The sequence below is a fragment of the Hyperoodon ampullatus genome, assembly GCF_949752795.1.
Source record: "Hyperoodon ampullatus genome assembly, chromosome: 10".
In the NCBI taxonomy this organism is placed as follows: Eukaryota; Metazoa; Chordata; class Mammalia; order Artiodactyla; family Ziphiidae; genus Hyperoodon; species Hyperoodon ampullatus.
Window position 1 is genome coordinate 4670994 of NC_136923.1, and position 144179 is coordinate 4815172.

At 44.7% G+C, this 144179-nt stretch overlaps 4 protein-coding genes across 6 annotated transcripts; 1 reads left to right on the plus strand and 3 right to left on the minus strand.

Annotated features, from left to right (window-relative positions):
* Positions 1-1663: 1663 nt before the first annotated feature.
* Positions 1664-66207, plus strand: NR2C2 (nuclear receptor subfamily 2 group C member 2; the record flags this gene model as incomplete). 3 transcript variants are annotated; one of them, XM_079712934.1, is made up of 15 exons in its annotated part: positions 1664-1723; positions 39454-39564; positions 46241-46441; positions 48491-48556; positions 48854-48956; positions 51393-51572; positions 52449-52596; positions 53341-53434; positions 56862-56995; positions 57944-58121; positions 59213-59334; positions 60017-60156; positions 61418-61555; positions 62930-63035; positions 65992-66207. In XM_079712934.1, 15 exons carry the CDS (start codon positions 1664-1666, stop codon positions 66164-66166), a joined length of 1956 nt encoding a protein of 651 aa, XP_079569060.1. In that variant the 3' UTR covers positions 66167-66207. The 3 variants fall into 3 exon arrangements, with proteins under 3 accessions (XP_079569060.1, XP_079569061.1, XP_079569062.1); XM_079712935.1 differs by lacking the exon at positions 48491-48556; XM_079712936.1 differs by lacking the exons at positions 1664-1723; positions 48491-48556 and adding an exon at positions 40143-40181 and having other exon boundaries at positions 39493-39564.
* LOC307059812 (centromere protein P-like) lies at positions 34010-34873 on the minus strand (the record flags this gene model as incomplete). Its single annotated transcript, XM_079714049.1, has 1 exon — positions 34010-34873. The coding sequence occupies one exon, from the start codon at positions 34871-34873 to the stop codon at positions 34010-34012; it is 864 nt and encodes a 287-aa protein (XP_079570175.1).
* Positions 66208-74260: 8053 nt separating the features above from the next.
* MRPS25 (mitochondrial ribosomal protein S25) lies at positions 74261-93687 on the minus strand. Its single transcript, XM_079712169.1, has 4 exons — positions 93444-93687; positions 82791-82897; positions 75157-75244; positions 74261-74517 (listed from the first exon to the last, which is right to left on the minus strand). Exons 1-4 carry the CDS (start codon positions 93575-93577, stop codon positions 74325-74327), a joined length of 522 nt encoding a protein of 173 aa, XP_079568295.1. The 5' UTR covers positions 93578-93687; the 3' UTR covers positions 74261-74324.
* Positions 93688-100616: 6929 nt separating this feature from the next.
* On the minus strand, positions 100617-120669 carry RBSN (rabenosyn, RAB effector; the record flags this gene model as incomplete). The annotated part of the gene is made up of 11 exons (XM_079713867.1): positions 100617-101783; positions 102476-102580; positions 103950-104052; positions 105095-105181; positions 107841-107911; positions 109951-110192; positions 112702-112863; positions 112982-113027; positions 113941-114041; positions 117127-117267; positions 120522-120669. The coding sequence occupies 11 exons, from the start codon at positions 120667-120669 to the stop codon at positions 100635-100637; spliced, it is 2355 nt and encodes a 784-aa protein (XP_079569993.1). The 3' UTR covers positions 100617-100634.
* Between the last annotated feature and the right edge of the window lie 23510 nt (positions 120670-144179).

Here is a 144179-nt window from a genome sequence, read left to right on the forward strand (position 1 = left end):
GGTTGAACTTGATTAGTTTAAAACCACCATAGGAAAATATTTTGTAGTGTTTGTTGTTGTTGTTGTTTTGTTTTAACTTAAGGTACTTGGTTTTATAGCTCTTTGGTTAATGAATTGGGAAACATTGTGGTGGTTGGGGGCAGTCCTTCAGGGTTAGGAGCTGAGTGGTCAAGCGCCAGCCTTTGAAGACTCATGTTTCTGTTCCAAGAGCTACTTTAGTGTTCAGTCCAGAGTACTTATGAATACAGTGCCTGGGGTATAGTAACTACTCAGTAAGTGTTAGTTACTATTTACATTAGCCTGCTTAGCTCTACCAGCAAGGCTGTTTTGAAGTGCTTTGTCTAGTTTGTACTGGCAAAACAATAGGCCACTGTTCCCTGGAGCTTTTCATTCTGGAAGGACACCCCCTCACTGATAACCACCTCCCAGTACCCTTTCCAAAGCTTTACCCTTCCTTCTCACTGTGTGTCTCAGCCTGTGGCTGCAGTAGCCAGTAAAACAGGCTCTCAGGTGAGTCTTACTCCCTGACATCCATAGTCCTTGTTAAATGTTTTCCCTCACTTCTTAACATCACCAGAGGATGTTGTTTTACTTACTTCTTACATTGTGATACCTTAAAACTCGGAGGATCAAGCACCTCTTTTAGGGAAACCCAATAGAAAGATATGCCTTTCTAATACTTTGTTATTTCTGTACTCTAATACTCAGTAATATTTCCCTAACAATATTTTTGTAGTACTCAAGTTCATGTATTTCTTGCATAAAACTGCAGTTAACAGCAATAGAAATGCTAATAATTCTTTGTGGTAGAGTTAATTGGAAAAGGTTTAGGGACTATTCAGGGGATCTTTATGTCATGACCTGAAGAGACCAGGGGGTCTGTTTGATCAACACTGCTTGCACTCAAGTGATTCTGACCCAGGAGACTAGCATGCTTTTTGGACTTTAGATGATCTTCCTCAATTTAAGGCAAATGATGGCATAACTTTTCTAATAATATAAAGCTGAATTATCTGGGTTTCTAATTTAATGAGGACTTAAAAATATAAATTGATAAATTTATGAGTACCGTATTCTTAGCCCACTTTAGTAATGCAGTCTCCTTACTTCTTTTCTTACTTTGTTATTGATAGTGTTTGCCTTTAAACCCGTGAGTGAGGTGTGTTAGCACCTGGGCAGGGTTTTGCTCCTTGCTTGGTCACTAGTAACAGAAGTACAGTTGCTGATAGCAATCTAATGCTCTGTATTGAAGTTGATCTTACACCTTTCTCAGATAGCCACCTTCTTATTGAGCACACTGTGACAAGGAGCTATCCAAAAATGTGCGATTCCCACCTGCCTGAGAGGTGAACCAAGCTGTTACAACCCAAGAGAACTGATAAAGTTCCAAATTCACCTTGTCTGTATTTACCAGGGCAAGTCTTGTTTCCCAAGTGAAATGTTACTACTGATTAATATTAGTACCTATAATCGAAGAAGCTGGTGCAGCCTATCCAGATATGCTTAGTCTGCTAGCTCGTTGTCTGTGGAGGGCAAAATCTGCACCAGATGGTACCAAAGAAGAATTTTGATTACTGATGTTTTTCAAGTAGGCTGGTTTCTCTCCACCTGATAGAAGTTGCTACATCTTTCCAAACAGGTTCTCTAATGATCTTGCTTCACCATGGCTACAAATATGGAGGGGCTGGTTCAGCACAGAGTGGGGACCCAGCAGGTGGCTGAGGTGAGTGACAGGGGCTAGCAAAATAGCTGGCACCCTTGCTTTTAAAAGGAAAAGTACATCAGTGTGCACTGTTACTTTCAAAACAGTCCCAATGAAGTCAGCATGTGAGCCAAATCCAAAGCAGGATGCTGCCATTAAAGAAAAATGAAAATGACAAGAACATTTGCTCCTAAAGTTTCTTTGCATGAATAGGGTGGCCTAGATGCATACAATGAGGTGACTTTAAAAATTTTACTTTGAACAAAAACTAAGAGTCTAATGATGCTTGTCAAACTTGTGAGTATAGTTTTAAGTCAGAGGTTCTTAGTTTCTTGCACATTTGATACTCTGTTAATACTGTGTATGGTGGAAAGCGGATTCTGTGCATCCTACAGTCATTGTTGACCTTCTTCCATGTACTGGGGATTTTGCTAAGTGCTAAGAAATATGGAGGTGAATGAGCCATTGGTCCTTCCTTTAGTGTTCTCCGGGCCTGGTTAAGGAGTAATTTTAAAATGGTAAGACGTGAAAATCCATGTGAGGAAGGAAATCCTGGAGGTGGGTCTTGCATTGCAAGTAATCATTTGTTAGACAGACCTGAGGAAGCAGGGTGGGAAACTGGCAGATGCTGAGGAGGGTATCCTAAGTCAGAAACCTATGCAAAGACAGGACAGAGGCATGAAGTAGCTTGGAATGTTCAGGCAACTCGAGGTGTAAAGGAGGGAAGTAGGGCCAGATCTTTTCAGTCTGTACCAGGCCCTCTGCAAGGGCTTCAGTCCTCAACAACCTTTTGAGGTTTGGTGTGATTGCTATTCCCATTTAACAGGTGAGGAAACCAAGGCTCAAGGACAAGTAACTGGCCAAGGGCACACTGACCCAGTTCTGTTTCACTTCTTCCAGAGCTCCTCCAATAAACCATGCATCGTGCTGCAAACAGAAGCCATTAGAAGGATTCAGATTTGTGTTTTTGAACCAATAATCGTATTTCTAAGGTGAAGACACAGATTTATCAAAGGATGGACATTTAAAGAAAGGATTTTTTAAAATAAAAAATAAGTACACGAATGCCAGTTTATACCAGTAAAATTGGTGAGCAGACTTTGCAGATTTTAGATCAACCATTGACTTTAAGGCAACAGTGTAATAATCATCCCTTTCACCCAGCAAATAAGGGTTAGTGTTAACTGAAGATGAAAGCAGATAGATTTTACAAATTTTTAAATATTATATTTTTGGAAGAGCTAAAGAGCTGTGAAAGTATTGGGGTTAAAATGCTTGTGTTTATATGTTGCTTTAGTTTGTCTTAGGAACAATTACCTTGAAAATCATTGTTGGCTTTTCAAATATTTAGGGTTATTTTGCATTTAATACAGTTTCCAGTTGAGACTGACTTGGAGACTAGTACGTGGATCACTGCCTTAAGAAGTCATCACTAATTCTTTAGGAGAAGAGGTTAGTATAGTAACCTATAGTACTGACCTATAGTAATTTATAGGATAATACAAGTTTTGTGTATGTATTCAGAAAGTTTGCTAGGTAAAATTTTCTGTCAGATGCCTTACTTCCATCAAGAAATGGAATTTCATGTATTAATGTAGTGCTATTATTGTTTCCCATGGCAAAAAGCACATTTTGAGGAGACATCCAAAATAGTAAGAGGCGTTATTAATTTGGAGAACAAAAGCAATCTTCCTATTTAAAATATTCCCTAGATTTCCATGCTATTATTTTGAAATTTCAAGCTTAATGACTTTAAACTACATGTGGTAGCTGTATATAATATTAGATCAGCCAAATGAGTAAGAGAGCCTACAGTTCATCATGTTGGTGCTAAACAATAATTGAGTGGGAATGAAGTTTTTAAATTAGGGGCTATTAGCAGTCATTTGGGGACAGTTGTTTATTCAGTCAGCAGACAGTGAAGGAACATACCTCTTCCCTGCTTGTTTGCCAGAAACACACGCAGGTGAGTAATAGGACTGGGGATCCACTCACCAGAGCTCTGTGTTGCAGGGATCAGGCATGAGACAGGCTACACCAGAGGACGGGCTCTCCATAGTGGAAAGGGGGCTCTCTAGAGATCAGACAGATTGGGGTTTAAATCCAGGTCCTGCCATTTGCTATCTGGGTAACTGCCTTTTTCCTCAGTTTTCTCATCTAGAAAATGGGAGTAGTAGTAGAACCTATTATCTCATGGGCTTGTTGTGAGAAGTCATTGAAATAAAAACATGTAAGGAGGGCTTCCCTGGTGGCACAGTGGTTGAGAGTCCGCCTGCTGATGCAGGGGACACGGGTTTGTGCCCCGGTCTGGGAAGATCCCACATGCCGCGGAGCGGCTGGACCCATGAGCCATGGCTGCTGAGCCTGTGCATCCGGAGCCTGTGCTCCGCAACGGGAGAGGCCACAACAGTGAGAGGCCTGTGTACCGCAAAACAAACAAACAAACAAACAAAAAAACACATATAAGGAGCCTTAGCAGGTCCCACGCTTTTGCTCCATAAATGAGATAGAGCAACATTGTCAGTAGTGTAAATGGTTTTCTCTCAAGTCCCCAGAACAGGCTTTTTCCCTATGGACCAGATAAGTCACATTACCAAAATAAACTACAAAAGTTGGATCATACAAACGAACAACTTGATGTCCTATAATGTGCTCCGTTTTATTCAGTTATTCACAGAAACAGTTTAATATAGTGGTCAAGAATATAGACTCTGGAGCCAGATTGCCTGGTTTAAATCCTGATCCTGCCACTTGCAAACTGTGTGACCTCTCTGTTTTTTGGAATTGTTTATGAAGAGCTAATATTAATTCTTCTTTAAATGTCTGGTAAAATTCAGCAGTGAAGCCATGTGGGCTTGGGCTTTTCTTTGCAGGTAGTTTTTTAGTTCCAAATTTAGTCTCATCACTTGTTATAGGTCTGTTCATATTGTCTTTTTCTTCTTGAGTCAGTTTCAGTAGTCTGTGTCTTTTTGAGAATTTGTTCGTTTCATCTAAGTTATCTAATTTATTGTCAAAACAGTTGTTCACGGTATTCTTTTATCCTTTTTATTTCTGTTAAGCTCAGTACCAATTTCTCCTCATTCATTTCTGATTCTATTTAGTAATTTGAATCTTTTTCTTGGTCAGTCTAGCTAAAGATTTGTCAGTTTGTTGACCTTTTCAAAGAACCGCCTTTTGATTTCATTGATTTTTCTCTATTGTTTTTGTATTCTCTGTTTCATTAATTTCCACTCTCATCAAAACCACAACGAGATACCATTTTACATCCACTAGAATGGCTGGTGGGTGGGGAAGGTCCGATAACAAGTGTTGGTGAGGATGTGGAGAAATTGGAAACTTCCTATATTACTGGTAATAATGTAAAATGGTGCAGCCACTTTGGAAAACAGTCTGGCAGTTCTTCAAAGAGTTAAATATGAAGTTACCACATGACCCAGCAATTCCATTCCAAGCTATATACCCAAAAGAAATGAAAACATACGTCCACACAAAAACTTGTGCACCAACGTCTATAGTAGTATTATTCAAAATAGCCAAAAGGTAGAAATAGTCAAATGTCCATCAGCTGACAAATGAATAACAAAATGTGGTATACCCAGACAGTAGAATCTTATTCAGCTATAAAAAGAAATGAATTACTGATGCATGCTACAGCATGGATGAACCTTGACAGCATTATACTAAGTGAAAGAAACTAGTCACAAAAGACAACATATTATATTATTACATTCATATGAAATGTCAAGAACAGGGAATTCTATAGAGATAGAAAATAGGTTATAGTGGTTGCCTAGGGCTGGATATTGGAAGTGATACCTAAAGAGTATAGGGTTTCTTTTTGAGGGGATGAGATTTTTCTAAAATTTACTGTGGTGATGGTTGTATGTATGTGTGTATATACTAAAAACTATTGAATTATACACTTCAAATGGGTAGAATGTATGGTAGGTGAATTATAGCACAATAAAAGTGTTTCTTAAAAACAATACATAACAGCAACCAGATGCCACTACCAAAATTAGGAGGTATTTTCCAAAATAAAAGAACAAAAAGAAATGGAAAAAAAAAAAACTAGAGGGATTTGTGACTTCTACTTTTTAATTAGAATTATATACTTTCTAAAACAATAAAGCATGATTACATATGCAGTATATACAGTTTGATTTCAGTTTTGTAAGGTATTTATTTCTCACATGTATCTGTAGCTACATAATACAGTGTGCCAGGTGTTATGCTCAGCTCATCACCTCATTTAATACTTCCTTTAACACTATAAGGAAAGTATTATTATTTTCCCCACTTTAAGTGGGGGAAACTGAGAGGTAGAGAGATTACTTTGCCATATCTGAGTGACTTCAGAGCCTAGACTTTTACACTACACAGTAAGTTCATTTTTTATTTTATTAAAAACATTTTTTCTTCTAGAGCGCAGGCTCAGCGGCCACCGTGGCTTACGGGCCCAGCCGCTCCACGGCATGTGGGATCTTCCCGGACCGGGGCACGAACCCATGTCCCCTGCATCGGCAGGCAGACTCTCAACCACTGCGCCACCCGGGAAGCCCTAGTTTTGTTTTTTTTAATCAGTGTTAGACATTGCCCTTTTTTGGGAGAGAGGTGTTTTTTTTAAGTTTTAATTGTGGTAAAATATAAAATTTACCATTATAACCATTTTTAAGCATATAGTTCTATGGCTAACTACATTATTCTGTAACCATCACCCCTACCCATCTTCAGAACTTTTCATCTCCCCAAACTGAAACTCTGTACCCTTTAAACACTAACATCCATTCCCTCCTCCCCTCTATCCCTGCAGTATTTTATTCTTTTTGAGGCTATTGTAAATGGATTTGTTTACTTAATTTTTTTTGAGCATCATTGTTAACAGTGTAGAAATGCAACTGATTTTTGTGTTGATTCTGTATCCTGCAACTTTGCTGAATTTGTTTATTCTAGTCTGTGTGTGTGTGTGTGTGTGTGTGTGTGAGACATCTTTAGGTTTTCCTATGTGGAAGATCATGTCATCTGTGAATAAAGATAATTTTACTTCTTCTTTCCCAATTTGGATGCCTTGTACTTATTTTTCTTGTCTAATCATTCTGGTTGGAACTTCTAGTATATTGAGTAGAAGAGGTGAAAGCAGTCATCCTTGGCTTCCTGATCTTAAAGGAAAAATTTTCAGTCTCTCATCACAAAATGTGATGTTAGCTGTGGGTTTTTCACATATGACCTTTATTATGTTGAGGTAGTTTCTTTCTATTCCTAGTTTGTTGGATGTTTTTATCATGAAAGGGTGTTGAATTTTGTCAGGAATAAACCCTACTTGATCATGTGTATAATCTTTTTAATATGCTGCTGATAACAGTTTGCTTGTATTTTGTTGAGGAATTTTGCATTGGTATTCATAAGGGATATTGATCTGCAGTATTCTTTTCTTGCAGTGTCTTTGCCTGACTGGTATCAGGGCAATGCTGGCTTCATAGAATGAGTTTGGGAGTGTTCCCTCTTCTTCAGTTTTTTGGAAGAGTTTGAGATGGATGGTGTTAATTCTACTTTAAATGTTTGGTATAATTCACTAGGGCTGGTCCAGGGCTTTTTGAGGGGTGGGGAGGCTTCATTACTGATTCAGTCTTCTTACTAGTTATAGGTCTACTCAGATTTTCTATTTCTTCATGATTCAGTCTTGGTAGGTTGTATATTTTTAGGAATTTGTCCATTTCGTCTCAGTTATCCAGTTTGTTGGTATACAGTTGTTCATAGTACTCTCTTAAAATCCTCTTTATTTCTGCAAAATCAGTAATAAGTTTCTGCTTTCATTTCTGGTATTAGACATTTTTTGACTTAGTATATAAATAAACTTTAGTTTTCATTCGGTGCCTCACACGCCCATATCTTCCCTTCATTCTCCCAATAAAAGTGTATCCTCTTTGCATAAATTAATGTTCTGTTACCTAACTATGACATTATCACATATACTTCCTAGTATCTCCAATACAGTTGTAGAACCCTCTGAATACTATTCTTCATACAAATACATCAGAGGAATTTTCAGTTTCCTTTATTTTCCTGTGAAAACATTCCTCCTAAAGTCCTCTGACCTCCTGCTCCAGTCCCTACTGATTGCTTTTTAAGCCTGCTGCACAGCTGTCATCCTTTATTTGTCTCTTGTTTGGGATTCTTTCCTTGAATTCATGTTTTTTTTCCCTTTTTTAAAAAGAATGTAAATAACACGCTCCAAAAACTTCCTAAGAAAGAGTGCATCAGAGATGAATTGTTTTTAGATCTTGCATATCTAAACGTGTCTTTATTTACACCCACATGCTTGAGTGATAGTTTGACTGGGGATAGAAATCTAAGTTGAAAATAATAATTTTACCTCAGAATTTCAAGGCATCATTTTATTGTCTTCCAGCTTTGAGAAGGCCATTTACTTCTTGATTCTTGTAGGTGTCTCTCTCCCTCTTTCTCTCTCTTGCCTTTTCTGTCCTCTACCTCCATTGTTAAGATCTTTTCTTCATCCCTGTTGTTCTGAAATTTCATAGTAATGTCTCTTAGTGCAGTTTTTCTTTTATACATTATACTGAGCACTCAGAGGGTCCTTTCAATCTAGAAACTCACGACCTCCTGTTCTACGAAATTGTTTTACAGTAGTTTTCTGATAATATCTTCCCTCAGTATTTTTCCAGTCTCTTTCCAGAACTCCTAATTAATTGGATACTGGAGCTCTTGAACTAATCATTTCTTCATTTTTTCTCTTCTGTTTCTAGCTCTTTCTGCTGCTTCTACTTTCAGGGAGCTTTCCAACTTAGATCTGTCTTCAGGTCTTACCAGTTGCTTGAGCATATTTAATCTTGCTGTGCCAGTGTCCCCAACTATCAAATGGGGTTAATGATTATACTTATTGTAGAGGATTATTGTGAGAATTCAGTTAGTGTGTCTAAAGCATGTCACGTAGTAATAATACAGCGTGGCAAATAGTCACTGCCCAGCTCCTGCTGCTGCTGCTGCTGCTGTTGTTTCTTCAACATTGTTTTCTTCTTTCCTATCTTATTTTTCATTTTAGGAACTTTTTTCTGTTTTTCTTTTATAGCAACTTTTTCTTTTATTTTCCTTTCTTAATTGAAATTTGATTGGTTGTTTTGAGCATCAGTACACAGACATTTCAGTTTGTACACAATTTGTAACGTATGTACCAAACATCTAAAAAACCATGTAGTTGTCTTTCCTAAAGTTATTCCAGCTTAAAATTTGGCAGCAAATTTTTCTGTAAGAGGATATCAAGTACGAGTATCTTCACGTGTTGATAAACTGTTACATTGTAAGTCCCATTAATTCACAATTTTTAATATCATATACATACTCAAATTTTCAGTCTTTCACAGCACATTAACAAAGTTACTAGGAAGATGGACCAGCATGATGAAAGATGTTACAGAGAGCAGGCAGTTCTAAAAGGCAGGGCCAAGATCAAGGGGTGGTTTTCTTTAGGAAACAATTTTACTGAAAACAACATGAGAACAGAAGTAATTTTAAATGTTCAAGGCGTATTAAATGCACGACTAGGACTCCAAGTTGTCATTTAGTATGATTTATATAGTAGGAAATGAAAAGTACCCCCATCCTTGGCATGTTAAGCCGAACATCCAAGACAATCAAAGCCTCCTGCACTCAATACCCCACTATTTTGGTTGTATCGAAAAATAAGCAACAGCAAATGACTCACCTCGCAAAAAAAAAAAAATTTAGTCTTGAAAAATTGGATGTGGTGGGATTTCCTCCTTCTTAGAAATGTTTCTAGATATACTTTAAAAAAACCTTGTGTTTACGAAATAGTTGATAACGTTATTCCTCCGCATTGTACAAGAAGTGAGACAGGGACCACTGGTAAGACTTGGTGTGTGATATTCATCAGACTTGGCTTCTTTCTCTCCTGCTTCATCAGAGGCTGGACTCTCCCCCTTTCAGTTCTCTGTTTTCTGCAAGTAAACCTTCTTTAGTTTCTTGGTTCTTGAGCCACTTCGGCCTGTTTTCCCTTTGATCCCCTGTTCTCGTTTCCCTTTTTGGCTTTGTTTCCACTTTCACAGGAGCAGGTTTAGCTGATAACCTTGCCCATCTCTTGGGTACCTCCATCCCCGCCCCTTGGGGAGAGCTGCCCTTCCTTTGGGTGGAGCCTGGGCCGCTCCAGATCCCAGAGGAACTGGGCCTCCTGCGCTGTCCCTTCCTGCCCTCTTCCGCCCAGGCCTTGCAACCCGACGTGGAGTGGTGGGAGAACCAGACCAAACCGTGTGGCAACTTTTTGTTGTCTCATGTATGCAGTAGTTTGTCCTCTTCTTGTGAGGGGTGATAATTGCAGTTTTTTGCTGTTTTTACTTTTCTTTTGCTGCTTCCATAGGTGCTGTTTTATCCAAGTTCCTTTTTGTTTCTTTTAGTTCCTTTATTTCATAAGGAAGCTTTTCTCAAGTGGCTAATGATCCTTATTGTTGGTTCACATTTTAAAATGAAGCACTTAAAACTGAAAACAAAAACAAACATGTTTTTTGTACAGGAGTAAGGCTTGTCAACTTTTGGTTTCATTTTACTTTGGGGTGACTAGATAGGCACCCACACATTTTGTTTGGAGGGTGCCCCAGGTGTCACTATCCATAGGTTTCTTTTCTGGGGCCATTCAGGTTTTGGAGGCAAGAATTCTTTGGGGGTGGGGGTGATTTATGCCTTTTCTCCAGTATTTTTATTGTTGTTGATTTTAAAGTTATGGCACAAAGTGAGGGTTTGAGGTTCAATATTTAATCTACTCTTTGCAAACTGAAGAAGGGTGGCTCCCTCCTCGCTGTGAAGATGTTTTGATGTCTCTGGTCTGGGGCCTGGTGCGCTGCACTTTCCCTGCAGGGGAATGAGGAAGTGGTGGTCATGTGATGAGTCACATGGCTGCACCACAGGTATTCAGCCAGACTCTGGTTTTCAGCCTGTTTCTAAACCCAGCTTTCTGTGGAACTGAGGGATCTAGTACTGAGCCCTTCCGGGGTTCTGGGGTGGGAATTAGCTTGTTTCTCATTAGTATTCCCCTCTATAGTCATTTGGAGTTCAGCTTTGTTCATCCTGCTGAGTCAGTTTCCACTCCACCAACTACTTTCCCTGTTCCTAGAGTTTGTTAGTATTTGTGATCCACTGTCATCTCCTTGACTATTCTTCTTGTCCTTGTGGATCTGTACATTTTCTTAATCCTTTACTCATGCTTAAATGTGATTTGTTAAAGGAATAGAGATAATAAATGCATGTATTTGCTATATTTAACTGGAAGTAAGGGAAAGTATTACTAGTAAAGCAAATTAAAGTTGTTCACTGGTAGACTTCAAGGTACTTCATAAGTATGCATTTATCCATTCAACGAGTATTTAAGGAGGGCTTCTTGTGTGCCGTGTGCTAGGCATTGTTCTAGTTTTTAAGATACTCTGCTCTCATGAAGCTTCTATCCTATTGGGAAACAACCAATATCTAAACAAACGAAAAATGTCAAGAGAGCAGTAAGTGCTATAAAGAAAAGTGAAGAGATAGAAAGTGATAAGAGTACTATCTAAGCACATTCAGGGAAGACTTCTTAGAAGGTGACAAATTTTTTTTTAATTATCATTTTTTAAAATTTATTTATTTTTGACTGTGTCAGCTCTTATTTGTGGCACGTGGGATCTTCGTTGAGGCATGCCGGATATTTCGTTGGGGCACACGGGCTTCTCTCTAGTTGTGGCGTGCAGGTTTTCTCTTCGCTAGTTGTGGCGCGCAGGCCCCAGGGCGTGTGGGCTCTGTAGTTGCGGTGCGCGGGTTCCAGAGCGCATGCGCTCTGTAGTTTGCGGCATGCAGGCTCTCTAGTGGAGGTGCACGAGCTCAGTAGTTGTGGCGCGTGGGCTTAGTTGCCCTGTGGCATGTTAGTTCCCTGACCAGGGATTGAACCCGCGTCCCCTGCATTGTAAGGCGGATTCTTTACCACTGGACCACCAGGGAAGTCCCAGATGGTGACATTTAAATGGAGACCTGAGTGAAGTAAGAGAGTGATTCAGATATGAGTATCAGGGCGTGGGGTAACATTCCAGGTAGGGAAGAGGGGAGCGTGCTTGGCGCAGTAGAGGAACCATGAAGAGGCCTGTGTGGCAGGAGTGCAGGGGGTGAGGGAGAACGTGGTGGGAGGTGAGGTCAGGGGGGTAGGTAGGGCCAGGTCTTCTTGGATTATATAGGCTATGGTCAGGAATTTGTATTTTATTCTGTGTAATTGGGTAGCCATTGGAGAGTTAGAGCAGGAGATTGGCCTGTCTTTGAGGGTTGAACTAGGAGCCTGCTGATTGTGCAAACTGCTACAGTCAGACCCTGACCTGACAGACCATACTCTTCTTCATTGAAGGTGGGCAGTTTGAGGTACTCCCCGGTTTTAAACCATGGCTACCCATAGTCCCTGCTGTGGAATTTACCTGCGTGGCCACGTCCATAGCACATTACCCCTGGTCTCCTTCGTCTACAGCTGATTCAGCCAACCTGTATCCCTGATGGACTGATTGAACTGATAAGATTCCTACTCTTAACAATTGGAAAACAAGCATTTTTGTTTTTACATGAAATATGCGTTTCTGGAAAACCTTGTGTTCTACACACTAAAAATAACAGAGCTGGGCTTCCCTGGTGGTGCAGTGGTTAAGAATCTGCCTGCCAACGCAGGGGACACAAGTTCAAGCCCTGGTCTGGGAAGATCCCACGTGCCATGGAACAACTAAGCCCGTGCGCCACAACTACTGAGCCTGTGCTTTAGAGTCCATGAGCCACAACTACTGAGCCCGCATGCCTAGAGCCTGTGCTCTGCAACAAGAGAAGCCACTGCAATGAGAAGCCCACGCACCACAATGAAGAGTAGCCCCCGCTCGTCGCAACTAGAGAAAGCCTGCACACAGCAACAAAGACACAGCACAGCCAAAAATAAAAATAAACTAACTAACTAACTAAGTAACTAACAGAGCTTATGGAAAAATAGCATTCAGGGTGGCCCAGAGCACTAACAAAAATAGCAATCCTAATAAAAATGCTAGTATAATTAAAAAGACATGTTAAATTCCTAATAATCAAACATTAGAGTAAGTATAGGATTTTGTCTTAAAAACAAGGTGAAAGCTTTATGGAAGAAGATATAAGGAAGGGTTAAAGATGGTGAATTATTGCATAAATGCGTAAAGATTAGGGAGAACCATGCAATGAGCTTTTCCAAGACACAGAACACATGGCCAGAATGAGACAAGTGGATGAACCTGGTATGAATAGGCATCGTGCATGACACTGAATTCCTGTTAGCTTAGATGCCCATGTGCTTTGCATTCTGTGGCTCTACACTGTGATACAAAGCATTAAGGAATTGGGAGCAGTCACTTGTAAATCAGTGTGATTTCAAGTGTTATACTGCCATCATTTCTCTGTTTACAACTTTGTAGAATCAAAATCACATTACAGAAATAACCTTGCAACAGAACATACTTTGCCAACAATGATACCTGTTGAACCCTTACTATGTGCTAGGTACTGCACATAAGCTCTGTATCATCTTGCTTAATCTTAACATAATGCCTGTGAAACGGTGCTCTCACTTTTCATAGTTAAGGAAGCTAAGGCACAGGAGAGGGTTAAATAACGTGTCTACTGGCATATGGTCAGTAAAAGGTGACATTCGACCCTGGAGTTAAAAGATCATACAGTGTCAGGGCTTGAGATGATGCCATGTGTAAGCCCAAGTTGTTGCAGAACGTAGAAGCAGAGAAAGGTGGTCCTCAGAGAGAAGCTGGAGAGTGACTCTCAGACTCTCAGAAAAAAACAAAGGGGGAGTGAGCGGGTGGCCTGAGAAAGAGATAGAGAAGCTGCCTCACAGCTCTCCCCTTCCCAAATAGCACAGTCATACATCCTGAGACTGGGTTCTGTGAGTGTCCTTCCAACGAATTTCCCCTTTCATTTGAGTAAGTTTGAGTGTCATTTGTAACCAATCACTGACAAAAGCACCCAAACCCTCCCAATTCTATTTGATATGTATCTGGCATGTCCCATTTTGGGGATAGAAACTTCAGTTTTCAGTAAGTAGATTAATTTGACTCATTTTCCCTATGAAATTGAGTAAGTTATCTCTTGGGGTTCAAGCCCATGGTGCTCAGATACGCACATGAATTGGTTTTGGGTGGGGAAGGTGCTGTGGAGAGGGGGAAAGTCAGGAACAGAGGGAGAGGGCTTGAATTAGCTCCAGTGTTTTGTCTTAGTTTCTCTTTGAAGGGTCAAGTGAAATCTATTCTGAAGTAACAGTGTGTGGCCATCGTCCTGAATTTTATGGAGCCATTTCCTTTTGTCTATGACTTTACCACCTATGTATATATTGCTACATTCTTTTTCTTTTTTAATTAATAAATAATTTAATTTAATAAAAAATAATAATTAAATAATAAAAAATAATAATTAATTTAATAAATAAAATTATTTATTTTTGGCTGCAGTGGGTCTTTGTTGCTGCATGCGGGCTTTTCTCTAGTTGTGGCAAACGGGGGCTACTCTTCGTTGTGGTGCTTGGGTTTCTCATTGCGGTGGCTTCTCTTGTGGAGCACAGGTTCTAGGTGTGTGGGCTTCAGTACTTGCAACATGTGGGCTCAGTAGTTGCGGTGCACGAGCTATAGGCGTGCAGGCTCAGTAGTTGTGGCTCACAGGCTGTAGAGTGCAGGCTCAGTAGTCGTGACGCATGGACTTAGTTGCTCCGTGGCATGTGGGATCTTCGCAGACCAGGGCTCAAACCCGTGTCCCCTGCATTGGCAGGCAGATTCTTGTTTGTTTGTTTGTTTATTGTTTTTTTTTTGCGGTACGCGGGCCTCTCCCTGTTGTGGCCTCTTCTGTTGCGGAGCACAGGCTCCAGACGCGCAGGCTCAGCGGCCATGGCTCACGGGCCTAGCCGCTCCGCGGCATGTGGGATCTTCCCGGACCAGGGCACGAACCCGTGTCCCCTGCATTGGCAGGCGGACTCTCAACCACTGCGCCACCAGGGAAGCCCAACCTTTCTTTATTACATGAATAAACATGTTCTTTTTTGGTCTTTTTTTTTCACATGCGTGTCATCTAGTTGTAATCCTCGTGTGCATACAACTTTGTATCTTATGATTTCACAGAATGTTAATTTCACAGACTAAATGTCATCATCCTTTCCACAGGCTACTACATAGCCTACGTGACCATCATTTTTCATAGCTACATAATTTTGTATCAAGGGAGCATAGCATAATTTACTAACCCATCTCCTAGTTTAAGACATTTAAGTTGCTTTTGACCTTTCTGTATTATAAATTAACACTGATAAATATATCCATGCTTTACCAGTCAAGGAATCTAATAGCAAATAACATCAGAAACCAACTGTTGCTGATATAAAGAGAAATGAGATTTTTAAAAAACATTGACTTAGAATATATGTGAGAGGGCTTCCCTGGTGTTGCAGTGGTTGAGAGTCCGCCTGCCGATGCAGGGGACACGGGTTCGTGCCCCAGTCTGGGAAGATCCCACATGCCGTGGAGTGGCTGGGCCTGTGAGCCATGGCCGCTGAGCCTGCATGTCCAGAGCCTGTGCTCCGCAACGGGAGAGGCCACAGCAGTGAGAGGCCCGCGTACCACAAAAAAAAAAAAAAAAAAAAAAAATGTGAGGATGGATGGATGGATGGATAGATAACTTACTTGACAGAGTTACCAGGAGAGCTGGAGAACTAGCTTTGCATCTAGGAACTGCACCCAGATCTCACTGAAGAGCTGGTCTGAATCTGTGGCTGCACACCACACCGCCAAGGCCAGACATGGGGCTCCTGCTGCTAGTGCAAAGTCTCCGCATCTGATCGACCCCCTGCCCTCCTCCAAGGGAGGCCAGACCTCCAAGTATCTGGTATTTTCTGCCTCTACAGTTGGAGATGGGCTCTGCCTTATCTGAACCCCTGAGAGAGGAAATTCCATATTCCCTAGAAAAATAATTTAGGATTACACACTGATAAAGCCATTTCTGTATTTAGGATAGTTTGTGTAAGGTGGTTTCCTGAAAGTAGAATTACCAGGCCAGAGGGCATGAACACATTTTTTTGATGAGAGGAGCAGACCTGTTGACCTCAACAGTTGGACCTTGGAGCTTTTTGCTTCCTTGGATTCATCTTTTCTTTAACATGTCATTTACTGGCTGTACTTAGTGAATAGAGTGTTATGTTTCTTAGGACTTTAAATAGTTGTTGAGGTGGAAGGACTTTTAGTCACTGCTTTAAAAAAGGATAATCATCTTTTTTACTCTTGAATAATTTTTCCCCTTTCGGTTGGGGTGCCTAGGTTTGTGCTAGAATCTGAAAAATGGATGGCATATTCTTTTAACTTAGATTGTTTTAAGTTTCCACTCCACATACAAACTTGTGGAGTGGAAATTCATTATTTATGGCAGTGTGAACTTATTTCTTTTTAATTTCCTTCCTCTTTCAATCGCCTCCTCCCATCCTACATAAAAGTAAATATCCATATATTTCTTCCTACTCTTCCCCCAGGCTTTCATTTGTTTTGTTTGGTTTAGGGTGATTGACCAGCATTCACTCCATGTCATACAGGAGGCAAGTGCTCTTATTTCCCAGCCCCACCTCTCTGTGACCTCCCCCAGGAGCTCCCTTTCCTCTGTGGCCTTGGGGAAAGGGGGAGGCTTAGATTTGAAGCCATTCCACAGTCCCTCATTTGCCCTGACGACACGTGTTCATCTTCTCACCAGAACAGGAGGCTTCGGAGGCTAGAGTTCTGACCTGTATTCACATGCCTGTTAAGTGGTGGGTGGATGTAGTAAAATGTTTGTTAACGGAGCCCGGTGCTGTTATTCTTATGGGTGTTTTTATATGTAATGCAGATGGTTATGATGTTGCCTTCCCTTTCAGTGAAGGAGGAACTTGCAAAGACCCCATGTCTTTAAAAATATTGACCTAATGTACTGTGAAGTTGAAAATGCTATATGCAGAATGTGGTATTTCTGAGTTCTCCAAATCTTCCCTTTAATCCTTATAGTTTTAAAACTGTTTTGAGTTGGTTGTACTCCAAGGTAACGTTCTCCTGAGCTGTCAGTTCAGGAAAGGTGGTCTGGGGTGGGGGCCAGCATTTAATAAAGGCAACAATCTAGGTGAAGGGAGAACTTGGTAAAGCAAAGTTACATCTTCCCTAGAAACAATTAATCATATTATTAGACAGACTGCCTCAGCAGCTGGTGAAACAGCAGGAACATGACAATTTTGCTTCCTTAGTTACAGGGAGTGATAGTGTACTTGACCTTCAGCAGAGCAGGGTTATAGAGAGGGCATCTTTAAACAGCTCTGTCTGGTTTTGGTGAATGGAATCTGCACTGGCAGTTTGAAAGCACATGCCGATGAGTTCCACCACCAACCCTGGCTGTTTTGGTTGGACTTTCTGGCTGGGGAAGTTGCTGAGAAAAAATGTAAATAAAGCTGCAGAGAGCCATTGGCATGGTAAGTGCAGTGTTCTGCAGAAAAATAAGACTAATTTTGAAGCCTTTTCTTGTTCTGTTTCTGGAGGCAAGTCTCCTTGTAATGCAGTATATTTCATAGGCAATTGTTTTTATAGCAGGTGGTAAAAATCAGTGGATTTAGATGCCTAATATGTATTTGAAGGAAGTCAGTTTAGTGTCTATTGCTATGCTTAGCACCTAGCAAATTATTTCTTCATGGGAACTTGTATTTGAGTGTGCTGGGTAGACCCAAGTGGAGCAAGAGCTGTTTGTTTGTGGTGGTTGTTGTTGTTTTCAGTAGGTTAACCTGCCTCTGAACAGAGTATGTGAACCTGTTCTTAAATACCTCTTTGTTTTATATAATTGGGGGTAGTAGTCATTGATTTTGGATCTTTGTTTTTGTGCCAAGAAATTTAGGGCTGTAGTTTTATCTTTTTAAACATACTATCAACTTGAAAATTTTCAAACTGGTTAATCAATTCTGATTTAAGTGAGGTGGATTTATGAATATTGAGGTTTGATTCTTCCAGTGGCTTTAGTATAACGAAGAGCTGCCCTTGCCACTCAACAGGAGTAATTCTTTAGGAACATGGACACTGGCAGTATAAGGTTCTGGTCCTTTGTATGAGGTGAGCCGCGAGCACTTTCAATTACCAGCAGCCTCCTCTGGCTTCCTCCCTCTGTGGTACAAGTTGCTGAACAAAGAGAGGTTAACTCTTTGCCCATTGACCCTTCACCACACTTATTTGGTGGTCCTTTGAAATAAAAATAAAAGGAGGATGTGGTACATTTCAGTTCAGGCTGGAGGTGTCCCCTGCCTGAAGCCCTTTACCCACTTAGGCAGTTGTTTACATTGTTCATTATTTCACTGGGAATGTTAAGGAGAAGTGGAAGTTCCTGATTGAGATCAGTAACATGTTGAGTCTGCAGGATCTGTTATTTCCCCCACCCCTACAGGGTGTGAACTTTGTTGCCCTATTAATAACCCATGGGAATGTTGCAGCCAAAAATCAGGATCAGAATAAATTATAGATTTAGAAACTTAATTTTTGCTTATTAGCTGAATGCTTTGGGCATTCTGTTCAACCTAGGAGTTCATCCTTTACCGAATGACTGCATGTTAACACAGAAATTTTTCCTAAAAGTTATTCCCCCCAAAATGCTGCCAAGGCAATGTCATGTTATGGTGAAATAGAGAAGGTTCTCACTCCAGGTTAAAAAGGTATGTACTTTCCCATCAGCCACATATACTCGTGTGTCAGTGGAGGCCATATGCCTTGGTTTATTTATATGATAAACTGCCAAGGCAGGTGTTGTACATACCTGCAGGATGTTTAACTAGCAGATAGATACAAGAGTGGAGTAAAACAAAAAGAGGTCTAGGCAGAGTCCCAGCATCAGGACTGTAAAAAAGATGGCTTCTTTATTCTTGAAGTTAAAAAGTACTCATTCTCGGGCTTCCCTGGTGCTACAGTGGTTGAGAGTCCGCCTGCCGATGCAGGGGACACGGGTTCGTGCCCCGGTCTGGGAAGATCCCAAATGCCGCGGAGCGGCTGGGCCCGTGAGCCATGGCCGCTGAGCCTGCACGTCCGGAGCCTGTGCTCCGCAACGGGAGAGGCCACAACAGTGAGAGGCCCACGTACCGAGAAAAACAAAAAACAAACAAACAAACAAACAAAAAGTACTCATTCTCTAACCAGTCATTGTGGGGCCTGATACGTGCCTGGCCTTAGGAGCAAAAGGAACTGTTCCTTCCTGCCCTCTGAGGTAGACTTGAGCAGGTACTATGAGGGCCCTGTGGAGAGTGCTAAGATACAGGCACTCTGGGAGCCCAAAGCAGGACTTGTGCACCAATCCGGGGGGTCAGAGACAGCTGACCAGACGAGCTGGTCTTTCATGAACTCTTTAGACAGTAAACATTTGTGTGTTGGGTAAAGCATGGTTAACTTTAGAAAGGATGTGAAATGGAAGTGACGATTTTACCCTTTAAGTGTGAGTCAGACACCATGCCCTGGAAGACCTGTATCCAAATGTACTTTCACACCCTGCTTGCTCATGGTTTAATTGAGTCCTTTGGACTAGCTGTTTCCGTGTCAAAGTGCAAGTGCTCTGGTCAGGTACAATACACACCTGGGTGTTGCTGGGCATTTACACTTCACTGTGAACTAAATGAGCGTGTCCTTCGCAGCTGGAGCAGATTGAAGGGGTAGAAAGTAAGCTAAGGCAGAGGGCCAAGACTTACTTCAGACACTGAAAAGGTAGGCAGGAAAGGATGGAAAGGAGATGCTTCTACCGGTCAGAAATGCATCTAATATTTTTATGTCATTGAGTTTTTATCATTGTACTAAATGATATTCAACAGAATGCTTCAGGAAAAAAAGTGGACTTCCTGCTTTGATGTCTGTTCATAATATTAGGCTCGAAGTTCTCACAGCTGCAAGAATTTCTGGGAGATCCCATCAAGACATCACTTTGCCTTCAAGGCAGATCATATCTAAACTGCCCGTGGTGCCAGTAGAACACACCTTCTTTCTAAAGGCCACAGGAGTAGGGGATCCCAAGTATTTTCCCATTTACCTGTCACTTCTGGAGTTAAGCATCCTTCCCTTGAATCCCAGGGATATTTAAGACTGTTCACCCAATCTAAATTTATTACTGAGGGACTTCCCTGGTGGTACAGTGGGTGAGACTCCGTGCTCCCACTGCAGGGGGCTCGGGTTCCGTCCCTGGTTGAGGAACTAGATCCTGCATGCATGCCGCAACTAAGAGTTCACATGCCACAACTAAGAAGTCTGCATGCCTCAACTAAGACCCGGTGCAGCCTAAATAAATAAATAAATATTTTTAAAATAAATAAATGTATTACTGAGCCCATCGCCAGCATGACCCTTGCCCCCTCTCAGCAAATCTGTGGAGGTCTTCGGGATTCTCATGTAAAAGGAATCATAAAATTTGCAAGCGTATTCCTTAACGTGGGGGAACCAGAGTCCAGGGGCTTTAAACCGGAGCTCAGGCAGGGTCTGAAAGCTGGCAAATAGTCTTGGCACCCAACCCGCACTTCCTCCCCTGTAGCTGTCCACCCACCGCTGCAGGTGCTGGAATGCAGGGCCACTTCCAGTTGCTGTGCACACCCAGTGTGCAGCGCCAGGGTGGCACAGGGTCAGTGCTTAGCAGGTTCCAGTGAAGCGTGGACAAGGGTCACTTTGGCCTACTGACTTAGAAAGCTTCTCTGAGTCCCTGTGAAATACTTTTTGAATACTGTTATTCTTTTAAATAAAGTTTTTATTGTATAACATACATATGTTCACAATTCATAAGTGTGTAACACAATAAATTATCATAGAGGGAACATTCCCATGTAACCATTACACAGGTTAAGAACAGAATAGAATTTCCTGTCTTCTCCCAATCACTGCCCCCACTCTGCTCCCTAAAAGTGACCTTTTTTAAAAAATTAATTAATTAATTTATATTGGCTGCTCCGGGTCTTAGTTGTGGCACGTCGGATCTTAGTTGCAGCATGCATGTGGGATCTAGTTCCCTGACCAGAGATCGAACCTGGGCCTGTTGCATTGGGAGTGTGGAGTCTTACCCACTGGACCACCAGGGAAGTCCCAAAAGTTTTTAATTTTGAGAAAGTTCGTTTTATCTTTCGTTTCTTTATTTTGCTTTAAGTGTAATAGCTAAGAAATCATTGCCTAAGGCAAGGTCATGAAGATTTACACCTATGTTTTCTAATTTTTGTGGATAATGTGAGGTATATTTTCTTATAAAAAGAAAATAAGAATTTTTCATTCAAGAAGCATCTCACTAGTACAATTAATCATGTGTAACAAAGATATTTATACACTGTTTATAACTCAGGCTTTAGAAAAAATTTTCAGAAGTTTGTGATAGTATTAATAGTAACTATGTGAATAGAATTAATACTTAACATATTATTTACTAACCCTCTCATCAATCCCATAAAGTAGTAACAATATGTCTATGTTGAATTTGAGGAAACCGAAGTTTAGAGGGTTTAAATGACTTTCTCAGTATGTGTTTCAGAACCTAGGTCTATCTGATTCCATAGCCTATGGGTACTCAAATAATGTTGATTGCTTTAAAACTTCTAAAAAATAAAGTGAGTCAGAAAGGCAGAATATTATTCTATCAGTTAAGAATTCAGAATATCTGAAATGGGTGGAATTAACTTGCAGAGTAATAATAGACTCAACCAGAATTCTAAACGTTCATTACTAAAGAAGGATTTAATGCCTATGCACTGATAAAATGACTGGCCAGCCTTTTCTTCTTAATTACAAATAAACAGAGCTAAGAAATATATGTACATGGGTGCTGGGAGATATATTCTGCAAGATTTGAGCCTCATCACACCCTCTCTAAAATGGTTTGTGCCTATTCTGCCTATCTCTTAACCAAGAGAAAACTAATATATACAAAGCATTTTGTAAACTAAAAGTCACTATGAGAATATTGCATTCTGTTGTCTTTTTATGGTGAATTTTTTGTTGGTAAAATTAATGCTCATGAAAGAAAAATTTTTTTCAACTACCCCAATAATCATGCTGTGCTTTATAAAATTGAGATATAATTCACTTACCATAAAATTCACCCTTTTAAAGTGTACAGTTTAGTAGTTTCACAAGGTTGTACAGCCATCACCACTGTCTAATTCTAGAACATTTTTATCATTTCAGAAAGAAACTCCAGGGAATTCCCTGGCTGTCCAGTGGTTAGGACTCCACGCTTTCATTGTGAGGGCGTGGGTTCGATCCCTGGTCAGGGAACTAAGATCCCACAAGCCACGCGGTGCGGCCAAAAAAAAAAGAAAGAAACTCCATATCTATTAGCAGTTATCTCCCCTTTCCCCCATCCCTTCAGTCCCTGGCACCCACTAATCTACCTTGTATCCCTATAGATTGCCTATTCTGGGCATGTTATATAAATGAAATCATACAATATATGGTCTTTTGTGACTGATTTCATCCATGTTGTAGCATGTATCGGTACTTCATTCCTTTTTATTGCCAAATAATATTCTATTGCATAGACATACCACATTTTCTTTATTCGTTCATCAGTCTATAGATATTTGATTGTTTTACTTTGGGGCTATTACAAATAATGCTGATGTGAACATTTCTACACAAGATTTTTGTAGACATATGTTTATCTTTCTCTTGGGTATATACCTAGGAGTGGAATTGTTGGTTTATATGGCAACTCTGTTTAACCTTTGAGAATTGACCACACTGTTTTCCAAAGATGCTGTACCAATCTGTATTCCCTCCAGCAGTGGATTAGAGTTCCAGTTTTTCCATATCCTTGCCAACACTTGTTATAGTCTCATCTTTTTTATTGTAGCCATCCTAGTGGGTGTGAAGTGGTATTTCATTGTGGGCTTAAATTGAATTTCCTTAATAACTAATGATGTTGAGCATCTCCTATGCTACTGGTCATTTGTATATCTTCTTGGGAGAAATTTCTATTCAATTCCTTTGCCTCTTTGGTTTTTTTTAAATATTAACTTACAGTAGTTCTTTATAGTCTATATGTGCATGTCCATGTATCAGATACATGATTTGCACAATTTTTCTCCCATTTTGTAGGGTGTCTTTCCACTTTCTAAATGATGTCCTTTGAAACACAAAACTTTTCAATTTTGATGATGGCCACTTCATCTAATTTTTCTTTTGTTACTTATGCTTTGATATCATATCTAGGAAACCATCACCTAATATAAGTTCACAAAGAGTTATACCTATATTTTCTTCTAAGAGTTTTATAGTTTTAGCTCTTACATTTATTTTCCCATTTTTTAATTGTAATAAAATACATATAAAATTTACCATTTTAACTATTTTTTGTTGTTGTTTTTTTTTTTTTTTTTTGCCGTATGCGGGCCTCTCCCTGTTGTGGCCTCTTCTGTTGCGGAGCACAGGCTCCGGACGCGCAGGCTCAGCGACCATGGCTCACGGGCCCAGCCGCTCCGCGGCATGTGGGATCATCCCAGACCGGGGCACGAACCCGTGTTCCCTGCATTGGCAGGCGGACTCTCAACCACTGCGCCACCAGGGAAGCCCATTTTAACTATTTTTAAGTATGTTACAGGTCAGTGGTATTAAATACACTCATAATGTTGTGCACCTTTCACCACTATCCATCTCCATAACTTTTCATCTTGTAAAACTGAAACTCTATACCCAGTAAACACTAATTCCCATTGCCCACTTTTCCTAGTACCTAGGAACCACCACTCTACTTTCTATCGCTATGAATTTGACTACTCTCAATACTTCATATAAGTGAAATCATACAATAGTCGTCTTTTTGTGACTGGCTTATTTCCCTTAGCATAATGTCTTCAAAGTTCATCTGTGTTGTAGCATGTGCCAGAATTTCCTCATTTTAAAAAGCTGAATAATATTCCATTGAATGCATATACCACATTTTGCTTATCCATTCATCTGTACCTGGACACTTGGGTTGCTTCCACCCCTTGAGTATTATGAACAATGCCGCTGTAAATATGTGTACAAATCTCTCTTTGAGGCACTGCTTTCAACTCTTTTGTGTATATCCCCAGAAGTGGAATTGCTGGATCATATGGTAATTCTAGTTTAATTTTTTAAGGAACCACAATACTGTTTTTCATAGCAACTGTGCCATTTTATATTCCCACCAGCAGTGCACAAGGGTTCCAATTTCTCTGCATCCTCACTAACACTTGTTATTTTCTGGGGTGTTTTTTTGTTTTTGTTTATTTGTTTTTTGATAGTAACCATCGTAATGGGTATGAGATGGTATCTCGTAGTTTTGATTTTTATTTCCCCAGTGATTAGTGATGTTGAACAGGCTTTCATGTGCTTATTGGCCATTTGTGTATTTTCTTTGGAGAAATGTCTATTCAAATCTTTTGCCTATTTTTTAGTCAGGTTGAGTTTTTTTTTAGTGTTGTTGAGTTTTAGAAGTTCTTTATATAATCTGGAAATTAATGCCTTATCAGATACATGATTTGCAAATGTTTTCTCTCATTCTGTAGGTTGCCTTTTTACTCTGTTGATATTGTCTTTCGATGTGCAGATTTTAAAAGTTTTTATGAAGTTCAAGTTGTGTGTGGTTTTTTTTCTTTTGTTGCCTGTGCCTTTTGTGTCATATTCATGAAATCATTGCCAAATCCAGTGTGTGATATTTTTCTCCTATGTTTTCTTCTGAGAGTTTTATAGTTTTAGGTCTTTGATCCATTTTGAGTTAATTTTTGTGTATGGTGTGAGGTAAGAGTCCACCTTCATTCTTTTGCATGTGAATATCCAGTTTTCCTAGTACCATTTGTTGAGAAGAATGTCTTTTCCCCATTGAATGGTCTTGGCTCCCTTGTCAAAACATCAAAACCTTATATGCAATGATTTATTTCTGGAATCTTTTTTCCTTTGGTCTGTATGTCTGTCCTTATGCCAGTACCACAGTTTTGTGACTATAGCTTTGTAGCACGTCCTGAAATCAGGAAGTGTGAGTCCTCCAGCTTTGTTCTTTATCAAGGTAGTTTTGTCTATTTGGGATCCCTTGAGATTCCATATGAAGTTTAGGGTGGATTTTTCTATTTCTGCAAAAAAAAAAAATCATTGAAATTTTGATAGGAATTGCATTAAATCTGTAAATCACTTTGGGAAATATTGACATCCTGGCAATATTAAGTCTTCCAATCCCATGAACATGGAAAAGGTTTCCATTTATTCTTTAATTCCTCTCAGCAATGTTTCATAGTTTTTAAGGTACAAATCTTTTACCTTTTACTTCTTCTTTTCCAATTTGGATGCCTTTTCTTTCTTTTGCTTGCCTAATTCCTCTAGCTAGAACTTCTAGTACAATGTTGAGTAGAGGTGGTGAAAGCAGGCATTCTTGCTTTTGTTCCTTATCTTAGAGGAAAAGCTTTCAGTCTTTCACCATTGACTATGATGTTCACTGTGGGTTTTTCGTACATGGCTTTTATTATGTTGAGGTAGTCTACTATCCTAATTCCTTGAGTGTTTTTATCATGAAAGGGTGATAAATTTTGTCAAATGCGTTTTCTCCTTCTATTGAGATGATATTGTGGGTTTTTTTCCTTCATTCTGTTAATGCAGTGTATTACAGTGGTAGATTTTTATGTGTTGATTCATCCTTGCATTTCAGGAATAAGTCCCACCTGCTCATGGAGTATAGTCTTTTTAATATGCTGCTGATACAAGTTTGCTAGTATTTTGCTGAGGATTCTCGTATCAGAGTTCATGAGGGATATTGGTCTGTAGTTTTCTTGTAGTGTGTTTGCCTGGCTTTGGTATCAGGGTAATGCTGGCCTCAAATGAGTTTGGAAGTGTTCCTTACTCTTCAGTATTTTGGAATGCTCTTCAGTATTTTGGAATAGTTTGAGGGGTTTTCTTTATGGGAAGATTTTTTATTATTATTATTGATTCAGTCTCCTTAGTAGTTATAGGTCTCTTCATGTTTTCTATTTCTTCATGATTTACTCATGGTATGTTTTGTTTCTAGGAGTTTGTTCATTTTGTCTAGGTTATCCAATTTGTTGGCATACAATTAATCATTCTTATAATGTTTTATATTTCTGTAGAATTGTTAATAATGTCCTCACTTTGATTTCTGATTTCAGTAATTTGAGTCTTCTCTTTTTTTCCCCTTAGTCTACCTAGCTAAAGATTTGTCAATTTTGTTGATCTTTTCAAAGAATCAATTTTTAGTTTCATTGATTTTCTGTTTTCTATATTTCTTTTTTCTCTTCTATAATCTTTATTGTATCCTTTCTCCTGCCAGCTTTGGATTCAGTTTGTTCTTTTTTTATTCTAGTTGTAAAAGTTAGGTTGTTCATTTGAGATCTTTTTTTTTTTTTAATGTAAGTACTTATAGCTCATAAATTTCCCACTTAACACCACTTTTGCAATGTCCCCTAAGTTTTGGTATGTTGTGTTTTCGTTTCCATTCATCTCTAAGTTTTTTATAATTACCCTCATGATTTCCTCTTTGATCCATTGGCTGTTTAAGAATGTGTTATTTAATTTCCACAGATTTGCGATTTTTGCAGTTTCCTTCTGTTAGTGATTTCTAACTTCATCCTGTTATGGTCGGAGAAGACACTTTGTATGATATCTGTCTTTTAAAATTTGTTGAGATTTAATTTGTGGCTGAACTTATGGCCTGTCCTGGAGAGTGTCCCATGTGTACTAGAGAAGAATGTGTCTTTGTTGTTTCTGAGTAGAGTGTTCTGTATAGTGTGTTCAATCTAGTTAGTTTTTATTGTGTTAAGTCTTCTGTTTCCTCATACATCTTCTCTCTAGTGGTTCTGTCCATTACTGAGATTGGGCTATTTAAGTCTCCAATTATTATTGCAGAACTGTCCATTTCTTCCTTAAGTTCTATCAGTTTGGGCTTCACATATTTTTCTGGTTATTAGGTGTGTAAATGTTTGTGATTGTTATATCTTCTTGCTGTGTTGATCCTCTTATTAGCATCCTTTGTCTCTTACAACCTTTTAAAATTTCAAGTCTGTTTTGTTTGATTTTAGTATAGCTACCTCTGCTGTCTTTTGATTTCTATTCACATGGTCTTTTCCCTTTCATTTTCAGTCTGTTTGTATCTTTGGTTCTAAAGTGAGTCTCTTATAGGCAGCATGCAGTTGGAACAGAGTTTCTCTATAATATTCTGCCGTTATCTCTTGATTAGAGAGTTTAATGCATTTGCATTTAAATATTTACTGATGAGGAGGGACTTCTGTCATTTTGCTCTTCGTTTTATATATGCCTTACAGCTTTTTCTGTCCTTCATTTCCTGCATTCCTGTCTTCTTTTATGTTTAGTTGATTTTTTGGGTATTGAAATGTTTAAATCATTTCTCATTTTTTTGTATATATTCTATAGCTTTTTTCTTCATGGTTACCATGGGGATTACATATAACATCCTAAAATTACAGATTCACTCTAGTTTGAATTTATACCAATTTAACTTCAGTCACATAGAAAAACATTCTTGCTTTACAGCTCTGTCCCCACCCCTTTCAGTTGTTGTTGTCACAGATTACATCTTTATGCATTGTGTGCCCCAAAACATAAGCTAATAATTCTTTTACATACATTAGTCTCCTGTGTAGAAAACAAGAGTTAAAGTCACAACAGTACTAGCTTTTACACTGATAATTGAGGGGTTTTTTTTTCTTTAAATGTATTTGTAGAAAATAAAAAGTATAGTTGTAAACCATCACTACAATAATACTAGCTTTTATAATTGCCCACATATTTACCTGTATTGAAATCTTTATTTCTCCAATGTCCTAGTGTTTTTTCCTTTCACCTTGTAGGACTCCCTTGAGCATTTCTTGCAGGGCAAGGCTAGTGATCACAAATTCCCTTACCTTTTGTTTATCTGGGAATGTCTTGGTTTCTCCCTCAGTTTTAGAAATATTTATTTATTTATCTATTTATGTTAATTGAGGTATAGTTGATTTACAATGTTGTGTTTCTGGCATACAGCAGAGTGATTCAGTTTTTTATATATATATTCTTTTTCATATTCTTTTCCATTATGGTTTATTACAGGATATTGAATATAGTTCCCTGTGCTATACAAAAGGACCTTGTTGTTTATCTATTTTATATATGTAAATATATGTAGTATATGTGTGTGTGTGTGTGTGTGTGTGTAGTTTGAGATAAAAGAAATTTGCACGTATTGAGATACAGGGAAGTCATTCTGGCTTATGCATGAGTTAACTTGAATTTTATGCTAACTAAAATAGCCTGTTTGTGGCCTATCAAACATACATTGTACATCTGCTTTAATTATTAAAGAAAAGGGCACGCTGACCAGAAGTAAAGAATGTCCATGTCAAAAATAAAGATTCCTCTCTTCCTTAGGCGCCAATGCTGGGCCTTCTTTGATGATAAAACTCCCTTCCCAGGTGCCAAGGCCATGCTGACTTACTGATCTCTGATCTTCGTGGGGTTTTTTGTTTTTAAACCTTGAAGAAATGTAATGTTCTTTGTTCTGACAAGATATAAAACTGTGCTGGAAACCATGCTTCTCCAGAGGAGCTTCTCAGACTAATCTGGGAAGCTGGCTTCTGGGCTCGTCCTTAGTTTGGCTCAAATAAAACTCTTCTTACTATAGATTCTTTATTGATTATTTTCATTGGCACTTGTATCTGCTAATCCCAGACTCCTAATTTATCCCCTTCCCCTTTGGTAACCATAAGTCTGTCTTCTGTGTCTGTGAGTCTGCTTCTGTTTTGTAAATATGTTCATTTGTATCATTTTTTTAAAGATTCCACATATAAGTGATATCATATGCTATTTCTCTTTCTCTTACTTACTTCACTTAGCATGATAATCTCTAGGTCCATCCATGTTGCTGCAAATGGGATTATTTCATTCTTTTTTATGGCTGAGTTGTATTCCACTATGTGTGTATATATATATATATATATATTATATATACATACTGCATCTTCTTTATCCATTCATCTGTCAATGTACATTTAGGTTGCTTCCATGTCTTGGCTATTGTAAATAGTGTTGCTGTGAACATTGGGGTGATGTTTCTTTTCGAATTAAGAGTTTTCACCAGATACATGCCTAGGAGTGTGGTTGCTGGATCATATGGCAACTCTTTATTTTAGTTTTTTAGCAAACCTCCATGCTGTTTGCCACAGTAGCTGCACCAATTTACATTCCCACCAACAGTGTAGGAGGGTTCTCTTTTCTCCACACCCTCTCCAGCATTTATTATTTGTAGACTTTTTAAAAAAAATTATTTATTTTTATTTTTGGTTGCGTTGGGTCTTTATTGCTTCAGAGGAACTTTCTCTAGCTGTGGCGAGTGGGGGCTACTCTTCATTGTGGTGCGCGGGCTTCTCATTGTGGTGGCTTCTGTTGTGGAGCACGGGCTCTAGGCATGTGGGCTCAGCAGTTGTGGCTTGCAGACTCTAGAGCACAGGCTCAGTAGCTGTGGCGCACAGGCTTAGTTGCTCCGAGGCACGTGGGATCTTCCCGGACCAGGCCTCAAACCCATGTCCCCTGCATTGGCAGGCGGATTCTTAACCAGTGTGCCACCAGGGAAGCCCTATTTGTAGACTTTTTAATGATGACCATTCTGACTAGTGTGAGGTGATACCTCATTATAGTTTTGATTTGCATTTCTCTAATAATTAGTGATGTTGAGCATCTTTTCATGTGCCTATTGGCCAACTGTATGGTCTTCTTTGGAGAAATATCTATTTAGGTCTTCTGCCCATTTTTTGATTGGGTTGTTTGCCTTTTTCTGTTATTGAGTTGTATGAGCTGTTTGTATATTTTGGAAATTAAGCCCTTGTCAGTCACATCATTTGCAAGTATTTTCTCCCAGTCCTCAGGTTGTCTTTTTGTTTTGTTTATGGTATACTTTGCTGTGCAAAAGCTTCTAAGTTTTATTTTTGTTTTTATTTCTATTGTCTTGGGAGACTGACCTCAGAAAACATTGCTATAATTTATGTCAGAGAATGTTTTGCCTATGTTCTTTTCTAGGAGTTGTATGGTGTCAAGTGTTATATATGTCTTTAAGCCATTTTGAGTTTATTTTTGTGTAGGGTGTGAGGGAGTGTTCTAACTTTGTTGAGTTACATGCGGCTGCCCAGCTTTCCCAGCACCACTTGCTGAAGAAAGTCCTTTCTTCATTGTGTATTTTTGCCTCCTTTGTCGAAGATTAATTGACCATAGGTGTGTGGGTTTATTTCTGGTTGATCCATATGTCTGTATTTGTGCCAATATCATGAGATTTTGATTACTGTAGCTTTGTAGTATTGGCTGAAATCTGGGAGGGTTATGCTTCCAGCTTTATTCTTTTTTCCTCAGGATTGCTTTGGAAGTTCTGGGTCTTTTTTTTTTTTTTTTTTTTTGCGGTACGTGGGCCTCTCACTGTTGTGGCCTCTCCCGTTGTGGAGCACAGGCTCTGGACGCACAGGCTCAGCGGCCATGGCTCACGGGCCCAGCCGCTCCGCAGCATGTGGGATCTTCCCGGACTGGGGCACGAACCCATGTCCCCTGCACTGGCAGGCAGACTCTCAACCACTGCGCCACCAGGGAAGCCCTCTGGGTCTCTTATGGTTCCATAAAAATTATAGGAGTATTCGTTCTAGTTCTGTGAAAAATGTCATGGGTAATTTGATAAGGATTGCATTAAATCTGTAGATTGCTTTGGGTAGTGTGGCCATTTTAACAATATTAATTCTTCCAATCCAAGAACATGGGATATCTTTCCATTTCTTTGTATTATCTTCAGATTCCTTTATCAGTGTTTTATAGTTCTCAGCATGTAAGTCTTTCACCTCCTTGGTCAGGTTTATTCCTAAGTATTTTACTAAGTATTTATTTTTTAATGCGATTTTTAAAGGTTTTTTTTTTTTACTTTCCCTTTCCAATATTTCATTGCTAGTGTAAAGAAATACAACTGATATGTTAACTTTGTATCCTGCTACCTTGCTGAATTCACTTATCACTTCTAGTAGTTTTTATGTGGAGTCTTGAGGGTCTTCTGTATCTTAGTATCATGTCATCTGCGTATGATGACAATTTTACCTCTTCCTTCCAGTTTGGATACCTTTTATTTATTTTTCTTGTCTGATTGTTGTGTCTAGGACTTCTAAAACTTGTTGAATAGAAGTGGTAAGAGTGGGCATCCTTGCCTTATTCCAGATTTTAGCAGGAAGGCTTTCAGCTTTTCACCATTGAGTATTATGTTGGCTGTGGGTTTGTCATAAATAGCTTTTATTATGTTGAGATATGTTCCCTCTATACGTACTTGGCAAGAGTTTTTATTATGAATGGATGTTGAATTTTATCAAATGCCTTTTCTGCATCTATTGAGATGATCATGTGGTTTTGTCTTTTCTTTTGTTGATGTGGTGTATCACATTGATTCATTTGTGTATCTTGAACCATTCTTGTGACCCTGGGATGAATCCAACTTGGTTGTGGTGTATGATCTTTTTTATGTATTGTTGGGTTCAGTTTGCTAATATTTTGTTGAGAATTTTTGCATCTGTATTCATCAAAGATATTGGCCTGTAATTTTCTTTTTTGGTAGTGTCTTTGTCTGGTTTTGGTATCAGGGTGAGGTGGCTTTCTAGAACGACTTTGGGAGTGTTCCCGCCTCTTCACTCTTTTGGAAGAGTTTGAAAATGATTGGTGTAAGTTCTTTTAATGTTTTGTAGAATTCCCCAGTGAAGCCATCTGGTCTTGGACTTTTGTTTGCAGGGAGTTTTTTAAATTACAGATTCTATTTCACATCTAGTAATCAGTCTGTTCAAATTATTTCTTCTCGATTCAGTTTTGGTGGGCTGTATGTTTCTAGAAACTTGTCCATTTCTTCTAGGTTGTCCAATTTGTTGGCATATAGTTGTATCCTTTTATGGTTTTTTTGTATTTCTGTGGTATCAGTTTTTACTTGTCCTCTTTCATTTATTTTGTTTATTGGGTCCTCTCTCTTTTCTTTATGGTGAGCCTGGCTAGAGGTTTGTAGATTTTGTTTACCCTTTCAAAAACCCAGCTCTTGGTTTGATTGTTCTTTTTCTGTTGTTTTTTTAATCTCTGTTTATTTCCTCTCTGGTCTTTATTATTTTCTTCCTTCTGCTGACTTAAGGTTTTGTTCTCCTTTTTCTGATTCTTTAGATGGCAGGTTAGGATGCTTATTTGAGATTTTTTCTTGTTTTTTGAGGAAAGCCTGTATTGCTATGAACTTTCTTCTAAGGACAGTTTTTGCTGCATCCCATAGATTTTGTATGGTTGTGTTATCATTGTCATTTATTTCAAGGTATGTTCTGATTTCATCGTTGACCTGTTGATTTTTTAGTAGCATGTTGTTTAGTCTCCATGTAATCGTTTTTTTTTCTCTCATTTCTCTTTCTGTGGTTGATTTCTAGTTTCATGCTGCCATTGTGGTCAGAAAAGATGCTTGAAATGATTTCTGTCCTCTTAAATTTGTTGAGACTTGTTACGTGTCCTAGTGTGTGGTCTGTCCTAGAGAAAGTTCCATGTGCACTTGAAAAGAATATGTATTCTGGGTTTTTTTTTTTGATGTAATGTCCTGAAAATATCCATTAAGTCTAACTGTTCTATTGTGTCATTTAGGATCTCTGTTGCCTTATTGATTTTCTTTCTGGACAATCTGTCCATTGATGTCAGTGTGGTGTTAAAATTTCCTACTATTACTGTGTTCTCATCAGTTTCTCCATTTATATCTGTTAGTATTTGTTTTATGTATATAGGTGCTCCTATATTGGGTGCATATGTTAATGAGTGTAATAGCCTCTTTTTGTATTGATCCTTTTATCATTATATGGTGTCCTTCTTTGTCTTTCTTTGTGGATTTTGTTTTAAAGTCTGTTTTGTCTCACATGAGTATTGCTGCCCCCTGCTTTCTTCTCATTTCCGTTTGCATGAAATACCTTCTTCCATCCCTTCACTTTCAATCTATGTGTGTTCTTCGCTCTAAAGGGTTCCTTGTAGGAAGCATATTGTAGGCTCTTATTTTATTATCCAGTCTACCACCCTGTGTCATTTGATGGGGGCATATAATCCATTGACATTTAAGGTAATTATTGGTAGATATATATTTATTGCCATTGTAAATGTTTTCCAGTTGATTTTATATTTCTTCTTCGTTCCTTTTTTTGTTTGTTTTTCCTTTTGTGGTTTGATGGTTTTCTTTTATATTATGCTTGTGTTTTCTTCTTTTTGGTTTTTGTGAATAATGTTTTTGATTTGTGGTTACCCTGTTTTTCAGGTATGCTAACCTATTACTGTTATCTACTTGCTTTAGACTGGTTGTCATATAGACTCCAGATACATTCTAAAAAAAAAAATCTACAATTTCTTACTCTCCCACATTTTATGATTTTTATGCCTTCTTTTTTTTTTTTTTTTGCGGTATGTGGACCTCTCACTGTTGTGGCCTCTCCCGTTGCAGAGCACAGCCTCCGGCCACGCAGGCTCAGTGGCCATGGCTCACGGGCCCAGCCGCTCCACGGCATGTGGGATCTTCCCGGACCGGGGCACGAACCCGTGTCCCTTGCATTGGCAGGCGGACTCTCAACCACTGTGCCACCAGGGAAGACCCTATGTCCTCTTTTATATCTTCATGTTTATGTTTTTGCTGTTCATTTTAGTTATCACATTCACCCCCCAAAAATTTGTTTTAAATTTTTTAATCTGTGTACTGGCTTATTTAAGTGATCTACTTTCCTATTATGTTTTTTTTAAAGTAATTTATTCATTTATCTATATTTATTTATTTATTTTTGGCTGTGTTGGGTCTTCATTGCTGTAGATGGGCTTTCTCTAGTTGCAGCAAGTGGGGGGTACTCTTCGTTGTGGTGTGTGGGCTTACTGCGGTGGCTTCTCTTGTTAAGGAGCATGGGCTCTAGGCACATAGGCTTTGGTAGTTGTGGCATGCAGACTCTAGAGCACAGGCTCAGTAATTGTGGCACATGGGCTTAGTTGCTCTGCAGCATATGGGATCTTCCCAGACCAGGCTCGAACCCCTGTTCCCTGCATTGGCAAGCGGATTCTTTTTTTTTTTTTCTTTTGAATTTAAATAACTGTATTTATTTTTCATGTTCTGACAACTTATATATAATGTGCCATAACTGCATAAACATGTTTTAGAGGTAAGGTTTCTAAGTGGAAAAGAGCAAATTTTTATATTCAATAAAATCACATGCCTCCAGGTACAGCATCTTACTTCTACGTGTAGTTGTTCACTGTTTGGGAACTAGTTGCTTGCCTCTGTATGAAGTGATTTAATCAGACTTTCCAGAGTGGCTTCAATGCCCAGCACGCCCAGTAGGGTTCGGAAGCTGAGAGGAGCAGTTTCTATGACTCCGTTCTTGTCCAGTTCCAGGGCTTGCAGCGGCACTTTGTTGAGAAGATCCAGCTTTGGCAAAACCTTCCCTTCTTCATCTATTTGTATCCTCCAAACAATTACTGGTTCAAACCCTGGTCGACTGGGGCTCCTGATGCCCATGCAGCTGGACAAGGCCCTCTCTGAAAGGTGCACAGCCTCTGGGTACTTTTCCTTGAAACGTTTAAATGTGCGCTTACGATATTCACACCGTTCCACAAAGAAGTGTAGGCTTCGGAAAAACATAAACAGATCTCTTCTTTCTTCTGCTCTAGACACAAATTCACTTAATTCTGAATATTCGGTGGGTTCCATTATTATGCTGACGTCAGTAATAACAGAAGATAAACTCTCCTTATTCTGGATTTCCAGAAGCTGAAATTCAAGTTGAAACGTAATCATGTGGCAATTTCCTAATAATCTGTGTCTCTGCAGAACTTTCTTTATACTCTTTTCTGTCATCTCAGTGCTCATTAGGTCCTCTGTCTTCTTGGAGTAATGTCTTATACTGATGCCAGTAAGCGTACTTAGAAACTGAAGTTCTGATTCTAAATGTCCAAGATGACTTCTCAGATCTTTTGACAATTCCCATCCTTCAGAGTCTGCTTGGTATATTTCTTGAAATGATTTTTGAATTCGGGAGGTGTCTTCCCCGGGTGCCAGCGGCTCCACGCACGCCCGCCTCAAAGTGATCTCGGCTTCCAAAGCGCGAGCCTCAGCCAGCTGAGAATCCATAGGGCCGCGCTGATAGGAAGCTGCCTACGGCAAGTGGATTCTTACCACTGCGCCACCAGGGAAGGCTCCAATTGTGGAGTTTTGTTTTTTTTTTTTTCTTTCCTATAGATTCTTGCTGCTGCTGCTGCTGCTTTTTTCTTTTCTTTCTTTTTTTTTTTTGCTTCTTTCTTATTTAGAGAAGACTTTTTAATATTTCTTTTAGGTTACAAGTTTAGTATTGCCGTATTCTTTTAGTTTTTGCTTGTCCGTGAAATTCTTTGATTCTCCTTCTATTCTAATGATAATCTTGCTGTGTAGAGTATCCTAGGTTGCAGGTTTTTCCCTTTTAGGACTTTGAATTTATCTTGCCACTCCCTTCTGGCCTGCAGCATTTCTGTAGAGAAATCAGCAGATAGCCTTATGGGGGTTCCCTTATAAAATCAACTCTTTGTTTTTCTCTCGCTGCCTTTAGAATCCTCTCTTTATCTTTAACTTTTGCCATTTTAATTATAATCTCCCTCACTTTTGAAGGATAGTTTTGCCGGGTATAGTATTTGGGGTTGACAGGTTTCTTTTCTTTGAGCACTTTGTATTGGCCAACTGCCTTCTGGTCTCCAAAGTTTCTCATGAGAAATCTGCAAATAATCTAATTGCAGGTCCTGCGTATGTGATAATTTGCTTTTCTCTTACTGTTTTCAAAATGTTCTCTTTTTGTCTTCTGAAAGTTTGATTATAATGTTTTGATTTCGGTCTCTTTGAGTTCCTATTACTTGGAGTTTGGTGAGCTTGGATGTTTATGTTCATGTCTTTGATCAAATTTGGGAAGTTTTCAGACATTATTTCTTCATATATTCTTTGCTCACTCCCCTTTTTGTCCTCCAGACTCCCACAATGCTATGTTGGTCTACTTTTTGGTATCCTGTAGGCCTCATAGGCACTGGTCAGTTTTCTTCCATCTTTTTTCTTTCTGTTCCTCAGACTCACTAATTTCTATCAAGGTAACTGATTCTTCTGCTTGTTCAAATCTTCCTTTGAATCCTTTTAGTGAATTTTTCATTTCAGTTATTGTAGTTTTCAGCTCCAAAAAATTTTTTTTGGTTTCTTTCTAGGGTTTCTATCTGTTTATTGGTATTTCCATTTCGTTCTTACATCGTTTTCTGAGTTTTCCACATCTTCCTTTAGTTCAGTCTTTGTCTAATACATTTGACATGAGATCTTTTTCAGGGATAACTTATGTTGATTTTTTTTTTCCTTTGAATGGATCATAATTTCTTGTTTCTTTGTATGCCATGTGGTTTTGTTGTTGTTGTTGAAACAACATTTGCATCTGGACATTTAAATCTAATAATGTGGTAACTCTGGAAATCAGATTCTCTCCCTTTCCAAATATTTACTGTTTTTTGTTACTTTGTTGTTTTTGTTGTAAGCTGTTTCTCTTCCAAGGAGCATCCTGACATGTAAACTTAAGGTCTTTTCTAGGGTCTTTTCTAAACCTGTGCCTTTCTCTGAGCATGTGTATTTACTTTCTAATTGTCCCTGTATATGCAGTTAGTTTTGAATGTCCTTGTCTTTAATGTCTGGTTCCCAATAGAGGATAAAGAGAAAAATGGGGAGGGGGGGGAAGCAATCCAGTCTTTTAAGTCCCCTGGAAATCACTTCAGCAGAAATGGAGGGGCTTGCAACAGTAGGAGGAAGTACAAAGACCATGGATATCCCTTCTTTGTCTGCACCTCTGGGATCAGAGGAAGCAATCAGTGATTGGAGCACAGATCCCCAGTATTTGGAGGACAAGGGCCCTTTTTGCCCACCCTGGCTCCCACAAGCTGTGTGCAAGCTGCTCCTGGAACATGTGCACAGCTGCCTGTTATAGGGTAGATGTGGGGAATGGGTAGCTGCTGCTACTGTGCTAGGAGCTGGAGTTGACCAAAATTAACTACAATTTATGGTCCAAGGCTTCCCCTGGAAATTGCAAGCCTCCAGTAGACTCCTGAGTTCCAAAATAGTTACATCAGACAGATTCCACCAGTGCATTTGTGGTCTAGGTAGGGAAAGAGATTCCTGGTGCTTCCTACTCCACCATCTTCCCAGAATTCTCTCTCTTGAGTTAATTGTTTTCCATATAGTAGGAGGGAGGGGTCCAGTTTCATCCTTCTATGTTGTGTCCAGTTGTTCCATCACCATTTGTTGAAAATACTGTTCTTTCCCCATTGAATTGCCACGCCACTTTTGTCAAAAATCATCTGACCACATATGGGAGGGTTTATTTCTGGGCTCTTTCTTCTGTTTTGTTGGTCATTGTGTCTGTTTTTATGCCATTGCCAACAGTTTTGATTACTGTAGCTTTATAATAAGTTTTGAAGCCAGGAAGTGTGAGTCCTCCAACTTTGTTCTTTTTCAAGATTGTTTGGCTATTCTCGGTCTCTTGCATTTCCATGAATTTTAGGATGAGCTTGTCAATTTATGCAGTGTAGGCAGCTAGAATTTTGATAGCAGCCATATTAAATCTGTTGATCAATTTGTGTAGTATTGTCATCTTAACAATATTAAGTCTTCTGATCCATGAACACAGATGTCATCTAGGTCTTCTTTAATTTCTTTCAACAGTGTTTTGTAGTTTTCAGTATACAAATACTACATTTTTGTTAAATTTATTCCTAAGTATTTTCTTGTGTTTGATGCTATGGTCAGTGGGATTGTTCCTTTAATTTTATTTTCTGATTGCCCTTTGCTAACTTATAGGAAGATAACTTATTTTTATATGTTAATCTTGTATTCTGCAACCTTGAAACTCATTTACTAGCGCTAATAGTTTTTCTGTAGATTCTTTCAGATTTTCTGTGTACAAGATCGTATCATCTGCAAAAAGAGATAGTTTTCCTTCTTTCCAAATCTGGCTGCTTTTGTTTCTTTTTCTTTCCTAATTGCCCTGTCAAGAACTTCCAGTACAGTGTCAAGTAGACATGGTGAAAGCAGACATCTTTGTCTTGTTCCTGATCTTAGGAGAGAGCTTTCAGTCTTCCATCACTAAGTATTATGTTAGCTGTATTTTATAGATACTCGTTATCAGATTGATAGAATATCAGTACTTCTATTCTTTTTTAAAATATTTAAAATATTTAATTTTTGGTTGCACTGGGTCTTTGCTGCTGCAAGCAGGCTTTCTCTAGTTGCGGTGAGCGGGGGCTACTCTTCGTTGCCATGCACAGGCTTCTCATTTCAGTGGCTTCTCTCGTTGCAGAACACAGGCTCTAGGCACACGGGCTTCACTAGTTGTGGTGCACAGGCTCAGTAGCTCCTCAGCATGTGGGATCTTCCCAGACCAGGGCTCGAACCCGTGTCCCCTGCATTGGCAGGTGGATTCTTAACCACTGCACCACCAGGGAAGCCCAGTACTTCTGTTCTTATTTTCTTGAGTGTTTTTATCATGAAAGAGTGTTGAATTTTGTCAAATGCTTCCTCTGTACGTTGAGGTGATCATTTGGCTTTTGTCCTCTGTTCTTGGGTGTGTTACATTGTTTGATTCATATGCTGAACCAACCTTGCATTCCTGGGATAAATCCCACTTAGTCATAGTGTATGATTCTTTATATGCTCCTGGATTCATTTTGCTAGGGTTTTGTTGCAGATTGTTGCATCTATATTCATAAGGAATATTGATCTGTAGTTTTCTTGTAATGTCTGTCTGGTTTTGGTATCAGGTAATACTGGCCTCATAGAATGAATTGGGAAGTGTTGCTTCCTCCTCCTCCTCCTCTTCTCCTTCTTTTTCCTTTTTTTGTTTTTTTTTTTTGAAGTTCGAAAAGCATTGGTTCATGATATATACTTTTTGTGTGTGTGTGGTACGCGGGCCTCTCACTGTTGTGGCCTCTCCCGTTGCGGAGCACAGGCTCCAGACGCACAGGCCCAGCAGCCATGGCTCACGGGCCCAGCCACTCCGCGGCATGTGGGATCTTCCCGGACCGGGACACGAACCCGTGTCCCCTGCATCAGCAGGCGGACTCTCAACCACTGCGCCACCAGGGAAACCCCATGATATACTTTTATTCAAGGAAAAATATCTGCTCACTTCAGGTGCCCAAGTGACCATTCAGAACCTTGAACCTTGACTTTAGTGGGTGTTGATGAGCTTTTTCCGATTTTATCCCAGTGAGGATGGGAGGTTGCCAGACTCTTTCACAAGTATTAATCCCAGTAATTTCCAGTGTAATTCTGGTTGTTTGCCATCCTCAACAGTATTGTGAGAGCCTGTCTTCTGGAACCTGTCATCTTAAAGGAGTGCTTTATAGCTGGCTTTAGAGACAGTGAAAAAAATTCAAAGATGATCTCTAAGAAGTTATTTTGGTAGCTTTTTATTTTATTGATGCTGTGCAGAGCAGACCTGAAAATACCTTTCATTTTTTCTTGCTTTTCAACATTAGAAACAGCTATTTTAGCTATTTCTCAGGATCATTCTGTGGAAATATCTCACTGATTCCTTTGTCATCGAAAACTATACAATTTTATCACTCAAAGCCACAGTGAAAGCAAGAGGCATGGTCCTCAAACCACCACTGGGCATCTTTCTGAGCCCCCTTGTGATGCAGCCCTCTTCTCACCCACAGGTACCACGTACACAGACTTCTCGGCCGGAATCTCCAGGGATGACCAGCCCCTCCCCGCGCATCCAGATAATCTCCACTGATTCTGCGGTAGCCTCACCTCAGCGAATTCAGGTACCTGCACCAGTCCCACTTGGTTCCAGCTACCTGCCTGAGGGCAGACCTGCCTTCCCTGAATTGTTTCTGAAAACAAACCTGCCTAAGGGTTTCACTAAGGAGCTGTGCTTCTTAGGCATCAAGTATAGTACAATCTCATTTATTTTTTAAAAGATAAAAGAAGAAAGATTTTACATTTACTAAGCTGACTTACTTTTAATCTAAAAGTCTGAACTGTCACTTCAAACTATTGGAATGAAGTACCATTTATTACTTGTGTGCTTCAAAACTGAGAGGTAGTGTGTCTCAGTAGTTAAGAGTGTGGACCTCCACTTGAAGTCAAATCCAATGCCCCATTTTATAGCTTTTCTAGTGTCTCACTTTCTTCATTTAGAAAATGTACATAATAGTAGTACTTACCTCATAAGGTTATTAGGAAGAATCAGTGAATATTGCTTGTAAAATGCTTGAAATGGTGCTTGGCATATAATAACATTCAGTATGTACTAATTATCTATAATAACTATTATTGCTAGTATTGTTGTTATTGTTAACTAATTGATGATATTCACTTACGGGAAGTTTAGTCTTCCCAGGGCTCTGAACCTGCCTCTTTCCCACTGAACAAAGAGAAGGTACATGTATCATGATCAACAAGCAAGAAGAAGGGAAAATTATTGATGACACACATACATTAAAGATTCATATACACTACCAAACGTAAAATAAATAGCTAGTGGGAAGCAGCCGCATAGCACAGGGAGATCAGCTCGGTGCTTTGTGACCACCTAGAGGGGTGGGATAGGGAGGGTGGGAGGGAGACGCAAGAGGGAGGGGATATGGGAACATATGTATGTGTATAACTGATTCACTTTGTTATAAAGCAGAAACTAACACACCAATGTAAAACAATTATACTCCAATAAAGATGTAAAAAAAAAAGATTTATAGTTATCTCAAAAGGCCAAACCAAAGCACATGAACAGAAATGAATGGCAGAAAAAACTCTAGTTATGTAACGTAAGTTTGAGAGAATAGCAGGTGGACAGGTATTTGAGTGAATAAGTAAAAGATTGCTTTCATTTACAGTTTCTTTATTTTAAAACTCACTATAAGTGAGTAGTATGCTGTAATAACTAGATGACTTCCATAGTGTTCACCCATTCTTAAAAGTGATTTTATGGATTATTATAAACTAAGCATAGAAGAGTTCTAATAAGTAAAGTGAAATGAGTTGTTAAAAATTATATTTCCATCATGTCTGCATTACATAATATTTTATCATAAATACCAAAGTTCATACACTTCTTTTAACTTCACACCAAGTAGGAAACACATATCTGAATGTCTAGAAATTCAGAAGTAATTGGTCCAATGTTAATGAGATTTTACTGTTCCTCAGAATTAGAAACTTTATATAGCTAAGTTATTTTTTTCTCTTTTGCTTTGTTTTTATTTGCTGATTGTGACTTGAAAATGAGCCCTTTATAGTTTTATGTAGCAGGTGTTAGGATCCTGCCTACATAACTCTCCCAACTCTAACTAGGAACTAACTTTGTACATTTAACCATGGATGTTATATTATGGTTTCACAACCATCTGAGGGCAGATGAGAGCATAGAAAGTTCTTCCAGAAAACTCCATCAGTAGCTAGTTTGTGTTTCAAGAGAGGGTATACAGCCCCCTGTATTTGTATAAGAAGGATCTTTCTGTTTTCTTGAGGGGTATTCAGGCACCCCATTCCGTACACTGGGGCTGTTCCCATGCCCTGGTGCTTGGCCCATGGTTCCACCACTGTCCTGGCTAAAATGCAGTAAGTTTCTTGAGCAGCAGTCTTGTAGAATAGATCTTTGGTGTTGAGCTTTCAGTTTCTCTAGGGAAGATAACCCATTAGCATGAGTTTTATGTAAAGTAAGTATAGTTGAAAATCTTTTCATTGTGCACTGTCAATAAAATTAGACATACCTCGGGACTTCCCTGGCGGTCCAATGGTTAAGACTTCATGCTTCCACTGCAGGGGACACGAGTTCGATCCTTGGTTGGGGAACTAAGATCCCACATGCTGTGCTGTGGGGCAAAAAAAAAAAAAAGGGACCTACCTCAGTGCAACAGAACTGACTGTTTTTCAAGGTTTGGTTTTTTAAAGAAAGTTATTGGTCATAGGTTGGTTTCTGGGTTCTTGATGTTGGTGCTGATGGCTTTGATGAAGTTTTCATTTCTAGCCCTGACTTCAGTGATGGATCTCTGATCCCCTGAGGTGTGGGGAAAGAATACATTTTCTGATATTTTAATGAATAACAGTGCTCTGAACCCAAATAGTGGCTTGTGTGATAAGGTTGGGAGGGAAAGGTTATTCAGTAAGGATGGCAAGCTCTGCAACATTTAGTAGCTTTGGCTCTGAATGGAACAGATTTTAGGGCCAAATCTTCTTCCACTCAGCACTGTGATCCTGGGAAACGTTTCTATAACATCTATGATTGTAAAGTGACAGCAGTAATAGTACCTGTTTTATAGGATTGTAAAAGGATTAAGAGATACTGCCTATAAAGCTGTAGGAAGTAGACGTCGATAAATGTTAGCATCTGTGTTATAATTTTTTAATGTTTTATTTTCATATAAGTTCAAACTTAAGGAAAATAATACATATAAATCCTGTGTCCCCTTTACACGGATTCACCAGTTGTTTGCTGTAACATTCTGAATGTATGTATAATGTGTTTTTTCTGAATCATTTGAGAATAAAGTGGAGACATCATGCCTCTTTGCCATGGATACTTCAGCATGTATTTTCTCTTACATAATTACAATACAGTTATCAAAATCAATAAATTTAATATTGAAACATGCCATTATCTAGTCCATAGTCCATATTCTAAAATTTCATCAGTTTTCCCAATTAAATCCTTTATAACTATTTTTTCCCATTCCAGGATTTATTTTTATTGTTTTTAATAATGATAGCAAAAATTAAGGTGTCAGTCAACGCAGGCCCAACATATCTAGTTGTGCAGACCAACAGAGGGCTGATCTGATGATGGTCTTGTGTTCATCAGTATCATGTCATCCTAATGGCTGCAAAAGGGCTTTGGGGCCAAGTGCGAAGGGTGGTGGTCCTCAGAGCAGGAGAGGTAGCCTTGTGACTGGGGTTGAGAGCTGTTGTTTTTGGGGGTACAGAGGTCTAGGGCAGAAACTATGGGAGGAAGGAGATGGAGATAAGAAAAGCTGTAGGAGAACACCTGCTTGTCTGAAAATGAGGCTTAGTCGGAGCCATGCCATCACAAAATCTAGCTTCTCAGTAAATTTCATGGGTTTTCATCATATGTAGTCTTTTTAGGCCATTGGTTTTCAAACTGTGTTCTTTACTGTTTCCCAGATTACACAAACATTACGTTCAAATTTCATTTTTTAGTCCAGCTTTCAAAGCAATTAAAGTAGATTAAAAAAAATACACTTGAACATGTCACATACCAAATTTGACATGCTGGAGGTCACTGGTGCACTCACTTGTAATCTATGTTCATTTTCTTTGGGGCAGATCTTGGCTTAAACCTTCTTTTGCCATCTCCGTGGATTTTAAGGTTTTCCAGAGCTATTCCTCCACACTCCGCATTTCACATTTATGTTTTCGGGAGAGTGTAATTATACTCATTGTGTGACTGAAGGAAATGTTTAAATTTGAGCTTATAAAATACATTTATATAATACAGTGCTTTTTTATCTACTTTATTTTTTGAGGTTTCACATGTTACTAGAAAAGACTTCTGCTGTTTATATGTTTTTTAAAAGTTTGAAATCCTTATTACATTCCCCAGGGGACTGCATCTTGGGCTCTTGTAGCATCCTCCTTCCCTAGGTCTCTCTTCCACCAGCTCTTTATTTCTGCACATCCTTCTTGAGCAGCCAGTACCTGTTCTCTGTCCTTTCTCCATCCACAACCATCTGATATTTCCTTTCTTGCTCTAATATTCTAGTGGCCCCTCTCAGATACTCATAGGAGTTGTCTGTTTGTATGTGCTGACTGGGTAGTAGTTGCACACTGTAACAAAGTTACACCATACAGAGTAAAAGACAGGTCTCCCTCCCTCCCTCTTCGTGGAGTCACTTACGTCTCTCCCAAGAAAAGCCACTGTTACCATATTGCATATTCATTCTTCCAGAGGTGGGCTCTGCATCTACACCTGCAAGCATACATGTGAACAATACAGCATATTTTTACACTCCTGTCCACCTTCTGCCCACACTGCTCTGCACTTCACTCTCTTTTGGAGGTATTTCCCTGTGGTACAGATAAGCTGCCTCTTTCTCTTGCGTGGCGGTTTGATATCCCATTTTTTGGATGCTGCAATAAATAACCTTTACCTGCTTAATTTAGGACATGTGAGAGTATTTCTGTAGGATCAGTTCCTCAAAGTAGGATTGCTGGAAGAGTGTGTCATGTGTAGTTTTTTTTTGTTTGTTTTATTGTTTTTTAAGAAGGAATGTTATCTTCTATTTAGTTAGTTAGTTTTGGCTGTGTTGGGTCTTCGTTGTTGCATGGGCCCCCTCTAGCCGCAGCGAGCAGGGGCCACTCCTCACCGCGGTGTGCAGGCCTCTCATTGCGGTGGCCTCTTGTTGCGGAGTACGGGCTCTAGGCGCGCCAGCTCAGTAGTTGTGGTGCACGGGCTTAGTTGCTTTGTGGCATGTGGGATCTTCCTGAACCAGGGCTCGAGCTTGTGTCCCCTGCATTGGCAGGCAGATTCTTAACCACTGCGCCACCAGGGAATCCCCTTAAAGGTCTTTTGGCCATTCACTTGGAAGTGATGATGTGCTGGGACTCGTGTCCAGCCTGTGGCTCTCTGGTCTTGCATTCACTGGGCCCTCAGCCTGCAACCCACTCTGTCACAGCTCTGCACGGCTTCCTCTCTTGCCTCATTTGGGTCTTTGTCCACTGTCACTCCCTCAGAGAGGTCTTTCCTCTTGAAGCTGCTCCCCTGCCTCCTTCCCCATGTCGTGTTTTGTCCATTACCCTGCTTTTTTGTTTCCTCTGTGGCACTTGGGCGCTGACTGAACTCTTCATGGCAGGGTGCACAGTCTGTCTTTCCTCTAGCAGCCGAGCTCCCCGCCGTGTTCACACTTGCATCTCTAGTACCGAGAATAGTGCCGGTCACCTAGTGGGTGCCCAGTAAACACGTGTTAAGTAATTGACTCTTTCCTTGCTTGTGTCATTTTCTTTTGAACCTACCAGCATCGTTGGATTTTCTGTATTGGACTGTTGGCAAAGCTGTAGGACTCTGTGTGAGTTTGCTGTCTGAACCTTGGGATGCCATGACCCAAAGCAGTTCTATCAAGAGGCGTTGCAGATTCCAGACATGTCCATAAATGTTCTGTAGGGAGCTGGGGTCCAACCAGAGACACAGTATGTCTCCCTTTCCCAAGGCCCAGCGCACGCACCCCAAGAGTCCTGTCTGCAGTGAGGGCCTGCTGGGGTCCTCAGAGAAAAGGTGGCCCCATGCTCCAAGTTGGGCACTTGGTCTGGAAGAGAGACAGGAACAGGATAGAACAGCTTCAAAGAACTTCACGAGCAGGAATAAGAGAAGTTGCTCTTACGTAGCAGCTATCTTAATTGTGACTGATGCACTTAGGCAGGGATGCAGGGAAGAGGTGAGCTATGGCAGTGGGCCTCATGACTGGTGGCCGTCCCTGGAGAAATGAGGATCAGGGCTTCTCCGGAGTCAGCGCCCACTGCCTCCAGGGCTTCCACAGTCTTTTATTCACATCGTCTCTCCATGTGCCAGGCCCTGTGCTGGCCCTGGGGATGCAGCCCTGAAACAGGTGTTATCTCTATGCTTAGAGACCTCAGAGTCAAGAGGTGGGAGAAGTTGGATGTGTGTCAGCAAGGGGCTCCCTGCATTCTGTCACTCCAAGGCAGGATTATTTATAGGACCTTCCCTTCAGAAATAGCCCTTTAAAGCAGCCATTCTCAGGTTTTGGGGTTTCAAAAAGTTAGGGTAGGGAATTCCCTGGCGGTCCAGTGGTTAGGGCTCCACGCTTCCACTGCAGTGGGCCTGGATTCAGTCCCTGGTCAGGGTACTAAGATCCCGCATGCCGTGCAGTGTGGCCCCCCCAAAAAAATAAGTTCGGGTTGCCCACATTTCTTATTATGCCTAGGACAAGGATTTTTTTTTCTTTTTTAGTTAAACCTATCATCTACTATTTATTACTGTCTTCATTTCATAACAGAAAGGGCCTTTCTTTGTCCAGTTTTATTGAACTGTAATTGATATGCAGCACTAAGTTTCAGGTGTAGAACATAATAACTTGATTTACATATATTGTGAAATGATTGCCACAAGTTTAGTTAACATTCACCATCTCATATACATGTAGAAAAAATAAAAAGGAAAAAAGTGTTTTTTTCATCGTGATGAGAACTCTAAGGATTTACTCTCCAGACAACTTCAAGTTGACCACCTTCATACAGTTTCCCTTCCCTCCACTTCCAAAGGGCATTTTAATTCTAAAAGTAGGAGGGATGATATCATCCTAGAATAAAATGAGCTGTATGAAAACCAGTTTCTGAAAAGCTCCCTGTTGTTTTCTCTTTCCCATTTCACCGGCACTGGTGAAACTGTCCTGGACCAGCACTGACTCCGGGCCGGCGTTGGCAGCCACTGCACATGCTCCGTGAGAGCAGCCTCCGTGTTGTGTCTTGTAGATTGTGACAGACCAGCAGACAGGACAGAAGATCCAGATAGTCACCGCAGTGGACGCCTCCGGATCCCCCAAGCAGCAGTTCATCCTGACCAGCCCAGATGGAGCTGGAACTGGGAAGGTGATCCTGGCTTCCCCGGAGACCTCCAGTGCCAAGCAGCTCATATTCACCACCTCGGACAACCTCGTCCCTGGCAGGATCCAAGTAAGACCTGTTGACAGGTGTTTGTTTCAGCACTTCTGCTACTGCACTTGTTCTTGACTCTTACCTCTACCATGGAGGCCAAATCCATCTCTAGTAGGTCCTTTGGGGACCTCAAACATGGTGGGTTGCTGCCTCGGCTAAAGTAAAAAAACAGCAAATGAGTGGCAAGGCCCAGAAGGCAGCCGCTGCAGTGCTCAGATGGAATGGAATTTGAGCCAGCAAATCAGCGGCCCCACAGGAGACTGACCTGAGCAGTTGGCATGAGCCACTGGAGAATTGTTCTCAACCAAGGCCACGTGGTGGCAGCCCTTGGCCTGTGATGCTTTAGGGGCACTACCAAGGGCTGACCACAGTCAGATAAGGACCGACTTGTTCTAACTCTTACTTCGGACTGGCCCAGCTCTTTATTCTGATCTTGTTCCTGCTGCCTGTGGGCCCCTCCGTTCTGCACTGGTTCTCCCTCCTCTGGCAGGCGGGATGGGCTTGGGGCAGGTACAGGAAGGAGGAGAGCAAGGGCTGGAAGAAGAGCAGGGTTATTGGGAAGCATTGAACTTCCAGTTCCAACACTCAGAGAAGCAGGGACTCAAGGCCAGTGTCCCATGGTGGCCAAGCATGGAGCATGTTTAGTCCAGGTCAGGGTGCAATCCATGGTCTTGTTTGGTTCTGGTTTTTAAGTTTTTTAAAAATCTGTGGTAACATATAAAATTTACTATCTTAATAGTTTTTAGGTGTCCAGTTCAGGGGCATTAAGGACATGCACACTGTTGTGCAGCCATCACCACCACCCATCCCCAGAACTCTTTATCAACCATCACCACCACCCATCCCCAGAACTCTTCATCAGCCATCACCACCACCCATCCCCAGAACTCTTCATCAGCCATCACCACCACCCATCCCCAGAACTCTTCATCAGCCATCACCACCACCCATCCCCAGAACTCTTCATCAGCCATCACCACCACCCATCCCCAGACCTCTTCATCAGCCATCACCACCACCCATCCCCAGAACTCTTCATCAGCCATCACCACCACCCATCCCCAGAACTCTTCATCAGCCATCACCACCACCCATCCCCAGAACTCTTCATCAGCCATCACCACCACCCATCCCCAGAACTCTTCATCTTCCCAAACTGAAACTCTGTCCCCTCTGAACAACTCCCGTTCCCCACCCCTCAGTCCCTGGCTACCACTATTCCACTTCCTATGGGTCTGACTACTCTAGGGACCTCACATAAGTTGAATCCTGTAATATTTGTCCTTTTGTGACTGGCTAATTTCACTGAGCAGAATGTCCTCAAGGTTCATCTGTGTTTTGTCTTATTATGTGTCAGAATTTCCTTCATTTTAAAGGCTGAATAATATTCCACTGTATGTATAGACCACGATTGGTTTTTCCATTCATCTGTCAGTGGACACTTGGGTTGCTTCGACCTTTACTGTGAATAATGCTGCTAAGAATCCACGTGTTTTGCAGGGAGATTTCTACTATGGAGAAAATTCAGGAAGGAAAGGGGTTTTTTTCCTTCCACTGAAGCTGGGTTCAGGACACCAATATGTTCAGCTTCCAGAGCTGTACTTCTGAGACACCTCATAATGCCATTAGTAAATACTTCTTCATCCTTCCTTTCCTAGTGTACATCTGATCCTCTGGAATCAGAGTTCCTCCCTGCTTGCTTCGACTCCTTGTTTTTGAAAGGATGGCTGGTGATTCTGTTGTATGTCTTATAAGAGGTCATTGCACATAATGATTTCTGTATATATTCTCACTGTACATAAATCATTTTAAGGCTTATTGTTAGTACATGATTTAATAACAGCTATTTTTCACTTTTTCATGTTGAAGCCAGTTACATTACTCTTCCAAGTGAGCAGCACTGTGGGTCACCTAGAAAGTCACCTACAAATGAAGGAGAAATAACAGGTTTCAGAGGCCACCTATCCTAGTCCCTCCACTCCCAGCTGCCTCACGAGAGAGCTAGTTATTTAGTCAATAAAGCTTAATTATTTTTCTGCCAAGTAAACCTCTCTGTGTACTTTCAAGCTGTTTCATGAGAATAGAGAAGCAACCAAGAAGACCTTGAGTATCTTCATGTTGGAGCATCCGCCGTGAGTCCCCACACGGCCCCTAGTCCTAGGTGGTTGGGGTGGCCAGATAGGAGGGTAGGTCCCTGAAAACCAGTGTCTGACCCTGGACAAGCCCACTGCCACCCACCACCACTGAAGGGGCTTGGTCCAGATGAGCGGCCATGCCATTCCTGGTGGCAGATTCAGTTGTCACGTGGCATTTTCCCAGTTCTGCCCAGAGTTCTTAGAAACCCGAGATTAGGAATTCACAGTTGAACATTACTTTGCTTAGTGCTTTGTTTTTTCATCAGCACTCTGCTTATTTCCTGATTCTTCTTAGATCGTCACGGACTCTGCTTCTGTGGAGCGTCTTCTGGGGAAGGCCGACGTCCAGCGGCCCCAGGTGGTAGAGTACTGTGTGGTGTGTGGCGACAAAGCCTCAGGTGAGTAACCAAAGGCCATGCTGGGTGCACATCAGGGCCAACATCATGCACCAAATCTGGGGCGGGGGAGGCTTGTAGGTTTCAAAACATGAACTCCACTCTTCTTATTGGGGTGGTGATGTAAATAAGCAAATCAGTTTGTCAGATTATAAGAATCAAAAGGAGAAATCAAGAAACTATTTCTGTGATTTGTAAATCTTGGTTGGGTGTCAATTATTTTTGTACTAGTAAGAAAGAAATTGGGACTTCCCTGGTGGTCCAGTAGTTAAGACTCCACGCTTCTACTGCAGGGGGTGAGGGTTCAGTCCCTGGTTGGGGAACCAAGATCCCACATGCCATGCACCCGCCCCCTCCCCCCCAAAAAAGAGCAATCATTTAATTAGTCTGGTTAATATCTGCTCAGTTCTTTGCTGTTTCACAAGATGTGTTTGTTGTCTATCCCTCCCTCGTCCTAACTGTAGCTGCCTCTGTCATGCCCTCACTATAACCCAGTGTGATAAACAGGAGGGGGCATGTGATTCTGGCTGGAGTCCCAGGGTCAGGAAAGGCCTGAAGTCACATTGGTGACCTTGATGGTTGAGTGTGTGCTGTCAGGTAAAGCAGAAGGGTGTTCCAGCTGGCGGGACCAGGGCCTGGAGAGTTTAACATCCATACCCACCATGTCTCTGGGGAAGCACTCCTGGGCTTCCATGGTTAGGAGGTGGGTACAAGGAGACTAAAGAAGATGTCTGGCCCAAAAGCTCAGACTTCAGCCTGCTAACAGTGGGAGCCATAGAGGGTAAGTGATGCTAGGGACACTGACCTGAGTCCTGAGATGACCACTTGGTTCTACTTTATTCTTTGGTCACTACATTCATAGGAACTTTGGATACTTTGTGGTCATGGTTTAAAAAAAAAAAAAAAAGGAGCCAAGCCTCTTAAGAGGAAGACAACCCCAGGCAAGCACCAACTGAAGGCCGGAAGCTCCAGCCCCGCCCGCTCATGCCTCAGGTGCTGTGCTCTCTCGCCCCTTCTCTGAAGCCCTCATCTGCCCCATAGGCAGGGGCCAGCGCTGCCTCTGTCCTCATCACCCTTTTGTTCAGATCTCTGGGCACTGGATGTGTTCTTTTCTAGTTGCTTCCTTACAGGCCTGTCTTCCCCTCCAGAATGTGCTCTTTTTTTAAGAGCAGGAACCATGTCTGACCCCTTCATCTCTATATCCCCATCTTGTTGCTCAGCAAGGAGAGACATTCTGCAAACTTTCAAACAAGTGAATGAAGCATGAGCATAGCAGAGGCCACAGAATCTGCTTGGCTTTCCCTTCTGGGCTGAAAGCTCATGACAGGCTTGCAGTGCCATTGTCTCCAGATATTAGAGATCACTCTAAGGCCTAGAGAACCCAAGGAAATCCACTGCAAGGAAGGAAAAATGATGTCCACAGAGTCATTTCAGCATGACTCTTCTTAAAGGCACACAGTTGAGACCCTCTAAGTGCAGAGTTGGAGAACGGCTCCATGCGCCAAAGCTTAGGGCCATGGGTTGCTCTGCAGCCGCCGTCCACAATGACCTTGTGAACTCAGACCCTGCAGTGTAGTTACGACCCTGGGTTACATGAGACCAAACCAGGAGAGCATACGCGAGGGCGGTCCCAGCTGGGAACGTGAGGAAGGGTAAACTCATGTGCGGCTCTTTTTATTTTTATTTTTTATTTATTTATTTTTTTTGCGGTACGCGGGCCTCTCACTGTTGTCCTCTCCCGTTGCGGAGCACAGGCTCCGGACGCGCAGGCTCAGCGGCCATGGCTCTCGGGCCCAGCCGCTCCGCGGCTGTGGGAATGTGGGATCTTCCCGTACGGGGACACGAACCCGCGTCCCCTGCATCGGCAGGCGGACTCTCAACCACTGCGCCACCAGGGAAGCCCGCGGCTCTTTTTAATGTGGGAGGGAATTAGAACTTAGAGACCCCCCAAAGTAAATAAGCTTAGAAAAAAGAACTGGCGGCCTTCCTTTGGCCTGGGCTCCCCACCCCGGATCAGTCTGGGGCCCAGGACGTGATGCACACAGAGGGAGTAAATGCAGGATGAGACCCTTTGGGCCAACAAAACACGAGCTTGTGTTTGCCCTTTGACACTCTTGACGGGACAGGGGAGCTGAGGGCCTTCACCAGGCAGGTCTGCAGAGCCGTGCCCGGTGAGTACAACAGACGGTGCAGCCCAGCCATCATCCGCGAGCTACTGCTGTGCACTCGGAGCATTGAGGTCATGCCATTTACCAGCGGCCGCATAACCTGTCTGAGCTTCCGTTTGTCCATCATGACCTCACAGGGCTACTTTAAAGATGGTAGAAAAATGTGAAGGCCCTGGGTGCCGTGCTCAGTGCTCAGACCTGTGGTTGGCCCGTGGCTGCTGGCATCTGACCCTGCACACCAGTCCCCGATAGACTTACCTTTCTCTTTCAGGCCGTCACTATGGGGCTGTCAGTTGTGAAGGTTGCAAAGGTTTCTTCAAAAGGAGCGTAAGGAAAAATTTGACCTACAGCTGCCGGAGCAATCAAGACTGCATCATCAATAAACACCACCGAAACCGCTGTCAGTTTTGCCGGCTGAAAAAATGCTTAGAGATGGGCATGAAGATGGAATGTGAGTAACTATTAAAAAACCACGTGAGTTAATAAGGAGGGGTTATTAATAAAGTGAGGTTTCCATGCCTGGCCAACAGTATCTGTTGAGGCTTCATTTTGGTTCACCTTCAGGGTCAGCTCAGTGATGCGGCGCTGATACCACTAGGGTTGGTTGGTTTCCACAGTGGAAACCTAGTCCAGATAATTTGGGAGGCAGCATGTGGAGTGGGATCAACACAGGCTTTGGGGTAAAGCTGATACCACGTCAGCTCCAGCCCTGCCCCCAGGAGCCGGGAGGCCTTGGGAAGTCATGTGGCCTCTGAGCCACAGGTCCCCATCCATGAAATAGCACCCTTGCCTTCCTTACATGATGCGTCTGGGGTCCTCTTTTCTTTCTTCTGCAAAGGTCTGTTTTCTTCATTTGTTTCTGGCATGTTTTCTTGCTCTGGTACCAGATGATGAAGGAAGAGGTCACTGGTGTCACGTAAAATTGAGCCCCACTGACAGCAGAAGCTGTCCAGCTCGAGTTGGGCATTAGGATGCTTCCTTTTCCACGTGGGGCATGGGCAGCTCTCTGTTAAGGGCCCACCTGAGGGGGTGTTTCTCCTCCTGGAGAGAGTCCTGTGAGCAGCAGGAAGTGACAGAATGATACCCACACAAACGCCACTCAGTCCTTTCTCGGCCATGGCACCCGCCATCTTGAGCTCCTTTAGATTTGACAACACTTGGGCTTTGAGCCTTTCTCTCCTTTGGCTGCGAAGTCCACTGTGGAAGTTGAGCCAGGCGTGTCTAGCACCGAGCTTATCCTTACAGCAGTGGGCTTAGTCAAGAGGACTCCTACCTCTCCCGTGAAGGATGTGGTTTTTAAACATGGGTATTTCTGTTGTGATTTAAGCTGTGCAGAGTGAACGGAAGCCCTTTGATGTGCAGCGGGAGAAACCAAGCAATTGTGCTGCTTCAACGGAGAAAATCTATATCCGGAAGGACCTGAGAAGTCCTCTGATAGCCACACCAACATTTGTGGCAGATAAAGATGGAGCAAGGTCAGTCCCTGTGTTGACAAAGGGCGACACTGTAATCAGCCTTTGGAGCTGATTAGGGGAAGCACAGATATTCCTTGGAAAGGGGGCTTATGTGGCTCCCCACCTGAGGGCCACAGCCTTGAGTCTTATCTTGCCTTATCCCACCCTTTTTGGAGCCACTCTAGTCACACCTCTGTCCAGGCCTGAGGATGGTTGATTTAGGATGGGGTCAGAATTTCTCCTATCCCAGGTGCTGGGATTATGTGCTGTAGTTCAGGCATCATTCTTGCAGGAAAACAGTTGTTCCATGATTCAGGATTGGGGCTTTTTTGCAGTAGAGATAAAAGGCCTAAGATCCAGGTGTGGTGTAGATGGTGCCACAAGTCAAATTATATGTTTTTTTTTAATGTAATCTATCAAAGGAACAGAAAGAGGGAAACAAGAAATCCAAAATGTATCATGGCAAGCGCTAGAGTTGGGAATGCCCTGGTGATACTCTGAGATCAGGTTAGCATTACTGGCACAGCAGTGGACGTGGAAGCCCAGGGGGATGTGCGGTCTGTGTCATCCTGTCTCAGGCTGCAGACCCGGCTCTGCACATCTCATTGTAGAGAGAAGGGGGTTGGTGAGTCACTCAGTGGCTGAGTCTAGTTAGCTTTTCTATTGCTCAGCCTTGCAGATGTGGACGGGACAGGTAAACGCAGCCTGATCACACTGTGCATTAAATGTTGGAAGCTACTCTGGGTTTCTTTATGTCTTAAATAGACAAACAGGTCTTCTTGATCCAGGGATGCTTGTGAACATCCAGCAGCCTTTGATACGTGAGGATGGTACGGTTCTCCTGGCCACAGATTCCAAGGTGATGTTCTCTCCTCATGCCTTCTCCACTTTTATGTCTCAGTGCAGGCCGCTTCTCTGAATGTGTGCACTCACCACCTTCTTGGCCTTCAGACTACGTTGAGGCCATGGCCTTCTGCATCTCCATTTACTTCTGATACAGCCATGCTGTGATTTGTTTCAGGGATGCCAATGGCTTTTTGGCAACTCAGAGCTGGCTGGTTATGGTCACTTAACATGTCAGGGTCTAGAGTTCAATTTGGTGAAAATTCTGTGGTTCACTTCTAAGATTTTCCCCCCTAGGGATGCACATTGGCAAACTACGGGCAGGAAGAGCTCCTTATCCTAAGATAGCCTTTTGCAGGAGTCCCTGGTTCCTTTTTATTAGATGACCTGCAGGTCCCTAGTTCCTTTTTATTAGATGACCTGCAGGAAGAAGTCCAGCCAGGATTCTGGCAGCTCCAACCCGGACAGAGCAAGTCAGCTACAGGGAATCCAACTTGCAGACAGAGATGTTTGTCACCCCAAGAAAGACAGCTGGCTGCCTCCCGTGGAGATACCTGAGGAGAGGCAGTTTTATCCAGGCAAGGGAGCCCATCGCTTCTCTCACCTTATTGTCCCTGATGTAACTCGAGCAACGATGAAGCGGCGGCAGCCCCCCTGAGCCCCAAAGTCTCTGCTCTGGAAGGAGCAACTTAGAACAGCGCTGGCGTTGCTGCCACCCTCAGAGCCAGAGCTGGGCCTGCAGGCTCCCCTGTTGTCTGCTCTCATGCGCATGTGGCGCGTTAAGGAACGTCCTCTTCTGGGAAAGGAAAGGCAAAAATGAGAGCCGATGGACAGCTGCCCTCCACCCATCGGTCCCTGGCTGGGCTTTGAGCCTGTTGTCCTCGGGCGGTGGTGACGAATCATGCCTGGCTCGTTGCCTTAACCCGGCAGACGTGCAGGACAGTGACTGACCACCTGGTGGGGTGGACACACCATAAACCTGAAAGTAAGGCCTGAGTACCCTGAACTCCTGATGGCAGGGGGTTGCGCAGCCCCTGTCCCGTGTGCCACCCACACAGAGGCTGGTACAGAGCCGGCCACCCTGTGCCCTCCCATCCCCACCCCAGCACCCACCAGGCAGGGGTGTTGGGAAACCTGAGTAAGTTAATTTGGTAAAGCACGCAGCGCCCAATCCGTAAACGCTAACTGCTAGGACTTGTTGTGGTCGCTGCATCCAGAAGGAGCACAAAGCTGTGCGGTGGTGAGTGAAGTGTAGTGAAGACAGCAGCTGCGGGTCATAGCCAGGCCCTACCCGCCACTCTTCCAGGACGTGGAAGTGACAGGACCCACCCCAGAAGCTTGTCATGAATAATAGAACATAGCAGAACCCCTTAAAGGTAGCTATTTTCAGAAGCTGATTTTTAAACTTTTTACTATGAAACAATTATACATTCAAAATCATTTACTTTGAATAAATACAAAGATACCACAGTGCTGCATGCTCCCTTCGCCCAGCCTCTCCCGGAGGCCGTGTCTTGCATAGCCATAGCACAGGATCAGGACCAGGGCAGGATGTGGGGACGGGGCTGGGTATCGTTCTTTTTCTTTTTTTCACCCTTCAACTTTTTCCCTTCAACATATGTATCATGACGACCTACATCTTTCACCAGCTGCATGATATTCTGCTGTGTGGTGGTTCTGTGATTTATTAACCACATCTCTGTTTATGATCTTTTCTACTGATTCTAGTTTTTCATTTTTATAATCAAGATACAGCAGACAGGGCTTCCCTGGTGGCGCAGTGGTTGAGAGTCCACCTGCCGATGCAGGGGACACAGGTTCGTGCCCTGGTCTGGGAGGATCCCACATGCCGCGGAGCGGCTGGGCCCGTGAGCCATGGCTGCAGAGCCTGTGCGTCTGGAGCCTGTGCTCCACAGCGGGAGAGGCCACAACAGTGAGAGGCCCGTGTACCGCAAAAAAAAAAAAAAAATACAGCAGACATGTTTGTATACGTATCTTGGTTTGTTTGTTTGTTTGAGTATATCTTTGGCTTTCTTTTTTTTTTTTTTAGTTGAGATGTAATTCCCATACCAAAAAATTTACCCTTTTAGTGTACAATTCAGTGGTTTTCAGTATATTCACAAGATTGTTACAACCATCCCCACTATCTAATTCCACTCTCTAATTCCAGAGCATTTTCATGACCCCAAAAAGAAACCCTGAACCCATTAAGCAGTCACTGCCCCTTCTTCCCACTCCCAACCCCTGCCAGCCACTCACTTTCTGACTATGGTTTTGTCAATTCTGGACATTTCATATAAGGGGAATCATACAATATGTAGCCTTTTGTGACTGGCTTCTCTCTTATCATAATGTTTTCAAGGTTCATCCATGTTGTGGCCTGTATCAGTACTTCATTCCTTTTTATTGCCAAATAATCTGCCATTGAGTAGCTATATCATGTGTTATTTATCCATTCGTCAGCTGATGAGCATTTGAGTTGTTTCTACTTTTTCCCTATTAGGAATAATGCTGCTGTGAACATTGTGTACAAGGTTTTTTGTTCACTTTTTTTTTTTCTTGGTGGTACGGTGGCCTCTCATTGTTGTGGCCTCTCCCGTTGCAGAGCACAGGCTCCGGACGCGCAGGCTCAGCGGCCATGGCTCACGGGCCCAGCCGCTCCACGGCATGTGGGATCTTCCCAGACCAGGGCATGAACCCGTGTCCCCTGCATCAGCAGGTGGACTCGCAACCACTGCGCCACCAGGGAAGCCCTGCGCATATGTTTTAATTTCTCTTACATATGTACCTGGGAATGGAATTGCTGTTGTCATATAACAACTCTACGTTTAAACTTTTGAAGAATCGCCACACTGTTTTCCATAGCGCCTGCACCATTTTACTTTCCTTCCAGCAGCATATGAGAGTTCCAATTTTTCCACATCCTTGTCAACACTTGTTGTTATCTGTCTTTTTCACTGTGACCATCCTAGTAGGTATAAAGTGATATCTCACTGTGGTTTTTATTTGCATTTTTAACTAGCTTATTTGTCTTTTTCTTATTAAGCTGTAAGAGTTCTTTAGATATTCTGGCTACTAAACCATTATCAGATGTATAATTTGCAAAAATTTCCTCCCATTCTCTGGGTTGTGTTTTGTGTGTGGGGAGAGAGAGATTGTCTTTTTACTTTCTTGATAATGTCTTTTGAAGCACAAAAGTTTAAATTTTGGTGACATCCAGCTTATCTGTTTTTGTTCTGTCATTTTATCGCATGTGTATGTTTGTGTAACTACCATCACAATCAAGATACAGAACTGTTTCATCACCAAAAAGCTCTTCCTCTCACTGCCCCATCATATCCATACCCCCATAGAAGCTGTTTTTAAAGCAACATTAAACCTTCATTGCCCTGAGAGTCTTGTATGTGTGTTCATCTTTAATATTATTATTTTCTGATTAACAGGCTGAAACAAGCCAGGGAGCCCTGGGCACACTGGCAAATGTAGTAACTTCCCTTGCCAACCTAAGTGAATCCCTTAACAATGGTGACACTTCAGAAATGCAGCCAGAGGACCAGTCTGCAAGTGAGATTACTCGGTATGAACCCATGAGGGTGGAGGCCCCTCCTGACATACACACAGGTGCGGTGTTGTGAGGGTGGGTGGCAGCATTTTGACACCCACCCTGTATTTAATCAACGATTTCAAAATTGTCCCAGTGCCCCTGCATGTCTCTCTTCTTTCAAATTTCAACTATGGGAATGTGGACCCATTTTATTACACAATATAAAACAGTCTAAAACCTCTTTTCATTCCAGATAATAAACTAACTTGAGTAACTCAGTGGAAGCAGGGGAAGAGATGTTACTTGTACTGGTCACTGCTTACGGTGCCCAAACATCAGCGGTGCATCCCCTTTCCCACTCCTGTCTATCTTATGTATCTTTTTTTCCAAGTACTGAGTTTAGAGCTTAAATCGATTCATCAGGGTAGACAGAGATTAGCTGTTAGATGGCACCAGCTGGTCCAGACACCTGTGCCCGCTGCCAAGGGTGTGTTCTCTTTGCAGCTGGGCCACTAGGTTTGCTCCTTTCCTATTGGACCGGCCACTCCTGCCCCTCTTGCCAGGCCAGGCAGGTGCATGGCCGGGGCCACTCAGGTGCACCAGTACTCATGTTCACTTGTGGTCTGGTAGAAAATTAAAATCTGGATCCAATGGAAAGAGGATGGGATTTGAGTTAGGTCGAATTCTGGTTCTACCACTTACTAGTTGGGTGGTCTTGGAAAATTTAGCTTTCACATCTGTAAGATGGAGAGAATTCTACCTTGGAGAGTAGTTGTAAAAAACAGAAATTATGTGTGAAAATAAATATCTAGCTTAGCACCCAAGGCACCATGGAGACAGCATGTGGAAGCCGCTGCCCCTCTCAGCAAGTCACAGTTAATTATCTTTTCCCCAGTGTGTTGTTCCCTAAATTACATGTCAGCTAGAGCTCTTCTCATAGAAGCTGTGGACTCACAACGCTTGCTACATTTTTGCTCACAGGGCTTTTGACACCTTAGCTAAAGCACTTAACACCACAGACAGCTCCTCGCCTCCAAGCCTGGCGGACGGGATAGACGGCAGTGGAGGAGGGAGCATCCACGTCATCAGCAGAGACCAGTCCACACCCATCATTGAGGTCGAAGGCCCCCTCCTTTCAGACACTCACGTCACATTTAAGGTGAGTGTGTGTAGCGGGGAGAGGAGCTCTGTGCCCAGGCTGGTCTCAGTTAAAAAAATCAAACCTTGAAGTGAGCTCATTTTTCATACGGTTGTGTTTGATCAGGATCTTGTGTTCCAGAACAGTGTTCCCATTATGAAGCATTTTCACTGTCTTGCTCACTTGGCTGTTTGGCTTTGCTGGTAACCCTGAAGCAGGCGTGGCCACCTGTCACTGCCAAGACAGGCTGATGCAGGCGGCTCTGCCATCCACCTTCGCATGATGACCTGGCTTCAGCATAGGCTCAGGCAGGCCCTGTGTCTGTTCCAGCAGGCTTTCCCAGCCATTGGGCCTGACCGTCTTGCCCTCTAGAGCCACAGAAAGTAGATCTCAGATATACTTGAAGACTGGTCAGGTCCTCACGGTCTTCCCTGCACTCACCTCCCCGGCCTCACTTCTCCAGGACACTGCCAGGCTCCCTGAGCCCCTGGTCTCTAGGTCTGCAGATTGAGTCTTCAGTTCCCCTCGTATTCTCCACTAGAGAGATCTGGCCAATCACTTAGGAAGACTGAATCCCTGCCCATAGTTGTCCAAGGGTGCCAAGAACACAGGTCACCAGTGGGATTCCAGCTTCAGAGGCATTCAAGCCTCTTCTAGACAGTGGGGCTCCTGGAACCCAGCCCGACATCCTGGTGGTGGTGTGTACTCCTCCTGCCATCAGGGCTCCTGCTCGGCTCTCATTCACTGTTCCCTGAGGCCACCTGCCAAATCCCCGCTAGCCTGTGGAGCTGACCCGTCCCTGAGTTTGAGTTAGACTTGAACCTGTGGCTCAAAATGGAATTGCCTTAGAACAAGTACCAGTGTAGTTGAAGCAGAGTTGAGATGTATGTTTTTGTGTGGATAAGCTGGGAGGTCCCCGTCCTCCCACATTCTAGGGGCCATCAGACCCTAGTTCACTGGGCAGGACCCCACAGGGAGTCAGTGCCGGCCCCCCTGCAGAGGACGTATGCTTCACAAGGATGCTCTGCACGGGGGCTTCAGTGTCAGAGACTGGTGTTGACAAGCTGCCCCCGTCATTTGGTCAGCCCCGTGCTTTGTGCTTTCTCTCCCAGCTCACGATGCCCAGCCCGATGCCCGAGTACCTCAATGTGCACTACATCTGCGAGTCCGCGTCCCGCCTGCTCTTCCTCTCCATGCACTGGGCCAGGTCCATCCCGGCCTTTCAGGCACTTGGGTAAGTGGCTTTTTTCTCCGTGTGTATCCTTGGGCAGGGCTTTTCCTGCTCTAGGAATGGCCTGGAAGATCTCTGAGGGCCCTTCCAGTTTGTTCCTTTGCCCCGATTTGCTTGTTAAATACAGTTGGTGGAGTGGTAGCAAGGGGACAACCTTGGTGGCCAAGGCTGCAGTGTTCCTCAGACCTTTATCATGCCTTCTCCATGTGCCTTGGACTTGGTGCTAGGAGCAGGGGATGGAGTGGAATGGAAGGCAGGACTTGTCCTGTGATCTTGAGACAAATACGGGGTACTGCGTCTGGGGGCTTCTGAGATGAAGACAGATTGTTTTGAGGTGCATCAGCCGTGCTGTCCTGAGTGTAGATTCCCCCCTCCTCCCTGCTGCAGCCCCAGCTCCTCCCTGGCAGGCTGGGTGTGTCTGTACCTTTCGGAGCCCACCCTCGGCTCTCAGTCCTTTGATCACTGCAGCCTTTTGTGACAGAACCACACCAGGGCTGTTAAGGGAATAGTTTCTCTTCAGAGGGACTTCAATTAAGGCAGTCACGGACAGTGGTGTTTGTGAAGAACAATCCTGGGCATTCCATAGGCCTTCGGCAAATACATGGTGACACGACTTGTTTGGGACACGCGGGGGCTTGGAGGAGTGCCACCGGCCCCCGCACCCACCACGCCTCTGTGTCCCCAGGCAGGACTGCAACACCAGCCTGGTGCGGGCCTGCTGGAACGAGCTCTTCACCCTCGGCCTGGCCCAGTGCGCCCAGGTCATGAGCCTCTCCACCATCCTGGCCGCCATTGTCAACCACCTGCAGAACAGCATCCAGGAAGGTAGGGCGGGGGCTGCGGGCAAGGACGGCTTGGTCTCGGCTGGCCCGCCGCTTAGCCAGCCTGTGTCCCACAGCGTCCCTTACCCGTCAGAATGTTTAAATTTCTACCCGACTGCCTTCTTTTCACATAATGAAGAGGAAAGGAAAAAAATAATTGGGAAAAGGTGCTGATTTCCGACATACAGACATTGAGTGATGTTTTCAGAATAGTCACAGCTTCTGTTTTCAACTTCACTGACAGGTTGCCCTTTCATGTATCTCACAAATCCTCACAACCCTGTAAAGTAGAAACTGTTATATCAGGGTTACGTATGGGAAGACCAGGTCCCAGTAAGGTCCCTGGCTTGCCTGGGATAAAGCAGCAAGTGGAAGAGCTGGGGACTGGGGCACAGACCTGGGTCATGTGACCCCCTAGTCCAGGGCGTGAATGAACAAGTGAGTCTCTTATTATGAGATCTGTGCAACCACCTGACATCGGGTGGTCAGGTCCCAGCCATCTCAGGACTGGGGAGTAGCCGGGGCGGTCTCCACAAGCTGCACACCCGCGGCACACTGAAGACACTGTCAAGGGAGCCCACGCTGCCCAGGGTCTAGACTATCCCTGCAGATCACACTTGCATCTGAGGTGGAGTTGAATTGCTCTTTTAATCAGGCATCCCAGTGTTTGAGACCTAGGAGTGTGAGTCACCTAGTCACACCTTCGTTTTTCTAGTTATTCCTTTGGAATAGTTATATAATGGTGATTTTTAAAACCCTGTAACATTTTATTGAATTTTAGGTTTGTTCGCAAACGAGCTTTAGTTTTATTTTTAACTGAATATAATAATACTGCCTTCAGCAAGATACTGTCATGAAGACTAAATCAGACAACAGATAAAATTATTTTGACAACTAAAAAAATGCCAGCGTGTTCAGGTTGGCAGATATTTATTCAGTGCCTGCAGAGACTTGGAAAGAATTGACCTTGATAAGAACTGGCATGTGGGCCTTCAGCACCTGCAGGCCAAAGGTGCTGCCCAGGGTGGGGCCGGGGAGAATCACTGGTCTCGGAGGTCGTTACTGAGGCTGGATATTAACAGAGTGGAATCTGGGTGCCTGTTGTCACTTCACCTATAACTGGAAAATGAGGCTCTTGAGATAACTGGTTTTTCATTTAAAAGTGAAACTATTCTCTCATTTTTTTCAATCTGTGGCCCCTCAAAGAAGCTCATGTTATTGCTCTCATTAGCCTTTCTCAGAGGATCTGTGATGTTGATTTCTAGATAAACTTTCTGGCGACCGGATAAAGCAAGTCATGGAGCACATCTGGAAGCTTCAGGAGTTCTGTAACAGTATGGCGAAGCTGGATATAGACGGCTATGAGTATGCATACCTTAAAGCTATAGTTCTCTTTAGCCCCGGTAAGATATGCAGTGGTCACAGTCACTCAACGACGGTTTTCCACCTGTGTCTACTGATATTTCTGAACATGAGCATGTTTGTCGGGTTGTCAGCAGTGTAGAGAGAGCCCTGCCACACTGTGTGTGACTGAATGTTCCCATAATATATGTGCTTTGCTAGCTAACATAAATACATACATTCTTTTAAAGTCCTGTCTTTATATTCCCAAAGAAATATGCTGTAGTAACTTCATATGCTAAATAGATATCATCTGTATCCTAACTAAGCCATTGGCTAAATAAGACTACGGCAAACAAAGTTGAGTACACATTTGGCCCTCTGTGTCCACGGGTTCCGTATCAGTGGATTCAACCAATCGTGAATCAAAAATATTCAAGGAAAAATATATTCCAGGAGTTCCAAAAAGCAAAATTTATTTTGCCATGCACCAGCAACTAGGTACAACTATTTACATAGCATTTATAATGTATTAGGTATTAGAAGTAATCTAGAGGTGATTTAAAAGTATAAGGAAAGATATGTGTAGGTTATATGCAAATACTATACCATTTAACATAAAGGACATGAGCATCAGTGGATTTGGTATCCATGGGGGGGTTCCTGGAACCAATCCCCTGTAGATACCGAGGGATGACTATACTACCACCCAGTGTCCTTTTTTTGTTTTGTTCTGTTTTGCTCTTTGCTAATTTTTAGGTATGTTAGCACTTATAATCCAGTACAGATCGAAACTGCACAAGTTTACCCACAGTCTCTGTAGGACAGTAGCAGCAGCAGCTGCAGGGCATGCCAAAAGGTGTGGTCACAGCAGATGAAGAAGAGGCAGCGAGACTGTTGGTGGAAAGTAAGAGTCGACTGGGCTGGCCTCACTCACTCCCCGTCAGCTGTTCTCTCTGAGCCTCCTGAGAGGCCACTTGGTGACTGTTGTCCTCGACAGCAGGGGTGGACCCAGCTTAACCTCTCTGTCCCGCTGCCCCGGCCCCCTACTCATGAATAACAAAATAGCTAATAAAAGTGGGAGACACTATGTGATTAAATATCTAGAGAGCAGATGGTAATTTCTAATTTCATGTGGTATATGTTGTCTGGAGTAAGGAAGGAAGCCACAGGTCTAGAACCAGCCCCAGTGGGGCTGCTGAGGCTGGTGTGAGCACCCAGGGGCCACACCTCTCCTGGGAACCTTCAGGTCGTGGCAGAGCACAGAGGAAGAGCCAGTGTTCTAGCAAGAGTATCCAAACTAGACCAGCCTTCAGAGCTCAATCTATTGCACTTGAGAAATTTGTCAGAAGTTTTACTAAAAATAAGTACTGAGAAGTCTGCAAATGAGGCTTTCCAAATACAGAAGACAATTTGGGGTACTTTTATTTTTTCAGATCATCCAGGTTTGACCAGCACAAGCCAGATTGAAAAATTCCAAGAAAAGGCACAGATGGAGTTGCAGGACTATGTTCAGAAAACCTACTCGGAAGACACCTACCGGTGAGGCACACGGGCACGATGGGGCGAGGCTGGATCTGTAGCTGCAGATATCAGTTACATTGGCCTTCCCATTTCTGGCAGCCTGGTAGAGCCTCCATTTGATCACACTTTAATTCTTGCATTTTACGGCTGAAAATGGAGTGGGGAGGGTCAGGAGTCCCAGGCCATCCCAGTGTTGCTGGGTGACTGGGTGAGACCTTGGGTTGTTGCTCTTTAATTTGAGGGGTTGAGAGCCTTGATCTCCTTTGGGGCTGATGTTGTGTGTGAGATGAGTTCTCACGGAGACTCCGCTTGTCCAGAACAGTCGGCAGCCCTGCCCTTCTGCCCCACATTCACTGAGGAGACGGTGCTAGACAAAAGGGTTTCCTTGACAGAAGCCAAATCTGACCCCTAGAAAGAGTGACTGGGGTGGACAAAGTAGTAATTTAATCCTCACGTAAACTGATTTTTTCAATTTCCTTTATTTGGGTGAAAATTTATAATGTTTGGGCAGCAGGGAAAAAATGTTATCTGTACGCCTTTCTCATGCAGCTTTGACCAGGAAAGTTGTTCTGAAATAGGGCAGAATGTGCTGGCAGGCTTTCCCTCCAGCTGAGGAGTGGGAGAGCTCTTTGCTCGTGACCTCTTCTAACCCACTGGAGGCTATGTGAACTTCTGGGGCCTGTCAAGCATAGTGTTTCCCTCCCCACCTTCCCCCAATCATGTACTCTGCACAGACAGACCTCAGTCAGTAGGTGCCCTGTGGGCCTGAGTGCCCCAGCCCCAGGGGGACAGTTTCTCTGGTGTGACTGGGGGCCTGTGGCGGGCCCGGCTGGCAGAGAGCCTGCCTCTGCTTTAGGCACGCCGCCATGGCCAGACACAGCTTTTGCCAAAGCAGGATCCATTTTCTACTGGAGTCACTGAAGACCTCACAATGAATCTAGAATGGCTTCAGCCTCAACGCATACAAAGTGGTAACACACCCACACCAGAGCTCATACAGCCAGGCGTGTGGGCGTGCTGTCCCCTGAGGAGGCTCTGGGCCCAATCCACACCAGAAGAGGCTGAAAAGGCTCCTCTGGGGCTGCTGGCAGAGCCCCAGCACACGAGAATTGCCTTGACGATGGCAGCTCTCTGGCCTTTGAAAGTAGATGTTTCTGAAAAAATCCTGAGTCACTACTCCTGGTCCAGCCAGGGACCCTGGGGGAGAAGAGGGCAAGCCAGGTAGGTGATTTGGGGCCAGAAATGAGAGCTGGGGTGGGGGGGGGCTCTCTCATAGCACTCAGAAACACTCAGTTCCCAAAGAAAAGGCCCTGGAATGGTTGCGTCCTCTTTATACAGTCATGGCTTTAGTCTGTCCCATCCTTAGGCCTTTTCTCACGCTGTTTGTTCCTCCTGAAATCCTCTCCCATCCTTTGCATCTCTGCTGACAGGAACCTTAGCCAGCGTCTAAGGCCCAGCTAGATGTCCTCCCTGACTGGCCTTTTCTGACTTCCTGAGACCCTTCAGCCTGTCGGCCCCTTGGCACCTTTGGGTGCCCTGCCAGACACCGTGGCTGGGCAAATGGATGATTGTGCTGGAATACTGCTTTCATAATACAAATATATTTTCCCCTTTTAAAAATAACGTTCACTGTAGAAAAAAATTAGAACATTCTGGAAAGCAAAAAGAAAACTTTTAGCTCTTTGTAAATACCACTTCCCTGTTAACATTTTATGTATTTACTTCCAGTAATTTCTTAGTATGTGCAATTGGAATCAGAAAATAGAAAATAAGGTTTCGTGACCTTTTTTTCACTTAATATTCAGTGAGCATGTATACATTCTTCTAAATCATTTTCCATGGCTAAGGAGATGCCATAATTTCATCATTTCCCTACTTATGAAAATGTCAGTCGTTTCAAGACTGGGCTGGCCCTGCAGTTTGCATCCTGGTGCCCACCACTCTGGGTGCTGGCTGTGGAAATGGCCCATCCACGAGATGCTTCAGATAGTGTCCAGTGACCTGCCAGGACAGGGTCATGGTGTGCCCTCCCGGGGTTCCTTCCAAATAAAAATCTTATTGCTTTATTTTTAATAATGCTAAAAGAACACTGGAAATTAGAGCAATATATAAAAAGTTTTAATTGATGTAATCACTTCCAAATCCCAATATACCCAGAGGTCAACCATTAGCATTCTGTTGACCATCCTTCCAAGTACTTTATTTACACACATACATACAAATGAATATACGCAAATGAGGTCACGCTATACTTGCTGTTTCACATCCGCTTTTTTTTTTTTTTTTTTGGCTGCATTGGGTCTTCGTTGCGTCGTTGCTGTGCGCCGGCTTTCTCTAGTTGTGGTGAGCGGAGGCTACCCTTCATTGTGGTGCGCGGGCTTCTCATTGCAGTGACTTCTCTTGTTGCGGAGCACAGGCTCTAGGCGCGCAGGCTTCAGTAGTTGTGGCACGTGGGCTCAGAAGTTGTGGCGCACGGGCTTAGTTGCTCTGCAGCATTTGGGATCTTCCTGGACCAGGGCTCAAACCCATGGGATTCTTAACCGCTGAGCCACCAGGGAAGCCCTCACATCCTCTTAAGTTTTTATTCAGCTATATGTCATGGAATTCTTATCAATGAATATAGACCTTTATTATCCTCTTTAATGAGTATGTAGTGATTCATTATATGGAGACACCATAGAGACACCATACTTTATTTTAACCTACCCTCCTCTGACAGGTTTCCAGATTTTTCTTTTTGGTGGGGCTGAGGAGAGTTGTTATAAACAATGAAGGGAACATATCTGTATATAATCTTTGCACTCGTGATAAATTCCTACAAGAGGAACTGTTGAAATCAGAAAAGCAAGGGTGGACAGTGAATGTTTTTGTTTGATTCAGTTCCGAGCAGAGCAGACAGGGCCCTTGGGAGCCTATCCAGGGTGAAGTCTGAAGTGCAGCAAACCCCCTTCTCTAATGATCCTTCCTCTTACAGGTTGGCCCGGATTCTCGTCCGCCTGCCAGCACTCAGGCTGATGAGCTCGAACATAACAGAAGAACTTTTTTTTACTGGTCTCATTGGCAATGTTTCAATAGACAGCATAATCCCCTACATCCTCAAGATGGAGACAGCAGAGTATAACGGCCAGATCACCGGAGCCAGCCTATAGCGCACACCTCACACCTGCCGAGGAGCACAGGATCCGCCCAGGACCGCTCAAATACAAAGAAAATAAAGTAGTGGTATTTTGGTATGTGCAAATATTTCCAGTATCTTAGCTATTTCCTACCTGGTTTCTTTTTATCTGTTAATCCCAGACAGTAGCAACTAAAAGACTAGTAGGATCCTTTCCTGCCATAAGAAATGTTTTAATGCCTTTTGATGAAGCAGCAGATTTTGGAACAATCTTTTAACTCAGTTTTTATTTAGAAATTCTCAAAGGGCAAAAAACAAAAGCAAAGTTTTATAATGTCAGAGACTAGTTAAAGAAAACTAAACCTAAGAGAACAACAGTATGTGTGTATATATTAAAAACGTCCTTGGAATTAATAGCTACTAATTACCAGGGTAATGATATTAGCACTTTCTAAGCACTTCTTATCAATGTGTAATGTTAGCAACATCTTGCCTATGTGCAGGGCAAATGGAAAACTGTGTATGTCTTTTGCCGAAATACTAACGATTTCTGTGAAAATGCAATAGGGTTACAGGAGACAATCATTTATGCTTAAGGAAGGAAGGCATCATTCCTAACTGTACGCACATATTGCTGGTGTAGAGCTAAACTCCCGGGAATGAATGAAGATGCAGCTTATCTGTACGTGCAGTCAGGGGGAGTGTGGTGGCACAATCGTGGTGACCCGAATTCGAAGCTTCCTCAGCCAGAGCTGATGCTTGTCAGGTTCCCTGACCTCTGGTCCTGGTCTGTGACGGGCATCTGCAGGCTCCTCTGAACTCGGGGCTCTTCTGGTGACTGGTTCTCAGAATTGGATTAAACCAGTCAGATGTTAACTGCCAATTCCTGCAGCAACTGAAAACATCCCCGAATCACCTCCACCACTCACAGCAGTTGGAGCGTTCTGACCAAAAAGTGCAAGGTGAGCATTCTGAACCCTTGCCGGGACCTCCCGACTACAGTGTGGGGTGGTTGCATATTTTCCAGGTGGAGGAGTGCGAGGGCTCCCTTCTAAGCAGTTTCCATCCCAAATGCCCCTTAGGAAGGGCCTGTGTTCCTGCACTTGCAGTCCGAACTGGGAGGTGGACTGTGGTGCGGGTCTTGCTGCCTGCCCAGGCAGCAGCTGTGGTGGAGCTGAGTGGCATGTTTCTCAGTGTCTCCAGGCTCAGCACCTCTGTCGGCAGGTTTCTCAATGATCCTGGCATACCATGCACGCACTTGGGTTCCCCCGGTTGTGCCAGCAGACGAACTCTGGAGCATTTTACATGATGGATGCAAACAACCTTTAATCCCCAAAGTTACCATCTTCTCCTTGTAAGTGATAGCGACCACTGTTTACAAGAACAGAATGCGGTTATTGGGAAGTTTAGTCGGAGAAAAGTGCCCATAGTTCCCCTGGTTGTGAAGAAGCAGCACACATTAAGGCTGCCTCAGGTACCTGTACTTTCTTTCTGTGTAGCCCAGATTAAGAAAATACAGTGTGAGGCTAATTGTATTTCTTGAACCTTTTGATCAGATGATACCCCAAAAGACCCCAGTGCACTCACTCCCCCGCCTCCAGGCATCCATGGCCGTGTAAAGCTGAGGAGAGCAAGGTGGGTGCCTCGTGTGCTGCGCGTGGGTGCTGGGCCGCCGCCACGGGCTCACGGCAAGATGGGACTCTATCTGAAGCTGTCGGCGGCACTTACGGAAGTCATTAGTGGGAATTAGTGGGAACAGTGTCTCCAACTTGGAAATTCCTGTTTGGATCTAATTATATCATTTATCGTTCATGCCTTGGGAGCAAATTTTGGAGAATAGTTGGGGGGGGTACCCGTTATAAAATAATGGGAAGGATTTAATTTTGACAGCTTAAATTTTTGGTTTTCTAACTTTGAAGTGATTTAAGTTTCAAAATTAAGGCAAAAAGTGGGTAAGGATTTTCGCAGAGGGCATTTTGTAGCACTTGTGTGCATCTTACATAGCGAGTTGCCTATTTTTCTGTTCTTTTGACTTTGGATGTAAGCATGTCTGTTGATCCTGTAGCAGCTCCCTGGGAACACGTATTGTGTCACATCTTTCAGGTCTGAGTTCTTGGTGATGGTGAAAAGGTCCACACTGGCTGGCTGCCCTGGGCGTCCTGTGTCTGTGAGGCTTTTATACTCAGGTTGCTTTAAGGTATGAGGGCAGCTTAGCCAAAACCTAGACTGAAGTCTGTGCTGGGAACAGAAGGTGGTACCAACAGGGAGACAGTGAACACCTGGATGAGCACATGCCCCACTCCAGCAGGACGGCCCGGGAGAAAAGCCGATTCTAAGCCGGTCCTGCTCCCTGAGTCCCTTCGCTGCTGATGGCTGAGTCTAGTGGACCATGTTGGGCTTTGAACACTCCTCATTAGTTTCCTAGATCCCCTTGGCCTTTCTGTGAAGTGGGCTTTTCCTTAAAAATCAGCTCCACACGACCTGAGTTCTCGCCGCTCCAGATCATCTCAGGCCTTTGACAGCAGGTCCATTCTCTCGTCAAACTGGTTAAAAGAAGCCCAGAGTCAAGAATTATTTAAAGAGATTGCAAGTAAATATTTGGGCTCAACTTTCACCAGGCTTTTAACCCTTGTTAGTAGTTTGTGAAACTCTGATTTAGTGAAGTGAGACCAGCCCTGAGTAGTCTGCATCTGAGTGAAATAAGCCAGGATCAGGATTCTTTGCCACGAGAATCCTGGCCCAGCCACCCCTCCCTCCCTCTGTGAGGAGAGTACCTAAGGGAGGTGGGGACAGACGTACACCACTGCTTCTTGATGAAGTGGGCTCTTTTCCATCGGTATTTCAGATAACGTTGGACAGTTATGTATTGAAATTTGTGGAGTTCACTACATATAATCATAAAACAGGACCGGAAGAGACGTAGAGAAAGACCAAATTACTCAAGCAAATATTTTCCATGTTATTCCTTGAAAGTATTTTTAAGGAAGTATGTTACTTACCACACTTCTGATTTGTGTGTGTGTGTGTGTGTGTGTGTGTGTGTGTGTTTGGGGGTGGGGTGGGGAGGCTACCTTATTTATTGTCTAACCTCTGCCATGAGGCTGTGGTCAGGGTTCTTTTGTTGTTTGGGTTTTTATATTTAATTTCAGGTGTAGTCACTTGTAAGATGTTATGTAATTGCCCTCAAGAGGGATCGTTTTCTAGCCTGTTGGCGTCAGTATTAAATGCAGACTCTCTCCCGAGGTGGTGGCAGTGGACACACCAACGGGCTCCCTGATCGATGTGGCGGCGGCACCCTCGCTGGGGCACAGGGCTGTAGCCACACTGCATGCTGGTTCTCTGGCTTGTTTGGGGGTAGCCACAGCAGGGAGCCAAGAACTAGAAGGGCTCTCGTTGTACCTAGTGCTCTTAATCCTGATCCTTTGAGGGAACACCAAGCAGAGCAGTCTTGCTCCCAGCCCTGCCCTCTGCCTGACAAGCAGCCTTTGGATGGAGATCCAAGTTCCAGGGCCTGATCAGATTAGAGCCTGGAAACGCGTTGCCCACTTTCCAGTGGAAGTGGCCTTATGTGCAATGGGGCTGAAGGTGACATTACAACTCTTCTGAGTCCAGGTCATGAAAGGCGGCACCTTCTGATGCTCACCTTTATTTTTGAGGATGGTGCCCTTCAAAGCCTAGAAAGGCCGGAGAAAGCAGGGCACACACCCACATCCTTCACTGTCCCACTTCCATTCTCCATAGATTGTGCGGCTCTTGGAAAATGTCTTAACTTTGATGTAAATTTGCAAAGCTAGCCCCTCATCATGACTGAGTGGGATGAGTCTTTTGTACACAGAGTCCTGGGCCTCCTCACCTGTGCCTCCCACCAGCGGGCACTTCTGTGTGTTCAGCCCTGGGGTCCCTTCGGCGGCATTGTGTGTGTACAGATTTATAGGCTTGTGTGACTGACTGAATGTACATGTGTTTATACCTTCTCTATATGTACAGTGTATATAGCGTATGTGTACATAGATGTACATTATGTATACAGACATGTAGCCACATATCCAGACTTTTCCTTTTGTTTTACAGAGAATCTATGATAGAGTTTTCACAGTAAATTGATGTGGGTGTTCCATGGTCCCTCAGCAGGATGGATTTGCTGAGACTTTTTAACTCCATTTTCCTTTGGGTGAGCCTGGCTGGGAAAGGCCCTGAGGTCAATGTCCACTCTGCACCAGGGCAAGTTCCAGACACAAAGGCCCTGGCAGGATGACATTGCTTTCTATTCTCTAGGAAGCATGAATGTTGATGGCCGATTTCTATGGTATACAAATTACAAATCTTAAATTCTCTAACTATATATATATATAGCATGTGAATGAAATCCACTGACCTTATTCCTTTCTATAAATTATGATTCTAAAATTTTTTAATTTCAGATAAAAATTGCATTTTTATACAGATGTATACCCTTAAAGCTACAAATGCCAAATTTTCCTTGTCCAGGTCTATTCTGAGGAATTTTCCCATTAATCAGGCTTTAAACTGAGATACAGCACTCAGGAGCCAGGGCCCAGCCCAGCAGTAGTTGCTCATGCACCTACTAAGCAGAGACCTGAATGGTGGGAAGGTTGAAAGCTGGCCTGCTGAAAGAATTCACTGGATAACTGCAAAAACTCACATAATCCACAGGTTACTTTTTTTAAAAAAATAAGCTTACTGAAATGTTTGAAAATACTTCATTGAGACCACAGTACTTGGTGCCTTTTGTGAGATGGTGGGTCGTTTAGCCTTCAGCTTCCCATAGCTTTGATGTGACGAAAGCTCCTGCTACTTCACTGGCCTCATCCCACAGTGATTGTTCGACCTTTCCCATGTCCTTGCCTGTCGTGACAATCACACTATTGAACATGGCTCTCCAGTTAAAACTCAAGTGGAAGCCTGACAGTCTCTAAATGAATCTTTAAAAGTTTTCCTTTGGGGCTATTTACCTTAACTGTAATCTAAGAATAATTAAACTGTGAGTTTAAAAAAAGTATCTTGGGGGTGAGGAATGTCTGAGATATTTTTAATGCCCAGCTATACTTTCAGTTAAGAAGCCAATAATAATTCTGAAATGCTGGGAAAAAAGGCTCAGCAATATTTATCGATTGACAGACTGTGATAAAGCTTAACACTTGGGTAACAATTAGAAATGGTAGTCTTTACATTAAAAATGGCTTTTCTTTAGGAAAGTGTAGTCAATTACCATTTTAACAACCAGAGCACTCATGGATTCAAATGCTGCTGCCACACACAACTCAAGTGCTGGAGTATTTTTCTACACTCTCTCCGTTCTCCCAATTATCTTGTAAACCAGTGTTCAACTAGTTTTATGACTGAAAACTGCACATTTTTCATAGTACAAACCATAGTTTTTACCTGTAGTTTGGAGCTGTCTGTTAAAATGTAGCTGCAACTATCAGCCCTTTTAAAAGAAGTGTGTTAAAGGAAAATTGGGGTGTTAGATTTTTGGGACCGTTTCTGTAACCTCTGCCCTTCACAATATAGAATATATTGTTTATGCGCCATCACATTCTAATTCCAGGTTTAAAATCTGGTGAAAGCTGTATAGCTTGAAATCAGCTTTTTTTATGCGATGGCATTTAAAAAACAGCATGTTCTTTTTAAACTGAATTTTATATCTACTCAATGTCTTCAGTCTTGAAGGATTTGCATTGTTGTGTTTGTATATAGAGTATTGCAGTGCATGAATTAGCTTTATGCATTTTATTAAATGCTGTTTTAATGTGGCATTATTGTTGTGGCTTAATACTACTACCTAAAAGAGGTTTATACTATTAAAGTGAATTAAAAACTAATAATGTGCATCCTGCTCCTCATTTCTCCTCGTAATAGTAACATTGGTAACGCCTGACCCCCAGAGGCACCCAGAATGCTCTGCCTGAACCCCAGGTAGGTGGCAAGGAGGCACCCTGGTCGTCAGACCCCTACAGCTCGCACCCCACCTTAGCCTTGCCCAGAAGTGACTTAGCCCTTGATGGTCCACTGGATTGTAAATACCTTTAACGAAACTGTCGGCGGGACCATCCCCTCTGCGTCCCTCCAGTGGAGCCACTCCTTGGTGTGGGGTCCAGAAGCCACGCAGACTTCCCTGGAGCGGAGCAGAGCACAGCTTGGGCCGCCGGACACACAGATCGCTGGCACCAGACAGACAGACGGGCACAGAGCCAGGCCTCGAACCGGCAGATGCTTCCTGTAAGGATATTTGCTATCCAGGGTAAAAATGTCTTCTTAAAGTTTCAGAACTTTAGAACTTGCTCATTCTGTCATCTGACCTCTCATTTTACAGATGAGGATTCTAAGGTCCAAAGTCAGATTCATGGCAGAACCCACAGGCAGCCAAATAGCTTTAAGTGGCTTTGCCAGGTAGAACTCAAAATGAGAAGAAAATTGGTCACTTCAGGAGAACAAGGCCAAAAACCATCTGGTGAACACTGCTTATGCAGATAAAATTAGAAAATGTCAATTACAAGATCCTCATATGAGAGGACTGGGATTGACATATACACTAATATATATAAAACGGTAACTAATAAGAACCTGCTGTATAAAAAAATAAATAAAATTCAAAAAAAGATCCTCATAGCAATCTTCTCTACTAATTTCTTCCCATTTTTGTAAATTTAAACCCATCTTTTTTACCACTAGTGAAGTAGGAAATAGATGGCAAAGGAATAATGCCCCCCAGTGGTGTTTATCTCCACGCATGTTACCTGCTACCTATAAAATAGTCCACGCAAACAGTAACAGCAGCGCCATCGTGTCAGGCACTGGACATTTATTCTCTCTCTAAAGAGGCGTCAAAAACTAGCTTAGTCCAGGGCGATCCTCCTATTTAGCAACCCTGGGGGTGCCCCTGTGGACCATGGAGGGGAGGGCCATTTCTGTAAGTCCTTACTCTTTCTGAAAAGGCCAGTCAGCCACTGTGAAGGCCATGGCTGCCACCAGCTGGGAGCAGTATCAGAAACATGGCAGGAACTGAGACCAGCACCCAGGGAGGGATTAGAATGGGGGACAGGTTTTTCTAGCCACCCTCGGAAATGGTGACAGGGGAGAGAGCACCAAAGTGTTGAATTTCAGTTAAACAACCCTCGTAAGCCCGTGGTCATTCAGGACAGCTACCCATTACACATCAGACCCACACGCCCACCTCCCCCCAACCCCGACGTTTACACCATCACCCTGAACACAGGTCTGGTACAAAATCACAGTAAACCATAACCTGAGCACCATATGTGAAAGGAGCCAAACTTCCCCCAATTTCATGAGGTACTCTGCAGCATTTATATAAAACATCCCAGTTGCACACTGGGATAAGGACTACCTTTCTTCCCATCTCACAGGGAGCTTTCGGCTTCAGTCCAAGTCCTTCGCTCTTGACCAAGTAAACCTAATCTTAAGGTGACCCTAGAGGGCCCTGGTGTCTCCTGAGGACTGAAACCAACACAACTGAAGTGACAGCAACATCAGTGTCCTGTGAGGAAAGAACTCCCAAGCAGACCCCCAGTGACACCTCACACCCTCTTCCAAACCTCAGTAAGTGAAGGCTGACCAAGCCAGAGGGTAGCGCCCTCCACCAGGGGGCGCCCTCTCCTTGCCAGGGAGCCAGGTCTGGCCCTCCACTGGGACCTCTTGGCCTCTGGCACAGCCTTGCCCCAGTGGTCAGTTGGCTTTAGTTTAAAAAGCGAGCGCTGCACACAGGCTTGCCCTGGGATTTCTGAAAAATCCCAAAGAGACTGACTGGAGAGGACGTCTATACCACCAGCCAGACAGCTCCGGCCAGACCCCCACGCAGCAGTTCTTCATTATTCTCCAGAGCAAGGCCTGGAAGAAGAGTCGAAGCCACTAGAGACCAGGAAAGGGCTGCAGGACTGAGACGAGATGTCACCAGGCTGCGGCCTTACACCTTCCCGACCCCAAAGCCCTGTCCCTACAAAGGCCTATCAGACCGGATTCATGCCACACTGCTCAGTGATTCTGAAGCACTTATTGCCCTGATGGCACAGGGTGTTCCCTGGGCAGCTTGGCTGCAGCCCAACTCCTCCCCTCCCCCCATGCACTTTTACACAAGTGTGTAAAGGACACCCTTTTATTGCAAAGAGATTTTCAGTCTCTCGGGGAACAGGACCAGGGGCTTTCCTGGGGCCTCAGTCTTGGGCACTGGCTTTCAGAGCGGCTTTGTACTTCCCTGTCATTTCCCTGGGCAATGGCACCAGGCCCGGGCAGGGCACCTGCCCCTCCACCTCACAGATGCACTCCCGCAGGCAGTACTTTCGGGGACCGAAGTGGGCTGGGTGAGAAAGCTGTTTTTTCTCCTGCGCCTCTCTCTCGAGGGTTTCCCTGCCAAAGAACACAGACAGCAACAAGGCGTGGGTGACACGGCTCCAAGCCGCTGGGAAGTGGGAGACTTCTCAGCCCAGTGAGCCCCAGCATCTGCCAGGGAGACCTCCTACGCTGCTCCCCACTCCCCCCGGGCCTCCGGGGCTGGGGGGTGCACAGGAAGGCCTGCAGCCCGGTGAAGGGTAGCAAGGGGTGACCCCAGCTCTGAGGACACGCAATCAGGACCAAGGGGCCTGGAAGTGCCTTCGTGCACTTTCTCAAGACAGACTTTCCCATCTTCCCTGCCTCCATTCACGGGAAGAAAAGGAATGTGTCACAGCAGGCCCTGGGGTTGGTCACCCACTAACTCCAAGCTGAAATTCCCCAAGAGGGACATGGTCACAGCCATAAGGGCGCGCGTTTCAGATGCCTCTCGGCTCCCCGTGGACCCAGGAGGAAAGGACCATCTTTATCTTCACGGTGCAGGGAGGTGCAGCTCAGAGGTTCGGGCGCACAGACTCCGGCCCACTCTCTGGTCAACATCCGAGGCTCCTGCCAGAGTCCGCCCTCTCAACACCCCTCCCAGCGCGCCCATCTCCTCCCTCCCACATCTCTGGGCCAAGACGTTTGCACCCCTCCAGATCAAGCCCAACAACTCACTCATTCTTCCCCAGAATCTTTTTGATGTGCTCCATGATCTCCTTATTGCTCTTGGTCTCCACGTCCACAAGGACTTGCTCCCCAGAATCTGGAAACAGGAGGAAGGGGGGGGAAGAAAGCTGAGAACACAGCAAGGCACTGCCTGGCCTCAAATGGTGGTGATTTGGGGTTTGCTTTTAGAGGAGAAACATTTTAACAGTCAAGTAAGTGTTTATGTAACCAATTATGCTGCCCTTTTTCCGTATTTCTTTAGATGTGAGCATACATAAACTTTAGGTATGTAGAAAAGCATACATACTATTTTAAATAGAAACTCCATGTTCATCGATAGAAAGATTTAGTATTGTTAAGATGGCAATCCTACCCCATCAGTCTATGGATTCAGTCAATCCCCACCAAAAATCCTAGCAGGTGTTTTTGTAGAAACTGAGAAATTGAGCCTAAAATTCATGCAGAGGACCCAAAACAGCCAAAACAACCTTGACAAACAAGAAAAAGGGAGAACATTCACTTCCCAATTTCAATTTTACCACAGGCTACAGTAATCAAGTCAGTGTGGTACTGAGCAAAAGAACAGCCTATAGAAATGGAACTGAACTGAGTCTAAATTTATGGTCAACTTATTTTCAGCAAAGATGACAAGACAACTCAGTGAGGAAGAAGAGCATATATCTGATAAAGGACTTGTATCCTGACTAAAGAACTCTCACAATTCAATGTCAAAAAGACAATCCAAAGAAAAAATGGGCAAAATATCTGAATAAACATTTAACAACAACAAAAATGGATAATAATAAGCACATGAAAAGATACTCAATATCATCAGTCATTAGGAAAATACAAAATAAAACCAGTGAGATATTAAGGTGGCTAAAAATTTTTTAAACACAATACCAAGTGTTAGTGAGGATGCAGAGTAACTGGAACTTTCCTAAATTCCTGGTAAAAATGGAAAATCTTACAGCCACATCAGCTAGTGAATTAAGACACACAAAAAAGAAATTAAATGATTGGAAAGGAAGAATTTTATTTGCAGATGTAACGATTGTGTATGTAGAAAATCCTAAGGAATTTAGAAAATAAAAACTTCTAGAAATATGAATTACCAAGATTGCAAGACACAAGGCCCATGTACAAAATCAGCTGTACTTCTACAAAGTTGTTTGGTGCTGACCAAAGAACTGAAAAATGAAAAATTTAAAAATACCATTTACAATAGTCACAAAACATACTCAATATTATTAAAATGTCCAGGGACTTCCCTGGCAGCGCAGTGATTAAGAATCCGCCTGCCAATGCAGCGGACATGGGTTCGAGCCCTGGTCCAGGAAGATCCCACATGCCACGGAGCAACTAAGCCTGTGCACCACAACTACTGAGCCTGCGCGCCTACAGCTCGTGCACCACAAATACTGAGCCCGCGCGCCTAGATCCCATGCTCTGCAACAAGAGAAGCCACTGCAATGAGAAGCCCTCGCACCGCAACAAAGACCCAATGCAGCCAAAAATAAATAAATTTATTTTTTTTAATGTCCATTATCCTCAGTGATCTATAATATAATTCTGAACAAAATCCCAGCAAGCTCTTTTTCTAGAAACTGGCAAGCAGATTTTAAAGTCAATATGGAAATGCAAAGAACCTACAAGGGCCAAATTAATCTTGGAAAAAAAAGGGGGGGTGGGGAACAAAGTTGGATTTACACTTCCCGATCTTAAGACATATTATGAATTACAAAAACCAAGACAGTGTGCTATTAGCATAAGGACAGACATATAGATCAGTTAAAGAGGATGAAGAGTTCAGAAATAAAATCGAATAGCCAAAACAATCTTAAGAAAGAAGAACAGAGCTGGAGGAATCATGCTCTCTGGCTTCAGACTACACCAGAATGCTACAGTATTCAAAAACTGCAAGGTACTGGCACAAAAAAACAGACACATAGACCAGTGGAACAGAATAGGGAGCCTAGAAATAAACCCACACATTTATGGTCAATTAATCTACCAGAAAAAAGGCAAGAACATACAATGGAGAAAAGACACTCTCTTCAATAAGTGGTGCTGAGAAAACTGGACACCTACATGTAAAAGAATGAAATTAAAACATTTTCTAACACCATCTACAAAAATAAACTTAATATGGATTAAAGACCTAAATATAAACACTAGCTACCATAAAATTCCTAGAAAAAACATAGAACACTCTTTGAAATAAATCGTAGCAATATTTTTTGGGGATCTGTCTCCTAAAACAAAGGAAATAAAAGCAAAAATAAACAAATGGGACCTAATTAAATTTAAAAGCGTCTGTACAGCAAAGGAAAACATAAAACAAAATGAGGGACTTCCCTGGTGGTCCAGTGATTAAGACTCTGTGCTCCCAATGCAGGGGGCCCAGGTTCGATCCCTAGTCAGGGAACTAGATCCCCCATGCTGCAACTAAGAGTTCGCATGCCGCAACTAAAAGATCCCACATGTGGCAACAAACACCTGGCACAGCCAAGTAAATAAATAAATACTTAACCTGATTAAAAAATGGGCAGGAGAACTGCATAGACATTTTTCCAAAAGGAAATGCAGATGGCCAACAGGCACATTAAAAGATGCTCAAGATACCTAATCATCAGGGAAATGCAACTCAAAACCACAATGACATATCACCTCACACCTGTCAGAATGGCATTCATCAAAAAGACCACAAATAACAAAGGTTGGTGAGGATGTGGAGAAAAGGGGACCCTTGTACACTGTTGGTGGGAATGTAAATCGGTGCAGCTACTATGGAAAACAGTATGGAGGTTTCTCAAAAAAACTAAAAATAGAACCACCACATGACCCAGCAATTCCACTCCTGAGTATATACCTGAAAAAAAACACACTAATTCAAAAAGATACATGCATCCCAATATTTATAGCAGCATTATTTATAATTGCCAAGATATGGAAGCATCCTAAATGCCCATCAACAGATGAATGGATAAAGATGTACTATACACACACACACAATGGGATATTACTTAGCCATAAAAAAGAATGAAATTTTGCCATCTGCAGCAACATAGATGGGCTTGGAGGGCATGATGCTAAGTGAAATTAAGTTAGACAGAGACAAATACTGTATGATAGCACTTATTTGTGGAATCTAAAAAATACAACAGACTGGTGAATATAACAAAAAAGAAACAGACTCACAGAACAAACTAGTGGTTACCAGTGGGGAGAGGGAAGGAGGGAGGGGAAACATACGGGTAGGTGAGTAAGAGGTACAAACTATTATATATAAAATAAGCTACAAAGATATACTGTACAACATGGGGAATATAGCCAATATTTTATAACAACTATAAATGGAGTATAACCTTTAAAAATTGTGAATCACTATATTGTACACCTGTAACATATAATATTACTGTACATCAATTATACTTCTTCTTCTTTTTTTTTTTTTTGCTGTGCCATTCGGCTTGCAGGATCTTAGTTCCCTGACCAGGGATTAAAACCGCTCCCTTGGCAGTGAAAGCACGGAGTCCTAACCACTGGACTTCCAGGGAATTCTCCCATTTTAACCAGCTTAAAGTGTAAAATTTGGTGGTTTTTAATGCCCTCACAATGTTGTGCATACATCACCACTATCTAGGTTCCAGCACTTTCTCATGACCCCAAACAGAAACCCTGTACCCATTAAGCAGTCACTTCCTATTCCCCACACCACCCCAGCCCCAGCCCCTGACAACCACTTCCTATCCCTATGGCTTTGTCTGTTCTGGACACCTCACACAAATGGAATCACACACTGTGTGGCCTTTTGCACCTGCCTTCTTTCCGTTGGCATGTTTTCAAGGTTCATCCGTGTTGTAGCATGTGCCAGTACTTCATTCCTTTTTATGGTTAAATAATATTCCACTGAATGAATATACAGATTTTGTTTATCCATTCATGGTCAATTTTTCTGACAAAGGTGCCAAGGAAACTAAATAAAGGAAAGGATTGTCTTTCAACAAATGGTGCTATAACAGCTGAATATCCCAAATCTAAAACACCTAAAATGAACCTCAATCCTTATCTCACTTAATACACAAATAACGAGACCATAGACCTAAATGTAAATCTAGGACTCTCCCAGTTTTGAAACACAGGAGAAAAATCTTTGTGACTTTGGGGTAGGCAGAGATTTCTTGGACAGGACACAAAAAGTACTAAACATAAAAGTAAACAACTGAGGGCTTCCCTGGTGGCGCAGTGGTCGAGAGTCCACCTGCCGATGCAGGGGATACGGGATCGTGCCCCGGTCCGGGAAGATCCCACATGCCGCGGAGCGGCTGGGCCCGTGAGCCACGGCCGCTGAGCCTGCGTGTCCGGAGCCTGTGCTCCGCAATGGGAGAGGCCACAGCAGTGAGAGGCCCGCGTACCGCAAAAAAAAAAAAAAAAAAAAAAGAAAACAACTGATAAGCTAGAATTCATCAAAATTAAAACTTCTGCTCTTCAAAAGGCACCATTAAGAAAATGAAAAGGCAGCCATAGACAGAAAATATTCACAATACATCTGACAAAGGAACTGAATCCAGAATATATAAACAACTCAACAAGAAAAGAGCCCCCACTTTTTTTTTTAATGGACAAAAGATCCAAACAGACTCTTTACAAAAGAAATAAATGAATGGCCAATAAGCACATGGAAAGATATAGGGAAATGCAAATTAAAATGTCAAGGAGATATACAGGCACTGGAATGGCTGAAAAGACTTATGTGATGAGAAGAATGGCCCCCAAAGGTACCCCCTAGTCCCCCAGAATTGTGAATATAACACCTGACATGGCCAAGGGGCCTCTGCAGATGAAATTAAACCTAAGGACCCAGAAATGGGGAGATTCTCCTGGATAATCTGGCAGCCCCATTAATCACAAGGTCCTTAAAGTTGGAGACCCTCCTGGGCTGTGGTCAGAGGAACGTGTGACTGTTGGAGAGGGCCAGGCACGAACGCAGCTGGCTTCGAGGATGAAGGGACCACGAACCAAAGCGTGTGGGGGTCTCGGGCCTCCCTCGTGGCGCAGTGGTTAAGGATCCGCCTGCCAGTACAGGGGACATGGGTTCAAGCCCTGGTCCGGGAAGATCCCACATGCCGCAGAGCAACTAAGCCCACACACCACAACTACTGAGCACGCTCTACAGCCTGTGAGCCACAACTACTGAAGCCCGCACGCCTAGAGCCCGTGCTCCGCAACAAGAAAAGCCACCGCAATGAGAAGCCCGCGCACCACAAAGAACAGCAGCCCCCACTCACCGGAACTACAGAAAGCCCACGCACAGCAACTTAGACCCAACACAGCCAAAAATAAGACAGAAAGAAAGAATTTAAAAATAAATAAATTGAGAACGTGGGGGCCTCTAGAAGCTGGAAAAGGCATGGAAACGGATTCACCCTAGTGCCTCCAGGAAGGAAGGCTCTGTGAACACCTTGATTTTAGCCCATGTTGGACTTCAAACCTACAAAACTAAGATGAGAAATCTGTATTGCTTTAAGCTACCAACCTCGTGGTGATCTTACAGCAGCCACAGGAAATGCAGATGAGCAACAGGACCAGTTTGGGTGACGACGGGGGGCCAGCAGGACCCCTCACCCTGCGGACTGCAGGGACAAATGGCATAACCATTTTGGAGGCCTGTCTGGGTGGTTTCTAAGAAGGTCACGTGCCTATGCTGTGACCCAGCAAGCCCATCCTGAGCCTGTGCCCAGGAGAACTGAACACCTAGGTCCACAGAGACATGCACCTTCCCAAAACCACCCTCGGCAGGCAGCCGCTAACACCCCCCCTCGAGCAAGACCCTCCTTGGAGGAGTCTCTGGGACCCACTGCAGAAGCAGAGCCAAGCGCACCCGGCTCTCCCAGGTCCCCGTCCAGGACCTGCCGCTTCTGCCCAACACGCAGCCAGAGCTTCCTACTGACCGGCCCCGACTTTCTCATCTGAGGCGTCTCCTGGCCAGACCTCCTTCCAGAGATGTCAGACGTGCTTTGCCATCTGAAGACTCTCCCTGCCTGCCCCCCATCTCCAATAAACCTCATACTTGTAACTCTGTCTTGGCATCTATAGAAAACCCGAATGTTCATCAACAAGTGAATGGATAAACTGTGGTATGTTCTGATAATGGAGCACTACGCAGCAATAAAAATGAATAAGCTACTGATACAGATAACGTGGATGAATCTCGAAAAGACAAGTGAAAACCAGACACAAAAGAACATATACTGTGAGATTCTATATTAGGTTCTGAAACAAAACTAACCAGTCCATGGTGAAAGAACTGCTAACAGAGGGAATTCCCTGGCGGCCCCAGTGGTTAGGACTCTGTGCTCACTGCTGAGGGCCCGGGTTCAATCCCTGGTCGGGGAACTAAGATCCCACAAGCTGTACAGTGCGGCCAAAAAAAGAAAAGAACTGCTAACAGTGGTTGCTCCCCTTGGGAGTGGGAACTGGTAAGTGGAAAGCAGTACTGGGAGACTTTTTGGGTCTTCACTGGGAAACAGTGACACAGGCCCGTCACATCTATCAGAACTCATCACTCCATGCACGTAAGACCTGTCCATTTTATTATGGGTAAATTATACCTCAATAAAGTTAATTTTTTAAAACGCCAACACGAAATATATACACGAAATTGCCAACCACCACCATTCTCCTTGCCTCCACCTTGCTCTAATTTTCTTTTCTGCATAGCACTCATCTTCTAACAAACCATGTTATTGAGTTTCTTGTTCATTCTATCTCCTCCTGCTGGAATATCATCTCTACAAGGCTAGAGATCTTTCTTCGTATGGCTCCCTGACACCCCAAGCACCTAGAACAGTGCCTGGGTCCTAACAGGAACTTGATACATATTTGCTGAATGAATGAAAGAACATCATCATTTTCTTTCCTGACGAATTTCCCAGTCTATACTTCATTTGATTCTCGTAGCCGTGTAAGGAAGATGTTTGGCCTTCCCCCAGAAATATGTAAGTGGGAACATTACTCTCTCAGGATCAGAATGACTGAGTAGAGAGTTGGGCTAGAACATATGGTCTTCTGACTTCCAGGCACTGAGCCCAATTTAACTGAATAAATCTTCATGTTTGCTCCTCACAGGGACAGGAGAGCATCACGTAAATGCATATGGTCCATAGAGGACACACGCAGACACATACACTGTTCAAGAGAATGTGGCCAGCACTGAGAGACGTGCCCTGAGAGAAGGGAGAGGCCAATCTAAGGTGCAGGTAAGGTTTCCTGAGTGAAATGGTGCCCAAGCTGAGTCCCAAAGGATTTATTTTTTAATTAAGCAAAGAAAAGTAGAAAGGGGATTTCCAGCAAAGGAACCGACATGAGCAAAGGCAACAAAGCACAGTGCGGCAAGGGAATCTGGGAAGACTAGCCCACGTGACATGAGGCGTATGTAGGAGATGTGGCAGCAACAGGAGATGCGGCTGGAGAGGGACAGACCAGATCTGCGCAGTCACTGTGTGCCAGGTATAGGAGCCAAGGTGACAGGACCAACGTAGGTTTACAAGTGCTCCCATCTCAGCCCCCGCTGACTGCCACACAGGAGGAACATGGGAGGAAAGTCAGGCCTGGGCCACGGCAGAGGGTCCTGCACTCACCTAAATAGAACCGCAGAAAGGGTGTTGGCGTCATGTTCTTAAACATCATGATCTGTACCCAGGGGTTCTTGTACTGGATCTGAGGTATGTTGAAAAACACAAATTTCCTGCAAAACAGAAGAAATTAAACCCATGAGAGTTTTTAACCGAAAATTGTATGCACCTGTGTATTCTTCTAAAGAGAAAGTCCAGAACTCTCATCAGATTCTAAGAGGACCCTGACCGCCCCCGAAAAGGTGGAGGTAGGAAAAGCAGGTCTCAGGAATCCACTAACGTGTTGTCTCAATGTGGGTGTTGGGACTCTTGGTTTGTCATTTTAGGGAAAAGAAATCTATATCCCTATCTCACGTTGCATATTAGCCTAAAACTCACCAAAACAGAAGTATAAATATAAAAATGAAACCATGAAATGTCCTCAGTCTTGACTGGTGTGACAGCTGCACAGTGTACTCACATGAGAAGCTGTGTATCTACAGGTGAGCACTTTATGTAAATTATACCACAATTTAAAAATAAAGGAAACCATGAAAACAAACATGGGGAATACTTTTACAATCTAGGAGTGGAGAAACCTCTAAACTCAGAAGGTTTAAAACACAGATAGGGTTTCCCTGGTGGCGCAGTGGTTGAGAGTCCGCCTGCCAATGCAGGGGACACGGGTTCGAGCCCTGCTTGGGGAAGATCCCACATGCCGCGAAGCAACTAAGCCCGTGCGCCACAACTACTGAGCCTGTGCTCTAGAGCCCGTGAGCCACAACTACTGAGCCTGTGCTCTAGAGCTCAAGTACCACAACTACTGAGCCCGCGTGCCACAACTACGGAAGCCCGTGTGCCTAGAGCCCGTGCTCCACAACAAGAGAAGCCACTGCAACGAGAAGCCTGTGCACCGCAACAGAGAGTAGCCCCCGCTCACCACAACCAGAGAAAGCCCATGTGTGGCAACTAAAACCCAACGCAGCCAAAAATTTAAAAATTAAAAATCAATAAATTTATATATATAAAAAAGAATGAAATTAGAACACTCCCTAACACCATACACAAAAATAAACTCCAAATGGGTTAAAGACCTAAATGTAAGACCAGGCACTATAAAACTCTTAGAGGAAAACATTGGACGAACACTCTTGGACATAAATCACAGCGAGATCTTGTTTTGCCCCTCCTCCTAGAGAAATGGAAATAAAAACAAAAATAAACAAATGGGACCTAATGAAACTTCAAAGCTTTTGCACAGGGCTTCCCTGGTGGCGCAGTGGTTGAGAGTCTGCCTGCCGATGCAGGGGACGCGGGTTCGTGCCCCGGTCCGGGAAGATCCCACATGCCGCGGAGCAGCTGGGCCCGTGAGCCATGGCCGCTGAGCCTGCGCGTCCGGAGCCTGTGCTCCGCAGCGGGAGAGGCCACAACAGTGAGAGGCCCGCGTACCGCAAAAAAAAAAAAAAAAAAAAAGCTTTTGCACAGCAAAGGAAACCATAAACAAGACGAAAAGACAACTCTCAGAATGGGAGAAAATACTTGCAAACGAAGCAATGAACAAAGGATTAATCTCCAAAACAGACAAACAGCTCATGCAGCTCAATATAAAAAAAAAAACAATCAAAGAATGGGCAGAAGACCTACGTAGACATTTCTCCAAAGAAGACATACAGATGGCCAAGAAGCACGTGAAAAGATACTCAACATCACTAATTATTAGGGAAATGCAAATCAAAACTACAATGAGGGGCTTCCCTGGCGGCACAGTGGTTAAGAATCCGCTTGCCAAAGCAGGGGACACAAATCGAGCCCAGGAAGATCCCACATGCCGCAGAGCAACTAAGCCGTGTACCACAACTACTGAGCCTGCGCGCCGCAACGAAGACCCAACGTAGCCAAAAATAAATAAATAGATAAATAAATTTTTAAAAAACAATGAGGTATCACCTACAATGAGTATCACCTCACACGGGTTAGAATGGGCATCATCAGAAAATCTACAAACAATAAATGCTGGTGTGGGGAAAAGGGAACCCTCTTGGACTGTTGGTGAGAATGTAAATTGATACAGCCACTATGGAGAACAGTATGGAGGTTCCTTAAAAAACTAAAAATAATTACCATATGACCCAGCAATCCCACTACTGGGCATATACCAAGAGAAAACCATAATTCAAAAAGACACATGCAGGGCTTCACAACTAGAGAAAGCCCGCGTACAGCAACGAAGACCCAACGCAGCCAAAAATAAATAAATTAATTAATTTTTAAAAAATGGCCAGAAAAGTAAAGTGCCCTGGGTCACATGACCAGTAAGTCAAAGAATCAGGGCTGTGAGCATTGGGCTCCATCATTATCAAATTCACCTGGATCCTGAGGCGCAAGCCTGGACAAAGAACTCATAAATTCCAGCAGCTGTTACTTCTCCCATTGCATCTTAAAGGCAAAAACACCTGGCAGAGGTGAGGAGGAACTTAGCTCTCAGACTCTGAATAAGGCAGCTCCCCACACACCCAGCAGATACCCTAAGACTTGCTAGCCCGGTGCTGTACTGGCCACTGGCACTTGGGATGCAGGGCCAGATGAAGTGCTGAGGGCACATGAACAAGCAAAGAAAGGCCGGTGGGGCTACAAAGAGCAAGTCTGACAGGCTCACACCCAAAGGGCACCAGGGGGACAGCCAAGCCCTTATCACTAGGAACAATGAAACACAGAATGGCTGTTTGGCGCCTATTTACCCAGAGAGTATTAAAATACTTGAGGATTAAGAGCGCTGCTTAAAGGGGCTCCACAGACGGGCGCGAGTCGCGACTGAAAGCGCGGAGCCCAGTGACGGGCGTGGGACGCTGGGGCTGCTGCTGCCGCCGCCAAGAAGCCCGTGTGCGAGCGCAGGTCACTGTCCACACCGCCCTTCCGGGAGCCTGAGCAGCCCGCCACTGCCGGGGTCCCGGGATCCAGGGGCGGCTTCCCTGGGAGAACGCACGGCGCGCCTCGGGCTGGTGCAACGTCACGCCGACCTCTGCCGCTGCAGGCTCGCCCCGCACTCCGTGCCCCTCCCTCCCGCCCGGCCTGAGTGAGCCAGAGTTCCCGAAGAGGCTGCTCCTTTAACCCTTTCCTGTCTGAGCGAAGAACAGACGCCCTCCGGCGACCTACACGCAGAGGCGGGGCCAAATCCAAAGCTGAGACCCGGGAGCTGTGAGAACAAAGAAGAGAAAGGGAAACCTCTCCCAGCAGCCTCAGAAGCAGCGGATTAAAGCTCCACAATCAACTTGATGTACCCTGCATCTGTGGAATACATGAATAGACAACAAATCATCCCAAATTGAGGAGCCAGGAGTCAGTACTGTGCCTCTGAGGTGGGAGAGCCAACTTCAGGACACTGGTCCACAAGAGACCTCCCAGCTCCACATAATATCAAACGGCGAAAATCTTCCAGAGATCTCCATCTCAACACCAGCACCCAGCTTCACTCAACGACCAGCAAGCTACAGTGCTGGACACCCTATGCCAAACAACTAGCAAGACAGGAACACAACGCCACCCATTAGCAGAGAGGTGGCCTAAAATCATAAAAAGTCTGCAGACACCCCAAAACACACCACCAGACGTGGACCTGCCCACCAGAAAGACAAGATCCAGCCTCATCCACCAGAACACAGGCACTAGTCCCCTCGACCAGGAAACCTACACAACCCACTAAACCAACCTTAGCCACTGGGGACAGACACCAAAAACAACAGGAACTACGAACCTGCAGCCGGCAAAAAGGAGACCCCAAACACAGTAACATAAGCAAAATGAGAAGACAGAAAAACACACAGCAGGAGAAGGAGCAAGATAAAAACCCACCAGACCTAACAAATGAAGAGGTAATAGGCAGTCTATCTGAAAAAGAATTCAGAATAATGATAGTAAAGATGATCCAAAATCTTGGAAATAGAATAGACAAAATGCAAGAAACAGTTAACAAGGACCTAGTAGAACTAAAGATGAATCAAGCATCGATTAAAAACACAATAAATGAAATGAAAAATACTCTAGATGGGATCAATAGCAGAATAACTGAGGCAGAAGAACGGATAAGTGAGGTGGAAGATAAAATAGTGGAAATAACTAATGCAGAGCAAAATAAAGAGAAAAGAATGAAAAGAACAGAGGACAATATCAGAGACCTCTGGGACAACATTAAACGCACCAACATTCGAATTATAGGGGTTCCAGAAGAAGAAGAGAAAAAGAAAGGGACTGAGAAAATATTTGAAGAGATTATAGTTGAAAACTTCCCTAATATGGGAAAGGAAATAGTTAATCAAGTCCAGGAGGCACAGAGAGTCCCATACAGAATAAATCCAAGAAGAAATACGCCAAGACACATATTAATCAAACTGTCAAAACTTAAACACAAAGAAATCATATTAAAAGCAGCAAGGCAAAAACAACAAATAACACACAAGGGAATCCCCATCAGGATAACAGCTGATCTCTCAGCAGAAACTCTACAAGCCAGAAGGGAGTGGCAGGACATAATTAAAGTGATGAAGGAGAGAAACCTGCAACCAAGATTACTCTACCCAGCAAGGATCTCATTCAGATTTGATGGAGAAATTAAAACGTTTACAGACAAGCAAAAGCTGAGAGAGTTCAGCACCACCAAACCAGCTTTACAACAAATGCTAAAGGAACTTCTCTAGGCAAGAAACACAACAGAAGGAAAAGACCTACAATAACGAACCCAAAACAATTAAGAAAATGGGAATAGGAACATACATATCGATAATTACCTTAAATGTAAATGGACTAAACGCTCCCACCAAAAGACACAGATTGGCTGAATGGATACAAAAACAAGACCCATATATATGCTGTCTACAAGAGACCCACTTCAGACCTAGAGACACATACAGACTGAAAGTAAGGGGATGGAAAAAGATATTCCATGCAAATGGAAACCAAAAGAAAGCTGGAGTAGCAATTCTCATATCAGACAAAATAGACTTTAAAATAAAGACTACTAGAAGAGACAAAGAAGGACACTACATAATGATCAAGGGATCGATCCAAGAAGAAGATATAACAATTGTAAATATTTATGCACCCAACATAGGAGCACCTCAATACATAAGGCAAACACTAACAGCCATAAAAGGAGAAATCGACAGTAACACAATCATAGTAGGGGACTTTAACACCCCACTTTCACCAATGGACAGATCATCCAAAATGAAAATAAATAAGGAAACACAAGCTTTAAATGATACATTAAACAAGATGGACTTAATTGATATTTATAGGACATTCCATCCAAAAACAACAGAATACACATTTTTCTCAAGTGCTCATGGAACATTCTCCAGGATAGATCATATCTTGGGTCACAAATCAAGCCTTGGTAAATTTAAGAAAATTGAAATTGTATCAAGTATCTTTTCCGACCACAATGCTATGAGACTAGATATCAATTACAGGAAAAGAGCTATAAAAAATACAAACACATGGAGGCTAAACAATACATTACTTAATAACGAAGTGATCACTGAAGAAATCAAAGAGGAAATAAAAAAATACCTAGAAACAAATGACAATGGAGACACGACGACCCAAAACCTATGGGATGCAGCAAAAGCAGTTCTAAGAGGGAAGTTTATAGCAATACAATCCCACCTTAAGAAACAGGAAATATCTCGACTAAACAACCTAACCTTGCACCTAAAGCAATTAGAGAAAGAAGAACAAAAACATCCCAAAGTTAGCAGAAGGAAAGAAATCATAAAAATCAGATCAGAAATAAATGAAAAAGAAATGAAGGAAACAATAGCAAAGATCAATAAAACTAAAAGCTGGTTCTTTGAGAAGATAAACAAAATTGATAAACCATTAGCCAGACTCATCAAGAAAAAAAGGGAGAAGACTCAAATCAATAGAATTAGAAATGAAAAAGGAGAAGTAACAACTGACACTGCAGAAATACAAAAGATCGTGAGAGATTACTATAAGCAACTCTATGCCAATAAAATGGACAACCTGGAAGAAATGGACAAATTCTTAGAAATGCACAACCTGCCAAGACTGAATCAGGAAGAAATAGAACATATGAACAGACCAATCACAAGCACTGAAATTGAAACTGTGATAAAAAATCTTCCAACAAACAAAAGCCCAGGACCAGATGGCTTCACAGGCGAATTCTATCAAGCATTTAGAGAAGAGCTAACGCCTATCCTTCTCAAACTCTTCCAAAATATAGCAGAGGGAGGAACACTCCCAAACTCATTCTACGAGGCCACCATCACCTTGATACCAAAACCAGACAAGGATGTCACAAAGAAAGAAAACTACAGGCCAATATCACTGATGAACATAGATGCAAAAATCCTCAACAAAATACTAGCAAACAGAATCCAACAGCACATTAAAAGGATCATACACCATGATCAAGTGGGGTTTATCCCAGGAATGCAAGGATTCTTCAATATACGCAAATCAATCAACGTGATACACCATATTAACAAATTGAAGGAGAAAAACCATATGATCATCTCAATAGATGCAGAGAAAGCTTTCGACAAAATTCAACACCCATTCATGATAAAAACCCTGCAGAAAGTAGGCATAGAGGGAACTTTCCTCAACATAATAAAGGCCATATATGACAAACCCACAGCCAGCATCGTCCTCAATGGTGAAAAACTGAAACCATTTCCACTAAGATCAGGAACAAGACAAGGTTGCCCACTCTCACCACTCTTATTCAACATAGTTTTGGAAGTTTTAGCCACAGCAATCAGAGAAGAAAAGCAAATAAAAGGAATCCAAATTGGAAAAGAAGAAGTAAAGCTGTCACTGTTTGCAGATGACATGATACTATACATAGAGAATCCTAAAGATGCTACCAGAAAACTACTAGAGCTAATCAATGAATTTGGTAAAGTTGCAGGATACAAAATTAATGCACAGAAATCTCTGGCATTCCTATATACTAATGATGAAAAATCTGAAAGTGAAATCAAGGAAACACTCCCATTTACCATTGCAACAAAAAGAATAAAATATCTAGGAATAAACCTACCTAAGGAGACAAAAGACCTGTATGCAGAAAATTATAAGACACTGATGAAAGAAATTAAAGATGATACAAATAGATGGAGAGATGTACCATGTTCTTGGATTGGAAGAATCAACATTGTGAAAATGACTCTACTACCCAAAGCAATCTACAGATTCAATGCAATCCCTATCAAAATACCACTGGCATTTTTCACAGAACTAGAACAAAAAATTTCACAATTTGTATGGAAACACAAAAGACCCCGAATAGCCAAAGCAATCTTGAGAACGAAAAATGGAGCTGGAGGAATCAGGCTCCCTGACTTCAGACTATACTACAAAGCTGCAGTAATCAAGACAGTATGGTACTGGCACAGAAACAGAAAGATAGATCAATGGAACAGGATAGAAAGCCCAGAGATAAACCCACGGACATATGGTCACCTTATCTTTGATAAAGGAGGCAGGAATGTACAGTGGAGAAAGGACAGTCTCTTCAATAAGTGGTGTTGGGAAAACTGGACAGGGACATGTAAAAGTATGAGATTCGATCACTCCCTAACACCATACACAAAAATAAGCTCAAAATGGATTAAAGACCTAAATGTAAGGCCAGACACTATCAAACTCTTAGAGGACAACATAGGCAGAACACTCTATGACATAAATCACAGCAAGATCCTTTTTGACCCACCTCCTAGAGAAATGGAAATAAAGACAAAAATAAACACATGGGACCTAATGAAACTTAAAAGCTTTTGCACAGCAAAGGAAACCATAAACAAGACCAAAAGACAACCCTCAGAATGGGAGAAAATATTTGCAAATGAAGCAACTGACAAAGGATTAATCTCCAAAATTTATAAGCAGCTCATGCAGCTCAATAACAAAAAAACAAACAACCCAATCCAAAAATGGGCAGAAGACCTAAATAGACATTTCTCCACAGAAGATATACAGACTGCCAACAAACACATGAAAGGATGCTCAACATCTTTACTAATTAGAGAAATGCAAATCAAAACTACAATGAGATATCATCTCACACCAGTCAGAATGGCCATCATCAAAAAATCTAGAAACAATAAATGCTGGAGAGGGTGTGGAAAAAAGGGAACACTCTTGCACTGCTGGTGGGAATGTGAATTGGTACAGCCACTATGGAGAACGGTATGGAGGTTCCTTAAAAAACTACAAATAGAACTACCATATGACCCTGCAATCCCACTACTGGGCATATACCCTGAGAAAACCATAATTCAAAAAGAGACATGTACCAAAATGTTCATAGCAGCCCTATTTACAATAGCCCGGAGATGGAAACAACCTAAGTGTCCATCATTGGATGAATGGGTAAAGAAGATGTGGCACATACATACAATGGAATATTACTCAGCCATAAAAAGAAATGAAATTGAACTATTTGTAATGAGGTGGATGGACCTAGAGTCTGTCATACAGAGTGAAGTAAGTCAGAAAGAGAAAGACAAATACTGTATGCTGACACATATATATGGAATTTAAGAAAAAAAAAGGTCATGAAGAACATAGGGGTAAGACAGGAATAAAGACACAGACCTACTAGAGAATGGACTTGAGGATATGGGGAGGGGGAAGGGTAAGCTGTGACAAAGTGAAAGAGCGGCATGGACATATATACACTACCAAACGTAAGGTAGATAGCTAGTGGGAAGCAGCCGCATAGCACAGGGCGATCAGCTCGGTGCTTTGTGACCGCCTGGAGGGGTGGGATAGGGAGGGTGGGAGGGAGACGCAAAAGGGAGGGGATATGGGAACATATGTATACATATAACTGATTAAATTTGTGATAAAGCAAAAAATAAAAAAAAATAAATAAATAAATAAATAAAAAAGGGGGAACTGAGGGAAACAGTCAGCCTTGAGATCAGGCTACGGACATGCCAGGCATGCTGCCGCTGCTCGAAGGGACTGTCCCTACTTGTTCCCCTCCTTGTTCCATTCCATGGGAGATAAATCACCAGGGCCCAGAAATCAGAAAGAATGTAAAATGAGACAAGCAAAGCTGTCTCCCCCCTGCACATGCAGGTTATTTTGGATGATTCTGGGCTTATGGGTTTTCTCCCAGGGAAGTTAACCTTGAGCCGAGACAGTCTATAGATAATGTAAACCACCATCTGGCAACCTTCCATTTCTAGTCTATATAATCTGCAACCGTAGCATAATAAAACTTGCCTTGCAACCATCAAAAAAAAATAAATAAATAAAATAAAATAAAATACTTGAGCATGCGAGTATGTACAGGCCTATTTTGATTGGCCGACCATTTAAAAACCAGAGATTTACATAAAAATCTGAATTTCTGGCTCCTTGACAAATCAGAAATTTTCCATGGAGCCCAAATAGCTAAGATGTAGCCAAGCAGTGAATGGCCCCGTGAGGCAAGGCACGTTTCCAGTTTACTGCAGGCCCGTCCACACTGTCTCCCTCCTTTGTACCTGCCTGGTCTCTGCCCTGTGACTCCTGGTGCAGATGGATGGATGGATGGATGGATGGATGGATGGATGGATGGATGGATGGATGCAAAGTTGGTTATGCAGGAGTATCTGGGTGCCCATTCAGCCCTAAGACTGAGTCTTCTAGGAAGCCCTCATACCAGCTGACCCCACGCAAGTAGGTTCAAGTGCTTGCGTTGACCTGTGGAAAGCAAACGGCTAGGGGGTAGCTGCTGGCTCTCCTGAACAGTCCTGCACTGAAGGCCCCGCCATGGGGGGACCACCCTCCACAGGGAGTTGCCTTCCAGTCTCACTCTGATCCATCCCACACACCCAATCCCAAAGTTTCTGAAAGACAGGACTTGAATTCCCAGCAACAGCTCGGGGCCCAGCATCAGCAGGCACTCAGTAAATTTAGGCCTAACACCTGAAAAGCCCAAATCACTGCTGCTGCCTCAGGTTCCGTTCAAACCTTTCACTTGCAAGTTCCATTCAATGAGTCCCGACTCTCCTGCGGGCTGAAAAGCATTAAGGAGTTGGGGTGGGGGCCGCTGCGCAGCTCACAGACAGTCCCTTCACTCTAAGGGTCATGGGTCCTTCGAGAACGAAGCCCCCTTTCAGAACCGCCCCCTCACCAGCTGACTATGGTACCCTGGACAAGCCAGTTCCTTAACCTCCTGCGTTCCTTCATCCCCGGAGTGAAGAGAACAGTGAGGTTTCTGTAGAAACCAAACGAGCTAGTGCACGAGGAGCATTCAGAAACGCGCTGCACGTACGAGGACTCAATAAATGCCAGCTGCTGTTACCCCTCCCACTGCACCCCCATATCGGCCCTGGGACATAGGTATCACCCCGGTCGCAACACTGAGGAAAAGCAACTCTCCCAAAGCCAGCAGGTGGAAGAGCCCGGACCCCAGCGGGTCGGTCGCCCCGGGCTGGGCTCCACCCGGACCGCGCGCCGCCCGCGGCGCACGGGTGGCTGAGGAGGCTTCGGCCTCCCCGTCAGCGCGGCCCCCACCCGGCGCGACGCGGCCCTGAGGTCCTCTTCCGCTGTGGAACCCGGGGCAGCTGCCCGTCCGTGCAATGGGGGCCCTGGCGCCAGCGCAGCGCCAGGTCTCAACGACTCACAAGTTATTGGTGGGACCCGGCGGCTCGGACTGACCTGGCGCCCTCGCCCAGCTCCCCGTGCGTATTGTAGTTCACCGTCATGACCTTCACCGAGTCCTTGAACACTACGTCCCCCTGGCCCAGGTACTGCAGGGTGCGGCGTATAGGGAAGCGGCCCTTCATGGACATGGCGGCTGCGGCGGAGGGGCCGGACCGCCGGCCGCGAGCCCAGCAGCGCGGAGACCAGCCAAACTGACGCCGCCCGGGCGGCCCTCGCGCCGCTTCTCCTCCGCGCCGGTTTCCACTTCCCGCGCAGACTCACAGGAGATGCCTCCCGGCGGGCAGCGCGCCCGCCGCGGAGCGGCCTGGGACTTGTAGTACTGCCTGGCAGAGTTTTCCTTAGGCGGGGGCGGTGGGAGCCGGCACGTACGCCTACGCGTTAAAGCTCCTGTTGGAACGTTAAGGTTTTCACGATTTGTGAATCAAGTCTTTCTCCCCTCCTCCAAGGGAAAATATTTTATATAGGCTCAAACTCAATCATTCAGAAAACAAACTTACAGTAGGAAATAATTCAGGAGAGCTGAGTTTGAACACCAAGTCGGCTAGTAACTTTCTGTTCAACCTCAAATATGTCAGTTTTGCTCTCTCAACTTCTCCAGTTTTAAAGTGAAGGGTTAGAACTGCGTAATTTCTAACATTGACTTAAAAAAAATTAAAAACCTGACTTGAAAAAGGAAAAAAAAAAGAAAAAAGGAGATTTTGGGATCTACTCACTCCTTTCTAGTTTAGCCACTTGAGAGCTCTGGACCTCAATTTCTTGAAAAGCAAAAGGTGGATGAGATGCATTTCCTACTGATCTGAGAACGTTCTCCTTCACTTTTGAAGGATAATTTTGCCAGATATAGAATTCTAGGTTGGGGGTTGGGAGGCATCTTTCAACACTTTATTTCACTCCACTCTCCTCTTGCATGGTTTCTGATGAGTAGTCAGCTCTCTTTTTTCCACTATAGGTAAGATGGCTTTTTCTTCTGGTTTCTTTCAAGATTTTCTCTTTGTCTTTGATTTATAGAGTTTGAATAAGGTATTCAATAAGATATATGAATATGATATGAATAAGATATATAGGTGTATATTTTTGGTATTTATCCTGCTTGATGTTCTCTGAGCTTCCTCGACCCGTGGTGTAGTGACTGTCATTAATTTTGGAAAGTTCTTGACCATTATTACTTAAAATATTTTTCTTTATTCTCTCATTTTTTTTTCTCCTCTGGTATTCCAATTATGCATATTTTACCTCTTCTGAAATTGTCCCATAGTTCTTGGGTGTTCTATTCGGCGTTTTTGTTGTTTTTCATTCTTTTTTCCCTTTGCTTTGCAGTAGGGAAGTTTCTATTGACCTATCTCTAGACTCACTGATTCTTTCCTTGGCTGTGTCAACTGATGAGCTCATCAGAGGCACTGTTTGTTAGTCTTTTTTATTTCTAGCATTTCCTTTCAATCTTTCTTAGAGTTTCCTTATCTCTGCTGACATTACCCATCTGTTCTTGCATATCATTTACTTTTACCACTAGACTCTTTAACATATTAATCATTTAAGTTTCCTATCTGATAACACCAACATCTGTGTAATATCTGAATCTGGTTCTGGTATGTGCTCTGTCTTATCAAACTGTGGGGTTTTCCCTTACCTTTTTTAGCACACTTAAAATTTTTTGTTGAAAGTGAGACATTATTGGCTGTATTAGGTAATAGGAACTGAGGTAAATAAGCCTCCACTACGAGGGGTTATGTTATTCTGGCTAGAAGTAGAGCTGTGTTTGTTTGCTGTAGCTATAGGCCCCAGAGGCTTCGAATTCCCCTAGTGTCTATTTTTGTCTCTCTTGACTTTGGGGCTTCCCTAGAGTCTGTGTTTTGTAGCTCTTTTAGCTGTAATGCACTCTTATACTGGAGTCCTGTTGGTGTGGTAGTAAGGAAGCATTCTGTAATTTTATGGTGAAATTTCAGTATTTTAGTGGGTCTGTGTCCTTGGGCTGTGACCTTCCTGTTTCTTAATCCCCCTCTGTGATACAGAATAAGAAATATGTTTGGTCTTTGTTCCCAGCTCCTGGCCAGAGCTCCTAAAACTCTTGTAATTTCCTTAATGATAAGAGTGATAGGAGTTTCTTTTGTCATATCTAATTTTTGTCCCTGTTCCTGAAATAGCTCTGGAAAGATGAAGGTGAAAGGAGTGGCTTTTGTTATTCATAACAAGCCCCTTTCAACCTCTGACCTCCAGGAAGGTAACAGGGGCTAAGGGTTGAGTTAATCGCTAATGGCCAAAAGATTCAATCAATCATGCCTATGTAATAAAGCCTTCATTATAAAAACCCTAATTTAGGGAGTTGGAGAGCTTCCAAGTTGGTGAACACACCATGGTGCTGGAGAGTGATGTGCCCGGAGGGGGGCATGGGAGCTCCACACCCCTTCCTATACCCTGACCTATGCATCTCTTCCATCTGGCTGTTCCTAAGTTGTCTTCTTTTACAATAAACCAATAATCTAGTAAGTGAACTGTTTCCCTGAGTTCTGTGAGCCATTATAGCAAATTATCGAAACCGAGGAGGAGCTGTAGAAACCCCTGATTCACAGAAGGTCAGAAGTACCCGAGGCCCGCACTTGTGATTGGCATCTGAAGTGGAGGGGCAGTCTTGGTGGACTGAGCCCTTAACGTGTGGGATCTGATGGTAACTCCAGGTAGACAGTGTCAGAATTGAATTGTCGGAAACCCAGCTGGTGCTGGAGAATTGGTCTGTGTGGAAAAACCCCACCGTATTTAATGTCAGAAGAGTGTGTGAGTAGAATGTTTAGAAAAACTGAGTTTTCAATTTTACTCTCCCCACACTTGGATAAGACAGGAAGGCTAGAGGGGGCTGGTGTGAAATGCCCTTCCCCAGGTGGGCTTAGACTCTGGTAAACCTCCCAGCCCCCCAACAGGCCTTTGTTATGGAGAATGCTCTGAGTTTATTTTACAAAGGTAACTCTTCCCCCTTTCCCTGCCAAAGCAATTAGCTATGAAAACCAGGTGGGGTTCCTGGACGTAAAACCCCTGAGAGTGTGGGGTGTCCTTAGGCTGACCCCCAAGGGTTTCTCACTCCCATGCTAGTCCACACTCAGCCTCCAGCAATTCAGCAAGTATTCCTAGCAGCTCTGGCTCCAGTGGCTTCTGCTTCAGGTAAGCAGATCTTGGCTGCGATTCTGCATTCACCTCTCCAAATTTCTAGGTGGCAGTACGCCCTGCAAACTCAGTTCTCTGATGCATCCAAAGAGTCACTGACTTTCAGTTTGCCCAGCTTTTCCTTGTGGTAAGGACAGGAGTGACAACTGCCAAACTCTTTGTATGCCTGAGCTAAAGCCAGGAGTCCTTTCTGAAGTATTTTTTAAAACCATGCTAGGCTACTGAAGAGTTTTAGTCAGAAGAGCTTTTGACCTTAAAGTTCAGAGGAGGTGCTTCCTATGGATGAAATATCCTACCCCATGTGAGAAACCTGAGTGTCCATACACGAAGCAGGCCAGGGCAGCTTGGGTTTTGGAGGCAGAAAGACCTGGGCTGGAATCCCAGCGGTGTAACCCCAAGCAGGCTTAACCTCACCACACTCATTTTTTCATCTGTAAACTGGACCTGTTGGGAGGATTAAATGAGGTACGCATACATAATACTTGGCATTCTGTCTGACCCACAGTGAGCGCTAACTATTACCTCCTCCTGGTTTAGTCCTGGGAGGTCTCAAAGGTCCAAGTGATGGCAATATCAGAGATCCACTCAGCAGCTTCCAATCTCTTTCCCCGTCGCCCACTTCCGCTACCTTTGGGCCACAAACCTTGCTTGAGCGCTCCCACTGTACCTGACCCACGTGGAACCCTCCTTGCTACTTAGGGCAAGCGAGTGAGGCAGACTGGGCTTTAAATCCTCCTTCCACCACTGACCGGCTTTTTGACCCCAGCCAGGCTCATCTCTCTCAACCAGTTTCTTCATCTGTCAGCTGAACACCTGATTAACCACCTCAAAGGGTTTTGCACGACACCTGTCTAAGATAGTTCATTTAATCAACACTGCAGGAATAACTAAAGACAAGGACAGACCTTGAACCCATACTTAACCCCTGTTAAGAGCCCAGTGACCTTGATTTTGTCCGGAGGCCTTAACCACACAGGTAACACAGGAGCTGGGCTGTCTTCTGATACTCAGAAGTTATTAAGAAAGGAGGGGAGAGATGTTATCTGGTAATTCTCACTCGCAACATGTGTGCACATACTCACACACACCCCCAACCACTAACATGCTATTTTATTTTTTTTAAAAAGGTTCCAATACAAGGCCTCAGAGTAGTGCATGCAAATCAATGACCTTCAAACTGTCTGTCACTGTCAGATGACCAGCACAATCTACTACCACCGTCTGTGACCTGATAAAGAGACCAGCTTCTCACCTTGAGTCCCATCACCTATGCCAACGTCCAACCTACCACGGGGCTCTTGATTGATTCAGGTCCATTTTAGTATGTGAACAGAAGAGACACATGGAGCAGCAAGCGTAACGAGTAAGCGTCCTTAGTGTGTTAGACAAGGGAAAAGACAGACAAGGCATCAAAGGGAAAAGCCAGCTTCATTTGATGCCTGAATCCCCACAGTCTCTTGCATACATGATCTGTGTCTAGGGACATCTGCCAACGCCGTATCAAGGACTTGCCCATTTTCCGATGAGATGGAGCTGTTTGCGAAGAAGGACTGCAGGACGGGGGAACTATTCACACGAGGTAAAAACCTGAAGTTGTGGTTGCAATTCATAGGCCATCTCTTCCCTGACGTTAACCCATCCCTGTAAATCCAACTTTGTGCCCGTGTGAATTCCGAGGGATAGAGAATTTTAACACCGGTCATGTCTGTGATTATAGGAGAATATAGCCATGGAAGAATTAAATGGAAAAATACAGCTGTGGGAGAATTCAATCACATCAGAAGGTTTTAGTTTGATTTAGTACATTCAGTTAAAAATTTTTTCTTTTTTTTAGCTTAAAAACATGTTTCTTATATTAGTGGCTCTCAATGCTCTTAGTTACTTATTGCCACCTGCAATTGATTTCAGAGAAAGGGTATGTTTGGTAAACTAGTCTGAATTGAAACCACCAGCTAACTAAAAGAGATGTTCTCATTAGAAAAGTAATCATGAGGGAGAGCAGCATTTAGCTTTTGGAACTACCTGCTTTTCGGTGCAGAGAGCTTCCTTCTCTTCAGTCAAAGAGAAAAGACAGACTGAGCAGGGAGGAGCATGCAGCCATCCATAAATCCCTCCAGAGTAACAGCATGAAGGGCAATGACCTTGAGGAAGAAAAAATGCCTGTACTGGGCAACATTTTACATGCCTGACGGCCAACTTCCCAAAACCATGACAATCAGCAAGGTTGGTAACTGGCTGACCTCAAACCCACTCACATTCCTTTGTGAAGAGAATCCAAACTCAAGGGGTCCTCCACACACCCTCCACCCGCCCACTCCCCATTCCCACATCCCCCGTACAGGACCTCCTCATTCAGCCCAAAGATCCAGCAGGTGCTAAAGAAATGTGAATAGTGTCAATACAAAAACAGATTACCTTTACACCACAATGTATTTCAGACCTTCCCAAGATCAAGAGAGGTCTTCCCAGAATGTAACAAAGTGAATTTCAACTCTCACACCATTAACCATTGAGAGTATGACCCAGAGTTAGTTAAGGGGTATAAAGTGACTAGTGGTCAGTTATTGTTCAGTAGTTAGCAAGCATAATTGCAGGAACTCTACCCAGAGCTGAGCACACTTGGGTATCACGATGTCAGATGTCAGTTAAGGGTTATGTTCCTGTAAACCTAAGCACCAGAGCTAACTTAACAATTTCCCTTTTTGCCCTTAATTGGTGAAGAGTTCAAGTACTGCGATTCTACCAAAATGATCCTGGGTTGTGCCTCTTTCAAACATTTGTTTCTTTTTTTTTTTCCCAGCCACGTGGCGCACTGTGCAGGATCTTAGTTCCCTGATCAGGGATTGAACCCGTGCCCTCAGCAATGAAAGCGCCAAGTCCTAACCACTGAACCATCAGGGAATTCCCCATTTCAGTTTCTTAATACTAAACATTGGTAAAAAAATATCTCACCAGTGTCCACGGTCAGCACAAGATGAACCAAAAGGGAAGAAGGCTCACCAAGTAGCCTTGGAAGTTATTTTAATTGACCTTCTGACTCAGGGGAGCTTTAACTCTTCTGACAGTGTTCCACAAGAGCTTCCTGGTCACCAATCCTAAACTATGAAAAAGTCTGAAAAAGCCCAGCTCAGAGTTATTTTGCCAAAGCTCTAGAGGAAGCTTCCTCTGGGGACAGACAACTGTCCCAGCGGTCATTCAGTTCCACAGAGCCACACTTGGATAGACTCTCTTCTCCGAAATTATACCAACCTCCATCAACCAAAAAGTTACCCACTCCTGTTTTGTAAAAAGCTCATTATCAGACTCACAGTGGTACCCCTGCACTGGGAGTTTAACTTCCTGAAAGAGACAAACAAGAAGTCAAAGAGGGAAACAGACCCTGGTGAAACCTCACCACCATTACCCACTCTTAAGAAGAGGTGCTGGGCTTTCCTGGGTCTAAACTACTGCCTTCATAGCAAGACCTCCCCCTTCCATTGCACAGGCAGAATGTGCCCAGTAGGGCAGTGGAAGTCCCAGGTAAAAGGAGCATAATACCCTAATGGGGACAGACTGCCTCCAGAGCCGAGTACAATTTACAGGACTCTTATCTTGTCTGTCTCGGCTAAAGGAAGGGCCCTATATAAGGCTGCCCTATAATACTGCATAATGACCAAACACTGGGCAGGAGCAAATGGATGCAAGAGGTACAAAGTAGCCATTTCTGCCCAGGGCCCAACAGAACTGCGCTTAGTTATATCTCTGCAGTGAAGTTTTAAATTCCCTTCTAAAGGGAAAACCCAATTATATATATAAAAAAAAAAAAACAGGAAAAACAGCAAATGCATGCTGATTCTTCCTGTTCTAGTTCCCATTTTATTCAACTATCATGGAAAAAGCTCCAAGTGCACAGCACGAAACAGCAGATTCCTCCCCCCCCCGACCTATGTGCAGCTTAAATCCCGCCCTTCCTCCTTCTCCAGCAACCCCAGCAGCCCTCCCTCCTGCTCCCCCGGCTCCTGCCAGGCCCCAGAGGCGCCCTGCCCACCACGCTCAGTCGGCGCCCCCCTTCTGTTTGGCCAGGGTGTGCTTCAGCTCCCTCAGGTTCTCCGTCAGCACCTCCACCTCGTCCAGGCGGCCGCACTGCTTGGCATCGAAGATGTACGCCTTGATGTTGTCGATCTGCTGGAGGAGCAGCTCCTCCTCTATGGGCTCCTCGCCCTCCTGCCCGCTCTCACTGTCCACCTCGAACGGGTTAGTACAGGGGGCCTCCTCGAAGGGGCTGCCAGGAACAGGAGGGCCTGAGGGTCTCTGAGGGGGATGCCCATCTTCCTCGTCAAAGGGGCTGGGGGCTGGGCTGTCTGGGCTAGTGAAGGGATTCCCTGCCACTGCCTCCTCTTCCTCCTCTTCCTCAAAAGGATTGTACTCCTTGAGGACATGGGCTGGAGGGCCGAGCAAAGGCTCTGCAGCAGGAGGGCTGGCCGTGCCCTCTGCTGCAGGGCTGGAGAGGTCTTCCTCATCAAAGGGATTTAGGGAGGGCACCTCATTGTGCTGCGACGTGGTGCTCTGGGGGAAGAATTCCTGGCCAAGGGCTGGGGCCCCAGACCACACTCTGATGGGCTCGAGAGCCGAGCTGGGTGAAGGGGTCTTGGGTGCCGCACTGCTCTGAGCTGGGGAACAGCCCAGATCCAAGGCATGAGCAAGGTGGTTGCGAGGCTCTCTGCCTGGCTCCAGCTGAAAAGGCCTGATTTCTCGGAAGTCCAGGGACCGAGTCCGCGTGTGCAGAGATGCCACCTGGAACTGCTCCCGTTCTCGTTCCCGCTCCCGTTCCCTCAGCATCTGCAGCTGTTCCCGCTGCAGGTCCTCCTCCTCAGCCTGCCTCCGGGACAGCTCAATGGCCTTCTCTGTCTGCTGCTGGTCATACTCGTCCTGCAGTTGGCGCAGGTTCTCCTGCAGTGTACGCACTTCATCCATCCGGCCCGCGGCCTTAGCCTGCCTGATAAAGGATGTGATGTTGTGGATCTGCTGGAGGAGTGGGTCCGAGTCTTCGACCTGCCCCTGACCTCCTGAGAGCGGGAGCCAGCCCTCAGCCTTTCTCAACGGGGCAGGGCCTCCGCGAAGGGACACCACCTCCCCGTTGGTCGCATGAGACACCAGGTCACTGCGCCTTTCCTCAAGCCTTCGCTGGGATTCCAGGGCAGCCTGGGGAGACACCAAAGCCAAAGAGAAGAAACACGGTCACCAGGCCAAGAGCCACACCGCCAGCCACCCTCTGCGGTCCCGCTATCCCTGTGTCAGTGAGACTCCAATTCTCCACCTCAGGACTACGATATCCAACTACTAAAATCAAATCAGGCTTTTTTATCAGAAGGGAAGGAGGGACAAACCCTGATTTTCAAAACTAAAATAACAAATAACAGTAAGTTAAGGGATAAGCTTTTCTCAATCTTAGATTCACTGGCCATGCACTTGTCTTAAATCTCTGAGGTCTATTACCACTCATCTACACTAGAACCTCACACAATCTTAAATACACATATTATTCTGTTTAATATTGCATATTCCAAAGTGTTCTACAAAGAACTCCCTGGTGTCTGGGTCCTCTGCAGCTTGTACCAGGGGGAGGATTGCCAGTCTCTATGGTATTCTGGATAGGAGAAAATCAGTAGAACCTCTGAAAGAAAAATAGGACCTGGAGAGAAAAATAATTATTCTGACCTCTGAAGATGAGAGAGGCCAGAAACAGAACAAAAGGAGAATGCAAACTAGAGAGAGTGAGAGGTTCTGACTTAACGACAACCTCACAGGACCTCCTGGGAGCCTGAGGAGGCCTCTGCGCTCAAGGGAGCCGCAGGGAAGAAGCCAGGACGCCAGCATCCCTGAGCTTCACTCACCCGTCTCTCCAGGATCTTCTTCCTCTCCACTTCCTGCTTCCTTTTCTTTTTCAGTTCCTCAAACTGTTCTTTGGTTGGCAGTGACATCAAACCAAGCAACTTTTCCTGCAGAGGGGTCACAGGCAATTTTACACTTAAACCGTTTTAGGAAAAAAGTGAACCTGAAGCCCTCTAGTGAGAGCCCACTTAAGCTAAGCTACCCCACTCTCGGACAATCACGTTAATGAGCAGAGCAGGGAAGGACCTAATGCTGAAATTGGACCAGAGACAACTTCCAAATGGGCCAGCCTTTTCCTGATGAAATGATCAACACCAGACATCCCAGTTATTTGCCCTCTCAGTGGGGTCTTTTCCTGCCCTCCCTGTCTACATCCATAAGCCTCCATCCAAGCCCCAACCCCACGCTCTTTACGTTTCTCCACAGCGCTCTCCACCCTCTTCAGCTACACTTTTTAGTTGTTTCTTATCTATTCCCCTCTCTAGAATACAAGCTTTATGAGAACAGGAATGTCTGTCTTTACTCATGGCAGGATACCCAGAACCTAGAACACTGCCTGGGACTCAGCAGGCACTTATCAAACGACTGTGGAATACAGCCACTAATCAAAAGCAGGAAGGGCCTCATTCTCTGCATTAGGATGTTGGGAAACTAACCCAACAGGACGCTTAGATCTCTGTCAGGAGCCCCACAGGGGATTGACCGTGACTCTCACAAGGGCTTTCTGAGGTAGAAACAACTTAGATCCAACCACCTAGGTCCAGTGCGCCCTTGAATAATCACCTGTTTCCTCCAAACCAATGGCCCAGGAAGAGTGCCGTTGGAGTTTATCCCAAGGAGGAAATGCTATGTGCAAGTATGTCCATCAGGCAATCCTCAACAGCAAAAAATGGGAATCTATCAAATGCCCAGTGAAAGGGGAATAGTTAAAGGATGGTGTACACAGAGCACTATTCTGTAGTCATTCAAACAAGAGCTGTTTGAGGACTGCATAAAAAAGTTCTTATGGGACTTCCCTGGCACTCCAGTCATTAAGACTTGGTGTTTCTGCTGCGGAGGGCATGGGTTCGATCCCTGGTTGGGGAACTAGAAATTCTGCATGTCGTGTGGCACCGCCAAAAAAAAAAGTGCTTATGATATAAAATTCAGCAATAAGAAGGCCTAAACTTGCAAATATGCTACTTATATAACTATAAGTAGCATATATAACTACTTTATATAACCAGTGCAAATGGAATAAAAAAGAAAATATATCAGAATGAGGCAGGATGGTGTTAAGGACATAGGACTAAAAGGAATATTTACTTTTCTTTGACATCCAGATTTTTCTCTAGATATGGCTGACACATTTATAACCTTAAAAAGTAATAAATGTACACACAGAAAATAAACAAGCCATTGGCCCAGTCTGCCTTCAGAGTGGTAGAAGAGCACGGGAGGCGAGTGTGGTGTTTCTGCCACCCAGGATGGCTTTACCTGCACAAAAAGCGTAGCTGAGTATCTGATCATCCTCTGCAGCCGTAAAGTGTTTGGATGTGGTGGAGGGTCCTGCTTCAAGTCTAAGGTTAAGATCTTCTTACTGAATTGGAACAAACACATCACTGTAACAGGCACTGCCAGCCTCAGAAACATGGGTGAAAAGTCCCGAGTCACCAGGCTTGCATGCCAGCAACATGTGTAGAGAAATGGGTTAGAGACTCCACTGAAATGTCCTTACAGGCAAAGCCCATTTCTTACCCTTTGGCTGTACCCAAGGCCCCAAACAAGCACAGCGTGAACGACAAACACTCAGCCATCGAGGCACTGACCACTGGTGCAGGGCCAGCGTTGTGGGTGAGTGACCAGCACAGCAGAAGGGCCCTGTGCTTGGTTTCATATTCTGCTATCACTGTCTTACAATCCTTAATTTTGGACAAGGGACCTGAATTTTCATTTTGTAGCAGACCCTAAAACCATGTAGCTAGTCCTGCACGTACGGATGGACAAGGGTTCCGTATCTCTGTTCTGAGTCACAGTACTTCCTACACTGCAAAGGGCTGATGTAACCCCAACAGCCAATCCACAGTTAAAAAGCAGCGACTGGGACTCCCCTGGTGGTCCAGTGGTTAAGACTCGGCGCTTTCATTGCCATGGGCCTGGGTTCGATCCCTGGTCAGGGAACTAAGATCTCACAAGCTGCACAGCACGGCCAAAAAAAAAAAAACAAGGCAGCAGTCAACTTGAAGAAAAGAATCTGGGTTTCCATCTGGGCTCCAGCACTTCTTCTAGCTCCAGCACTTCTTTATAGCTTCCCCTATAAAATGGGGATGTTAATCTCTACCTCACAGGGTAACTGTGGTATAATAAAGGAGCTACTCTGTGTGGAAGTAGTCAGTGACTGGCACACAGCTGGTGTCAATCAGCCCCTATTCCTTTAATAATAATGAACAGTAGAAATCCTTAACCAAAAGTTACTGAGATGCCCTGAGTGCCAGAGCTGGCAACTCCCTCAGCCTCCTCCTCACACACTCCCACTATCACCAGGACTGGGTAAGCTCAGGTATGCTGGCCGCCCACCACTCATTAACACAGCACCTCCTCCACTCAAGGCAGCACGTAAGACATCACCTAACAGACCTTACCTTAAAGCGTCTATTAGCTCATACACTTTCTGCACTTCCACTCGAAGGTCATTGGCATGTTCCAGACTGTAGGTTGTCTCTCCAGCACTAGGGAGAAATCACAGAGATGTTTGATCTAAGTGTCATCGCACTGAACGGACAGTGTGGTGTAAAAGGACTCACAGAGGAGTAGACAGTTAATTCTCTCCAAGTGGCATTTCAGACTCTTGTATATATTGCAGTGCTCATTCCTTTTCAAAATATAAGTGCTAACCAACTAGAAACTGCTTTTAATTTGCAGACAACATAGGGACACACTAGTGCCGAGGTCTTTGAGGACCAGCTCCTAAGCTCATTGCCAAAATAAATGTGACTGAATCTACTTCAGCCTACTTTCCCTGAAAAATTTCAGTGCATCTAGTAAGACGGGTGAAGTGGTTTACTAAATGAGTTGGTTAGACCACAGAAGAGGAGAAGGCACTTTCTTTTCTCACTCAAAGACTACCCAGGGAGCGGAGGAATGATAGGAAAGCTGACCAAGGAATCCAAGCCATGGCCCACGTGGCACTGTCAGTTGCCCCATGCTCCTGGGTCTCACAAACAATTGCTCCCTGTGTGAGAAAAACACTTGGACTCCAACTCAAGAAAGGACGTGAGAGGGAGTAACTCTGCCCAGGGTGGAGGAGGGGACATCAGGGAAGGCCAGAGGTGGCTTAACCCCAGTCTCAGAGGAACAGCAACAGTTATTATGTGGTCTTAGAATTATTCCTTTACGAGTCTGCCATTCCCACCAGACTGCTGAACTCCAAGTGCAGTGATTATGGCTTTTCATTTTTATACCCCTAGTAACTAGCACATGGGACAAGCTTAAACAATGTTTACTGTGAAGAGAAACATTTCAAATGATCTCCAAGCTATTAATCCAGCCTCAGCAATGGCCACCCAACTCTCTTCCTGAGGCAGCAGCAATTTAAGTTAAATAAGCAGAAAGAACTGCTGTGTTTACCTGTTTTCCATCTATAAGGCAGCCCTAGCTGGAAAAATCTTGGTGTGTGCTGTAATTTGCAGATTCAATAAAGTTGTTTCATCATCTCTAACTGCACAGTTTGCAAAAAGAACATCAGATCAGAACTAAGAAGACTTGCACTTTGTCTTGATAATGCCAAGTCATGTGGAAAATAACAGGGTTGGCCCAAATCTGAAATCACTGCCCTGGTCTCAGTCACATCAACCAACTGTATTCTCCTCAGAGCACCTATCATGCCTGGCATTATTATCATGTGCGTTACTTGTTCACTTGGTTATGGTCTGCACTCCCATGATAATGAAGCTGTCTTCACTGTCCATTGCTGCAGCCCCAGCACCCAGAACAGCACTTGGCACGTAACTCGTGCTTGATAAATATCCACTGAGTGAATGAGTGACAGACTGAAAGGCACTTACTTAAAGCACTTCAGAACTGGTCTTTGGAGGCGTAAGAGTTAGACACCTGGAAACACGCTCAGCAATGGTAGCTCCCCCCTGGCTACGGAGGCCCATAGAGTCTCTGTTGTAACTATTCAACTCTGCTGCTGTAGTGCAAAATCAGCTACAGTAATCAAACAAATGGGCATGGCTGTGTCCCAATAACATTTTATTTATAAAAAACAAGAGACAATAATAAGTGTGGGCAAGAATGTGGAGAAATTGAAAGTCTCATACACTGCTGATGGGAATGTAAAATGGTGCAGTCATTTAGGAAAACTGTCAGGCAATTCCTCAAAAAGTTAAACACAGAGTTACCGTATGACCCAAGAACTCTACTCCTAGGTATATATCCAAGAGAAATAAAATATACGTCCACAAAACACCTATACATGAATATTGATAGAAGCATTATTCCCAAGAGCCAAAAGTGGAAAAACCCAAATGTTCACCAAGGGACTAATGGATAAACAAAATGTGGTCTACCCATACAGTGCCTTCATACAAAAGAAATGATGCACTGACACATGCTACAACAGGGATGAATCTTGAAAACTTTACATTATGTGAAAAAAGTCAAACACAATAGATCATATAACTATGATTCTATTTACATGAAATATCCAAACTAGGCAAATCCATAGACAGAAAGCAGACTAGTGGTTGCCAGAGAAAGGGAGAAGGAGCAGGGACTGCTAACGGGTATGGGGTTTCTTACTAGGGTGATGAAAGTGTTTCAGAATTAAGACAGTGCTGATGGGTGTACAATTTTGTGAATGTTGTACTAAATGTGATGTGATGCTTGTACGAAAACCACTGAACTGTACACTTTAAAAGGATGAATTTTATGGTGTGTGAATTAAATCTTAATTTTAAAAGAAGAGACGGCACACTAGATGTGGCCCGAGGGCCAAAGTCTGCCAAACCCTGACCTAAAGGAAATGTCTGCTCTCAGCCCTGACACCTCAGTGTCACCCTGAAGTGGCATCTACCCAGGCACAAGCATGAGGCACAGTGCCCCTGCTCACCTCCGGATGCTGCACTTGGCAGTGGTGCTTATCGTCCAAGGCCCTTCCTAAACCCGCTCAATCAGAAAAGCTGGGGTCACGTGACTGAACATGACTACACAGGACTGCAACATGCACCCCAAAGAAATACAGATATGACGAAGATTCTCTGCAGTCGGTGGCAGAAGAAAAGCCTGGGCAGAGTTAGGAATTTCATTTTCACCTACTAAAGAATTGACCTAAAATGCCAGAAAACAGTCACCACTAAATTAGTAAAACAGAGAGGAATAGCTTACTTTAATGATGCTGCCATCCTGATGTATTCAGGAGCTTTTTGGTCAACTTTCTCCATGCAAAGTCGTAATTTCTAAGAACAAAAAAGAAGAGGTGAGTTGTGCTCTCAAGGTACAGAAAAGCCTACCCAGAGGTTATGCTAAATCAACAGAGATGTATTTAAAATGTGCAGTTTTATAAAATGAAAAAAGTGCAGAGAGTGGTTTTTAGTTGTTTTGTTTTGTTTGTTGTTATCAATTTCCTGATTTAGACCTACTCTACAAGAAAACCTTGCAGGATGGAAAGAAAGCGAGGGTGAATGTTTTTTTTTTTTTAACAAATTTATTTATTTATTTTTGGCTGCGTTGGGTCTTTGTTGCTGTGCGCGGGCTTTCTCTAGTTGTGGCGAATGGCGGCTACTCTTCGTTGTGGTGCACGGGCTTCTCATCGTGGTGGCTTCTCTTGTTGCAGAGCACGGGCTCTAGGTGCACAGGCTTCAATAGTTGTGGCATGCGGGCTCAGTAGTTGTGGCTCGCAGGCTCTAGAGCACAGGCTCAGTAATTGTGGAGCACGAGCTTAGTTGCTCTGCAGCATGTGGGATCTTCCCAGACCAGGGCTCGAACCCGTGTCCCCTGCACTGGCAGGCGGATTCTTAACCACTGTGCCACCAGGGAAACCCGAGGGTGAACTTTTGACTGGATGTTTCTGAGAGGAGCAAGGCCTTCCAGGACACAAGTCATCTGAGTTTACCAAGGTAGAGAAAAGAAATTAGTTGCTAGGTCCTTTATCTGCCAGGTGACCCCAGATACCAGCACAAGGCACTGCCAGGGCTCATTTCAAAAAAGAAGGAAGCCAAAAGCACGGCAGCTATTTACAAAAATGAGTTATCAGATCATGAGCTCCGCATAAAGGATGGACAATGGCTACATCTGCAACTCAGCAAGGGTTTAATTAACACCATTTCTAGTAGTCTGAGTATTTTCAAGGTGGTTTCAGAAATACAGCCACTGTGACCTGCAGAACTGCTGCCAGTGACCATTCAGTGATCATCAGACAAAAAAACATCCCTCCTTGGGGCTTCCCTGGTGGTGCAGTGGTTAAGAATCCGCCTGACAATGCAGGGGACATGGCCCTGGCCCAGGAAGATCCCACATGCCGCGGAGCAACTAAGCCCGTGCTCCACAACTACTGAGCCTGAGCTCTAGAGCCTGCGAGCCACAACTACTGAAGCCCACGTGCCACAACTACTGAAGACCGTGCGCCTAGAGCCTGTGCTCCGCAACAAGATAAGCCACCACAATGAGAAACCCACGCACCACAATGAAGAGTAACCCCTGCTAGCCGCAACTAGAGAAAGCCCACGCGCAGCAATGAAGCCCAACGCAGCCATAAATAAATAAATAAATAAATAAAATCTATTAAAAAAAAAAAAAGAAGAACACACCCCTTCTCTGCTCAGTTTTGCACAAACTGCTTCCGATGCCCGGGCTGGTTTCCTCCTCCCCGTTTCCTACCACCTCCCTGCCCGCCCAACCCCCACCTGGCTCATCCTTCTCATCTTGAAGGCCTCACCTGGCCATTAGGAGGCTGAGCCAAGCTCACACCCAGTCTGACTCTAAATCCCAGCTTCTGGCACCACACTCTGCTCCTTTAAAGCAGCATCTACTGAAGGCATTCCAGGGTTGCTGGTGGTAATGAGAGCTGAGGCATTTGAATGGACTTAAAGGAGGAAGCTCTAAGCCTCTGGGCAGTTTCTCAAACTCCCAAGTGAGTGTGGCAGGACTCTTCCAGCCCACTCTTCACCACCAGCTCCAGCTCCTGCCCACCCACAGAACTTGTCCACACTGCATGGCAACCACCCTTCCTCCTCCTGCCCCTGGGCCACAGAAGCCCCTAACCCCCCCACACACACACCCACCGCTGTCAAGTGGGCATGGAAGGGCGAGGGAACAAGTTTGTTGCAACATAACCAGTGACTCTGCGACTCACCCAGGGCCCTAGCTAGTGCCCTTTGGCAGAAACTAAAAATGATTCAAGGGAATGACTTCCCAAAGCGTTCTCCAAAATCTGCAGGCATGTATATAACCAACAGCCAGATCTCTCGAATCAGACTCAAGGGCACACACGAATCACCTCGTAGAGCTTCACGATGTCAGGGGTGTGCTCCTTCTCATCGATCTGCTGCTCTCTCTTGAGTAGTGTGTCCTTGCAGTGTGTACAGCAGCGGATCCGGTCGTCATCCTTCTCGTCCAGGACAGAGCTCACGCTGCTCACGCTGCTGATACTGGCCCGGCGGGAGCCGTGGACACTGTTGGGTGACTGGCTGGGGCTGGTATGAGTGCTCAGGGAGTCCTTGCTGGCACTGGTGAGCTTGTCTGTAAAGCACAACACAGGACAGGCAGCAGTGAGCCCGCAGCCTCCAATCACCCCACCAGCCACGACAGCAGTAGAATCCAACGGTGGGGGCGGCACGAGAGCAGGCTCTGCCCACAGGCGAGAAGCACCCACACCTCTGCCTTCCCGGGCTTCGGCTCTGAGGTGGGATGGACGCCCAGTGCAGCCACCAAAGAGCCAGGCAGCCTCGGACAGTCTGTCTCTGAGGCTCTGAAGCCCACCCCTAACCTGGCCTTACCACCCACTGCCCGGCTCCATCTGCCCCGTGCCTGAGACACAAACCAGGCTCTCCCTGGGCTACCCTCCACAGCCTTCCCCCACGCCCAGACGCCCGACTCCTACCCCTTCCAGAGCTCAGCTCAAATGGCACATCCTCCCGGAAGCTCCCCCCAATTCCTTGAGGCAAAAACAATCTGCCTTTCTATCAGTTTCTACTACGTCGCCCCTCGTGGAGCACTTCCCACTTTTCCCTGTAGTGATAGCTCTATGTACACCCCAGAGCTGCCCTAGGAATCTGTGATCCTGAGGGTAGAAACTGTCTTATTCATAGCTGCACCCCTATATTTTTCCCAACAGGGCCACTTCATAGCAGCTGCCCAGTAAATGTCAGTTAATTAGCTCAAAAGAAGGAGGGTGAAGAGTGTCCCCAAAACATAGCTTATAAAGTATCAGGTAAGACAGGGAGTCGCCTCAGGGAGAAAGGGCAAGTATCTAGGTAATGCGAGCCCGCTGGACATCAGAGCTCGACAGAGGAAGCATCTGCTTCTGTCCCATGTTATCCAGACATCCTGCAGCCGACGGTACGTGCAGAGTCAGCAGAACTCTCCAGGGTTGCAAAATCCCCCCGAAAGTCCCAGAATTAGCCAAAACCCCATGAGATCAGCTTTAGCAACCTTTAACCAGCTGAGGTTCAAAGCTCTGGACCATTGGGACCACTGGGTTCCACCTAACCTTTACAGCCTCATTCCCACATTCTCAAGCAGTGTTTCACACCCCCAACTACTGTACCTGCTCATCTACTAACCCTCCCCGGGCCTTGCCACACCCCACGCCTGCGCACCAGCTCTTCACTCTCCCCAGGATGCCTGCCTGCCCCACCGCTCTGCAGGCCCAGCTGTGTTTCAGGGCTGCTCTCAAACGTCACCTCCTGACCCTGAGCACCCACACTCTCACTCTTCTTCAGCCTCTGCAGCGGCCTCAGCAGCACTCAGTGGCTCTCATATTACGACATTACAGCCTGTTCTATATGACAGTGAGCCGTCTGTGACTCTTTGCTCAAAGGAAAGGACTAGCCCGCTGTTCATTTTAAGACCACCTCCTACAGTCTCCTCGCAAAGCCTCACCTGCCACTTCAAGCAGAGCTGACAAAGATTCCATCAACTCGGGACTTCCCCGGTGGCGCAGTGGTTAAGAATCCACCTGCCAATGCAGGGGATATGGGTTCGAGCCCTGGTCCGGGAAGATCCCACATGCCACGGAGCAACTAAGCCCATGCGCCACCACTACTGAGCTTGCACTCTAGAGCCCGCGAGCCACAACTACTGAGCCCGCGAGCCACAACTACTGAAGCCCATGCACCTAGAGCCCATGCTCCCTAACAAGAGAAGCCACCACAATGAAAAAAGCCTGCGCACCACAACGAAGAGTAGCCCCCGCTCGCCGCAATTGGAGAAAGCCCGCTGGCAGCAATGAAGACCCAACACAGCCAAAAATAAATAAATTAATTAATTAATTAATTTAAAAAAAAAAGATACCGTCAACTCTCCCACGTGCCTGACACAACTTCTCTCATCATACTTGTCTCTTTATAAAGCACTTGTTTGTCAGTGTGTCTCCCCTGCTGGATGCTGGACTCCCTGAAGGAATCGATGATGCTTATAGACCAGACGTGGGCAAACAACAACCTGCAAGCCAAGTCCAGCCTGTTTTTGTATGGCCCTCAAGCTACATATGGTTTTTACACTTCAAAAAGGTTGTTTAAAACAGAAGAAGGGCTTCCCTGGTGGCGCAGTGGTTGAGAGTCCGCCTGCCGATGCAGGGGACACGGGTTCGTGCCCCGGTCTGGGAAGATCCCACATGCCGCGGAGCGGCTGGGCCCGTGAGCCATGGCCGCTGGGCCTGTGCGTCCGGAGCCTGTGCTCCGCAACGGGAGAGGCCACAACAGTGAGAGGCCCACATAACGCAAAAAAAAAAAAAAAACAGAAGAAGAAATGTGACAGAAACCGTATGTGGCCCACAAAGCCTGAAATATTTACTACCTGATCTTTTATGGGAAAAGTTTGCCAACCTCTGTTACAGACCATTGAATCACTGGTCCCTAACACAGGGCCTAGGCTGTAATGGGCTTCAAGGAATAAACAAGTAAATGAATGAAGATCCCATGGGCCATTAATTTTTTTAAAATGTCCCCCAAATCACCCAGTGGTAATTAGTAAACAAGTTAGTCTCAAAAGGAGATCAGGGTCCAGGGCCCGCCTCCCCATCACCTACTTGCCAAGGGAAGGCTGATGAGCTCCATACACTTCTTGCACATAATAGACCCACAGAGGCGGCAGTGGTGGCGGCGGTTGCGGATGCTGAACTTATTCCCACAGTCTGGACAGAAGGGGACATCCTGGTCGTTGACCCAAGGCACCACGGACTTTTCTATTGCTTTGGGAAGAACAAAACAAAAACCAAACAATCATAAATGTAGGCCATTTTAAAAAGGAGATCTGGTCAAGAAGAAAGATAAAGAATAGAAGGAATGTGAGCAAAGTTGTAGAGTTACCTCGGATCTTCGCAGACTCAGTATTTGTTCTGTCAAATGCAGTGAGCTGACAAGGAGAAAAAAGTGCCAGAAAGAATTAATCTGATGGTGTATACACTTTCTACAGGCAGAAGCATCCAGTGGGAATGAGCACACCAGCATTGCTCAAGTCTTATCTGTCGTCTCCAACCCCAAAATGTCACAAAAACAATTTTGTGGGGGATAGAGTATTAGCTTTGCATCCAGAAGGTACCTCCCTGCGCATGACCCATTCCAATCTCTTTATAGTCAGTTACCCGCTTAAGCAATAACCATGGGTAGGCAAGGGCACGGTGGGGTGGCTACTGAAAGCAATGGGAACCCCCCGATTCACCACAGTCCTCCTGGACAATGAAAGTGGTCACATATTTCTGCCCTACGAAGTACCCATAAAGAATTGAACCCGTGTGGTTGCTGCCATGCCCACCACACAACCCAGCTTATACAAAACAAGCATTTCCAGGGTTAAAGTAAACAGAGCGATCGTGGTATTGAAGACAGACTCTTAAACCAACCACAGGACGAGAGGTTCCCACACTGCACACTGGCCCTGGCAGGGTACTCCTCACACGCCTGGTTACTAGCCTCTCTGTTTGCCATCACATGGTATCACACACTATGCCTCACTGCGTGATTGTCCCTGAGACACCCAAACGAGGAAAGGATCTAAAGGCAGAAAGGCTGTCCAGCAGCCAAGTGGGCTTCATAGGAAGAAAAAGGGAAGCCGGATATGTGGCCAGTCATCAACCTGGGCCACTACCTTCAGTAAAGCCAGCCCAGGCTAGAACCATCCACCACGTCCTCAGCACAGCTCTAGGTGGGGCGCTTCCTTGCCAGCATCAGACATACACAATACACAAGACATATGCTACAGAAATGTAATTCTCCCCCCAGAAGATTTATACTTGCAAAAAAAAAGTGTTTTAAAACAAAAGATTTACCTTCTCTAACCTGATTATTAATTTATTGACTTCAACGACATAGTGGTCAATTCTGGCAGCTCGGTGTTTTTTGAAGTCGGAAAGATGGCTTCTCACAGCACCTAGGAGGGGAGGTGGTGACATAAACGACTTGTCGTTTCCCTGAGGGAGCCTCTCTACCTTGAATTTCAAACATTCTAGGATTTTATTATATTTATCTATTTTTTTATCTATCTATCTATCGGCCGCACCATGCAGCATGTGGGATCTTAGTTCCCCAACGAGGGATTGAACCTGGGCCCCCTATGTTGGGAGCGCGGAGTCTTAACCACTGGACCGCCAGGGAAGTCCATTAGAGTCTTACTAAAAATTAAAAAACTAGAAAAGCAAATGGAAGGAAATTTGCTAAAATGTTAACTGTGGTCACCTTGGGGCCACAAAGTATGATAGGAAAGACCTTAAGGACAGAGGTTGAACTCTGGAGCCAGCCTGTGCTCAAGTTTCAATTCTGCCACACACTATGTGACCTTGCACAAGTTCCTTAACCTCTCTGTAACTTGGAGTACTCAGCCATAAAATGGGGAAAACAGTAGTACCTACTCCACAGGGCTGTTATCAGGACTAAAGAAGTTAAAATTTATAAAATCCTTAGAATACTGCCTGGCACATGAATTTTTGTTAAATAAAAAGGCAGTAACATTATGGGCGATTTTTAAACATCTCAAACTTTTCTGTACTTTTCAAAGCTGGTACAATATGGTTTTTCATCAGAATAAAAACAGTCCTTCTCAAAATAGCCTCCCAAATGTAAACGCTAATAGATGCCCTTGGAGGGGGCTAGTTAAACTGGTAACTTCTCAGTCCAGCAGCCAAGACCCAGGACAAACCTCCTCACACAAATGGAACCAAGTAGCCTGTTGTCTCAGTGCATCTGAAATATAACCTGCTCAATCTCACCTCTTCTGAAAGCCGGCCCTGCCCCCCCAACCCTCCCAGCACTCAGTTCATTTCTTCCACCCAATGATGGCCTATTCATTTAGGTACTTTACCACAGGGGTCCCCAACCCATGCCACACGGCAGGAGGTGAGTGGAAGACGAGCGAGCAAAGCTTCACCTGCAGCTCCCCATCGCTCACATTACCGCCTGAACCATCCACCCTCCACCCCCGTCCATGGAAAAACTGTCTTCCTCGAAACCGGTCCCTGGTGCCAAAAAGGTTGGGGACCACTGCTTTACCATATCTAGATCTTTATGCTACACTCTTAAGCATCCACGCTTTTCTTCTTCCCTAATCAACTTTAACACCTAATTAAATTTTAGTTTCGAATTTTTAGGAGTGACAATACACATTAACTTTTAAAATTTGCCATTCACTTGACCTTTTGTAATTTGTGACTTCCTTCAGTTGCTGAAACAGGCAAGTTAATCAGTAAATCACCTTGATAATTTAACACTGGCAATCATGAAATAAGCTATCAAAAAGCTAATAATTCATATGCTTGAAAAGTCTCCTTCATGTTTCTAATTGTCTTTCATATATAACTAATATATGCGTATAGTCTTATTTTTAAGCCATTTTTCTCCTGCCATAATGAAAATAAAATTTTTCCACTCTCCAACATGGTAGCCCCTAGCCACACATGGAGACTGATAACTTAAAATGTGGCTAATGTGTGGTTGTGGAACTGACTTTTAATTTTATTTAACTTTAATTTATTTAAATTTAAATAGCCACATACAGTTAGTAGCTATCATATTGGATAGTGCAATTCTAGGACTTTCCTCTTCCAAAAAGACACATTCTGGGATTCCCTGGTGGTGCAGTGGTTAAGAATCGGCCTGCCAAGGCAGGGGACATGGGTTTGATCCCTGGTCTGGGAAGATCCCACATTCTGCAGAGCAACTAAGCCCGTACCCCACAACTACTGAGGCTGCACTCTAGAGCCCGCGAGCCACAACTACTGAGCCCACGTGCCACATCTCCTGAAGCCCGCGTGCCTAGAACCCGTGCTCCGCAACAAGAGAAGCCACCGCAATGAGAAGCCCGCGCACCACAGGAAGAGTAGCCCCGCTCGCCGCAACTAGAGAAAGCCTGTGCACGGCAACGAAGACCCAACGCAGCCAAAAATAAAAGTAAATAAAATAAATAAATTTATTTAAAAAATAAAATAAAAGACACATCCTGCAGCAGCACTATTTGGTAGATGACCCCAGGGTAAGTATCACTTCCCTTCTTAGAGCCTGTTTTCTCATCTATAAATGGAATGAGCATCACTTCCCTTTCCACCTCACAAGGCTTTTGTTCAAGGTGAACGAGATAATGAGTATCAAAGTATAATAAAGTACTATGGGACTTCCCTGGCAGTCCAATGGTTAAGACTCCGCACTTCCAATGCAGGGGGCGCAGGTTCAATCCCTGGTTGGGGAACTAAGCTCCCACGTGCCATGCAGAGCAGCCCCAAAACAAAACAAAGTATAATAAACTACTACGAAAGAATCATTATTTACCCATCGCATGGAGAGAAAATACTATATTAATGATCACTATCATTCAACAGTTAAAGGACATGTAAGATTAGCTAGTTCAGCTCCATGTGGCATGATCTTTTTGGTAAAAGCTTTACTGAGTTGTCATTCAAATACATACAATTCACCATTTAAAGCATACAAATTCAGTGGTTTTTAGTATATTGACAGGGTTGTGCAACCATCACCAAAATAAATTTTAGAACATTTTCATCATCCCGAAAAGATGGTAATTTTGAAAGTAAGTAGATGATACCACAATTACATGCTTCAGAAAATTAAGGTGCATGAACCAGTGCTTCTCAGTAGGCAGGTAATCAATGTCTACACAAGAAGAGACAGCCCAGTCAATGGACTGCACCTGGGCTGATGTCAGAGACCTGGATTCCTACCCCAGTTCAGCAGTTTCCTAGCTGTCTGACCCTGGGAGGTCCCCATGGAGTTCAGTAAGGATTAAATGAGAGTCCACAAGTAAAGCATTTAATGCAGTGCCTAACACAAAGCAGAGGCCCAGCTCATTCTTGTCCCTTTTCTCCCCCCACTAGAACACAAGGTCCAGGAGAAGCTGACAACCATTCTGATTTACTGGTGTCTCTTCAGCCAACTCTTAAAACATACAGATGTTCAATAAACATTTGCTGAATGAATGAATGAATGAACGAATGAAAAGAATTTCTTACCAAGCTCCTGGGGTTCCCACATGTAAGGATCAACCCCTCCATAGCTGAAAGACTCATATCCTTGGGTCCCTGATTCAGCTCGGTCATCTCCTTCTCGTTTCAACAGCCTGTTCTTTGCTTTCCTAGCCTTCTGGACAAGACCTTGAAAAATGGAACAAACACCATATGAATCCACGAAGATAACCCAGTAGAGAGTCAAGGTCCTATAGGAAGAGCACTTAGATTTCACCTATCAACAGGGTCCCAATGCATTTCACGGCTTCTCCTGTATCAGGGTTCTTTCATTTTCTGAGGACATAAGTAATATGAGGGAAGGAGGAAAACTTCTAGAATCACTGTCACAATCCCATTTACTGGTCCAATTCCATCCTCCAGCCCATATACATTACAGGGATCTTGCTGCTTAAATCAATTATAAAGTTAAGGAGAGACTCAACTGCAGGCTGAGGAACATCAGCAAACCCTACCAGTAAATCGGTTCTGAAGTAGAGATTCTTGAATTCAAAGATCTGTACTTTAGATATGTAGTATGGAAGGGAACTCTTGGGTCTGGGGTCCCATAAGAAAGCTGCAGACTGTGATTTCAGCAGTATTATTATGATTAACTCTAGTCTAAAATCCTAGGGCCATAAAAGATAAAAGAGACACTTCAGACAAAATTAAAGAATTTCGGGCTTCCCTGGTGGCGCAGTGGTTGAGAGTCCACCTGCCGGTGCAGGGGACATGGGTTCGTGCCCCGGTCCGGGAGGATCCCACATGCCGCAGATCGGCTGGGCCGGTGAGCCATGGCTGCTGAGCCTGCGCGTCCAGAGCCTGTGCTCCGCAACGGGAGGGGCCACAACAGTGAGAGGCCGGCGTACCGTACAAAAAAAAAAAACAAACAGTTTCAAGGACTGTAACAGCTCGGGGACAAGGAAGTACACAACAGGAACTATGTGCTTCTATGAGGACAAAAACGCCAAGTCAAGAGCTCTAAAGGTAAAGAGAGAGAGCTAAATAGCAGGAATATGAGCACATTATGTTTTTATTTATTTATTTATTATTTGGCTGCATTGGGTCTTCGTTGCTGCGCTCAGGCTTTCTCTAGTTGCGGCGAGCTAGGGCTACTCTTCATTGCGGTGCACGGGCTTCTCATTGTGGTGGCTTCTCTTGTTGTGGAGCACCGACTCTAGGAATGCAGTCTCAGTAGTTGTGGCACGCAGGCTCAGTAGTTGTGGCACGCAGGCTCTAGAGCTCAGGCTCAGTAATTGTGGCGCTCGGGCTTAGTTGCTCCGCCGCATGTGGGATCTTCCTGGACCAGGGCTCGAACCCATGTCCCCTGCATTGGCAGGTGGATTCTTAAACACTGCGCCACCAGGGGAGTCCCAAGGACATTATGGATAGTATAGTCTATCCCCCGGTAAGTCATTCCCTAGCCTTGGGTCTTGCCTCCCAAATTCCAGCAAGACAAATGGAATCAGAATCTTAATGAACACCAGAGTGCCTCCCAGATTTCAAGCTTCCTAAAAAAGAGGCTGATTAAGAGGATCAGAGAGAATGAGGAAAGTTAAATTCAACTGACAGCCCTTGTGTCCTGAAAAGGCTTTGTTAAAAAAAAAATGCATCTCTGGGCTTCCCTGGTGGCGCAGTGGTTGAGAGTCCGCCTGCCGATGCAGGGATGCGGGTTCGTGCCCCGGTCCGGGAGGATCCCACATGCCGTGGAGCGGCTAGGCCCGTGAGCCATGGCTGCTGAGCCTGCGCGTCCAGAGCCTGTGCTCCACAACGGGAAAGGTCACAACAGTGAGAGGCCCGTGTACCGCAAAAAAAAAAAAAAAAAAAATGCATCTCAGATAAGGCAAATGTCCTAGACACAAAATGGACTAGACACTGAAACCTTCCTGAAAGGTTTGGATGGCTTTTTTATAGCAGAAGGTAGCTATAAAGTAAGCCTAGTGAAGGCATCAGGAAGACAATGGGCTATATACATAAATAGTTTCCCTCTGATGTGAGATACTGTGAGTTAGGAGAGAAAGTAGCCCATAACCTGCCCTTGTCAGGGATGGTGAGGCTAGTTTTAAGAGATTATGCTAGAGTTAGAACCAAAGCTTGAGCCAACCAAAGAAGGTCCTTCTTGCAGCCTTCCATTGTAACGGACACTAAACAGAGAATTAGAAATGCCCTTCCTAATAAAAGCAGGCTTTAGTGCTTGCAGCCCAGCCCCTTAGCTAACATCATCTTTTTTTTTTTTTTTTTTTTGCAGTACGCAGGCCTCTCACTGTTGTGGCCTCTCCCGTTGCGGAGCACAGGCTCTGGACTCGCAGGCTCAGCGGCCATGGCTCACAGGCCCAGCCGCTCTGCGGCATGTGGGATCTTCCCGGACTGGGGCACAAACCCGTGTCCCCTGCATCGGCAGGCAGACTCTCAACCACTGAGCCACCAGGGAAGCCCTGACTTTGTCATATTTTTGACAGAAGTTATAAATGTTAATACTTTCAACAACTCTTTTTTTCTGAACTGAAAAGTGAGACATGGAGTGAGACTTTGATTACAAGGGGCATGTGACTCACACGTGTGGAGGCCAGAGTCCGCTTAGGAATACATGGATCATTCCTTTCTCTCCCACCCAACAAAGAATTGTGAATAGAGCAATAGACCTTTTTAATCTCATTGCCTTCAGAAATGTGGCCAGCTATTAACTGAATCACTAGGAAAGTGAATTCCAGAGCACCAGCATCATGCTTAGGGGTTAGAATCTAAAGTCCGGGAAATGAATAATCTGTATAGCAAAAATTACTTTGAAAAATTCTTTCTGCAACCCTCCAGGACCTGAGGGTCCTCGGAAGCTCAAAAACCAAGTTTTAGCTTTTTGGGTTTAACTCCTTATATTTCAACCATAATCTTCCTTTTCCTGTGCTGCAGAGGACAAGGTCTAGTTGAAGAAGTAAGGATGGCAGGAAGGCCTGAATTTGTGACAGGTAAATGGGTGTACAATGTGCCTCCACTTACAGAGCAAAGGAAAGGAATTCCACCCCAAACCCTCTGAGGCTGGCAGTTAGGTCATTCAAACATCCTAGCAAGAGACAGCAGAGGACAGTAATTACACTTAGTAGGTTCAAAGCCGGGCTCTACCGCACTTTGCAGCTTCAGGCAAGTTATCTCTGTATCTAATCTCCTCATCAGTAAGACGGGGCTCACAGTCACATAGTTACTGTGAGAATTAAATGAAGTTAATACACTGGAAGATTGTGAATAATGCCTGGCACATGGAAAGCACTAGAAATATGTTCTCTATTATTATTATTAATTTCGTATTGTTTATCCTATTACGGTGGCAACCTGGTAGCTGATGAAAACCATCCCACGAGTTAAAGCTCCCAGTGACAGAATGAGGTAAGCAGAAAATCCCTGCCCCTTACTTTTAATTTGCCCTTTGACATCGCGGTCTTCCCCGGAGTGCTCTTCCTCGTAATGTGACTGCAGCTGATAGAAAGACTGCAGGTCCTTCAAGCACAAAGGGCAGAGGAAGCCCTCCCTCACTTCCCCTGGGTCATCCAGAGAAGCCATGGCAGTGTCACTCTCAACCCCCGCCAGGCAGGGTCCTCATGCCAAGAGTCAGCTTGATTCCTCCACAAGAGACAAGGGATCCGCAGCGTTAGCTTAACCAAGCAGCACACAGGTGATGGGGAAGTGGCATCATGGCGCTGGATGAGGTATCCTCTCTGGAGTAGGAGTCCTAAGAAAGGAAAGAAGTGGGGGGAAACCAGTTCAGGCAAATTAGCAGCAATTGAGAACTGTCCTTGTTCTTTTCACAGTTCAGGAAGGGTACTTAACATTTTTCAGTGCAAATTTGAGAACACAAACTGCTTTCTCGAATCCTTAAGACTAAAACACAAAACTTTCTAAGATATGAGAACATCACTGGACAATGGCAACTCAGTGAAAGGGCAAGCACAGATTCTTGAAGATAAGAAAGGAAAATACAACTTCAACAGTAAACACAATACCAAGGCAATTCACTAACATTCATTCCAATGATCCAGCTTCATAATCTGTATTCCACTTTAGCCGCTGGGGAAATGTCTGAAATAGTTATCAACAAGCACAAATTTTTATTTGACTCTCTTTACCTTGACCATTTATTCAACTACATATATGGAGCTCTTGCACCTCTGTCAAAAAGGCACTGATATAAAAGGGATAGCGCCTGCCCTAAAAATCAAACCAAACCAAATCAAACAAAATTCCAGCTTCAGTCTAAGGAGGAGCATTAGAAACCTAGTGATCAAAAAGAAAAATCTATTCTGTGTCTTACGTTTGTAGGGTACTTTTTCTCCAATAAACTTACTAGACTTTATAAACCAGCAAGCCTAACGCTCTCACTGCTTCAAAAATAAAAGAAGCTGATGCTTATACAATTCAGGGCTTAATAAGTTACATTTTCAGTTTCATCCGGCACACGGCAAAGTCACTTCCAATGTCATCTCAGAAAGATGCACAGCTACAGGGAAACGCAGACAAAACCAATCCACAAAAGCAGAAAAGTTTCTCCCCAAGAACCTGAGGCCATAAACCACAGTACAAAGTGAGGGGGAATGTACGACCGTCAGCTTTGAGCTGTGGATGGACCTGCTAACAGGGCCACGGAGAAGGAACTGCCTAGCCCTCAAAGCTGAAGAGTGGCAGTGACCCAGGAAATAAACAAATGAAACACGAGGTCCCTGTTTTCTTCCTCTAGCTAAAAAGCCCAATGGCTATATACATTCAGATCTCAGCCCCTTTTCCAGACGGTCGCTGAAAAAGCAGCTCCCGGCCCCTCCCAGCCAGTGGTTCACGTTCACCCGAGCCCCCTTCCTTCCCACGCACTCACGCTACCAACACACACTCCCCGCATCTCGAGACACCCTCACTTCCTCGAGAATGCCTTGCTTGACGCATTCTCCCATCGGGCAGCCCTGCACCTCTCCTCATAGCATTTATCTCAATCTGTAATCACAGGTACACAAAGCGACTTAATCCAACAGCCTGTAAGCTGTTTGAGAGCAGAAGCCACGTCCTCGTTCCCAACACCACAACCCCCGGGTCAGTGCTCGGCACAAACCACCGAGAATCTCAACAACGCTCCAAGGGTGAATAAATGAATGAACGGACGAACCCTACAATCATATAACCAAATACCCAACACAAACCACCAAGCCAGGCCCCACATCCACAATATATGAGAGACCCTCACACCCTAAATCACGTCCAAAATCCAAATAAAACCCACATCTCCTGCAACTCCACGTCCAGCGTGAGTGCTGCCGGCCACACGCCGCAGCCACCACACATCCCCCGGCCGCCCGACCACTCTCCACGTAACTCAACGTGACGTGCACGCGCCGCATCACCGCACCCACAGTGCGGTGGGTGAAAAGGCTCATCCCCACAAAGCACACACGACAACTTCACATAGGCACCACACAAACCCCGAACCCAAACGTCTAAACCTCCACAAAAGACCCAAAAAACGCTCCTGGGAGACAGACCCCCGCCGCCCCAGCCGCGTAACGCTACAGAGCTCACACAACCCCAAGCAACCACAAAGTAAAAGCACCCCGGGCACACGAGCGAGACGCGCGGCCCGAGAGTCCCAGCGCCCACCACGCACGTCACACCCACCACACACGGATCCCACGCCCGCACGGCCCGCCCGCCCGCCCGCCCGGTTTCTGACAAGAACCCTGCAGGCACGCCCAGCCCTGTGTACCTTTCCCGGTCCCACAGCCGCGAAGGCCTGTCTAGTTCTCCGACACGAGCTCGGGGCCTCCACGACCCCTCAAGCGGTCGAGGCCACCATCTCCATCGACTGCTCGGCGCTCGACAGTCGCGCCTGCGTCGACGCCTAAAACGAAAGAAAGGCAAACGGACCACGGAGGAGCGCCAAGTCTTCGAGGGGACAGAAGGGAATCCCCAAGCGCAGGCCAGCGGCGGATTCTGCGCAGGCGCAGGAAAAACCGGCCAGGCGAGGCTGGGTAATTTTGCGACGTTTTGACGTCTCTGGTAGTTCCGCCAGCGAGGTTGAACCACGCCCCTTGCTCTCTACACCACTGTTAAGTATGGGAAAACTGAAGCCTATGCTTTTTTGCTCCTTGACCGAGGTGCGCAGTGAATGAGGCAGCGAACGGTTTTGAATGCCTCCTCCCTCACCGCCAAATGCACTTCTAAATTAATTAGAATCAATTAAACTTCCTGAGCGCTAGAGAGTAAAGGAATTATTTGAGAGGCTTGGAAGATGTGGGGAGTCTGGAATGTAACAGCATGAGAGTGGGCTTATAATGACAGGAAGTATACATCCAAAACAGGTACAGTGTGCTCAGGAAAATCTGTGAAGTTTTCCAATACAAACAAGACTGTAATGAGATATCACTTTACAACTGTTATAGTGGCCGTTAACAAGAGAAATGTATTGGGGAGGATGGGAATGGAACACATGTAGACTATCGCTGGGAATGTAAATTTCTGCACCCACTACGGAAAACACGGAGGTTCCTCAAAAAAATTAAAAATAGAGCTAACATAGGACTCACTAAATCCGCTTCCGAGTGTTTATCTGCAGAACAGGAAAATGCTAATTCAAAGAGGTATCTACATCCTCTTATCTACTGCAGCATCCCTTACAGTACCCAAGATATGTAAACAACCTAAGTGTCCACCAACGGATGAATGGATAAAGAACAATGTGTGGGGAACACACACACACACACACACAAGAAACCCCAACGATATTCCTCACAGGCCTCGGTGACTTGCGCTGGTGTCACATCCCTGCAGCCTGAGCAGCCTTGTGTCCCAAGGCTGGACTGTGGCGGAGCTGAGGGACCTGGGGAGGATGGGCCAGCAAATGAGCCCCGCTTGCACCTGCAGAGCCAGGTTCCCTGGGGATGGGACCACCATCTCCAGATCCAGGCGGGCCGTCGTACAGCTCAACCAAGCCGAGTGCAGCCAAAGCCCGGTGGACCTTACGGCTGTAAGAGCTTTGATAAGTCACCAGGTCTCCAAGCCTCCTGGTGCTGGGTTCCCAGCGGCAGCCTCCTTCCTCGGAATCCCCCCCACCTACATACGACAGTATCCTCAGCATTGCCGTGTGGGCGGGGTTGGATTTTCCTGGGGCTGAAGGGTAAGGGGGAAGCAGCAATGAGACGCCAGCCCTTAGCTCTTTCTTCTGGCACATTCCACTGTAATAGCTAACCCAGAAACAGGACTTTCTCTATGGCGCTGACTGCCCAGTAACCAGACTTGGGCCTGAAGAAGTGCTGCCGCCTAGTGTACAACTCCTTGAACAACAACTTAAAAACCGGTACTTCAGGGAGATCAGATCTATGCTCTGTGAAAACCTAGAGGGGTGGGTTGTGGAGGGTCGAAGGGAGACGCAAGAGGGAGGGGGTATGGGGATACAGGTATACGTATAGCTGATTCACTTTGTGATACAGCAGAAACTAACACACCATTGTAAAGCAATTATACTCCAATAAAGATGTTAAAAAAAAACAAAACAAAACCTGTGCTTACCGGCACTAAATATACAAAGGGCTTGCAGGGGCTGTAAATGACAGCAACCCTCAAGGAACATCCTAGGGTAGGTAATCGAAAAATATTTCAAGATACGGAGGACTTGCCAGAAGCCATTTCAAGAGGGAAATTTAACAGACACCTTTTTGTTTAGTTTCGTTTGGTTTTGTAACCACATGGAAAGAGGTCCACGTTGCCAATGATTACAGAAAGTAAGATCAAAATCAAAACGAGGTATCACCTCACACCCATCAGAAGGGCCATCATCAAAAAGTCTACAAACAAGAAAGGCGAGACAGGGCATGGAGAAAAGGGAACACTCCTGCGCTGGTTTTGGGAAGGTAAATTGGTACCAGGCACGGGGGAGAACAGTATGGAGGTTTGTTAAAAAACTTAAAGCTACCACATCACCGGGCAACCCCACTCTTGGGCCTCTATGTGGAGAAACACCAAAATTCAAAAAGACACATCAACCCCCTGTTCACTGCGGCAGTATTTACGGGAGCCAAGACGTGGAGGCAACCAAAGGTCCAAAAGCAGACTGACGAATAAAGAGGATGGGGTACATATACAGGACAGAATATGACTCCGCCACAATAGCAATGAAATAATGCCTTCTGCAGCAACATGCATGGATTGGAGATGATCACACGAAGTGGAGGACGTCAGACAGTTAAGGACAAATAGCATATGACAACACTTAGAGGTTCAATCTAGCAATCGACACAAATGAACACATTAACAAACGAGAAACAGACTCGCAAACTTAAAAAACAACTTCTGCTTACCAGACGGGAAAGGTGGGCGGGGAAGGGAGCGAGAAAGGGAAGGATGAATATATATACACGAATATATGTAAACTCGATAATTACCAAGGACCTACTGCTTAGCACAGGGAACTCTAGTCACCAACCAGTTATAACGTATATGGGAAAAGAATCGGAAAAAGAATAGATATCTGTATACGTATAACTGAATCAGGTTGCTGTACAGCCAACACAAGCACAACACTGTAAATCCACTCTGTTCCAATATAAAATAAAATTAAACTTAAAAAGAAAAGAAATCCGAACGATATTCTCCACAGGGCTCCGTGACTTCTGCTACTATCAAATTCCTGGAGCCCGAACGGCCTTGTGTCCCAAGTCTGGACTGTGGCGGAGCTGAGGGACCTGGGTAGGATGTGCCAGCAAAGGAACCCCCTTTGCACCTGCAGTGCCAGCTTCCCTGGGGATGGGACCACGACCTACAGACCCAGGTGGACCGAGCTGCAGCTCAGCCAAGCCGAGTGCACCCAAACGCCGGCGGACCTTCCCGCTGGAAGAGCTCTGAAAAGCCACCTGGTCTCGAAGTCTTCTGATTGTGGGTTCCCACCAGCAGCCTCCTTCCTCGGAATCCCCCCACCTACGAAGGACAGCATCCTCAGCACTGCCGTGTGGCAAGGGTTGGGATTTGCCTGAGGGTTGAAGGTTAAGAGGGAAGCAGCAATGAGGCACCAGCCCTTAGCTGTTTCTTCTGGCATATTCCACCCTAATCTACAACCCGGAAACAAGACTTTCTCTATGGCTCTGGTTGCCCGAGTAACCAGGTGGGCCTGAAGAAGTGCTGCCCCCTTGTGGACGTCCACCATAACAACAACTTGAAAACGGGTACTCAAGGACACTTCATATTCAAAAGGCCTGCGGGGGCTGTAAATGACACCTGCTCTAAAAAGAGATCCTCGGAGAGGTAATGGAAAAAGAATTCAAGGGCTTCCCTGGTGGCGCAGTGGTTGAGAGTCCACATGCCGATGCAGGGGACACGGGTTGGTGCCCCGGTCTGGGAAGATCCCACATGCCGCGGAGCAGCTGGGCCCGTGAGCCATGGCCGCTGAGCCTGCGCGTCCGGAGCCTGTGCTCCTCAATGTGAGAGGCCACAGCAGTGAGAGGCCCGCGTACCGCAAAAAAAAAAAAAAAAAAAAAAGAATTCAAGACAGAGCCGACCTTCACTCAGCGAATTTGAGAGGGAAACTGTGCTCACACCATTTAAAACAAAACCACCTGAAACGAAGCGCAAACTGCTGGTTACCAAGGGACAGGTATGGGGGGAGGAATCAGTTAGGACGTTGTGATTCACATATATCCTACAATATGTATAAAACATATAACCAACCAGGACCTACTGTACAGCAGAGGGAAATCTACTCAACACTCTGATATACTCTATACGAGAATAAGATCCACAAAAGTATACATGTGTGTATATGTATAACTGTATCAGGTTGCTGGACACCTAAAAACAACACGAAATAATTGTAAAGCAAAGATACATCGACAGAAAACAAAAACTAAACACAGAAAAAGAAAGAAAGGCCCGCTCTCTACCCCTCAGGCCTCTGTGACTGGGGCTGGGCTCACATCTCTAAAGCTTGAGCTGACCTGGGTCCCAAGGCTGAACTGTCCTGGGGTTGAGGGACCTGGAGAGGATGTGGTAGCAAAGCAGCCCCCTTGGACTGTAGTGACGGGTCCTCTCTGCATGGACCACAATCTCCAGATCCTGGCGGGCCCTCCTACACCTCAGCCAAGCCTAGTGCACCCAAAGAATGGTGGGCCTTGTGGGCTGGAAGAACTTCGAAACGTCACCTGGTCTGCACGTGTCCCGCTGGTGGGGTTCCCACGTGCATCCTCCTTCCTTAGAGTCGTCCTCCGTCTACATGTGACAGCACCCTCAGCACGGCGGGTAGGGAATAGTCTGAATTTGAGGGGAGGGCAAGGGGGAAAAAGCAATGGAAAACAAGCCCGTGGGTGATTCTTCTGGCACCTTCCACTCGAATTCACAACCCAGGAACAGGACTTATGCTAAGGCTCCTGTAGCCTTAGTAACCAGAGATGGGGACGAGGAAATGCTGCCGCCTTGTGGCCGTTTCCCATAACAACAACTTTAAAGCCTCTGCTTCTTCACAAAACTGGCTGGGATGTAAAGGACACCTTCCCTCAGGAAACATCCTGGGGAGGTAATCGAAAAAGAATGGAAGACAGGGTCGACCTTCACGCAGCCAATATCGACAGGGAAACTGTACTCGCACCGTTTAAAACAAAACCACCTGCAACGATGCACAGCATCGCTAATTCTTAAAGAAACGCAATTCAAACCTACAACGAGCTGTCACCTCGCAGTGGTCAGAACGGCCATCACCAAAAAGTCTACAAACAATAAGTGTGGGAGAGGCCGTGGAAGAAACGGAACCCTCCTCTGCTGTTGGTGGAAACGTAAATTGCTAACAGGTGCTATGCACAGCAGTATGGAGGTTTTTGAAGAAAAAAACGTAATACTACAGAGAACAAGTGATCCGGCAATTCCACTCCTGGGCCTATATCTGGAGAAACTCATCATGCGAAAAGGCACATGCACACCAACATTGCTCGCAGCACGACATACAATAGTCAAGACTTGGAAGCAACCAAAATGTCCTTCCACACATGAGTGGCTAACGAAGATGTGGTACGTATATACAATGGGATACCAGTCAGCCATATAAAAGGATGAAATCATGTCAATTAGAGCAACATGGATGCACTGGAGATGATCATACTTAGCGGAGGACGTCAGACAGAGAAGGACAAATAGCATAGGAGACCAATTAGAGGTGGGATCTAACAAGCGATAAAAATGAATACATTTACCAAAGAGAAACAGACTCACAAACTTAGAAAACAACTTATGGTTACCTGAGGGGAAAGGGAGGCGGGGGGGAGGGAATGAGAAATTAGATTATTGAGATTAACAATACACAATAGTATGTGTAAACTCGACAATTACCAAGGACCTACTGCTTAGCACAGGGAACTCTAGTCACCAATCAGTTATAACCTATATGGGAAAAGAATTGGAAAAAAATGGATATCTGTATACACATAACCAAACCATGTTGCTGTACAGACAACACAAACACAGCACTGTAAATCCACTTTGTCCCTATATAAAATAAAATTAAACTTAAAAAGAAAAGCAATCCCAACGATATTCCCCACAGGCCTCAGTGACCTGGACTGGTATCACATCCCTGGAACCTGAGCAGACTTGTGTCTCAAGGCTGGACTGTGGAGGAGCTGAATGACCTAAGGAGGATGGGCCAGCAAATGAGCCCCGCTTGCACCTGCAGTGCCAGGTTCTCTGGGGATTGGACCATCATCTCCAGATCCAGGCGGGTCGTCGTACAACTCTACCAAGTCAAGTGCACCCAAAGCCCGGTGGAGTTTTTCGGCAGGAAGAGTTTTGAGAAGTCACCTGGTCTCCAAGTCTCCTGGTGGTGGGTTCCCACCAGCAGCCTCCTTCCTCAGAATCCCCCACCCCACCCCGTACCACAGCATCCTCAGCATTGTCCTGTGCGTAGGTGTTGGGATTTGCCTGGGGCTGAAGGTTAAAGCGACGGAGCAATGAGGCACCAGCCCTTAGCTGTTTCTTCTGGCACATTCCACCCTTACCTAACCCAGGAACACGACTTTCTCTATGGCTCTGGTTACCCGAGTAACCACAGTTGAACTTGAAGAAGTTCCGCCCCCTTGTGGGCATCTCCCATAACAACACCTGGAAAACCGGTGCTTATGGGCACTGCAGAGTCACAAGGCCTGAGGGGCCATAAATGACATGTGCCCTCAAGAAATGTCCTGGGGGGCGACTTCTCTGGTGGCGTAGTGGTTGAGAATCCGCCTGCCAATGCTGGAGACATGGGTTCAAGCCAAGGTCCAGGAAGATCCCACACGCTGCGGAGCAATTAAGCGTGCAAGCCACAACTACAGAGCTGGCACGCGTAGAGCTCATTCTCCGCAACAGGAGAAACCACCACCTCAAGAAGCCTGCGCACTGCAACGAAGACCCAACGCAGCCAAAAATTAAGCAATCAATTAGTTAATTAAGAAAAAAAAGAAATATACTGGGGGTAGGTAATCGAAGAAGAATTCAAATCAGGGCCAAATTTTTGGAATCCAATTTCAAGAAGTAAATTTTATGCACACTTTTTAAAAAAATCAAATGAGAACATGCTGAGCATCACTTATTATTAGAGAAATGGAAATCAAAACTACAAAGAGGTGTCACTTTGGCCCAGTGAATATGGCCATGATTAATACATCTGCAAACAGTACATCCGCGAGAGGGCTCGGAGTAAAGGGAAGTCTCCTTCACTGTTTTTGGTAATGTAAACTGATAACAGCCACGATGGAGAACAGTATGAAGGTTCCCTCAGAAACTAATAATAGAGTTACCATATGATCAAGCAATTGCACTCCTGGGCCTATATACGGAGAAAACACCAAAATTCAAAAAGACACATGCACATCGATGTTCACTGCAACAGTATTTACAATAGCCAAGACATGGAAGCATCCAAAATGTCCGTCGACAGATGGATTTATAAAGAAGATGTGGTACATATATACAATGATATATTACTTAACCATGAAAAATAATGAAATAATGCTTTTTCCAGCAACATGGATGGACATGGAGATGGGCATGGTACGTGAAGGAAGTCAGACAGAGGAACATAAATAGCACTTGATGTCACTTATAAGTGGAATGTAAACGTAGGCACACACAAAACCAAGCTCTAGATATAGAGTACAGATTGGTGTTCCCTGGGTAGGGGGTAGATATGAGGGAAGGGTGTCAACATGTACAGACTTCCACTTATAAAATAAATAAGTCCTGTGGTTGTAGTCTGCAGCATGATGACTAAGTTAACATTCCCGTATTGCATATTTGATAGTTGCTTAGAGGGTAGATCCTAACAGTTCTCAGCACAACAAAAAATTTTTCGTAAGTATATATGGTGACAGATGTTAATTAGACTTAGAGTGGTGATCATTTTGCAGTGTATGAAAATATCGAATTATTATGTTGTACACCTGAAACTGATATAATGGTATATGTGAAGTATACCTGAAAAAAATGAGAGTTTTCTCAGTCAGCACCAGTCCATGCTCTGCACTGTCCTGGGTACCCCAGGGTATACAGGGGCAAAACCTCATCCCAGCTTTTGGTAGCTATTTGCCTTGTACTCTGCCTAAGTGCCAGCCTTCAGCACCAGCCTGGACTCCTGAAGAAGAGCTAGAGAGCATAATCGGAAGATCCTGAGCTTTGGGGTCAGAAGCTGACCTCGATTCATGTTCCAGCAGTGTTACTTGACTGCTGTGACTCCTAGTATCACAGTCCGTAAAATGGGGATAAAATAGTTTCCACCTCATAGGATTGTGAAGACTGAGTGAGGTTATGTGGAGTGGGGGGAGTATGGGGAGTGGTCTTAACAGTGACTCCAACTCTGGACAGGAGCACTGATTCTGCAAGTAGCACTTGGCCTCCATAGCCTTCTGTTTAAGGACATGAGGCTCCCAGCATGGAGAACACTGAGCTTTTGGAGGGTAATCACCAGTGGAAGGGCAGTTAAATAGGTGTCCAGAGCCCGGGCTGCCTCTTACTTTGTGATTTTGATCAAGTCCCATCTCCTTACTTTGCCTCAGTTTTCCCATCTGTACAGATAAAATGGATTCCAAAGCTCTTTTAATTTTTCAACCTGATGACCCCATTTTTTTCACTTTACAGGGTTGGGAGGTGTGGACAGGGACTTCCCCTTGTGTACTGGCACAGACAAGGAAGAGACTTGCCAACCTGTCAGAAGCAAAGCAACAGACCCAGATCTGCCTTTGTTACTGGCCTCTGCCTTGGGTCCTGGTAGCCAGGACTGAGGAATGAAAACACCTTATTTCATGCCTGGGTCAGAGCATTCCCAGCACAAGCCATGCTCCCAGGCAGGACTATGTCTGGGGTCAGGCGATGAATCTTTTATTAAACCATCATGATCTTGCCTGTCATTCTAACTTTCACAAAAGCCAGTGTCACATTCACCATTTCATTTGCTCAAAAAAGCACTGACCGCGTGGCCCCTTAGTGTCTAAGTCCATCCAGGGCAGCACAATGTTTTGGCATCACAGTGAAATCGCTGAGCAGGAAAGGGAGCTCATGACGTGGGCATTGTACGTCAGGGCCGGGTGTGTGGCACGTCATGCAACTCCCCAAAGACTTGGCTTCCCTCCAGGCTGGCCCAGGCCCCAGTTCCCAGGCCTCTGCCACCTGTCACTGCGGTTGGGAGCGGGTGGGTTGAGGGCTGGCACACCCCGTCCACTGGCACAGGGAAATGAGAGCCGTGACAGAAGATCTGGCAGGGCCACAGGAGGGCAGGGTCTGGTCTGGAGAATCGGCAGAGATTGTGCCAGTCTGGGTGGTGTCCAGGGGAAGCAGATGACGGCTGCTCTGGGTCAGGAAGGAAGGAAGGAAGCAGAGGGAAGGAAAGGGAAGAAAGAGAGAGACGCAAGCAGGGAAAGAGGGAGAAAAGAATGACAAGAAAAAACTGAAGGGGTAGTGAAGCATCGTAGTTGTCAGATGCCAGAGCCAGTGGACCTAGATTTGAATCCCAGCCCTGTAATCTGATCCCAGGTGGGTCACTTAGGTTCTCTGAGCTTTCGTTTTGTCATCAGTAAAATGGGATCATGATTGTACCTCCCTCCTAGGTTGGAGGATTAAATTGGTTGATATTTGGAAAGTGCTGGAACAATGCCTGATACACAGGAAGGACTAAGTAAATGTTTGTTAAATAAAGAGAAGGGGGGTGTCATTCAAATGCCTTGGCAGTTGTATCAAGCTGTGCCATAGGAGGTGTGAGGATCCAATCTGGTTCGTGGCAATATTTTTGAGACTCATGGCCCTGCCAGATGGGAACTCAGAACAGAATTAAATAGTAACCACATTCATTGAATCCCATGAGGGGGTGGGGAGTGGCAGCCTCTGCAGACCTGAAAAGTAGGAAATATGGAATTGACTTGGGGGCACGTGAACTGCAAGGCCACCCAATTTGCAGGTCATGGACCGGCATCTCCTTTGACAAAGCAGAGCCACCACCCACCCAGAGGGACCTTTGGCGAATGAGAAAGATGTCCCCCTCCCTCCAGCAGATGTAGCCCTGTGCCAGGACTCAAACCCTGTGCTTGGCGAGTGGGGCGAGGCCTGGATTTCTGTTCCCACTCAACCCCTCGACTGTGCTGTACACAACCCGCACTACAGTCCCAGGGACAGAGGCGAGATTAAAGGTCAACATGGTCCTCAGGTTGGGGAAAAAATGACACTTGTTGTCTGCAGTTTCAGATCTCATTCCTCTGACCTAAATCTCTGGAGATATATATGCTCAGGCAGTTGAGAAATTAATCCCAATTTCAGCCCAGAATTGAAGTAATCTGTATATAATATGTGGTATTTTAAGTATTTGAGGTATTTAAGAGAGTATGGCATGTAGAGCATCTAACACATTAGACCTGTGCCTCCAGTTTGAAATGTGTAACTCAGAATTGACTTAGGATTGAGATTTTAAGTTTATTCAATAAACTATTTATTGAGTACCTGTCCACATGTTGCTTGAGATACACCAAACTGACAGTGATTCTTGCCCTCCTGAAGCTGACATTCTAGTGGACAGACACAGACACTAAATAATAAATATACTAAATAAGTACATTATGTAGTATGTTGGAAAGTGATGAGTGCTATAGAAAAAAGAAACAAATAGAGTAAAGGGGGGATGGGGCAGGCCAAGTCACAGTGTTTAGTAGGGTGCTTAGAGTAGACCTCACTGAGAAGGCACAGTTTGAAGAAGAAAGAACTGAAGGCAGTGAGGAATGAGCCACATGGATCTCTTGGGGAAAAACATTCCATGCAGAAGGAATAGCCAGTGCAAAGTCCTCAAGGCAGGGTGCGCCTGGCAGGTTGAAAAAAGAATGATGAGGCCAACACCCGTGCTCATAGCAGCATTGTACACAGTACCCAAAAGGTGGGAAGAACCCAAGTGTCCATCAGTGGATGAATGGATAAACAAGAGGTGGTCTAGTCATACAATGGAATATTATTTAGTCATAAAAAGGGATGAATTTTTGACATATGTTATAACAGGGATGGACCATATTCTTTGTGCTTAGTGAAGTAAGCCAGACACAGAAGGACAAATTCTGTATGATTCCATTTATATGAAGCCCCTAGATTAAGCAAGTTCATGGAGACAGAAAGTTGAATAGAGGTGACCAGGGGCTGGGGACAGGGAAGGAGGGGGAGTTTCATGGGTGCAGAGTTTTTGGGGGGTGATGAAAAAGTTCTGGGAGTAGTTAGTGGTGCTAGTTACACTAAATTGTAAGTATATTTAATGCCACTGAATTGTACACTTAAAAAGGGTTGGGCTTCCCTGGTGGCGCAGTGGTTGGGAGTCCGCCTGCCGATGCAGGGGACGCGGGTTCGTGCCCCGGTCTGGGAGCATCCCGCATGCTGCGGAGCCGCTGGGCCCGTGAGCCATGGCCACTGGGCCTGCGCGTCCGGAGCCTGTGCTCCGCAACAGGAGAGGCCACAACAGTGAGAGGCCCGTGTACCGCAAAAAAAAAAAAAAAAAAAAAAGGGTTAAAATGATAAATATAATGTATATATGTTTACCATAATTTAAAAAACTAGAGGCCAATGTGGCTGGAACAGACGGAACGAGGGAGACAGTGATAGGACTTGGGTCCTAGAGCTCCAGGCGAGAGGGCAGGTCATGGTTATTATGGCGACTTCTGCCTTTACTCTGAGTGAGGTGGGGGAAAGAGGAGGGTTTGGAGCAGGAGAGGGACAGGATTTGCCTTTTGGCTTCTGTCCTGGGAAGAGAGGTAGAGGACAGAAATGCCACGTGTGCTTGGCACACAGTAAACCCTTGATAAGTGTCAGCGTAAAGGATGCATGCTGAGAAATAGAGACACAGATGTAGAGAACAAACGTGTGGACACCAAGGGGGGAAAGTGGTAGGGCAGGTGGTGGTGGTGGGATGAATTGGGAGATTGGGATTGACATATATACACTAATATGTATAAAATAGATAACTAATAAGAACCTGCTGTAAAAAAATAAATAAAATTCAAAAAAAAAAGGGAAAAAAAGGATGCATGCTGAGTCTCTGGAAGGAAGCAAATTCTGGCAGTAGTTGCCTCTGGGGAGGGGCGCTGGGGCGCTGGGTTGGAGACGTTTTCACAGTGCATGCTCTTTGTAGGCTATGCGTACAGGGTGAGCAGAGGGCTGCGAGGAGCCGAGACAGCCACCAGGGGGCGCCATACGGCCACGTCGAGCCGTGCAGACGGCCCAGGTTGCCAGCGTGGGCTGGTCCCCATCTTAGGCCTTCCGAGGCTACCCACTGCTGCCCAGCAGAGGAGGGTGAGCGCCCTAGTGGCCTGGTGCGGGAGAGTCAGCCCCCCTCTTGCTCCGCGACCAAGCCCGTGCACCGCTGAACGTGAGGCCCCTTTCTCTTGCAGGGGCTTGACTGAGCAGCTGACGACAGCATGGAGCTCAGACGGCACGTCGCACAGCGTGTTCTGGACCATCCCTGTGCCTTCACCGGAGCTCATGGGTTCTTTTCTCTCGGGGACCCCACCCCCAAATCTATTCTTTCTACAGCCTGTCAATGGGAGTAAATGGCACCTCCGTTCAGCCAGGTGCTCCAGCCAAAAGCCTTGCAGTCGTCTTGACCCCTCTTCTCTCACACTCCACTAGGAATCCATCAGCCAGTCCCGTGGACTTTTGCGCTGAAGCGGATCTAGAATATGCCCAGTTCTCCCCACCTCGCTGCCACACCACCATCTCTGGCCTGGATGACTGCAGCGGCCTCCTCCCCGCCCCTCCTGCCTCTGCTCAGCCCCAGGCACCCCTGCAGCCTCTGTTCCCCTCGCAGACAGAGGCATCCAACTGAGGAGAGCTCTGGGAACCACTCACCTGTCCCTGGTGGGACTTAAAGAATTCTGATTCTTGTCCGGAACCCTCAGGTTGATCTGGAACGCATCCTGGACTCTGGGGTTTTTAACACTTCGCATGTGATTCCAATGTTCAACCAAGACTGAGAATCACAGCTCAGGACCTCTGCCTCCCTCTCCCAGCCGCTGGGTGGGCTCATTCTAGGCACGAAGCATCCGTCTCACTTTCTTGAGTCACCTGTTATAGGCAGCAGCATTTCCAAGCTTCTGAGCTGTCCCTGTGCCTCCTGTACAATTTCACCCCTTTTACAAATCGCCTGTTATTTACCTTGAAGACAAGGTAAATAAATTTTATTTATTTATTTAAAATTTTAACCACATTTTAGGCAGATGTGAAATTATGAGTTGGAAGTACTAGTCTGTTTTCTTTAATACACATTTAAATAAAAGCTAAACTATTGAAACTTTGAGCCATATACCACCCCAAATCATTTTCTTCAGAGCCAGGGGCACACTCACCATACCAGGAAGGGAGCAGAGAGAGGACACCCAGGGCATGTGGGATCACGGAACAGAGGCTGCCTTCCAGGCTTGCACGGAGAGGGAGAGGAGGGGAGGGGATAACTCCCAAGTCCAGGACAGCACAGGGATGTTGAAAATGCTTAAAGTATCTCCAGAGGAACACACAAGAAACTAGTAAAAGTACCTACTTCTGGAATTTCTGGACTTTTTTTTTTTCACTTTTAAAAATAAATCTTTTTGTAGGGGATCCACACCACATGGCATGCCAGAACTTAGTTCCACGACCAGGGACCGAACCTGTACCCCGCCCTGCAATGGAAGCCCGAAGTCTTAACCACCGGATCACCAGGGAAGCCCCAATAAATCATTATTTAAAAGATACAGAATAGGTTAACAGAAAGAAGTGTCCAAAATGGAGACGCCAGTGCCAGAGCCCTGACTTTGGCTGAGAATGTCCAGCCCTGTCCAGGCAGGAGAGACACAGAATCAGGGTGGGGACGCCTGGTGTTCTAGTCCCCAGACACCCACTGCACTCTAGATGGGACATGTAGGCATCCTCAGGCCTCAGCCAGGGCACGACCGTCCCTGCGAAGGAATGTGGGGAAAGAGCCAGAGTAAGGTCACCAGGTTGAGCAAACAAAAAGTACAGGACACCTACTTAAATTTGAATGTCAGAGAAACAATGAACAACTTTATAGTAGAAGTACGTTCTATGCAATATGTCCCATGCATATGTCTATTAAAAATATAGGGACTTCTCTGGCAGTCCAGTGGTTAGGACTCTGGGCTTCCACTGGAGGGGGCACGGGTTTGATCCCCGGTCGGGGAGCTAAGATCCCCCATGCCACATGGTGTGGCCAAAACAAACAAATAAAATAAAATGGCTCAAGAAGCTGAGTTAAAACAAATTATTCATTGTTTACCCGACTTTTAACTGGGCGTCCTGTACTTTCCCTGGAGGCAACTGGGAGAGGCATCCGACCACAACGCAGGTCTCACTCCCTTGGGAAGGAGAGGAAAAGAGGGCAGGTGGGTAATGCAGTTGGCTGATAATGGCCCCCCAAAATGCCCAGAACCTGTGACTGTTACCTTATGTGTCCAAAGGAATTTGCAGATAGGATTGAGTGGAGGATCTCAAGGTGGGGAGATGATTCTGGATTATCCAGGTGGGCCCTAAATGTAATCACAAGGGTCCTTAGCAAAGAGAGGCAAGCGAGTCAAAAGAGGAAGTAAAAGGTGTGGCCACCAGGCCCTTGGGGTGTCCTGTCCCTTGGGAAGGGCCTGCTTCTCTCAGTCACTTGCTGGAAGCAGCCCATGAGAACCTGGTCTCCGAGGCAGTGTCTTGTGTCCTTCCTTCAGTGCAGGCAGCTGAGGCAGTCAGTGACACACCCCATCCTTGGAAACCTCAGGGGCGCATTTTTATGGCTACCATCTACCACAATCTCTTTTTCTCATCCTATCACAAAGAAGCCAACACACAGAGAAGTTAAGAAACTTGCCAAGGTCACACAGCCTTCAAGTGTTGTGACTGGGATTTGAACCTAAGTGGTCTGATTCTAGAGCCCTCACAACTTGAGCCCGATTCTAGAATGCTTCCTCCACATATCTTTGAGTAAAAGCTGCCTTGAACCACTTTGGGAATCAAGTAGAATGCATACTAGAAATAGGTTAATTTTTTAAAATATTAGGAACTTCCCCGGTGGCGCAGTGGTTAAGAATCCACCCGCCAACGCAGGAGACATGGGTTCAATCCCTGGTCCGGGAGGATCCCACATGCTGCAGAGCAACTAAGCCTGTGTGCCACAACTACTGAGGCCACATGACACAACTACTGAAGCCCGTGCACCTAGACCCCATGCTCCGCAACAAGAGAAGCCACTGCAATGAGAAGCCCACGCACCACAACGAAGAGCAGCCCCCTCTTGACGCAACTAGAGATAGCCCGCGTGCAGCAACAAAGACCCAATGCAGGGGGCTTCCCTGGTGGCGCAGTGGTTGGGCGTCCGCCTGCCGATGCAGGGGAGGCGGGTTCGTGCCCCGGTCTGGGAGGATCCCGCGTGCCGCGGAGCGGCTGGGCCCGTGAGCCATGGCCGCTGGGCCTGTGCGTCCGGAGCCTGTGCTCCGCAATGGGAGGGGCCACAACAGTGAGAAGCCCACATACCGCAAAAAAAAAAAAAAAAAAAAAAAAAAAGACCCAATGCAGCCAAAAATAAAAATAAATAAATAAATAATATTAGAGACTGATAATATCCAGTGTTGGAAATAGTGAAGGGAAATGAGTACTCTCAAATCTCCTGCACTCTTGTGGGAGTGTAAATTGTGTACAGCCTTTTGTAGAACAATTGGCAGAATTTACCAAAATCGTATCTGTCCATGACTTTTGTCCTAGAGATTTCCCTTCTAGGTGTTCTATCCCACAGAAACTCTCACGTCTGCACAAGGCTGCTCATCACGGCATGGTTTGTCATCAGGAAGCACTGAAAGTAACCTAGATATCCAGCAATAGGGGAGTGCGAAAATGAACGACGGTGCCTCCATACGTCAACCATTGCAGTGATTAAAAAGAACAGGGGATATCTCTAATGGCACAGTCATGTGGTGCTAAAAGCAGCTGAGGACGAGGAATAGAGGGATGATACATTTATGCAAAATAAGAGGAGACAAGGTGTGAGAGTGCGTGTGTGTGTGTGAGCGCGCATGTGATGTGTGCAAATATGCAAATGCAGGGGCTACTAAGGCTAGGATTTGTGTTTCTTTCCAGAGACTCAATGGGTATCCTTTCTTCTTTTTTTTTCAGCAGTTTATTTATTTTATTTTTAAATTAACTTCTTTATTTTATTTATTTTTAAAATTTTATTTATTTATTTTTGGCTGCATTGGGTCTTCGTTGCTGCGCACGGGCTTTTCTCTAGTTGTGGCGAGCAGGGGCTACTCTTCTTTGCGGTGTGTGGGCTTCTCATTGCAGTGGGTTCTCTTGTTGCGGAGCATGGGCTCTAGGCGCACGGACTTCCATAGTTGTGGCACGTGGGCTCAGGAGTTGTGGCTCGCGTGCTCTAGAGCACAGGCTCAGTAGTTGTGGCACACAGACTTAGTTGCTCTGCGGCATGTGGGATCTTCCTGGACCAGGGCTCGAACCCATGTCCCCTGCATTGGCAGGTAGATTCTTAACCACTGAGCTACCAGGGAAGCCCTAATTAGCATCTTTATTGAAGTATAATTGCTTTACAATGTTGCATTAGTTTCTGTTGTATAACGAAATGAACCAGCTATATGTATACATATGGAGCATCCTTTCAACTGACACTTACCGAGGGTTTACTATATGCCCAGCACGTTCGGCATTTTTGCCCCCGGGAGGGAAGTCACAGCCGGCAATGAGCACATCCCTCTGGGGCACGTCCTGTCCCAGATGGCGGATTGGTCACAGGCCCTGGAAGTGCGGCCCCTCCCCCTTGGCCTACCAGCCTCAGGCCCAGAGTTTCTGGCTCCTCCTGTGCCTTTTACCTTCTCTGATTTCTGATGCTTTCTTTGATCTCTGGGGCCTTGCCGGCTTTGGAGAGGCTGTCCCTCCCAGGGTAGCCAATTCCTAGAGATAGTAAAGGATTACCTGGGAGAGTGACCTTTAGATGCAAACTAACCCATCCAGAGATGACACCCCCATCACCTCCTTTCTGGAGCTCTTATACCCTGAACCACTACCGCCCCCCAGCCCCCGTGCCCTAAGCACCCCAGGGCCAGGCACCAGACAGCTAGGGATAGCCCCTCCTCCCCAGAGCCCACTGGAATTATTCAAACCCACTTACGCTGCCTCGCCCGTTCCTTCCTACAGAAACCACAGTAAAGGCTCTTGCCCACATTTTCCCTCCTTCTGCCTTCCAGCAAGCCTGGTGCTTCCTACTGGGTCCCCACCTGCAATGGAGTGGTGAGTCCCCTCCACTCAGGAGCTGTGGGAAACAAACTGTCTTCTTTCTTCCTTTCTCCCTTCCTTTTTCCCTTCCTTCCTCTCTCTCTCTCTCTCTCTCTCTCTTTCTTTTTCTTTCTTTCTTTCCTTCTTCCTTTCTTTTTTTTCTTATTTCCCCAACCAGGGATTGAACCCAAGCCCTCGGCAGTGAAATCACCGTATCCTATCCTAAGCACTGGACCACGGGGAATTCCCAAACTCTCTTTTTAATGGCTGTGGTCTCCTGGCCCGTGGGCCTCACCACACCTGAATAATAACAAAATCTATGTTTAAAAACCTTCCCCCGGGTCTTCCCTGGTGGCACAGTGGTTGAGAGTCCGCCTGCCAATGCAGGGGATACAGATTCATGCCCCGGTCCGGGAAGATCCCACATGCCGCGGAGCGGCTGGGCCCGTGAGCCATGGCCGCTGAGCCTGCGCGTCCGGAGCCTGTGCTCCGGGAGAGGCCACAACAGTGAGAGGCCCGCGTACCGCAAAAAAACAAACAAACAAAACCAAAAAAACCTTCCCCCACCTCCCTACCTGAAAGGCCACCCCTCGGTGTGCTCTGCAGTGACTTCCAGATACTCCAGATCCCTCCAGGCTTGTAGTCCGTCTGGAGATATTACCCGTGAAATGGTGGCACCTGTGAGCAGTCTGGGAGGATTACCATGAAGCAGTGGCCACAGGGTCACACACCCTCCTCATTACCTCCCTAGGCTCCTCCACTTCCTGGCAGCAATGCCCTGGGCCAGCTACCTCCAAACTGTGAACTGTGATCACCTCTTCAGAGGGATGCAGGGAGGTGGGGAGTTATAAAATGAGACTCTAATTTTTGCTCTGCAGATCTGTATGTACCTGAATTTTTAAACAATAATGTATTAAACGGGAATAAAGACACAGACCTACTTGAGAATGGACTTGAGGATATGGGGAGGGGGAAGGGTAAGCTGTGACAAAGCAAAAGAGAGGCATGGACATATATACACGACCAAACGTAAGGTAGATAGATAGTGGGAAGCAGCCGCAGAGCACAGGGAGATCAGCTCGGTGCTTTGTGACCGCCTGGAGGGGTGGGATGGGGAGGGTGGGAGGGAGGGAGATGCATGAGGGAAGGGATGTGGGAACAGATGTATATGTATGACTGATTCACTTTGTTATAAAGCAGAAACTAAAAAAAAACAATTAAAAAATAATGTATTAATTTATGCCAACTGGAGAATGTTGCTTGCCATCCAGCTCTACAAGGATTAGGTCACTAGCCACTACAGTCCCTGACCTTCAACACACCCTGAAAGGAGTTCAGGGTGGAGATCAGGAATGAGGCTCTCTGTGCTCTGGGAAAACTGGCAGAACAGGCCTTCAGATAGCTGGATATTTTCAGGAGAAAATTTTATGAACCTAAACTCTTGCATCTTCCCACACTTTGAGAAAGCACTAAAACCATTAACTAAGCTATCTGGTCCTGGTACTGAGATGTGTGCTCGGTTGCCTGTACCCACTTCACCAAAATCACTTATATACTGGCCTCCCCACTTACCTCTTCAGGACAGTTCCTCAGCCTGAGAGTCTGTCTCCTGGGCTGTAGTCCTCGGAGAGGCACTGAACAAACTCGACTCACAGCTTTTACATTGTGTAGTTTGTTTTTTTTTATGTCGACATTTGTTACTTGAGTAAATTTTAAAAATTAAAAATGATGGTAGGTTTGGGGGAAAGAAAGAAAGAGGCACCTTAACTCAACAGCCACTTGTTTTGCCAGGGTGGTGGGGAGGCATCGGAGGGGGCAAGCTCTGTCTTTGCTGCTTGTCACTGTTTGTTTGTTTTTTTTAAATTAATTAATTAATTAATTAATTAATTTTTGACTGTGTTGGGTCTTCGTTTCTGTGCGAGGGCTTTCTCTAGTTGTGGCAAGCAGGGGCCACTCTTCATCGCGGTGCGTGGGCCTCTCACTGTCACTGCCTCTCTGGTTGCGGAGCACAGGCTCCAGACGCGCAGGCTCAGTAGTTGTGGCACACGGGCCCAGCCGCTCCGCAGCATGTGAGATCTTCCCGGACCAGGGCTCGAACCCGTGTCCCCTGCATTAGCAGGCAGATTCTCAACCACTGCACCACCAGGGAAGCCCTTGTCATTGGTTGTGAAGCTTTGCTCTAACAGGATCCCCAGCCTTGTGCGAGGAAAGGGGCCTTTTTCTCAGACTTGTTGGCACTAGCTGCCTAGATGCCAGCATCTCCCCCACTGCTCTCAGCTCCTGGGCAGCTTTCTCCTCCTCCTCTTCCGCCTTCCAGCTTCAGAAGCCTGTCATCAAAGGACAACTACGGGGGGCTTCCCTGGTGGAGCAGTGGTTAAGAATCCACCTGCCAATGCAGGAGACATGGGTTCTAGACCTGGTCCGGGAAGATCCCACATGCCGCGGAGCAACTAAGCCCGTGCACCACAACTACTGAGCCCGCATGCTGCAACTACTGAAGCCCGCGCGCCTAGAACCCGTGCTCCACAACAAGAGAAGCTACCACAATGAGAAACCCGTGCACCGCAACGAAGAGTAGCCCCCGCTCGCCGCAACTAGAGAAAGCCCACGCGCAGCAGCAATGACACAACACAGCCAAAAATAAATAAAAATAAAATAAATAAATTTATATAAAAAATAATAAAAGGACAACTACGGGGCTCATTTGTCTCTGCCTCGGGCCTTGCCCTCCTCATCCTAAATCTCCAGAGGCAGGATGCTTCCTTCGACAGCTGCCCCCATGCAAAAGAAACACTCAAGGGTCTATCCAGGAAGTGAGCCCCAAATTGTACAGTTAGTTCACCTGGGTTCAAATACAGGTTTTGTCACAAAATTGCTGTGTGACCTTACACACGTTGTTTAATCTCTCTGAGCCTCAGTTTCTTCATACGTAAAATGAGAATAAAATAATATCTACATCGTAAAGTTGTTGGCAGAGTGAATAGATCTGAGACACTTAACATAATGTGCAGAGTAAATGTTCATTTGCTTTTTTTTTTTTTGGTACGTTCGTATGTGTGTATGTATATATGTATGTATTTATGTTTTTGGCGGCGCTGTGCGGCATGCAGGATCTTCGTTCCGCGGCCAGGGATCGAACCCGTGCCCCCTGCAGTGGAAGCCCAGAGTTTTCACCACTGGACCGCTAGGGAAGTCTCAGATGTTCATTTTCAATCGTCAAATTTTATTATTAATCTCCGCCTTCACTCATCTTATAAACAAATAAAACATTTATTGAGTGCTCACTGTGTGCCTGGCCCTTTGCTAGTTTCCAGAGCTGTAACACAGAGATAAAACTACTTGTTCTTTATATATCACAGGCTGGTTTGGAGCCAGTGACAGCAAGGAAGAGTTGGGTTAGGGCTTCCCTGGTGGTGCAGTGGTTAAGAATCTGCCTGCCAATGCAGGGGACACGGGTTCGAGCCCTGGTCTGGGAAGATCCCACATGCCACAGAGCACCTAAGTCCGTGTGCCACAACTACTGAAGCCTGTGTCCCTAGAGCCCGTGCTCCGCAACAAGAGAACCCACTGCAATGAGAAGCCCGCACACTGCAACGAAGAGTAGCCCCCGCTCGCCACAACTAGAGAAAGCCTGTGTGCTCAACGAAGACCCAACGCAGCCAAAAATAAAAAAAAATAAAATAATTTAAAAAAAAAAAGAAAGAGTTGGGTTAGACACCAAGAAGAACTTGAGGTTAGCAGATTCCTGAAGTGGAGGAAGGGGATTAGATTGAGGGAAATGACTCTTCTGTTGGAAGAAGAACCTGGTGCAGAAAACATCTGGTCTGCTGAGACCTTCCCAGCTTTCTGAACCACACTGGTGGGGTGTTGGGCAAGAGAAGAGGAGAAAAGAAGTATTTTTCCAGACAACATTTGGTGTGTCTGAGAGGATCCACGTGAAATTGACAACATTTTCCTGAAGAGGCAGCTGACCGGTGGTTTGATTCTCAAGCTCAGCAGGTCCCAGCCTGGCAGGATTAGGGTGGAAGAGAAGCTGATGAGAAATAAATGAGACAGGTGCTGAAATTTCTTCTTTGCCAATAAAAGAAAGTTACAATTTGAAATTGGTTGACGGTGTTCAGGAAGTGGAGGAAGGGGACGTGATGGGGAAAATTCTCGTCCGTAACAATTCCATGAGCTGGTGGCACCCTGGGGAGATGACCGCTCGGCCTGGGCCTCTCCTTCTTGCAGCAGGTGCTGGAGTCGGGACCATGTCATGAGGCACTTCAAACACCGAAATATAACAGGTTGCAGAGGCCTGGATTAGACTGGTG

Coding starts and splice junctions, on each gene's coding strand:
- MRPS25 (XM_079712169.1), bottom strand. CDS start 93,577: ATGTCCATGAAGGGCCGCTTCCCTATACGCCGCACCCTGCAGTACCTG. Junction 82,898..93,443: donor GAGCTGGGCGAGGGCGCCAG/GTCAGTCCGAGC, acceptor TCTGTTTTGCAG/GAAATTTGTGTTTTTCAACA. Junction 75,245..82,790: donor CTTTCTGCGGTTCTATTTAG/GTGAGTGCAGGA, acceptor TCCTGTTTCCAG/ATTCTGGGGAGCAAGTCCTT.